The 138,383-nt window shown below is 45.8% G+C and overlaps 2 protein-coding genes and 1 pseudogene across 4 annotated transcripts; all 3 read right to left on the bottom strand.

Annotated features, from left to right (window-relative positions):
• Positions 1-9,982: 9,982 nt before the first annotated feature.
• Positions 9,983-10,679, bottom strand: LOC123939679 (annotated as a pseudogene).
• Positions 10,680-25,186: 14,507 nt separating this feature from the next.
• On the bottom strand, positions 25,187-55,035 carry IL10RB (interleukin 10 receptor subunit beta). 2 transcript variants are annotated; one of them, XM_046002321.1, is made up of 7 exons: positions 54,884-55,035; positions 53,320-53,443; positions 48,860-49,017; positions 46,263-46,429; positions 42,320-42,467; positions 39,903-40,057; positions 25,187-26,200 (listed from the first exon to the last, which is right to left on the bottom strand). In XM_046002321.1, exons 1-7 carry the CDS (start codon positions 54,930-54,932, stop codon positions 26,141-26,143), a joined length of 861 nt encoding a protein of 286 aa, XP_045858277.1. In that variant the 5' UTR covers positions 54,933-55,035; the 3' UTR covers positions 25,187-26,140. The 2 variants fall into 2 exon arrangements, with proteins under 2 accessions (XP_045858277.1, XP_045858276.1); XM_046002320.1 differs by lacking the exon at positions 25,187-26,200 and adding an exon at positions 33,933-35,092.
• A 789-nt stretch (positions 55,036-55,824) lies between these two features.
• IFNAR2 (interferon alpha and beta receptor subunit 2) lies at positions 55,825-88,491 on the bottom strand. 2 transcript variants are annotated; one of them, XM_046003244.1, is made up of 9 exons: positions 88,179-88,491; positions 77,756-77,843; positions 76,465-76,506; positions 75,035-75,158; positions 73,535-73,707; positions 71,318-71,475; positions 67,775-67,943; positions 62,696-62,826; positions 55,825-57,923 (listed from the first exon to the last, which is right to left on the bottom strand). In XM_046003244.1, exons 2-9 carry the CDS (start codon positions 77,808-77,810, stop codon positions 57,261-57,263), a joined length of 1,515 nt encoding a protein of 504 aa, XP_045859200.1. In that variant the 5' UTR covers positions 77,811-77,843; positions 88,179-88,491; the 3' UTR covers positions 55,825-57,260. The 2 variants fall into 2 exon arrangements, with proteins under 2 accessions (XP_045859200.1, XP_045859201.1); XM_046003245.1 differs by having other exon boundaries at positions 73,535-73,704.
• Positions 88,492-138,383: the final 49,892 nt, after the last annotated feature.

Here is a 138,383-nt window from a genome sequence, read left to right as displayed (position 1 = left end):
CACGGAGGTCCACCCTCTCTTTCCGGAAAGGCTACGCCTAACGCGAAGCCTTGACCCAAACAGGAACGCGGCGTGTTGCTGGCTCAGGCCTTGCGGCGGTGGAGTTACCCCACGCCTGCCCTCGGATCGCGGCGGAGGTCGTGCGCTGCAGGCTCTCGCTCTCCCCCTCCGGGTCGCGGAGGCCGTGGGACGCGGTGTCGGGGCTGCCTGGTTAGGGGAGGCAGGAAGGAGGAAGCTGCCGAGGGGACCAGGCCGTTTTCTGTGTGCAGAGCGCTGTGAGCGAGGGGCAAGGGTGCCCAGAGTTAAGGCAGGAAGCGTCGAGCGGCGACCGGGCCGAGGGGCTCAAGGGACCCTTGGAAAAAGTCGTGACAGCATCGCGGCTTGGGAAGGTCCCCGGAACCCGGTCTCTAAGCAGTTTTGATCGCTTACCCTTATCAGTAAACAATTTGGGTCCACCATTTAACTCGTCATTTAAACGTTTCGATAATAGATGGTCTATTCTTAAAATGTGCAGAACGGAAAATATAAAGGATGAGAGATGAAATAATCATGCTTAGCTGTTACGACTAAACCAAATTAATTATCAATTATGTGATGAAATGAATATTTGTAGAGAACAATGCCTTTGGATTTTGCCTTATAAACAACTTTGAGGTTTAACTTATATATCATGAAATTCACCCATTTTAAGTGAAAAATGATTTTTAGTAAATCTAATCAGTGTTAGGCCTCATTATTTTTATTTTTTTATTTTTAGAAAGCCAGAGCAGGTGTTAAGGGTTGGGATGGGGGGTGTGGAGGAAGGGGCAGGCATACAGGAAGAGAGCGTCTAAAGCAGGCTCAACCGCGCAGAGCCCAGTCAGTGGAGGGGCTCCATCTCAGGACTCTGAGATTATGACCTGAGCAGGCCTGGTATTTTCTTAAGCCTTGGCTTATTACTTTGTCAGTCAAGAATTTTAGGTTTGATTTTGGGTTTGCCAGTGTTTTAACAATGTCATAGATGGAAAAATATCCCATGAGAATATGTGTGTCCAAATGGAAAAAGGAAATTCCTTGTTGCGCTTACTAAATCATACTTATTTTTAAAAGACTTTCCAACAACTTTTTGACTTAAGGTTTTTTTTTTTTTTTTTTAAGATTTTATTTATTCGACAGACAGAGAGATCACAAGTAGGCAGAGAGGGAGGCAGAGAGAGAGGAGGAAGCAGGCTCTCTGCTGAGCAGAGAACCGGGCGGGGACTGGATGCAGGGCTGGATGCAGGGCTGGATGCAGGGCTGGATCCCAGGACCCTGGGATAATGAGCTGAGCCAAAGCCAGAGGCTTTAACCCACTGAGCCACCCAGGCCCCCCTTGACTTAAGGTTTTAATTAAAATTTCCATTTCCTACTGTCCAAAGTTGTTCTTGCAAACTAGTTGAACTAGATTGTACTTTTGCATTTAGAGCAATGGGCCCAAAATATTTCAAGGACTGAAACTTTCCATTTGAAGTATTTAAAAATATGTTGGCAGTCCCCCCCCCCCCCCCACCATGGGAAGCAAGAGTTTTTGTTTTTGTTTGTTTGTTTGTTTGTTTTTTTTTACAGATGCACCAGCATTTTTGGCAACAAAAATTACATCCATATGGAAATAATCCAAATGTATTTTAAAATGCAAGAGTTATGTATAGTGTATGTCTCTCTGTATATTTTTATCTTCATTTGTTCATTAAAGCAGCTTTAAAGGATTTTATGGTACATTTTTTTTCAATGCTGCCACATAACATGCTAGTGTTACCCATTTGCTACAGAGGCTAGTAAATATCTTGTAAAGAAAAATAAATAATTCATCTTTAAGTTGATAGCATTTTTATGGCATAGAAGATTTTCATGGTCTTCCCCCATCTTAATAAAATACATTGTAAGTAAAAGTTTCAATTTATTTGCTGTAATGGTTTGTGCATAAAACGAGTTAATTTCCCCTGTGGTACTGTCTTTGTAATCTTAACTCAGAACCTGCCCCCACTCCCTTTATTCATGTCAAAATGATTAATCAGAGGTTATACTTGGAGTTTTCCATAAAATATGTTCTTTTTAACTTTTCGTTTTGAAATACTTTCAAATTTACCAAAAAGTTGCAAAAACAATAGAACTCATACCCTTTGTTCAGATTCCCCAAATTGTTAGTATTTTGCCACATGCCTACTCTCCAGTTCAAACGAAATATTTCTGTCCACATTTATACAGTTTCCCCGAACTTCTTTAGCTTATTTTGATTTGGAGCTTTTACCTGCCTTTGGTCTTTCACAACACTGCCCTCCCCCTTTTTAAATACAGTCCAATTATTTTATGGAATGCTACTTAATTTGCGCTTGTCTGATGCTGGTCATGATCAGATTCATATTACATTACATATTCCTGGCTAGAATAGTGCATAAATTATGTGGTGTTCCCAGATATCTCACCGGTAGTCACCCTATATTCCTTAGCCCCTCGTTGGTAATGCTAATTTTGATCAGATGGTCAAGGTGTTACCCAGTTTCTCCAATGTATAGCTGCTTTTTTTCCCCCTTGCAGCTAATCTGTGGAGAGATACCCTGAGATCTTGCAAATTACCCTGCTCTTTATCAAACTTTCACATCTAGAATTAGCATCCGTTAGTGATCCCTGTCTGAGACAGTCTGCTTTGGTGGCTGTGAAATGGTAATTTTACAATCCTGCTCCTCCAAATACAACTATTGTTCCACATAGGATATGGAAGAGCTTTCTCTTTTTTCCATTTATTATTAGCAAGGACTCATAGAATCTTACATCGATTATTGTATATAAATCCAACAATATAATCAGTTGGTTATAGTTCCTTGCTATCTTTATTAAAATTTTTTTAATTAATGGATTTTACTTTTTAAGGCAGTTTTACATTTACAGCTAGACTGAACAGAAAGTACAGGTAGTTCTCAGATACTCCCTTTTGGTCCTACCCCCACAGTCTCTCCATTTTCCCTGTTGTTAACATCTTGTATTTGTATGGTATACTTGTTACAATTGATTATTCCATACTGATACATTGTTATTACCTAAAGTCCACAGGTTACATTAGGGTTCACTTTTTTGGTAGTCTGGGTCTATGGGTTTTTCTAAATGCATGATGTCACTTATTCATCACTACAATATCATATAGTTTTACAACTTTCAAAATCCCCCTTAATGTGCAAATCATTCTAGTTCTGGCCAGTGAGAGTTATTTCAAGCTGGTTCTTGTTCCTTCTGATACAACCTTTTTTTTTTTTTTAAATAGCATTTCTTGCATAAGATGTTCTAGGTTCATCTTAGACTTTTCTTGCCTTAGCCTTGAAATCAGCCATTTCTCCAAGGGGCCTTGGTTTCTTTTAGTGGAAAATAGTATTTAGAAACAAACATCTGGGCACTAAATCTTTTTGTTTTAATTAAAGCAGTAAGTTAGTGTTGCATGTGTATCTTTGTCTCTCTGGGTTGGCTAACAAAGTCATTCCTTGTGTATTTCACATTAGAAAAGCGCTTGTTAGGAACAGCTGCCTTTGTATCTCGTTGCCTTGGAGTTTTATGGCAAACTTCCCTCATCGTGAAGGATAACTCATTTCTTCAAATCTACAGCCACATTTTCTGTACACCTAATAGCATCTGCTGACAAAGGAATATGCTTAGTTTATCATCACACAGGGGCAAGCAGAACAAATATTTCCCTACGACATGCGGTGTCAGAACCCCTCCTGCTTCTGTAAGCAACTCCTCTCGAGGGATGGCTTTCCTCTGATTATCTTTCCCTTCCCCCATGACTTCATCTTCTCTCTTTGGTTCCTTTTCATCAACAATGAAACACCCTCAAGTCTCTCCCGTCTTAAAAAGGCATAGCCATTACTCTGTCCAGAAGCGGTCCTTCGTCCTACTACTCACAACCAGATTTAACTACATTCATCTGTATTTCTTCACTGCCTGTGTTTTTCTCAGCCCCCGGAGTCTGGCTCTCAGTCCCTCCCGTCCACTGGGCTTAATTCTCGCCAAGATCACCAGCTAATTTCTAGGATTCAGACCCATTAGATTCTGTAGCCTTTGTCATACTTGACTTCCCAGAATCATTTAGTATATTTCATTCCCTGTTCCTACCCCCTTAAAAAAAAAGGTTTTATTTATTTATTTTAGAGAGGAGAGAGAGAGAGTGAGAGCGTGACCTGGAGGTAGAGAGGGAATGAGAATATGAAGCAGACTCCCTGCTGAGGGCAGAGTGGGACAGGGGGTTAGATCCCATGACTGCGACATCACCACCTGGGGCAAAACAGAGTCAGCCACTTAACCAACCAAGCTACCCAGGCACTGCCCACCCCCATTCTCTTCTTCTGGGAGGGGTCTCATGATTTCTGTCATTTCTCTTTCCTTCTACTCCTCTGGCCGTTCTTCTCAGCCTCCATTACAAACCCACGCCACTGCTTGCCACTGAAATACTGATGTCACTTCCCGCTTTGTCCTACCCCCTTTCTTCTCATTTTAAGTGATATCCCCTCATGGTCTCCTCCCCTGTATGAGTTCATTAGCTATCATTTTTGCTGGTGGCTCGCCAAATTGTCTTTGACCTAGATCTGGCATCTGAGATCCAGATTTTACGTCAACCAATGTGCTGGAAGTATTCCCCAATTTTTTTTGCTCCCCACGTGAGGAGTCCAGGTCCAGGGCAAAACACTATGTGTGATCTGTCAGTCCCGACCACGAGCAGTTCCAAAGCTCTGCCTGGCAGGTGTCACTGGGGAAACCGCCCTCCCCACCCCAGACTTGGTGCACAGCTGCTGATTCACAGCCCTCCCTGGAGCTTTCCAGGTCTAATGGGAAATTGGCTCCCGGTACACGGAAGGTGGGAGAGATCCATGAAAGAGGCAGACCACACCTGATTGGTAGATGGCAGTTTTAATAACCAGAGGGAATTTGTACATGAGGCTTGTCTCAGGAGGAAGCAGGACGAATGGATACCCGCACCCACCCTAACATAAAATCTTAAAAGCGGATAAAGAGGCCCTAATCGGGTTCAGCCACGTACACCATGCAGGCGTTCTCAACTCCGCATCCCCATCTCAAGGCTATGTCCTTGGAGCAGCCTCTGGACGTGGGAAAGGCAAGCAAAACCCACATTCCAAGGACAGGGGTGGGGGTAAGGAGCCTCTGAGTGCCCAGGGGCAGCTCTCAGGACAGTTTTCTACAGGGAGCTGTAGACAAAAAGCTTACTTAGGCTGCCCCAGGCCAGCCATGCTCATAGGCATCTCTGTGTCCCCCCCCCACACCCTCGGGCTGACACCCTTTCCTCTACCTTGACTCCCTGCCTTTCTACTTCTAGTCCTTCTCCCTCGCCACACCCTGCTTTTGTTCAGGAGCCTTTGTTTGGGGATCCCTGTCCGTGAGACAGTTCTCCCCATCTGCTTCATGTATCGGGCTTCTCTGAGCAGTTCTGTGGGGGGGGGGGGGTGCGGGGGGGCGGAGGGAACCCTGGGGAGCCTGTGCCTCCCTTGCTTGGCCTCAGGGACCATAAATGAATCAAGGCTTTGCATTTTCTTTTCAGTTGGGCTTGTGTGCTAGTGGGCTACCTGGACACTCAGAGGGCCCTTCCTATTGGGAAGCCTGTGGTCTCTCTTTGGCTGAAGGAAATGGAGTTTGTGAGAGTTTTGGATCTGTGGGTTTATGGTTTTCATCAAGTTCAGAACATTTTTTTTTAAAGATTTTTATTTATTTGACAGAGAGAGATCACAAGTAGACAGAGAGGCAGGCAGAGAGAGAGAGAGAGAGAGGAAAGCAGGCTCTCTGCTGAGCAGAGAGCCCGATGCAGGACTCGATCCCTGGACCCTGAGATCATGACCTGAGCCGAAGGCAGCGGCTTAACCCACTGAGCCACCCAGGCGCCCCCAGAACATTTTTTACCATGACTTCTTCAAATATTTTTTCTTCTGTGCCCTCTCTTTGTTCTCTTTCCAACATAACACATAGGTTTTGCTGACGCTCTGGTGTGGCTCACTGGTATCTCTTTTGTTTCTTTTCAGTCTTTTTACTCTCGAGCCTTCATTTTGCATAATTTCTGTTGTTATGTTGTCAAGTCCACTGACATTTTCCTTTGCCATGTCTAATCTCTGTTAACCCTAATTCAATATATTTTCCATCTCAGACATCGTGTTTTTCATGTTTGATTTGTGTTGTCTTTTTTTGTTTTAATATACCTTTCGTGTCTCTCCTTAACATACTAACGCTTTCCTCTACCTTCTGGAACATACAAAATATGGTTTTAATAACTGTTTTAATGTTCTGGTTTGCTAATTCTATTTACTGTTTGTATTGATTTATTTTCCTTCTCTTTATGGGTTCTATTTTCCTGCCTCTCTGCATGCCTGGTGATTTTTGATTGGATGACAGACACTGTACATTTTACATTATTGGATGCTAGAAATTTCTGTATTCCTATAAATATGCCTGAGTTTTGTTCTGGGATGCAGTTAGGTCACTTAGAAAGAGTTTTGTCCTTTGGAGGCTTGGTTCTGTTAGGTGATCCCAGAGAAGGGCTTAACATGGGGCTAAATTTGCCCCACTGATACACTCCTGAGTGCTCTTCTTGATGCCTCATGAATTATGAGGTTTTCCACTCTGGCTGGTAAACTATTCCCTGCTTTGTATGAGCCCTAGGGGTTGGTCCCTTTGTTTTTGGGGGAGTGGTTCTTTCTCTAGCTTCAAGTTTCTTCACAACACATGCTCTAATCAGTACTTAGTGAAATACTTCAGGGAGACCCTTCGTAGACTTCCAGAGTTTTCTCTGGAACAGCATTGTCCTCTCCCTGTCAGATCCAACTGCCTCAGCTGTCTTGGGCTCCTGGTCCCATATCCTCAATTCACAGGGCTCTGGGTTCTTCCTCTCTGTGCTGAGGACTGGAAATTATCTCCAGGAAGCCAGCTTGGGTATTTACAGGGCTTACTTGTTTATTTTTCTTCTCTCAGGAAGTACTGTCCTAAACTATCTATTGTCTAATATCTAACTATCTAAAATATATTTTGTCTTTTTGTTTATTAGTTGTTTAAGGCAGGAAAGTCAATCTTGTCTGTGTTATTCCATCACAGCCAGAAATGGAAGCCCCAATATCATGCTTTTTAAAGATAATTTCTCCTCTCCATTTTTTGTGTGTTTTCCTTATTAGTAAAAAGTTGTACTTCCAGGATTTATCCTTGATGTCTCTTAATCTGTTCTCTCTAGTTTTTATCTCTTTGTACTTTTTACTCTTGGTTCTGAGGGATTTACTTGACCTCTAGTGAAATTTTTATTTCTGCAATTACATGCTTAATTTTCAAAAGCACTTTCTTATTTTTACTAGTTCTTTTTCTTCTTAAAAGATAGCATCCTGTCTTTGTTTTATGGATACTCTAATATGTCAAATCTTTCAGCATTTGGGTTTTCGTGACATTCTCATCTTTCCAACATTATATTTCTTCAGGAGGTAGTTTGTTTTGTTTGCTTGTTTTTGTCTCTCTCCCTTATGTTGCTCATTTCTGTCATTGTCTGATAACCTTTCAGTGTCCATTTATATTTAAAAGGCCAAAGCTATTTTTCTTTCCCTTCAAGAGGCACAAAAAATGAATCTTGGGCACCATAACTGATGTCTTATTAGTAGGATAAGTTGTTGTGCACTAGAGGCAATACAAGTTTGTGAGCCCACAATAGTGGGCTCTTCTCAGTACAAAGGCTGAGACCACAGAACTGTGAGCTTGAGGCAAAAAGGAAACAGTGGTGAGCCACAGGCACCCATCTGTTTCTTACCGCATTTTGATCATTTGCAAGGGTTATTTGTTGCTTTGGGAATGAACCCAAATAAAACTCCATCCTAAGCAGGGACCAAGTCCTCACTGTCCACTTTTCAGACCTGGAGCAGACTTGCATATGCTAATGCTATGGGTGGCCTGTTCATGACACCTGGCAACCCCTTTACTTGTCTGGGTCCAGCAGCCTGCATTTTCAGTGGCAGGCTCCTGCACATTTTTTGGGTCAGAAGTTCTTAGAAATGATGGGTGGGCGTATAAGTATCCTAGCTCGCTGCCCCTTGGCCAGCATATTTCATTTTTTATTTTTAAAAATATTTTATTTATTTATTTGTTTATTTATTTAGCATGTGTGTATGCAAATGGGGGGAGGAGGTAGAGGGAGAGGGAGAGAAGATCTCAAGCAGACTCGGTGCTGAGAGTGAAGTCCAATGCCAGGCTCAATCTCACGACTCTGAGATCATGACCTGAGCGAAAAGGAAGAGTCAGACACTTAACTGACTGAGCCACCCAGGTGCCCCTGGCCAGTATATTTCTGGGGAGTGTGCTCTACACCATTTCCTTGAGCTTTTCCATGGGATTAAGGTTTACTCTCCCACTTTGATACTGACATGTTGGAAGTTTTCCCTTCCATGTATCACTTCCCTGTGCTTTGGCGCTGTCCTACACCTCCCAGAAAAACTACAAGCCCGCAGTTGTCATCTCAGGATCTTCTTGGGAGGAGATCCAATGGAGATCAGTGATAATATGGGCCAAAGGTCGACACCCTTCCCATATCTCCTTACAGCAAAAACCCAACTTTCTCTCTAAAAGTTCAATAGAGAGGTTGATAAAGAGTGGGAATTTTCCCACTTCTGTGCTTCTCAGAATGTGTTCGATCCTGTTATGGCAGGAAAAATTCAGACCCCCAGAATATGGCAGAGTTGTCTCTTACTTAGACTGTTAAACCACAGTGAACACAAATCTGCAAGACTGGTTGAAATGTAGGCTCCAGCTGTCACAAAGAATCTCTCCTGCTGATGTTGGGGTTTCATATCGGTTTATCTCTATCAAAATAAGGTAATTTTTTTTTGCTCCTGCAAAAATCGAAAGCACAATAACCCAGAAATCTGCAGATTTTATACTCAATTAACAACTTGGGTATATTTTTCAGGCAGTGACATTGGTGTGCATCAAGATCACCTGAGGGCTTGTTAGATTAAACCCCAGTCCTCACTCATAGTGTCCCCGATCCCCTTGGTCTAGGTGGGACCAGAGTTTGCATTTCTAGTAAGCTTCCGGGCAACTGCTATTGTCCAGGGAACACACTTTAAGAGCACCTGCTTCAAGGAGCTGATGTTCTTCTCCCTCCTAGCTTAGATGATAATATCTTACAGTCTGTTCCTTTTGTAGAATCTTCTAATATGATCTAGGTAGTTTTCCATGTAATTGTATTGCAGCTAGTTGAGTCAAGGTCTTTTATTAGCGATGATGGGATATGTAGAGTTTTCTACTTATATAGCCATCCTTGGGCTGACATATTCTACATTAGCAGTTCTTTTAACCTCGTAAAACATTAGCCTGCTTCATCTAATTTTTAATTTTTATTTTTGTTGTGGAACAGTTTTCATATTTGCTCTGGGTTTCAGCAGTGGCTTTATTCTTGTCTTAGCGAAACTATCTCATCTTCTTGTCATCTGTAAGAATCCTGGCCCTGGTTTGGGAGGGAGGGAAGGGGTAAGGTAGGAGGTGGGCTGAGGGGAGGAGGAAGAGAAAAAAAAGGGGTAGGGAGGGCAGCCAGGGTTCCCATATTCCTGGACAAATGCACACCCCTGTTTCCAGCAGAGAGGCATGGATGGCTGGGGAAGAGGAGAAGCCCTAGCTCTCCACATCCCCAGCCCACATCCCCAGTCCCCATGAAGGAGCCAGTGCTGGAAGCTGGCTCCAGGTAAACAGAGGAATCCTGGGAATCCAGACAAAACCCCAAAGCCAAGACTTTTTTTTTTTTTTTTTTTTAAGGAAAAGTCTTCTTTGCTGTTCACAGGGAGCAATAAAACCCTTCGGTTTTATTCCTTATAGAAAAACAATCTGCCCCTCTTGCCCTCCCTTGTCTGTATTCACAGCGATGTAAACAGCTACACAGCTTCCCCCACAGCGGGGTTGGTGGCCCCACACGTCCTGGCCCCAGGTGCCTGTCAGCCGTGTCTTCCCGCTCTCATTCTTCTGCCCCCTCCATGGCACTGTCAGGCAAGTCTTCGCCCAACTATCTGCCGGAACCTTCTGGACTGTGCATCCCACGTGTATTTGATGGTTACCTTGAATTCAGCCATCTCACACCCAAAAAGCTTCAGCATGTGGGACTATTCTGGGCGCAGCACATCGCCCTCCTTGCATATCTCCTGGTTAGACAGCAGGGTCACCAGGCCTCTCTTGAGGACAGTGGGCAGCCCGGGCTGTCTCTGCTGTGACTTCGTGGTGGGGGCAGGCGTGCTGCCCCAGGAGCTCAGGGGACCAGGCTCATGGTGAAATTTGCTTGCTTTCCTGCACCAGTGAAGTCCATTTCCATGCGTTTGATGCACCGCCCATTCACTGCCTCCTTGGTGCGTTCGGTGGAGAGGAGACTGAGCCTCACTCCTCCACTTCTCGCGGACCTAACCCAGGTTGTCTTTGTACTCATCAGATGGGCTTCCACCCGAGGCCACTGCCATCGAGCTGTGTTCACCGAAGAACACCCAGCTGTGCTTCTAGGCAGTCCAGACGTCTTTCCTCACGCGGGCCACCGAGAAGATGAAAAGGTACCTGGACGTGTCCGCACATTCCCCAAATGCTTCTGTCAGGTTCTGTTTCAGTTCTAAGCCTTTCTTGGGAGTTCTGGTGAGGGAAACATTCTTGTCATGCTTGGATTAGGACATTTCCCTGCAGGCAGATGTGGCGGAAGGTGGTCTACCTCACTTGATTTAATTTAATTAAATTAAAACATTTTTAAAGGTTTTATTTTTAAGTAATCTCTACACCCAATGTGGGACTTGAACTTACAACCCCAAGATTTAGAGTCGTGTGCTCTACCAGCTGAGCCAGGAAAGTTCCCCTTAATTTAATTTAATTTAAAGTTTTGTATTGCTTCCCTCCCCCATTTAATTTTATTTTTTAATTTTTTCCCCATTTAATTTTAAACGTGGACAAGCAATCTCATTCTTTTTGTTGTAACACTTAATTAGCATATCCAAATGTATTGCAAATACAGTGCAGATTCTGTGGAAAGTTATAAGGTTTCTAGTCTTTTGGGACACTTTTTACATACATAAAGTGACAGGCTTTGAAGGAAAAGTTCTGCTCTCTTCCTTAATTACATTTGCATTGTATTTCCCAGAACAAGGAAGGAGGTCCCCTGAGGAGTTTCTGGGAAGTTCTGTGGGTACTGATGCCAGGCAGGTGCAGAGAGAAGAAAAGGGAAAGATGTCAGCTGGGGGACCAGCTGTGGAGAGCAAGGAGGGCCACCAGCAAAGCCCAACTACAAAGTAGAGACCTGGAGGGTTCAGGACCTGAGCACATCAGAGAGGAGGAGCAGGGAAGTAGGAGCAAGTAGGAAGTAGGAGCTTGGGGGGCAGAGGGCTGGAGAGAAAAGGGGCAAGGGGAGGCAAAAAGCACGCCCTAAGCTGGAGGGAACAAAGCAAAAGTTGTCTCCTAATCATGAAATATGTCCCAGTTTTATGAAATAAGAAACACTGTGGCATTCAGTTGTTGTGTTGAAGAGTGAGATATAAAAAAGAAGTTTAGAGCCTAATTTATATAAAACATCGGTAGGCAGGTGGGGCAAGTTCATTATAGCTTGTACCCCAGGCGCCATTTTCCATGCAGCTCCTTAGGTTCATCATAGGGAAGAAGAAGGAGGAGAAGGAGGAGGAGGAGGAGGAGGAGGAGGAGAAGCGGGAGGAGGAGGAGAAGCGGGAGAAGGAGAAGAAGGAGAAACAAAGGGTTTTGTGGAGAAATGTTATTTATTTATATATTTACATATTTATTTTAGAGAGAGAGAGAGACTGCATTCAAGAGAACGTGTGTGAGCGGGACAGGGGGGTGTGTGGGGTAGAGGCAGAGGGAGAGAGAGAATCCTAAGCAAGCTCCACATTCAGCATGGGGAGAGGGAGAAGCAGGCTCCCTGCTGAGTGGGGAGCCCGATGGGGCTCGGTCCCATGACCCTGAGATCATGACCTGAGCCAAAATCAAGAGTCAGACGCTTAACTGACTGAGCCACCCAGGTGCCCAGAGGTATCCTTTATTTGATGACAAATATACAATAAGTTATGTGTGTCCTTGGAATTGCTCAATACATTGTAAATGAACACACTTGTGACACCTCCCCAATCCAGCAATCCACGCCACAACCACACCGATGCGTATTTCAAATCGCTATTACTATGGGGTTCTTCTGCGAGTCAGAAAGCACTCGATTCTAGCCTCAGCTTTATCATTACAAACCTGCTCGAAAGGACGTTGCTGCAATCACCCAAGTATCCCTTGGTGGATGAATGGATGCACAAAATGCGGTGTGTGTGTGTGTGTGTGTGTGTGTGTGTGTGTGTGTGTGTATTATTCAGCCACAAAAAGGCATGAAGTTCTGAAATACGCTACAATGTAGATGAACCTCTGAAACTTTAGGTGAAGTCAAAGAAGCCAGGCGTAAAAGGTCACAGAAACGATTCCATTCATATGAACTTCGCAGAATAAGTCAATCCATAGAGACAGAAGGTAGACCGTGGTCTCGAGGGACTGGGGTGGGGGATGGGAGTGATTACGTAATGCGTTCTGGTTTTCTTTCGGGGTGATGACAATGGTGTTATTTGAAGTAGGTTGTACAACATGGCGAATGTACTAAATGCCACTGAATTGCACACTTTAAAACGGTTAATTTTACGTCATGTGAATTTCACCTCAGTGAAAAAAGAGAGAGAGACTATTGCCTGCGGCCCATCAACCTCCCTCTCCCGGAGCACCTGGGGATGAATTTCGCAGATGCTGCTTCCAGCACATCCAACCTCAGAGCAGAGGAGCGAAGCCTGTCTCATGTAATTAGAGCCCTAATAGGGCAGACAGTCTCTGGTTTGCTGTCCCGCCTGCTGCTCCCTTGCAGTGTGTTAAAAAACTCTCTCTTTTTTTCTGCGTCGTATGAATTCTTTGACTGCCCGCATCTGTAGGTTTCCACCCAACTGGGTTGCCCACATTTGGTGGTCCCTATTCAATTCGAGGATCCCACATTTGGTGGACCCTGTATGGAGAGCCTTTGCTGGCCCTGGGCTCCCCCTGTATTCTTTGGCAACTTCTCCTGACTTTTCCTTGGAGGACCAACTCTAGGGCTCCTGGTGGAACTGCCGACCTCCAGCTAAGGTGACTCCTTGGTGAGGATCCAAAGCCCCAGAGGAACCAGCTGGACTGCCCCTGCTGGAAAGTGTGAGGGATTTCCAATTTTGCCCTCAGGAGGGACACTTTCCTCCCTCTCCTTTCTCTCTGTGGCCCTTCAGCAGTCTAACCCTAGTACCTCTGAGACAACTGAAGATCTCTGGCCAGTTCCATCTGAAGGTCTGAGGGCAAACAGGTTAGACTGTCTGCACCTGCGAGGACAAAAGACCCCTTTCCCTCTGCTTTCTCACTCCATCCCCCAGGTCTGTTCCCAATGTGCACTGCAGCTGGGCAGTGAATCTGTGCACCTTAGGGACCTGATTGGGACACTTTCCTGATGCTGGCTGACTCTCAGCCACCTTACCTCCCGAAAGAAAGAAAGAACCCTAACATGTGAAGCCTCCTGTGATAAAGACAGAAGCAAAGGGACAAGGGCAGAAGAGAGAAAGAAATGAGTGAGGTAGGATCTCAGCCACAAATTCTACATTTTAGAAGAAATGGAAGAGAATCAATAGGAAAGTGCTTGCATTTCCACTCAGAAGAGAAGAAACCAATACTGTCAAAGTACTACTAGCTATGGGTACAGATATAATTTCACCACAAATTGAACAATGTGAGAAAGGTTATATGTGTGCTGATTCCAAATCAGGTATATACAGTGTCTAAGAATCTGAAAATGGGGAGTCCTAGGATGTAATACATCAACCAGGAAAAGGGACACAGAATTCGAATTTGCCACTGATCTAGATCTGACACAGGATCTGAATTTGCCACTGATTTACTTCATTCATTCATGTATTCAACGAGTAGATCTTAAGCACTTATTAAGTGCGAGGCGCTGTTCTAAGAGCTGGGGATCCAGCGATAAAAAAGACACATGCCATTGTGGGGGGCACTCATCTCATCTGTTGGAGTCCCAGACGGAACAAAAGAAGAGAATTTATTGCGAAAGGCAACATTGGTCTTCCTCTGCACTTGGTCTGAAACATACACCACCATCTTTCCTGGGCTTCCAGCTTACAGAGAACAGACCATGGGGTTTCTCAGCCTCCACGATCATGTGAAGTAATTCCTACAACAAATCTGATTGGTTGTTTCTCCAGAGACTCTGACTAATGCAGTAGACAATGAACATTAGTAAATATGTCACATGACAGATAGCGGTAAGTTTCTGGGGTTTTGAAAAAGTCATTGCAAAATGTCTTATGTTGGTTGCATCACAAACACTCGGGCTGTACTTTTAAGATAAGACCTTCAAACAGCATTATTTGTCAAAGAATTATAAGGCAAAGAGCACAAAAAAAATCAAAGCAAAACTGGTTAGAGCCAATCACTTGGGAGGTCCTCTGGTGATGGACAAAAGTTGTCCTTAAAAAGATAAAGAGTTGGGGCACCTGGGTGGCTCAGTGGGTTAAACCTCTGCCTTCAGCTCAGGTCATGATCTCAGGGTCCTGGGATCGAGTCCTACATCGGGCTCTCTGCTCAGCAGGGAGCCTGCCTCCCCCTCTTTCTCTGCCTGCCTCTTTGCCTACTTGTGATCTCTGTCTATCAATGAATAAATAAAATCTTTTTAAAAAAAAGATAAAGGGTCTATTCCACTTGGACAGAATGCTCTGGGCGGCAGATCCAAGTCTTCTGTCCCTGGTTCTTAATCTTCAATCTTAATCTGTATTGGTCACCTAACTGGTCAGCAAAGGTCACTCTTATTTGCTTGACTCTCCAAGTCAAGCAAATAAGATTGTAATCCAGTCTATAAGTCACAGACCTAAAAGGAAAGAGATGGCACGCTCCAGTGGAGTGACTGGGGAGGGTGGAGTGAAGGTACTCTCCCGTAGAGGAATGGGCAGGGTTAAGGGCAACCGAAAAGGAAAAATACCGGAGCAAGAGGTTAGCATGGGGAGTTTATCAGTTCCATGCCTGGAGGAGAAAGGAAGGCACTCTTACACCACAGGGAGCTGGGGTCAGTGACAGGGTATATGACGTTCTGTTGAGAGACACAGCCAACTCATACAGACTGCTCTGGAAAGGAGCCCACCTCACTGTTCCTCCACCCTCAAATCTCGAGCTTATGCCTCCCACTGATAAAACCCAAGCAGAGACTGGGGTAAAGGATTCTGTTGATGCATTTTCTACAGAGAGTCTCCCAGAGCATGGAGCAAGGCAGATGAAGGGAGAATGGACCCAGGGAGGCAGAGGGAAGGCCTCCAGTGCCCCGGGGAAGCAATATCAAAAAGAGAGAATAAGAGGAAAAGCAAAGACAATGAAGAAGTAAATTGAGATCCGGGAGACTGGCATTTTTGCAAAAACGTTTTTTAGGGTTCCTCCTGAAAATTTGGTAATCATTGTATTCATGTATCAGATTGTGTATCAGATCGTGTATCAGATTTTTAAAAAATATTTTATTTATCTGGCAGAGAGAAATCACAACTAGGCAGAGAGGCAGGCAGAGAAAGGAGGAAGCAGGCTCCCTGCGGAGCAGAGAGCCCAATGTGGGGCTCAATCCCAGCACCCTGGGATCATGACCCGAGCTGAAGGCAGAGGCTTTAACCCACTGAACCACCCAGGCGCCCCCGTGTATCAGATTTTTAAGATGTTGAAAGCATTTAAAAGGATCTCATGATTTGGCTCATCATTTTCATCAAGCTTTCATTTCAAAGAGCTTAATTGCTTCAGTTTTTATCACTGCCAAGAAGACAATAAAAAGAGTCTACTAGTAAAATGGAAATTACCATACTAGTAAAATGGAACTTAAATATGGAAATGGCATCCCATCAGCTTTCTCGTATTCTGTTGAGTGAAAGGAACCATCTTTACTCAAGAGGAGGGGGTTACTCAAAGGTATGACTACCAGGAGATGGGGGCATGGGTGCTCTTCTTAGTCTGCCCGTCACAGGTGGATAGGAGCACAGACTCTGAAGCCAGCTCACTTAGGTTCCAACCGTGACTTGACTCTGTCACTTCTTCCCTGTGTGATCTTAGGTGAGTTACTTACTCTCTCTGTACTTCAGTTTCAACTTTTGAAAAATGAGGCAAATAATAGTTCCTGCTTCATAGGAGTGTTGTGGGAATTAAATAAAAATGGACAAATGCATAAAACAGGGCCTGTACATAGCTATTGCTTCACAGGGATTGGCTATTCTCCTGCCCCACTGGGGCAGGTGTGCAGTGCGGACCCCAAAGGAAGGGGAGTCACAGCTATGCTGGGTTTCCTATTCTTGTGGAATTGTTCAATCTGTCCTTGAGTCTGTCCTTGCCATGATTTTTCCTGCTCAGCGGCTTTACTCCCATTGGTAAGTCTTCTGGGTATATTTTTAGTCCTGAACCAAGGCAACTTAATCTGGGCTCAGAAAGCGTTAGCCCACTAGTCGGTGACTGTTTCATGAAGAGTTCTAATGGGTGTGGCCACAAAGGCATTGTTGGGGGTCTGCTTGGTCTAGACTAAGCCAGGAGAAAGCAGCCAGGAGAGATGTGAACTTGACCCAGGAAGAAAATTCCATGGAGTCTCTGTGGCTTGAGATGGACTGTTCTTTTTTCTTTCTTTCTTCCTTTTCTTTTTCAGGGAAATGGCTTGGCTCAAGCATTGTCTGAACCACCGTGTCCAGGATACAAGACAGCTCGTAGATGTCCGTTGCAGAGGAGAGGGCGGCATGAGTTCCATACCGTGAACTGGGACATCCTGATCTCCCTCCCCATTTTAAACACTAAAAGGAGGTTATTTCCGGTGGGGATAAAACAATGGAGGTATGGGGTGCTTGGGTGGCTCAGTCAATCCAGCGTCTGCCTTTAGCTCAGGTCGTGATCCTGGGATCCTGTGATCAAATCCCACATTGGGCTCCCTGCTCCAGGTGGAGTTGGCTTGGGGTTCTCTCTCTCCCTCTGTCCCTTCCGCTCATTCTCTATATCTCTCAAATAAATACATAGAATCGTAAAAAAACCATACAGACAAAAAAGGGATGGAGCCTTTCACTGAAGAGTCATTTTCCTGTGGCTGCCTTAGGAAATTACAGCACATTGTATGGTTTAAAATGATGACATTTATTTTCTCACTGTCCCAGAGACTAGGAGTCTGAAGTCAGGACGTGGTAGGGTCATGCTCCTTCCAAAGGTTCTGGGGAAGCTTCTTCCTTGCCTGCTCCTAGTTTCTTTTTCTTTTTTTCTGATATTAAGTAGGCTCCACACCCAATGTATGGCTTGAACTCAAGAGTCACGCTCTACCGACTGAGCCAGACGGGCTTGCCCCCTCTCTTCCAAGTTTCCAATGGTGGCTCGCAATTCTTGGCATTTCTTGGCTCATAGACATGTTGCTCTAATCTCTGCTTCCAGAGTCATGTGACCTTCTCCCTGTGTGTGTCTGTGTGTCTCATCTTACAAGACACCAGGCAGTGTACGAGGGTCTATGCCCATCTAGTATGACTTCATCTTAAATTAATTAATTGTGTCTGCCAAGACACTATTTTTCCAATAAGGCCACATTCTCAGGTTTTGGGTGGATGTGAATTTGGAGGGACTTTATCCAACCCAGTACAACTTCCCATTGTTTGTGTATATTCATCTTCACTAGTTGCAAATTATTTCACATCATGGCTCTGAGGTCCTCTGAAATCTAGAGCTATGGACAATTTATTGTATTCTAATTCTAGGATTTATTGTTTTTCTCCCTAATTATTATCAGTGTTTTTAAACTGAAGTGTGGTTGACATACCATATGATATTAGTTTCAGGTGTTCAACAGTTCTATACGTTACTCTATGCTCACCATGACAACTGTGGTTACCATTTGTCAACATGCAATGTTATTACAATGTTCTTGACTATATTCCTGGTGCTGTACTTTTCATCCCCATGACTTACATATTTTATAACTGGAAGCTTGTACCTCTTAATCCCCTTCACCTGTTTTGCCCATGCACCCAATCCCTTCCCCTCTGGCAACCACTGGTTTGTTCTCTGTATTTATGATTCTGTTTCTGTATTTTGTTTGTTCATTTTTTACTTTTTGGATTCCACATAAGAGTGAAATCATATTGTATTTGTCATTCTCTATCTTACTTATTTCACTTAACAGAATATCACCTAGGTCCATCCATGTAGTCCCAAATGACAAGATCTCATTCTTTTTTTTTATAGCTTTTAATATTCCTGTGTGTGTGTGTGTGTGTGTGTGTATGTGTACCTTACAACTTCTTTATCCATTCAGCTGTTGATAGACACTTTGGTTGATTCCATAACTTGGTTATTGTAAATAGTCTTCAATAAGCATTGGCATACATATATCTTTGAGAATTAGGGTTTTCATGTTCTTTGGGTAAATATCCAGTAGTTGCTGGATCATAGGGTAGCTCTATTTTTAATTTTTTGAGGAACCTCCTTACTGTTTTCCACAGTAGCTGCACCAATTTACTTTCCCATTAACAACACACAAAGGTTCCTTTTCTCTGTATTCTCACCAACACTTGTTATTTCTTACCTTTTGGATAGTAGTCATTCTGACAGGTGAGGTGTTATCTCATCATGGTTTTGATTTGCTTCTCCCTGATGATGAGTGATGTTGAGCATCATTTTGTGTGTCTGTTGGCGATCTGTATGTCTTTTCTGGAAATATGCCTGTTGAGGTCCTCTGCCCAATCTTAATTTGATTATTTGTTTTGCCACTCTTGAGTTGTGTAAATTATACAGATATTTTGGATATTAGCTATCTAAGATTTATTCTTGAATAGGACAAAACTATGAGATAAAGTGAGCCTGTCTTGAGCAAACAACCAATCACAGTAAGTCTTGAGATGTACCATCTATATAATTCTGCCTCCCTGGGCATCTAAAGTAGCTTTTTAAAAAATTATTTTATTTATTTATTTATTGATAGCATGAGCAGGGAGGAAGGGGCAAAGGAAGAGGGAGAAAGAATCTCAAGCAGGCTCCACACCCAGAGTGGTGCCCAATGCAGGTCTTGAACTCATGACCGACCCTGACATCATGGCATGAGCCAAAATCAAAAGTCCAATGCTTAACGACTGAGCCACCCAGATGTTCTTAAAATAGCCTTATAGACACCCACCAAGTTAGGGTGGGAAGTCTTCTTAATACCATTGATCCAGCTCAGACAGCAATCTAATTCAACCCTGACTGGTCGCTTTCATGCTGGAAGAAAACCATCACCTCCTGAGACAGCTTCTTCCCTCTTAGACCAAAGGGATGGATGGAAATGCCTGCCTTCTAGGAGCGAGCTCTTTCTCCTCAAGCCCAGCTGCACTGTTCTGCCTTCTCACTAGTCCTCCAGGAGACAGCCACAGAAAGGTTGGCCCCATCACATCTCGACTTCCTTTAAAAACATCCCTATCCTGGGGCACCTGGGTGGCTCAGTGGATTAAGCCGCTGCCTTCGGCTCAGGTCATGATCTCAGGGTCCTGGGATCAAGCCCTGCATGGGGCTCTCTGCTCGGCAGGGAGCCTGCTTCCCCCCTCTCTCTGCCTGCCTCTCTGCCTACTTGTGATCTCTGTTAAATAAATAAATAAATCTTTTTAAACAAACAAACAAACAAAACCCAAAACATCCCTATCCTGCTACCTTTTCCACAGTGTGTCGCAGGTTTTCACGGTGGTACCAGGACCGAAATGTAGTTTTCTATGTATGATCTGACACAGGTCCTGGACCCTTAAGTTTTCCTCTTCCTTCTTTTTTTCCCCAGATTTTTATTTTGAAGTAATTTAAAGCCTATAGGGAAGTTGTGAGAATCATACAAAGAACACCTTTATTTCTTTAACCCGGGTGCTCCGCTTGGCACTTGAGTTTCTCTAGGAAACAGGGTGGGTCGATGGCAAGGCCTTGGAGGGCTCCGGAGATGGTTCTCGTGGCCTGTGTGCTGGAATTTGGAGAATGCAGGCGGATGTTACCTAGCTTTCTAGGACAGAGCTCAGCACACCATCACCACAGGCCCAGTCTGACGTCAAATGCACTCTCCAGCTCATTTTCAATTCCTGCATTCTTCTCTGTGGCACTCAGCCTTGAGAAACCTCAATTCAATGAATAGCCCCTGCTGAGGATATCTTGTTAGTGTAGCCCACTACCGCTTGCCAAAAGTCTTATTGAACGGATCATTTCATATGCTCATCACTTATTTCATCTTTGTCTTACCTACAGATTTGAAAGGGATGGCTTCCGAACTTAATTGTATTTATTAATTCCTTATGCTGTGTGACATCACTAACTATTTGCTTTTTTGGCCACAATTTCTTCTTTAAAAAAAAAAAGGAAAAAAAAGGTTTTTTTGGAGCACCTGGGTGGCTTAGTGGGTTAGGGCCTCTGCCTTCGGCTCAGGTCATGATCTCAGGGTCCTGGGATTGAGCCCCGCATCGGGCTCTCTGCTGGGTGGGGAACCTACTTCCCCCCTCTCTCTGCCTGCTTCTCTGCCTACTTGTGATCTCTGTCTCTGTCAAATAAATAAATAAAATCTTTAAAAAAATTTTTATTTATCTGAGAGAGCAGAGAGAGAGAGTGCAAGTTGGGGGAGGGAGAGGGACAAACAGACTCCCTGCTGAGCATGGAGGCTGATTTGGGAGGTTTGTGTTGTGGTGGTGGGAGGGCTCTATCCCATGACACCGAGGTCATGACCTGAGCTGTAATCAAGAGTCAGATGCTTAACTGACTGAGCCACCCAGGTGCCCCGGCCACAGTTCCTTCTAATTATATTATTGCCTAGGCTAGTTCCTCTTCTTTTCCACATGGCTATCACTAAATCACTGTTACATTCCTTGACTGGCATCTGTATTCATGGGTCTTTTTCCAAACAAGGATCTTATCATCAAATGTTGAAAAATGGTCTGTGCTATATTCTCCCTCTGGGAATATATAGACATAATATACTTTGAAAAGTCCTGCAGTAAGAATATGTGGTCAAACTAATTTTGTTTAACTGACTGCTTCCCCAGTCCTCGATCATCAATCTTCTTTTTATGGTCACCATTTTGAGGAACCCTACCGTTACGGGAAACACTGTGAAGGAGAAGCTAATCTGTAAGATTTCACTAATTCACTATAAGGGCATTTAGGGCCCACGACAGTACTCCGGGTTAATGTCTTTATCTCAAGACCCTAAACGTAATCCCATCTTCAAAGACCCCCCCCCCCCCCAAATAAAGCTACTTTCACAGGTTCCAGGGATTAGGACCTGGATATCTTTGATCGAGGGGTGGGGGGATGGGGGGAGGCAGAAGAAGCATTTTTCAGCCTACCACATTATTTCCATCCTACTGCCTGATTAATTCCATGTAGTAATTAATACATGATGCTTTTGTGGACGAAGAGGGAGAAACATAGCCTCCATGATGGCCCAGTCATGGAAAGGCTGAGAGGTGCCAAAATCATAGAGTGTAAGAAAGCCAGTTGTAATGTTTTAGTCTAAATTAAGGCTGCCACTGAGGCACAGTGGTCAGGAAGAGGTCCTAAGAATTGAAATTCTGACTATATAGTAACATGTAAAGGAGAAGGAGGAATGTCATAAATAAAGGTTTACCCACTAAGGTTTTTGAGCCCAGACTCAAAGAGGATCCATTCTAAAGATTCTAAGTGGGCACACAGCCAAAGGCAATTGTTTTAGAGGGCTAGAACCTTCTAACAAGAGTGTTAAGGGAGACTGCAGCACCATAATGAGCCAAGAGTCTTCTATGAGCTCTTGAGAAACAAGAAGAACAAAGAGGGACAAGCCCATTGTTCTGGGTAGAAGGTGTATTGTAAGTGGAGACCCAACAGGAAGCAGAACTATTCACCTGCTATTTCTACTTCTGGCTCACCATCACAGAGAAGGGTCAGACAGGAAAGGACAGATGGGACTACGTGCTTCCAGGCAAGTCAAAGCCAGGGTGTAGTGAAAGGCTGTTGGAATGAGCCCCCTCTGAGACTAGAAGACTTTGCAGACCCACCTGCAGAGCCAGGTCCTGTGATTCATCTGAGAAATGTGGGGATGTAGGGGCTCCTGGAGAAGGGCTGGTGTGGAGGCTTGGGTGGTGAGGACAAAGGAAACTGCAGATCTGGGTCCTCATGTCATTAAATTCTCTAGTTTGATGCATAATGCAGAGAATCCATTAACCATGGCCCAGAGAATAAGTTTGAGTTTAGAGAGACTTGCTGGAGATGTAGACTTTGAGTTGAGAAAGCACTCATGAGATTTATCCAATACTGATATATTGAGCCCGCTGGCCAGCTGGCCACACTTGTCTTTCGGTGTTTATCCTCTGCCCTTTCCTCTCCCTGGTCCGTCTGTGCAGGTGTGAGCCAGGGGTTGAGCTCAACATGGTGGGCCATTGGAGCTCCTCTTGGTTGCCTCTCAAAGATGAAGTTACCATTCCTGTGAAGAAGGGGAGGGCGATCAGTGGGGGTCTTGCTGGTGATAGGTTTAACCTCATTAACCCTATGAGGCACAGCTTCAGAAAGACTTAGAAAGTATGAAACTGCTTTAGAAAACAGTCTGGCAGTTCATCAAACAGCCAAACAGAAAATTATCATATGGCCCAGCAACTCCGCTCTTCCGTATCTACCCGACAGCACAGAAAACACATGTTCACACAAAAACCTATACACAAAGGTTCACAGTGGCTTTATTCATGGGGTCAAAAAGTGGAAGTGACTCCCATGTTCACCAGCTGGTGAATGGGTAAGCATCATGTGGCCTATCCATATAATAAATGGTGACCAAGCAATAAACAGCAATAAAGACAAATGAAGCACGCCTACACACTGTATGGCATGGGTGACTCTTGGGAACATTCTGTTAAGTGAAAGACGCCAGTCACAGGGTGCCTGCATGGTTCAGTCGGTTAAGTGCCTGATTTCTGCCCAGGTCATGATCTCGGGGTCCTGGGATCGAGCCCCACATAAAGGCTCTGTGCTCAGTGTGGAGTCTACTGGTCCCTCTCCCTCTGTTCTTTGCTCCACTCATGCTGTCTCTGTCTCTGTCTCAAATAAATAAATAAAATCTTTTTTTTAAAAAAGCAAGTCATGAAGCCTTACAGACTGTATGGATTCCACATATGTTAAATGTCCAGAACAGGCAAATCCACTGACATCTAAAGCGATTAGTAGTTCTCAAGGGCTGAAAGGGGAGGGAGGAATGGGAAGGACTGCTAAATGGGTAGAGAACCTCTTTTTGGGGAGGTGAAAATGTTCCTCAAGTGGATAGTGGTGACAGCTGCCTGACTTTGTGAATACGCTGAAAACGTTTGCCTTGTCCACTTCAAATGGGCCCATTGTGTGGTAGCTGAATTACATCTCAGGAAAGATGTTATTATTATTAGTTTTTAAAGTACTGAACTTGCACTTTACACAGGATGCTGGGCAGGACCGAAGAGGGCCACCAACTTCCTTGAGGGTTCACAGAGCACTTCCTGTGTTTTTTTGCATTGATATTAGTACTGCATGTCTCTGTGGCTTCCTGGAGGCCCTCCTGGGCTATGATCAGCCACAAGAGCATCCTCCAGTTTCAGATTGGAAGCATCCAAATATGAGCATCCCCTGATTTTATTTGGCAAATGGTCTGTTGTCACTTTTTAAGATTGTGTTTTCTAGCCATGAGCTCTACATGGAATTTCTGGAAAGCTAGAAAAAGAAAGGCAAAATAGCGATTTTTGTTTAAATTAAGTTTTCTTCCACAGTTATTTGATCTACCCTTATTCTCGCTCTGCATTTTTTCCTTCCTCACCTTTTGGTGAGAAAGAGAGTCTGAGAAATTAGATGTGATTTCCTATGACGGAAGCCACAAGCAGACACCTAGTGATGGAGGAAGCCTCAGGAGCCCATCTTGACAGGAACAGGCAAAGCCAGTTTTTAAAAAAATATTTTATTTATTTGACAGAGAGAAATCACAACTAGGCAGAGAGGCAGGCAGAGAGAGAGGAGAAAGCAGGGTCCCTGCAGAGCAGAGAGCCTGACGCAGGGCTCGACCCCAGGACCCCGGGACCATGACCCGAGCCAAAGGCAGAGGCCCTAACCCACTGAGCCACCCAGGCGCCCCGGCAAAGCCAGTTTTGAAGGAAAAAACAAACCTGAGGGCACAGGAACACTTTAATTCTCACATCTGCCTCTAAGGATGATCAGAGCATTCAACGAGGACCGAGAACATTGGACCAAACTCTGGATCTAGAAACACCTTGATGCTGGGCTTCTCTAAACAGCCAGCCAGCTATTTCAAAAGCTCATTCCAAAAATACTCCATGATTGGTCCTTGGGCTCCAAGATGGCTTTTAACATGAAAACGAAGTTTGCCATTGAGGGGCTGATTCCCAGTGGGCTCTTCCACTGCCGGCTAAAGTAGAGGCTACATTTTAGTGATGAGAAACCAAAATATTAAGAATGGGGAATGGATGGAGATGCTGTAACATTCTGAGTGATTCCTGATGTATGGTTGGATCTGAAAAGCAACTTCAACTCAATTAAAAAGGAGTCAGGATAGCCTTACAGAATAGAACCCCTTTTTCTTTTAGCTGGGAATTTTCCACTGGATTTGTTGCTCTCCTTCATGTGTTTTAGTGGTGTCTTGTGAACTTATTGAATCTGAGCAGAATCTGCTCTGTTTAATCTACACATGTTTATGACTCTCGATACCATCCACATGTGCCACTGTTGCTCATTCAAGAAGGCTGCAGTCTACCATTTCATATTCGCTATTGATTCAATAGGCGTTTCTTAGCACTAGGCTCTGAGACAGGTGTTGGCCCAGGGAAAGGGGTAGCAGCACCCAGAACTGCTTCCCAGATGGCCTGTGGTGAGCATGTCAGAAGCCTGAAGGAATGCTGGGGGAAGGGGAAGGTGTCAGTTATGAATATATTTCCCAGAGATGTTTACAACCCTGGGTGACCTCTGACTTTCCTAGAAAAGCACAGGGTGGTGGGTGGACCATGTTATCTGGGTATTAAAAGCAAGAGTGCCTCCTCTGAAGGCTGGAGAACAGGAAGACCCAGGGCGTGCGGTTAGCAGGTACTCACAAGCTACTGCTAAGTAACAAAAACCCAACCAAGTGAATTTGAAGATCTCACTAGCTTTATTTGATGATTCGTAAATGTTGCAGCATCCCATCTAGAAAGTAGAAGGGTGCTCTGAGGAGCTGTACCAAATGGAAGGATTTTGTGGAAGGAGGATAGGGCACGAAAATTATTAGCAGGATCAAAGAACTGTTCCAGGCAAAGCTTTCACTTGAGGCAAGAGCAAGGGGTCTTACCAAGCATATGACCGCATCTTCCTTTGGGGGATGGAAGGGGAGCCCTGTGGCGGACTCCTTGGCACTGAGGGAAACACCCCTCACTGACCAGTTAAGACTGCATTTCTAGGCGCAGTTGAAACTGCAATTAGATTATGTATCAAGAGCCAGTTTGGGGAATTGGCCTCAGAGGCGCCATTTTGGGCCCGCCCGTGGTTGTCTTCCGAACGGTAGCATAAACACTCAAAGAGAGCCGTGGTTCTCCATTTTGATTGCCCACTAGAATCACGTGGGGGAGCTTTACAAAAGAGGGATGCCCGAATCCCTCCCCCGGAAAGCCAGAATTAATGGGTCAGGGCAAGGCCAGGGCACTGGCTTTTCTAATGTTCCCCAGGTGGCTGTGATGGGCAGTCACAGATGTGAGAAGGGAACCAGAATGCCTTGGCGGTTAAGGGCAACAGGGCAGGGGCCCATGAGGATGTGTGGTGAGTTCCTCTCCCATCAGGCTAGACTCCCACGAAGAGTGTCCAAGAGGAAGGACCTGGAAGAGGGGAAGTTGGCTCAGCTGGCTGCCCTCGTAGAGACCCTTCATGTTTCTGCCACAGAGTCTTAGTGGTGACCCACAAGATGATCTGCTGAATCCCCTCTTGTCTCAGAAGTCTTGGACATTTTCCACAAAAGTGGGGTCCTTGCCTTCCTTCACAGCTGCCAAGTTTGTTGGCTCAGCAGTCAGTTGCCCACATCCTCCTCAGTATGGCGGGCCTCCAGACATTCGATGAGGCGGCAGGATCCACCCTATCTCTCATCACAGATCCGGGATGAGCTCCTTTTGTTACAAGGTTTCAGAGATTCCTGCTGAAGGTTCAACCGCAAAGAATAAGTGAGATAATAAATCACAAAGCTCGGTGCCCAGCACAAAGTTAATATATGATAATGCTGTCAATGTTATTACTTAATGGAAAAAAAAAAATCCCTGCTCAGCGGGGAGTCTGCTTCTCCCTCTCCCTCTGTCCCTCCCCACCGCTCATGTTCTCTCTCAAGTAAAAAAGTAAACCCCCCCCCCAAAAAAAAGAGAGAGAGACGTTTCCAGCACATTTGAAAGGAAGATACTTCAAACAGTTCCATCATGTAGAGAAAGGGGTTTAGACGGCTCTGGGGAGAAAAGCCTCTGAGTGCCGAAGCAGACAAAGCAAGAAGGCAAATGAGAAGGAATCAACTGGACCGTTAGCTGGGACAAGGGTTGGTGGCCTCATGTCCTTGCCAGTGTCCCTGTGTGTGGTGTGGATGCCATTAGCCTCCTGTTTTCGTGTGGCTCTGCAACTCAGCCCCGAAGCCTCCGCAGGGACACAGGCTCAGCCCATCCCACTCACCGCCAGTGAGGACACTACACACCAGGGTGTGGTGTTCTCGATCTCTCTCCTGTTGGGGGCTACCTCTCAGCCCAGGCAGCATCCCCTCAAAGAAGTCCCCCAACAGCACCCCCTGCCAAGGGGCAGCGGAAATGTCACCTAATAGGAAGATACCAGGACAGAGCCATTTATAACGTTAGAGCAGCAAAACAAATGTGAAAACGCCTGCACAGATTTTTTTTTTCCTGAGACAAAAATCCATTATCAGCTCATTTTGAGAAAAATCTTATGTATTTTGAACGCATATGGGAATTGAAAAGTGTTGGAATGAGGACTATTTGTAAGCATCTGTGTATTTATTATAATTTTCCCCAACTAGTTATTGTGGGAAATTTTTTCAAAGATTTATTTATTTGAAAGAGAGAGAGAGAGAGAAAGAGAATCCTGGAGCTCCCCATGAGCTCTGATTACAGAGCCCAAAGCAGAGCTTGATTCCACCACCCTGAGATCAAGACCTGAGCTGAAGTCAAGAGTTGGACGCTCAGCTGATTGAGCTATAGAGCTAAGCTATAGAGAAGTTGAATGTCTAGATACCCTGCATTTAGAATCATTATTAACACTTTGTCACGGGTACTTCCTCTCTCTCTCTCTCTACACACACACACAGACACACACACACACACACACGGACACACACACATTTTTAACATCCCTGACATTTAGATTTTGTCTGACAATCAATATTAAGGCAACTTCCATCCTAATATTTCCTTCCTTCCTTCCCTCTCTTTATTTCCTCCCTCCCTCCCTGCCTCCCTACCTCTCTCTTTCTTTATACCTCTCTCCCTTTCTTTCTTCCTTTCTCTCTCTCTCTTTCTTTGCTAACTTTTTTAAAAGTAGGCTCCACACTGGGTGGGGCTTGAACTCTCCACCTGAGATCAAGACTGGAGCCGAGATCAAGAGACAGATGCTTAACCAACTGAGCCCCCCCCAGTTGAGAGGCCCTCTTTCTCTCTTTCACTTTTCTCAGTTCAAATACTAATGGTTCCTCTTACAACTGATGGCATTTTAGAATCAGCAGACAACAGAATTGGTGATGTGCCCAGCACAGCGTCTGGCTCATTGTGGGTGCCATACAAGTGGTGGTCATTATTACTATCTTAATAGGACAGTGAATTTGTCAGGCTCTCCTTGTGGTTCTACCCATTTTGATCTATTTTGAAGCTACACCATGAAGTATGTGCTTGGTTAGAGCTGTTTTACCTTCCTGATGAATCGAAACTTCTACACAGATGCTCTGTGCCTTAACGTCTTCTTTGTTTGATGTTGATGTAATGAAATCAGCTTCCTTTGTGAGAATTTGCCTGGCATACACTTTGCCCTCTTTTTAAAAATTTCCGATTTTTCTAGATCTGTATGTTTTCTATGGGTCTTTTAGAAACAGCTAGAATTTTACTATCATTTAAAAAATACACTCTGACAATTTTATCTTTTACTGGATCGCTTAGTCTATTGACTTGTTGATCTATTTCTATTATATTACTTATGTTTCCCATTTGTTCTGCCTTTTTTTTTTTTTTCAAGGTCCCTTCTTTTGGGTCAGAGTAATCTCTTGAGTGAGTCATTTTCCTTATTCTGCTTTTTCCTTTTGGTACAGAGTTTCCCAACCTCTCCTCTATTGATATTTTGGGCTGAATAATTCTCTGTTGCATGTTGGCTATCTTGTGCATCATTGGCTGCTTTGCAGCCTCGCAGCTTCTTTTCCCCAGAGACCAGTAACACCCCTCCAGTTCTGACAACCACAAATGTTTCCAGACATTGCCTCATGTCTCCTGGGGTCAAAACTGTCTCCCTTCCTTGACCCAGATGGAAACCAGTTCTCCAGTGATGAGGTGACTCTAGGAATCTATACATGCTTAACTTATCCATGTCTCAAATGAATCAGTGTCTTTATTCTTCTCTGAAACATAGCAGGAACACGAAGTCACTTTCCCTGCAGTTCTTCCCCTCTGTGTTTCAGTTGTTGCATTGACAACCCAGAAGAGATTATTACTGCCGTATGTAGTCAATATTTGTTTAGATTAACTCACATATTTACCAGGTTCTCTCCTCTTTTCTTCTTAGATATCATAACTTCCACGTGGGAAGGGTATCCTTCAGCCTAAAACACACCCTTTAGATCTTTATCTGATCAAGACCCTTTGATGTCAAATGCTCTCAACTTTTGTTTGTCTGAATCTTTTTGTCCCTTTTCCTGAAGGGATACACATTTTGCAGGATATACAGGTCTAAGTTGACTGAGAATTTTTAAAAGATTTTATTTATTTATTTGACAGAGAGAGAGGGAGAGAGAGAGAGAGAGAGAGAGCACAAGCAGGGGGAATGGCAGGCAGAGGAAGAGGAAGAAGCAGGCTCCCCACTGAGGAGGGAGCCTGACAGAGTACTTGATCCCAGGACCCCAGGATCATGACTTGAGCCAAAGGCAGATGCTTAACCAACTGAGCCACCCAAGCACCCCTGACTGAGATTTTTGATGCACTTAGAACTTATTTTATGCACTTTGGGTTTCTGTTACTGCTGAGAAATCGTCCATAAATTTAATTGTTCTTCCTTCGAAGGTAATCTACATTCTCTGTTTTTGATGTCTGGTAGCTTTACCATGATGTAATTTCTCCTTATTTGTCTAGCTTGGGATTTTCTGGGATTCCTGATTTGGTAGACTGGTGTCTTAAACAGCTGTTTTCTTTTCAAATATTCAAAGTGGCTTCCTCATTTCTCACCTGTCCTCTGAGATTCTGATCACACATGTAATAGATCATCTCAGTCTATACATGATATGTCTTATATATTAACCTCTCACATTTTCTTATCCTGTTTCTCTATATTGCCTCCTTGATGTTCACTTCAGATCTACCCTTCCAGGGGTTAATTTTATATGTTAACTTGGCTGGGCCATAGTACTCATGTATTTGATCAGATGCATCAGAATATTGCTGCAGAAATATTTTTCAGATGAAATTTACATTTCAACCAGTAGATTTTGAGTAAAGTAGATTTTCCTCCATAATGTGGGTGGGCCTTATCCAATCAGTTGAAGGCCTTAAGAGCAAAAAGACCAGAGGTATTCATGGAGGAGGTAATCCTTTCTCAAGGCTGCTTTTGGACTCAAGTAAATGTCACCTCTTCCATGGGTCTCTAGCCTGTCAGTCTGCCTTATGTATTTTGGACTCACAAACCTCCATAATCCTATGAGCCGATTCCTTAAAACCAATCTCTCTCTACATGTAAGTACACACATCCTATTGGTTTTGTTTCTCTGAACCCTGACAGATACACTCCCCTCCTGCCCAATTTTCTTATTCTTTCTTCAGGTGTGTCTAATTGGTGGTTCAACCCATCCTCTGACTTGTACATTTCAGTGATTAGAGTTTTCATTTCTACAGGTCTATTTGCACCCTGCCCCCCAAATCTATTTGGCAATTTCTCAGTCTGTAGCAGATTATAATGATTGCTCCCAGTGATTCTCTCCCTTCCTTGTAAGAGAATTATACGTTCCTTTCTCTTCCTTGTAAGAGAATTATACATTCCTCCATTTGTCACTACATGATTCCTCCCCCAGGGGAGGACTACTTCCTCACTCATTGACATTGGCCTTGACCATATTTTTGACCAAAGGAATGTGGCCAGAAATGACGGGCTCCACACCTAAGCAGAAGCTCTAAGAACTATTGTGGGGGCTGACATTTCTCTCACCATTTAGCATGCCCTTCGGCCTTGATCCTAGAATGAAGAGGTCACTGGGATTAGAACAGACTGACAGTTGACCTTCAGCCACACGCAAAATGAGTGAGAAACAAATCTTTGCTCTTAGTCACTGAGATTTGGGATTCATGTGCTGCCACAATAAAGTGGAATGATCCAGCCTCTTGTCCCTTCCTGACATTACCAGTGCCCCTTATGTGCATTTAACTCTGTTAAGCGTGCTGTCTATTCTGTGCACAGCAGGTTCCGAAGTCTTTGTGGGTCTGACTTAGTTGCTTGTTTCTGCTGGCTCTTGCTCATGAGGCTTTCCTTTTGGGTTTTGTGATTTCTAACAGTGAACTCTGAAGTTTTCATTGACCACTCAGACAGTGTGATTTTGGGCTGCACACCTTTCATTTGAGATGATAACTTCTCAGGAAGGATATATTTTGCCATTTCACTCTGAAAACACAACCAAAACCAAAAAGGTGCTCTTGTAGTCCCAGCTAGGGATGTGTGGTAGGCTGAATAATAAACCCTCCAAGATTCCAGGTCCTAATCCCCGACACCTGTGAACATGTTTATTTGGAAATAGGGTCTTTGCAGATGTGCTTAAACTGAGGGTCTCAAGATGGCGAAAATTTCCTGGATTATCTTGGTGGGGCTTACCCCACCATTTGTAACCACAAATGTCCTCAGAAGAGTGAGGCAGAGGGAGACACACACAGAGGGTCGAGAAGGTCATGTGAACACAGAAGCAGAGACTGGAGTGAGGTTGCCACCTGCCAAGGGACAGCCAGTGTTTGGAAGAAGAAGGAACACATTGTCTCCTAAAAACTCTGAAGACTTTTCGAACACCTTGAATTCAGCCGAGTGATACTGATTTTGGATTTTTGGCCTCTGGAACTGTGAGAGAACATGTTTCTGTTAAGTCACCATATGTGTGGTACTTTGTGAGGGCAGCCCTAGGAAACAAATATGGGTGTAGGGTGGGATTCATTTATTCCTAGTAGTCCTTACACAGAGGGGATGGCTCTTTGGGATTTCAGATTTATGAAAAGGGCTCCTTGAGACCGACCATAAGTGAGCCCTTGTCTTTGTCTTCTGTCCCCTCAGAACGTGTGAGGGACTGATACCCACAGGGTTTGTCAAATGCCCTCAAGGTGAAACATGACACTTGGTCAGCTTCTGTAGATTTTGGCCTCTGGATATTCCTTCCTTCCTTGTTAGGAAATAACGGCAATGTTTTTTTTTTTTTTTTTTTAAACATTACTCCAACATTTCAGTTGATTTCATCTGAGGGTCAGGAAGGTTGTCTAGTCAGCCATGTTGTGGGAAACGGAAGTCAAATAGGCATTCCTTATCATCAAGATTGCCAAAGGATAGACATGTCCCTTATTTACTGTGCTGAAGGCATGAGCAGATCACATCATTAAAGAGGTGGTCAAGAGATAAAAGGAATGCTTAGCTTCTCAGCACTAAGCAAATGTCTGTCAGCAGCGGGAGTTGGGGAGTGTGGGCAGCGTGAGGCGAGCAGACAACAGTGCATTTCTCAGTGTGCTTCGAATCCTTGGTCGCTGAGGTGATCCTGGTTCCATCCCTACCACACAAAATACCTGGGTCTTTCCCAGTTGGGCAGGGCATCAGTTGTCAGCTCTTGGCCAGGGAAGACCAAGGTTTTCTCTCCCCTTGTCTTCGCACCTCGTGTCTCCCATCCTCGGTAGGAGGCTGTTAGCCCCTCAGGCTCCAGCTAGCCATTCTTGGGCTTCAACTCCTTTTCCTTAAACCCTTCAGGACCTCCCACCTCTGGAGGGAAGTTGTTTCTGTCAACTCCCTCAGCGAGGAAACCATGCAGAGAGATGTCTCATGCCCACCTTCCCCCTGCACGTGCTTTTTTAGGCCTGGGAAATCCACGTCCGTGCCGTTCCACTCTTGGTGGCCTGCTCAGAGTTTTATTTTTAGTATTTAAAGATTTTATTTGTTTGAGAGAGAGAGAGGTAGGGAGGGAGGGAGAGGGAGAGTGTGTGCGCGCGGACACATGAGTGGGGAGAGGGGAAAGAGAGGCACAGGCAGGAGAAGCAGACCCCCTGCTGAGCAGGGAGCCCAATGCGGGACTCCATCCCAGGACCCCAAGATCGTGACCTGACCCACAGGCAGACACTTAACTGATTGCGTCACCCAGGGGCCCCTGCTCAGGGTTTTAGATGCAAAGATGAGAAACTGATCGGGGCTGATACAAGCAGAAAAGGAGTTTGGAGATGGACATGGAGAGGAGCTCACAGATTCTCTAGGAGAGTTGGGGGGAAATAGCTTCGGCAGGGACCCAAGCAGGAATAATGTCCAAATTAGACCCCTTCTGGTGGGGACGTCACTGCCCTGGTGTGAGCCCCCGTTGGCCATTGGCTACTTCTCCCCTAACTCCTGCCTCTGCTGCTGGTGCCCACCTTCTAAGTCAAAGCTGGGCTGGAGCCTCTAGGCCGGCAGTGAGGGGGCTGGGAAATGAGCATGCAGCATTTGGAGCCCCCAGAGGGAGGGAGAGTTTCACATCTGCAAGGTGGGAGATTCCTCAGACACATGCAGGAGAGTCAGGTGCGAGGGGAGGCAAAAGAATGCTGAGAGTCCACAGCGGGGAGAGGGCGGGCGATGGGGTGTCTCTTTTCTTCTCTCCTGAGCCAGATGCCTCCCCAAGTTGAGTGCCCCCCACCCCCGCCCCGGTCGATGTGTGTTTAGGAAGTAAGAGCTTAACTGGGGAAGAGGATCAATTTCTCCCCCCTGTCTCAAGACGAGCCCCAGACCCCAGTTAAGATGTCTGGGGGCACACGCATCAGGCTCTCTGCTCAGTGGGGAGTCTGCTTCTCCCTCTAACCTCCCACATCTCATGCTGTCTCTCTCTCCCACATTCTCTCTCTCTCAAAAGATGTCTGGGGGCACAGAGAACTGAAAATATGGTGATCCCTCCCTCACAGTGTTACTGAAAATAATTTGCAAATACTGAAATGTAAAATGAGCGCGAGGAAGGTCAACGATATTCTCGTGTCCCGCCCTACCCCCACCCCACCTTTCCCCCACCTCCCGAGCCCATGACACTTCATTTTAAGAATGTCAAGTCATTCCAAGAAGTGTTTTTCCCCATTTTTGTGGCCTTTGAGGAATCTGCGTTATTGGGCAATCTGACAGAGAGGAAGGGACACTGGTTGCTGACCGCAGTGTGTGGGGTTAAGGTCATACCCATGAGATTGTATCGCTGATACGAAGAGCTACCATTTGTTGAGTGCCTACTGAGTGCTACTGGAGACAGCACTTTTTTTTTTTTTTAAGATTTTATTTATTTACTTGGCAGAGAGAGACACAGAGAGGGAGCACAAGCAGGGGGTTTGGAGAGGGAGAAGCAGGCTTCCTGCTGAGCAGGGAGCCCAATGCAGGGCTCAGTCCTGGGACCTTGGGATCAAGACCTGAGCTGAAGGCAGATGCTTAATGACAGCCACCCAGAAGCCAGCTTTTTTTGTTTTTAAAGATTTATTTATTTTAGAAAGAGACAGAGAGAGCATGAAGGGGGAGGGGCAAAGGGAGAGCGAGAGAGCGAATCCTCAAGCGGACTCCTTCCTGAGCGTGGAGCCCAGCACTGGGCTCGATCCCACGGCCCTGAGATCATGACCCCAGCCGACTGAGCCACCCAGGCGCCCCCGGGGGCGGTGCTTTTCATGGAATATGACAAATCCTTAGGTCTTTTGATTTCCACGTACAGATGAGGAAGCTGAAGGGTCACAGGCTAGTAGGTGCCTGAGTGGAATCCAAGGCTTCCTGGACTGATCGCTCCCAGATACTATTGGACCCTCCCCCGCAGCACTGTTCCCAGGTGACGGAGGAAGGGACCGAGGAACACCTGTCGAACGGACACGGGAAATAGCAAACAACAGCCTCCCGTGCTATCTGCCAAGTACCCAAACGTGGTACCATTCACGCATACAGATGAACTAGAGAATAAAACTGTACTAGAGCACCAGCACTACATAGAATTTATACAGGTAGCAAAATAAATCCAGTCCAAGTATCCCTGAGAATCCCCAAAGTTTGGGGCCACTGTGACTGGAGGCTGCTTTCCGGATCCGTCTCTTGGCCATCTGGTTGGATTTTGCAGCATCTCGGTTTTTATCCCTCATTTTAAGTATTTTTGTTTCTTCTAATTAAAAATTGTTCCCCATAGTAGTGAGCAGAAGAGGCTGGAAATGATACGCCTCAGCGATCAAGAATTTTTTTTTTTTTAAATCACTGAGGCCTTTATAAAGCAGCACATTCCCCCCGTGGAGTGTTTTTTTTTTGCCAAGCGGGCCTTTAAAATCTAGCTCTTTGGTTGTTCAGTTGTTGTCCTGGAATCTGAGAGTTCTACGGGGTTTGCTCAGGGGGTTTCCCGCTGACCCTCACAGGTGGGCGAGAGAAGGAGGGGGGTGCCGTACCCCTCGGTGTGCACTCCCTCCTCGGGGACCAGCTCGGAGGACCCCTGCCCAGACAGGGCCCCGGGGGAGCTACCATCGCCAGGATTCTGCCTGCTGTTTTCGGAGACTTGTGTAATGACACTCAGTTTGTCAAAGATTTCATTCTCATCAGCGGGTGGGAAGGAGAAAAACAGAAGCGTACTGTGATGAGGGTGGCCTAAAAACTGTGAGGGGATAAAAAAAAGAAAAGAAAAAAAAAAAAAACACAAAGTCAGTGATCAAAATTTCCCATTCCTTTTTCTGGGCTTACACAGATCTTATATGGAACTCCCGGCTGGAGAAGGCTGGCTTAAAGCATGTGACAATCACAGCATCAGAGTTCCTCAAAAGTTTAAAAATAGAATGGCCATACAGTGCAAAATTTCACTTCTGAATACATACCCAGAAGAACAGAAAGCTGGGCTTCGAAGAAAGAACCCGAAGGTAAGAGCAATGCAGGTGTCCGTCAGCGCTGGCATGGACAAGGAAAATGTGGTCTATCCATACCATGGAAAACTACTCAGCCTTGAAAAGGAATGGATTTCTGACACCTGCTACGTGGGGCATTATGCTAAGTGGAGTAAGCCAGACACGAAGGGATGAATGTTGTATGACTCTACTAAATGTGAGGTCCTGCAAGGAGTCAAATTCACGGACAGAAAGTAGGAAGGATGGGGGGTGCCAGGGGCTGCAGAGGGCGAGCTCTTGTTTAATGGGGACAGACTCTATTTGGGATGATGGAAAAGTTCCGGCGATGGACAGTGGCGCTGGTTGCCCACCAGTGTAACCCAGTGTGAAGGCACTTAACACCACGGAACTACGCGCTTAAAAATGGTCAAGATGGCAAATTTTACGTTCTGTGTGTTTTACCACAATTTCTAAAAATTCGACCACGAATCTGCACCTCAGACCACCCTCTGATGGTGCAATCAGGTCCCCCTCTGATAATTCTTTTCGTAAACTGGGAGGGACATTTTTTTAGACCGATCCCAATGCTGTGGCATTAACGTGGCCCAAGCGTAACCTCCTCTAGGAAGCAGCACGTTGCAGGCATGGGTGAATGTGTCTTGGAAAAAGAACAGAATCTCCCACGTGTCCTCCAGCTGGGTTAGGGGCCCTCTTTGGGACTCGCCAGCACCCAATGGGTCCGTAACCCTCAGCCCTGCACTGCCTGCCCCGTCGGGAGCCACGAGTCACCCGTGGGTTATTCACCACCTGAAATATGGCTAGTCAGAATCCAGATTCTGAAGGCTTTGTAGGAAAACAGGTCAGTATTTCAAGTATTAAAAAGGCTACTCATTATGTGTTGAAATGATTATTTTGTATATACTGGGTTATATAAAATATACCATTAATGTTAATTTCATCTTCCCTTTTTTACATAAAAAAACCCCAGACATGGCTACTAGCCAATTTAAAACACACGTGGCTTGTGCTATGTTTCTGTCTAGCACATTTTATGGATACAGCCTTGTCGGTTTCCCTCCCCGGGGCTGGGGGTTGGGAGCTGGTTACGGGCCAGAACCTGAGTCTAACCATCTGGGTCTCTCTCGCTCTTTGAACCATGAAGGATGCCCAGCTGTGTTTCCCAGAACATCTGCTGACTTCAAGTTTGCCAATTTCCCTCCTTGGAGGTCCACCAGTGTCTTCAGGACAAGGTGGAGACAGTCTCAGGGCTCTGTGGCTTTCCTTCTCCCCTCCGCTGTTGACGTGTAGCTTCACCCCGACAGTCCGCTGCCCTCGTAATGTCACCTCCACACTCAGCCCTTTGATGGGACTTAATTTAAGCCGTTGGCAGAGGCACCGCCCCTGGTGTGGACCTGTCAGGATTTCTACCTCCCACCCTCTGCGTCTCCAGCAGCTGATGGAAGGGAGGGGGATGGCAAGAGGAATTATGTCCAGATCTCTGTTGCACAAAGGAGGACACTGGAGGCAGAAGGAACCTCCCCAAACCCTTGAGTCCAGTGGATTCGTAAGAATGGACTAGAGCCATTCTTGATTCTCCAGGGCAAGGGGACAGGAAAGAAGAACAGAGGAAGACGTGTTGTGAGTCTCAGGAAAGCAAGGACCAGGCTGGTCTCTGGGTGGGAGACACACACACACACACACACACACACACACACACACACTCAATATATCCTATTGGATAAACCTCCCTATGGCTTCAACACAACGTCTCCATCCCCACTAAGTCTCCCAGAACTTGCAATTATTCTCTGGGCCATGGTTAGGGGACCCTTACATCGTGCATCAGGCTGGTGAATTTCATGGCGCAGTGATCCCAGTCTACATAGTTTCCTGGCACCTCCCTTGTCCTCACTGCCCCCCCCCCCCCAACTCTCCCCTTCTCCAGCACCTGCCGGCATTTCTCAGATCGAACACAGTGGCTGGCTCTGCAGGTGGGTCTGCAAAGTCTTCTAGCCTCAGAGGGGGCTCATTCCAGCCACCCCTTCACTATGCCCGTCTCTGGCTTTGACTTGCCTGGAAGCACGTAGTCCCATCTGTCCTTTCCTGTCTGACCCGTCTCTGTGATGGCGAGCCAGAAGCAGAAACAGCAAGTGAGGAGCTGTGCTTCCTGCTCTGTCTCAAGTGACTAGCTGTGTTTCCTGCTCCATCTCCACTGACAAAACACTTTCCACCCGAACAATGGGCCTTTCCCCCTTTGTTCTTCCTGCTTCTCAAGAGCTCATAGAGGCCTCCTGGCTCATTCTGGCACTGCCATCCTGGGGAACACCTCTTGTTAAAAGGTCCCTAGCCACTCAGAAACACTTGCCTGGGGTCACATGTTTCACTTGCCACTCACCATGGCTGCTGCATGGCCCAGACCAGCCCTGGTCTTGTGCCATAGCCTCTGGGGACCCTGGGGCTGATGTGGCTTGCAGCAGAGTAGTCTCAGAAACTGCGCTATAGAGGAGAGAGGGGCCTTGACCGTGGAACTGTGTCCTTCACGGTGGTAGTCTATAGCCCCCAACGGGGTGGTCTGGGGACGAGACCTGGCATCAGCTATCATGACAATATGGCAACAGGACCACAAGGGAGAGAAGTGGCAAGGCCTTGGATGGGCACATGCATTTTGGAGCGTGGGACATTCCCTGGGTGAACACTCAGGGACCTGCCGTAGAGGCAAAGTTTTAGGGGTTCCATGGAGTAGGGTGAGCTGGACATCCTCTCCAAAGTAAAGGACCAATGATCCCATCCACCCCCCTCCCCCCCCACTGCTAAGAAGTAGCACGATGCTAGGTGGGCCTCATGGGTCTGGGGAGGCGTGCTCTGGCCCTGGGAATACAATTCACAGAGTGACACAGGACAGCTGCCACTGGCAGGAGAGGGCCCTGCGGAAGGTATGGGCCACGGAGCAAGGTGCTCTAGCCACATCTCGTGGCTGGTTGGTGCGGGGCTACGAAGGCCCAGCACGATCAGCCAATGGTGACACGTCAATTGAACATGAACTGGCTACGTGCTGTGGCAGGTCCCCAGAGGGCCTGGGGTGGGAAAAGATGCTGGCTCAAGTATCCGTCAAATCCTGAAAGGAGAATCCCAGTGCAGATCACTACAGTTTGGGGACGAGGCGAGGACATCCCACAGCAGGGAATTATACCCTGTTGGAAAAACAGCTCCTAGATGTGATAGGGAACTGGGAGAGACAGTCCAGGACACTGGGAGACTGGGCCACCCAGAAGTGAGTGACCCCCATGAAGCCTGCTGGACCCACCAGGTCCTACAGGGAGATCTGAGGAGACATATGCATGGGGCTCTGCCTCCCACACTATGCACCCCTGCTGTGCCAGCACATCGGCCTCTGTTTACACCATAACCACAGGGGCAGGGGGTGGGGGGCAGCTGAGGGAGCGGGAAAAGGTCAAACATAGTTCATGGGAAGTTGGGCACAGCACATGGGCGCAAACCCAAAATGGCCTGTGGTAGCACCAGGGGCTGAACCGGAGGGCCCTGAACGGCCGTGGAGAGGAGGAAGCCCTTCACTGGTGCTCCTCTTGTGTTGGAAGAAAAGTGGCCCAAGATTGGTCTCCTCCTCGACTCACAGGCAGAGGTTAATGGCTAGGCTGGTGCAGTCAGGGACCCAGGAGAAGGGAGACTGGAGGGTCAGGGAAGAGGAAGTCTGTGGGAGAGGCCTGTGTGTGGACTCAGGGGAGCAGCTCTGTGTCTCTGCGTCATTTCTGAACTCCGAGACCGCCCCAGGACCCTGGGCCAGTAAGACCTCAGTGGTGCTGACCAAGGGCCTGTGGAACAGGGACAGCATAACATTCCTCAAATAAGCATCAGCTCCAGCCAAGGGGCTCTGCTGCCCCTCCCAGGGTCGCCGTCTCAGAATGTGACCTTATTTGGAGATGGCGTCTTTAAAGAGGTAATCCAGGTAAAATGAACTCCTTCCGGTGGGCCTCAAATCCAATATGGCTGGCGTCCTTAGAAGAAGGGGACATGTGGACGCAGACACACACAGGAAGGACATCACGTGAACACGAAGGCAGCGATCGGGGTGATGTGTCCACGAGCCCAGGAATGCCAAAGAGGGCCAGCAACCTCCAGAAGCTTCCTCAGGGCCTAGAGTATGGGAACCTCGGGGCAGACACAGGAATGGCCCCGCTTACCGGTGTTCCCAGAGACCCCGTCAGGGAACCTGGTGCTCCCTGCGCTCGCAATTTTAAACTCTGTGAGTCCAGAGCAGGGTCAGCAAACTATGGCGAAACCCAGGAATTCAGCACGGGTTTAAGAGTTTTAAATGCCTACATGTAAGCGGTTTTATAAGTACTTATACAATATCTTGATTTTGCCTCTTGGGCTACGAGGCCTAAAATATTTGCTCTCTCTGGCCCTTCAGGGGAGAGTTAGCTGACGGCCAGTCTAGAGGGTTCCCAGAGGGAGGGCCTTTCCCACAGGAGTCCTGGTAAACTTTAAGCTCTGGTCGTCCCCTCTCACGTCAAGAGCTAGCTGGCAAGGAAAGGCCCCCTCTCCACACCCGGCCCATCCCAGGCCTACCTCTTTCAGGTGCTGCGGCAGGCAGTTCCCCGGGCAGAAGGCGTGTTTGGTCTTCTTGTACAAACACCAGAGCAGGGCCGAGCAGCCGAGCAGCAAGAGGGCTGCGCACAAGGATGCTGCCAGGACCACGGCCACAGTCCAGGGGGGGGCTGTCTCTGTGGGGAGAGTGGAGGGGGGGTGCTGCGTTAGGCTGCAGTCAAGGACACCTGGGTCACCTGACCGCCACACTGTCACCATGGCAATCCGGTGGGAATCCCTGAAAACGGGGCCAGACGCCCATCCCGGGAGGGGGCCGGTGAGGAGGAAACACGGGACACCTGCTCACGGATCCAGGGGTTTCCAGCAAGTGCCCCCCCACCCCCCGCTTCCTGTCTTTTTCCAGCTTTGGTTGCGGGCATGACTGCTGAAACACACGACGAGAACACTTAGCAGGGACTCTGAGCAACGAGCGTGCCCAGGTTTCTGGAGAAGCCTCGCTGCCTTGACGCAGGAAACGGGACCCCAGAGCCCCAAGGAAACGCATGTGCTGTGGGGCTTTGTACTGAGAAGGGCAAAAGCTCTTGGCATGACACCACCATCCGAGCCCCCTCGGCCACTCAGACACCCGCCCGAACTCCAGTGTGGCCTCTAGGGGCCTCCGGCTGGCACAACCTAGCACCCACCGCGGGTTTCTGGAAAAAGTCACAAAAGAATTCGCTGCCTCTTCTGCCAACACCTGGCCTTCCTTTCTTAGAGCTTTTGCCATCCAAAGCTTATGCCTGTGAATCCTTCCTCCGCCCCTCCTAAAATCCAAGGTTTTCTCAAGGACCTGCAACCATTCCTCTAAATTGTAATGTTCATGAAGGAGACCCCCTGTCCCCCAGCCTCGGCGGGAAAGGGGGAGCCTGACTCGATAAACACCGGTTGGCATTCGACGCCGACGGAGTGGTGTGGACACTGCCCCAGGCCCCTCTCACCTGCTTTGTGATGTGTCCCTTCCCCGAGCCTCTCTTCTCTGCCCCTCTCTTGTTCGTCCTTTAAAACACCCAGGTAGCTCTTTCCCTCCTGCAAGTCTTTACTGAATAAAATCTGGTTTTACTGCTCTAACAGCCAGCTTTGTCTCTGACCCGGGCATTTGTGGTCCCGGCTCCCCTCATTCAGCACCAGGTGCCTTTTCCTGCTGCCCGGGGCCACCCACCCTCCCAACACCAGGAGCCTGGCAACCGGCACCATCCTCCCGATTAAAACCCAAAGCTTCTGGGGCCCAGAGAGGACAAGCCAATGAACCCTGCCCTTTAAGAGCAAGTCTTTTTAGAAGGGAGTCATTTTATTTGCGGAGAAAATGTCGATTCCTACTTGCACAGGGCAGACCAAAGTTTGCCAGGGCTGAGTCGGCTGCCCGCCCCCCAAGCCCCGCACTGAGCAGTGGGTGCCCACAAGGCGTTCCTTCGATGTCTGAACCCATGTGGTGTTTGTGGTGGGGGGGTGGGAAGCACGGGTTGGGATGGGCCTGCCCTCCTCCTTTGCCCCTCTTTGTTTCCATTCATGCTGGCAGTGGTCATCATCATCTTTCCAGCCGGGGCCCTGAGCTCAAGGGAACTCCTCCCAGACCCCCTGCAAAGTCGCCTCACTTGCTAGAATTGAGGAGGAGCACCTGCCAGCCCATATTTTGCGCGCATCCAACCCAAATGTGTCCGTTCTTGGTGAACACAGGGTCACACCGCAAGCGAGCCAGACGGAGGAGTTTTCCCGCTCAGTGAACAAGGATTAAGCCCCCGAGCCCACCACTGTCACTGACACTGTGCTGAGCCCCTGGAGGGCAGTGCCCGGGCCCCTTGTGATCCAGCCAGGACGTGTCGGCATCGCTGGTTTAAGGATGCTTGACAGGCACCCTGGTCGGTGGCAACAAAATTCAGACGATGCCTTTGTGAGTCACCCCAAGAGAGAACGGGTTATTGCTTCACATGGGCTGGGACTTAGGGGAGGACCTGGGTGTCAGACCCTCCGCAGAAAGCTCTCTGACTTCGTTCAGTGTGGCCCGGAGGGCTGCCTCTCCCTGTTTCACCCGCAGGGAAACTGTGCTCACCTGGGGAATGAGTCCATGGGCAGTAAATTACAGGAAAGGTAACCTGCTCTGTCCCCGTTCATTTACCAGCTGAGTGACGCTGGCCAATTGCTTCACCTCTCTGAACCTTGATTTCCCAGTCTGTGAAAGGGGCAGATCCTTACAAGGCTCTAAGAGGGAACGAGCTGCTTCAGAAGGGGGTGGTCTCCTTCCAGCAGGAAGCTGATCAGTGAGCGCTGACCTGGCTTGCAGTTGGAGCCAGACGTGTTCCTGTCTAAGGGACCTTCCAACGCTCACCCTGGGTGGGGGTCTCTGGAACGATCTGAAAGGCTCGGAGGAGGCAGAATTACAGGTGGTGCGTCTCAAGACTCACCGTCATCGGCTGTTCGCTCGCACACAGGCAGGCTCCATTCCCCAGTTTTGTTCCGATCCGGAAGAAACGCTTGAACTTGGACACAGTAAGTTGTCCACGGCTCAAGATCTCTGAGGACCTCAAAGTCGTATTGACAGGTCATCGGCCACTAGGAACAAAGACAAAGGTAAAAATAGGCCTCTGTACCTCCTCTCCCCCTCAGTCTTCCCAGTTATGATCTTTACTTTGGGCTCAAAATAGGAAGCTGAAGGAAGCGGATGTTCCTCCCCGTTCATCTCCAGGGAACCTGAGATGACTCTGGCCTGACAAACCACTTCATTTCCTGAATTCTCTAGTTTAGATGCCATACAAACCACCCTACTCCCTTTTGAAAAAGAATTGGGTTGTTTAGGCTAAACTGGGTCCCCTCCCCATTCATTAGGAAGTCCTAACTAGTATTTGGAAAGGGACTTAGTTGGAGGGAATCATGTGAAAATGGGCTTGTTAGGACGAGCCCTAATCCAACATGACTGGTGTCCTGGTGGGAAGAGGAGATCTGGACACGGACCACCCCCCCCCCCAAAAAAAAAAAAGACGAGGCGGAGATGGGGTTGTTGCTTCCAAGAGCTAAGGAGCCAAGGACTGCCAGGGACCTGGGAGCTAGGAGACAGGCATGGAACAGAGCCTTGCTCACAGCCCTTGGAAGGACTCTTGCTGCTGAACCCTGGATCTCAGATTTCAAGCCTCTGCGACCTTGAGACAACAGGCTTTTGTTGGGTTTGGGGAGATCTGGTACAGCAGCCCCAGAACGGCGACCCCGGTCCTTTAGCGTGGGGCTCCATGTGATTTTCCTCCTAGGTCAACAGCAGGTTTCTGACCCTGGCGGCCCAGCGTTCTTCTTTGAATTGCTTTTCTACGTGAGCCCCTGAAATGCCCTCATCCGGCAGGAGCCGGCCTCCTCCGCAAGGCACCCGCCAGGGCCTCCCCGACTCAGCTTAGTGGGAACCTAAGCCATCCTTACTGATGATCTATTCCTGAGTTTGCAAAACCAAAACAGTTTCCAGCAAAGTAAAGGGAACTAGAAGAGTATATGCACCCACATTCCCATCAAGGTTCTTGGTTCTGTTTTCTGATAGAAGGGCCCTATTTAAAATCTGTTACATGAAGGGCACCTGGGTGGCTCAGTTGGTTAAGCATCTGCCTTCGGCTCAGGTCATGGTCCCGGGTTGCTGGGATCGAGTCCCGCATCGGCCTCGCTGCTCAGCAGAGAGCCTGCTTCTCTCTCTCTCTCTGCTGCTCCCCCTGCTCATGATCGCTCGCAAATAAATAAACAAAATCGTCAAAAAATAAAATAAAATGTGTTAGGTGAATAGGAATTTCAATGGAAAGTGAGCACACTTTTTTTTTTTTTTCACTTTAGTAATTGGTTATTTTTCGGCGTTGGGTTTGTTGACAACTTGTCTCTATTCCTTTATTGTAGGAGAAAGCCAAGCTCATTGACGACAAGAATTGGACTATACCATTGACTGCACATGAAGAGTATGGTATAACTTTCAATAATTAAAAATAAAAAAATCCTGGCTTTCATTCCTAGGGACCCAATGCCCCTACAACCTTGCAGTGCTATTTTGTGTGGAGATTAAACTTAGGGTTGATCCACAGTGGCAGGCAAGGAAGGACAGACGTGAAAAGCCCCGTTCAAGTCCCTTCTGATTGCCTTTTCTAGTCAGCTCACACACCCTGGGAAATTTCTGATTTTATCTGCTCACATGCTCTGGTCAGGAAGAAAGAATTTCCTGAAGCCTTTTATGCTATGAGTTTACAGAGTGGATGCGGCAGCCTTTTAACACTGCATTCTAGAAGGGAACCCTATTGTCTTATTCGTTGCAGGCTGCTGTAACAGAACACCACAGAGCAGGCGGCTTCTAAATAAACATGTTATGTCTCACAGCTCTCGAGGCTGAGAGTCTAACACCAAGGCACCAGCACACCTGGGGTCTGGGGAGGGTGGCTTCCTGATCCCGAGCCAGCCGTCTACATGCTGTGTCCTTATCACAGGGCACAAGGACCTGCCAAGGGAGCTCTCTGGGGTCCCTTTTATAAGGCTGCTAATCCCATGCCTCCCAAAGTCCCCACCTCCCTAACACCTTCACATTGGGGATTAGGTTCCCACATGTGAATTTGGTGGGGGACACAAACATTCAGTCCAGAGTGAATTTAAACAGTCCTGGTGACTTTGCGGACACTCGGGAGGGAGGATCTGGGAAGCAGGTGGCCTTTCCAACACTCGGCGTGCCACAACAAAGTCTTCCACACGATGGGCACAAGTGACAGGACCAATGTGTCACCAGATGCCTATCCTGTGGGCACATTCTGGATAAGAAGCCAAAGATAAACTGGGTGTTGCTTTCAGGTTTGGTGTGGAAGGCACTCAGGCGTGGTAGGCTATGGAGACAGAGCCTTAATAAAAGTACACGGCTAAGTCTTTGAGTGGGTCAAACCTGTCTTACCTTTGCATCCCAGAGCTTAGTGGAGATGCCTGCATTTGATAAGTGACTATAAAACTCATTGTTCTTTATTGTTTTCTAGGCACACACCCCCTAGGGCTTGACTATAAGCCAAATCATCTATTTTGTGAAGGAGGCTGATATCCTGCATCATTTAATGGAGGCTTTTGGGGGGGATTAACTTGAGATTTTGGGGGCCTCTGCAGTAGGTACATATAAACTTATCACATCATTCCTATGACAACACACACGGGTGACACTTTCCTCCCAAACTCTTGAGAATGAGGTGACAGAACCAACATTTAATATAGAGGAGGAACATACATGTAACCTAACTTATGTAACATACATGCACGTATGTTAGGACCACAGATGGCATTCAGCTCGGAAGCACTACGTATAAGGAAAAGCCTGACCACGGATGAATGAAAACAGCCTTATTGTGTCTATATAAGGGGAAGGAAAACCCCTGTATCAACCACAAACGTTGTTCAGGTAAAGGGTCAAGTTTATTTTTTTCATTATGTCATTAAATCCCCCAAATCCTGGGAAGTAGGTTATTTTTTCCACTTTATTAATGAAATGGGTTTTTTTCTTAAGATTTTATTTATTCATTTATTTATTTATTTTAGAGAGAGAGAAAGAGAGAGCATGCATGCATGTGGGGGGAGGGGTAGAGAGAGAGGGGGAGCATCTCAAACAGACTCTGCTGAATATGGAGCCCAACATGGGGCTTGATCCCTTGACCCTGAGATCATGACTTGAGCTGAAACCAAGAGTCAGACGCTTAACTGACTGAGCTGCCCAGGTGCCCCACCAAGTGGGTTATTATGCCCATCTCATAGACATGAGGAAGCTGAGGCTGAGAATGTGATTAGAGTCACAGTGGCAGGAGTGACATTCCAACCGGGTCTGACTCCTAGGTCATGTTTTAAAAGGAAATATCCTCTGAAGAGGAGGAGAGCAATGGGGAACAGTGGGGTCAGACAGTGTCCAGGGGAGGGGATGCCTTGACCATGGACTTGGCTATTCTGTGGTGTACATGGGGCATAGCGGTTCATACCATAAAACGGCAGTCATGCAGCCTGTCACCTGATTCAGTGGACCCCAACTTCCGCCATCCAAATGTTGAGTCAGCTCTACCCACCTTCTCCTACAACTTCCTTTCAGGGAGGGAAAGGCCTGCTCTCACAGCTAAACACACTGAAAGTCTGCTCTATGTATTTCTCATGGGGCCTGGGAAGCATGAGCCAAATACCAGGTATCCGTCAGACTGGGAAGCTTCTGGCACTCAGAGGATCTGGCCTTAAATCCTCTGGAACATAAGGTGCTACCACCTTGCGAGATCCTGATTGGATGGCCTCTTAGCCTCCTTTCTCCATCATCATGGCCTCGGACTAACACTAGGCAAAGAAGGGGAGCCTACATCTGAAATGCATATGATTTGCTGAACTTACCTTTTCATCAGAACCATTTTTCCAATATTGCACGTTATAAACCCATGAGCTATAAATATTCCTCATGGTCCATGTTTCAGGCTCATTTTCCATTTTAGGGGCTAAGAAACGCATGTGTAAAGAATTAGCAAGTACTTCTACTTGCATTTCAGGTGGTCCGATCATGGCTAAGAGGAAGAGAACAAAGCAAAATGACAGTCAAAAGTCACGTTTTAAAAACACCAACATTTTTTTTTTTCATAATTGGGCAGACCAACTGGTTGACTGAAGCACCCTGCTCTTTGATGTAATTTTGATATGACATTGATTGATGTGGTCAAGGAGGGTAGCTGGAGTTTGTTTCTTAAAACAAACAAACAAACAAACAAAAAAACCCTGATAGCCTTTTGTTTTATTAATCAAGTTTAGCCCATTTATGTTTATTGTGATTTCTGATATATTTGTAGTTATTCCAACTATATTATTTTGTGTTTTCTATGAAGACTTGTGTGTGTGTGTGTGTGTGTGTGGTGTGTATGTGTGTGGTTTGTTCCTTTCCTCTTTTTTCTTTCTATTGGGTTGAATTTTCTTTATTTCTTTTGCTGGGTTGGAAGCTATAGATGGTAATTCTACTACTTTTAGTGCCTAACATACATGATCAATCATATATATTTTCCAACAAAGTCTGTAGCTGTTTCTGCCCAATGCTCTTTTACTGGATATTCATGTGGCTAGCCCCTTTGCTTTATTTGGGTCTTAGTTCAAATGTCACCTCCTCGGAGAGACTCTTTTACCACCCTATGTAAAGAGCAGCTCCAAACACGTCCTACCCCAGAACCTTGCTTTATTTCTTTTTTTATTTTATTTTATTTATTTGACAGAGAGAAATCACAACTAGGCAGAGAGGCAGGCAGAGAGAGAGGAGGAAGCTGGCTCCCCGCGGAGCAGAGAGCCCGATGTGGGGCTTGATCCCAGGACCCTGAGATCATGACCTGAGCCGAAGGCAGAGGCTTTAACCCACTGAGCCACCCAGGCGCCCCCCCTTGCTTTATTTCTTGAGAGCCACAGTCACATCTGTCATAAAATATGTATCGATTGGTTTCCCTGTCCTCCCCTCCATTAGAGTCCAAGCTTCATGAGGGCTGAGATTTTGTCTTGCTATTATAGCTTCTGCACTAAGAATCTGCCTGTCTTATAGTAGATGCTCAATAATAATTGTACAATGAACAATAAACATCTCTGGGTGACTGCTGTTTGAGTTATAGCCTGTTTTCTTCTCTGACTGCTGTTATTATTACTTTTTTTTGAAGCTGCTAATGGGCCTGCTTCCAGCATTCTACCTTGTCTTTAATCTGCTGGTAGCTAAAAACCAGATAAGAATATTTATTAGATATCTTTTCAAAGTAAATTTAAACAGATTCTATGTGACTTCTTGCAGCACTTTCCTGTCATATAGACTTCCAGAGGCAAGGATGCAAAGTAGGGTAGCTGTTGCTAACAGCATGGGCACTTGAATCTTTACTGGGCCACTCCTTATCTGTGTGACCTTTGAGCAAGCTGCTTATCTATATGGTATTAATTTCTAAAGGGAATTTCTGCAGATGGACCCAATATAGGAATTGGAACCAGGCAGGCCCTGGGAAGTCACTTCGCAACTACAGGAGCAGAAACCTGTACTACGTTTTGGAAAATCGACTACTGTGAAACTGCTAGTATTTTTTTTATGTTGATTTTTCTTAGCTTTTGTAAAGATAACTTTAGAAAAGATAATACACTTTGAGAATTTCTGACTCCAGAAATAAGAGTTTTGTTGTCCAAGCCTGGGACAGAATTGGGAAAGAACGGAAGGGTATCCTATCTGCAGGCACCACCAGGAAAGGCGGAGCTGTGGGAGTCATGGGGGTCCAGAGCCAGAAGCGGTATACAGACCCTGCCCCACACAGACACAATCCTTGCAGGCCTTCTCTAGAGCCTCTCCTTGGAAGGCTGCCCTTGAATTTTGTTCATGAGGTTCTTGCCCCCCTTATCCTCTTACTGTCTCAATTGCTATCAGGTGGTTTAATCAGTTTCCAATTTCTGATGTTCTAATTAAGTTCACCTCATGACCTCTGGTGAGTCTCCATGACCCCCCAGATCTAACCTGGGAACATTCTGTTGGATGCTTATCAGCCAGCCTGACCCAAGGCATCTACCATTAGCTGAATCCATTGCTCTGTCCTTCATTCTGGGCAGGCTGGCTGTCTGCACCTGGTCTTTCTGTCTCTACCCCTGCCCAGAATAACCTTTATTCTTCTGCCTGTCCTGTCAGATTTCCTTCGGGCAAATGTGCTACATCGATCCTTCCAGTTCTTCTCATTAACAACATTGGCATCAACTCATTCTTACCCACAAGGCATTAACATTAATAGAGTTACATTTAATTATTGTGTTAACTTTATGACCATCCCTTCCTGTCTTTCCAGCCATATCCATCATCATATTCCCAAAGCTCCTTGAGCAAGGCTACCCACTCTGTGGGTGCTCAAAAAAAATTCCTCCATGACCAGGCTACCCCAGGGGGAGAGAAAACCAAAGCGTGGTGACAGCATTAGGACGAAATGGAAAACAAAATGGCTTACTGTCATCCAACGGACAGAAGGTGATGTTTACCCAGTCAGAATGCTCATCGGCAAGTTCAGCCCTGACTCTCAAGGTATGATCACCATACTTGGAAAGACTTGAGAAATCACATTCCGTCAAAGCAGTCCTTGTGCACATATCTTGGAATTTCTTATAACTGTAAAACCAGAAAAATAAAACCATGAAAGTTCTCACTTCAGTCCCTCTGGGGCTCACGGGTGCTTTATAAATCCCTACTACCAAAGGTTAATGGAGGATAACTCGAGAAACATAAACCGAATTCTTAATTGTCACTTCTGAGGAATAGCATGCACTATTTATGTGAGCACTTCCCCAACTGTGCTCCGTGGGATTTCAGTGATTCTTTTTTTTTTTTTCCTAAAGATTTTGTTTATTCATTTCACAGAGATCACAGGTAGGCAGGGAGGCAGGCAGAGAGAGAGGGGGAAGCAGGCTCCCCACTGAGCAGAGAGCCTGATGTGGGGCTTGATCCCAGGACCCTGGGATCATGACCTGAGGCTTTAACCCACTGAGCTACCCAGGCGCCCCTGGATTTCAGTGATTCTTGAGATATCGTAAGTTGTTTAAAAAATAATCTGTCCCTGGGTGCCTGAGTGGCTCAGTCAGTTAAGCCTCTGACTCTTGATTTTGGCTCAGGGCATGATCTCAGGGTCCTGAGATAGAGCCCCGAGTTGGGCTTCCTGCTCAGTGGGAAGTCTGCTTCTCCCTCTCTCTCTTAAATAAATAAATAAAATCTTAGAAAAAAAAATCTGTCCGTGGTCAAACGATTTGGGGCAGAAACTAGGTTAAACTTAAAGAAGTGTCTATCTTCATAACAGAACTTCCTCAGCAACATTTGCATCCTAGTGAACACATGTCTCTCCAAAGTGGGCTTGAGTCTTCAAAATATTTGACCAAGAAAGCCTCCCTCCTTGATGATGCTATTTATGAAAGCAGAGGGACAAAGTCTGTGAATACTGATATAACACATTGGCCAAAATAGGTCTGTTACAAGAATTTCAAACAGTGTCCCATGAATGATTTCTGCAATTACTCTGGAAAAACTATGCAATGATTCACTCTTTTTATTTATTTTTTTAATAAACATATAATGTATTATTAGCCCCAGGGGTACAGGTCTGTGAATCGCCAGGTTTACACACTTCACAGAACTCACCATAGCACATACCCTCCCCAATGTCCATAACCCCACCCCCCTCTCCCTACCCCCCTCCCCTCAGCCCCCCTCAGTTTGTTTTGTGACATTAAGAGTCTCTTATGGTTGTCTCCCTCCCGATCCTATCTTGTTTCATTTATTCTTTTCCTGCCCCCCAAAACCCCCCTCTTGCATCTCCACTTCCTCGTATCAGGAAGATCATATGATAGTTGTCTTTCTCCGATTGACTTATTTCACTAAGCATAATATCCTCTAGTTCCATCCACGTCGTCGCAAATGGCAAGATTTCATTTCTTTTGATGGCTGCATAGTATTCCACTGTATATATATATACCACATCTTCTTTATCCATTCATCTTGCAACGATTCACCCTTACACAGATTTGTTTTATACAATGGGTTTAGAACAGAGCTGGAGCCCTGACACCCACTCTTGAAGGGAGGGTGGCAGACACGTGAAGTTCAAGAAGGAAAATGATGTCTGAGAAGCCTGACAGGTGTGTGTGACCACCTTGCGACCACCTGAGGAGGGCACCCAGGTTCTAGTCTCGCAAAAAGGGGGGGCTTTGTCTGACTGGTTCCTTCCTCTGATTTGGCTGTCCTTAGAGGTGACAACGAAGGTGATGATGATGAAAATAGTAACAGCCCACTCGTCAAGCACATAGGTGTCAAGCGGGGCAGGAAGTGTTTTTACCTGTATGACCTCAAGTCCAGGAGGGCAGAACAGGCATCACTCCTATTTTAAAGATGGGGTGCAGGGATGGAGAACCTGAGAAACTTGCCCAACAGAGCTGGGATCGGCTTGACTTCAGAGCCCCGAGTCTTAGGCACCACACCACACCTCACCGCATTCTTGGTGATGCCCAGAACAATTTCTGGCTAAAAGTAGGTAGAGATAATTGGGCTCAGACTACTCTACAATCTGCTCTTTTCTCATACTATCCCACAAACATTCGACAATCCAAACTCTTCATGGGCTGCCTAACATCCCACCGTTTAGAGACTCCAGAGGTCACAGCATGAAGGGGGCTCTCTCTCCTGAGGTCACTTCCTTCATTTAAACTAACGTATCAACTGGCTGGAACATGGAACATTCCAGAAGTTGTTTTGCAATAACTTCTCTCTCACCAGGTCATTTTTATGACATTTAGACATATTTTTCTCCCCGTTAAGTAGGTCGTAGAACCCATTCCCCACATTTACATCTCCTTTTCAAAGATGTTTCCATATTCAAATCACCAATCCATCCTCCTGAAGTGCGCCGGCTCTGCTCACCCCACCCTGCGCACACATGTAAGAGTCTGTGCTACCCAACCTCTCAAGCTGAATTCCAAACAAATCTTTCACGAGCCACGGAAAACAGCAATCAGATTTTTCAAGATCAAATTTCTTCCCCAGGGACACCCCCAGCACACGCTTTGTTTTCCCAGCACATCCCACCTCAGTCTGGAATTTGGTGCTAAGGACACGCAGCACCAGGCTACTGGGAATTCGCGTCTATAAGACTGAACATCCCAACCAAAGGCCTCTACTACAATGGCACAGAACGGAACAACAAAGCATAAACGGGTACACAGGGAGAGGGAGAGAGGGAGGTTAATTTTGCAGAGTGAAATCTGTAGAGCTGTCAAGACCGCAGAAACAGACATGAAATTATCAAACCAATGAATGGTAGAAAATACACACCGGGGAAAAATGAATGGCAGAATCACCTGTCCTAAATCCTCGAGGAAACTGACAAGTTTGATGAAGGACTGTAGGTCAGATGGAAGTCCAGCCCCAACATGGAAGGTGCCAACCTCAACAGCTACAGGGGGTGATGTAAGAGATCATCCTTGCTCTTAGGAAATTCTCCATGAAATATTAAGGGACAAAGGTAAGACATGATGTAAGACAAAGAGGGACAAAGGAAACATGGCAACCCTTAAAAACCGGTGAATCTGGATATAAGCTATTTGGAAGTTCTTTGATACTGTACTTGAAATCTTAAAATCTTGAAATCTAATCTTAAAATGAAATCTTAAAATTCTGTTAGCGGGGCACTCCTTTGAACTAAGAAGTGCCCCCAAAAGTCAACAAAGACGATCTTATTCATCTTTCTATGTCTTCTCTGCTTCAACAGGCCTGGGATGTGTTTGTAAAAGAAATCTGCATGAGAAGGAGTGTGGGACTAATGGTATCTGGGACTCTGTGTTTCCTCCTGCTTCATCGAAGTGACTGTCTGTCTTTGTATGCTTCTGAGTCACACTGGAAGCAGGTGTGTTGGCTCATCACCCTTTGGCCTCCTGCTGCTGTTTGCACTTGGCATCAAGGTGTGTCACCTGCATTTAACCCGTGGTATATGATGGTGAATATGAGGGAGGGCTGGCAGAGAGAAAAACTGACAGGCGGGGCCGGTACTGGGAGATCAGAGCAACCCTGAGATAACCGTCTTGGTGACATTCACCCTTTCTTCGTAAGCCTCTGCTGCTTTCAGAGGCTGAGCTTTTCACAGTGGGTAGCTAGCTGTCTTACCTTCTATTTCAGGACACAGCCACAGAATAATTAAGTACCCATTATGCAAATTATGTGCACCCCCCCAGCGTGTCAGTGTTCTGTTATCATCTGCAGGAGGGCATGGGAGACAGCATGGCAAGGACCCTCTTGTTTTGCATATCTCAGTTTTCCTGGATGCCTCCCACTTGCAAATTGTTGACTTTGAGCAATCCTGCTGTCATAAGTGGAGATGATCTCAGTGATACTTTTTCTCTTAAAAAACATCAGTTGTTGGGCACCTGGGTGGCTCAGTTGGTTAAGCCACTGCCTTCGGCTCAGGTCATGATCCCGAAGTCCCGGGATTGAGTCTCCCATCGGACTCCCAGCTCTACGGGGAGTCTGCTTCTCCCTCTGACCCTCTCCCTTCTCATGCTCTCTCTCACATAAATCTTTAAACACACAAAAAATCAATTGTGACAAATCCCATATGCTTGTGTGACAACAGGCTACCGCTATGGCCAATGACATCCATAGCCACGTGATCAAATGTCTGTATCTACCTACCAGTGGCCCTCTGATCATCAAACGATAAGCTATTCCAACAAAAAAAAGTTAAAAAAGATTTTACTTGTCTCTTTTCGGAGAACAGAACTTTCACAAGAATCTCCCGGACAAAGAGAAAAAGGTCAGCAGGGAAGTTCCCTGTGGGCTGTCATGGTCATGTGGGTGACGGCAGTCAGGCTCTTTCCTGTGGTCTGGTCCAGTGACCAGCTCAGGGCCTTCCTCCCAAGAGCACCCCAGACTCACCTGTGGTACTGAGCTGTGAAAGTCAGATTCCCTTTGGGAAAAGCAGGCAACTCCCACTGTAGAATGTTCTTGAAATTAACTGACTTCATTTTGACGTTTTCAGGAGGTGGTACCATTCCTAATGCTGTAAAAATAAAAGGGAAATGTCTGCATCTTTGTTCCTCAAAAAGGTTGCACTAGTAAACGACTGTATCCAACACTTGGATGGCTCCATGTCTTCATGTATGGCTCCATGTCTTCAAATGGGCACGTGGGAGAAGGAAAAAGACACACATGAGCTGTACTGAGGAGTCTGGATTTTATCTGAAGAACCACGGTGGGGGGGGGGTTGGTGGTGTTGGAGGCGGGAGTGGGGGGGCAGAGAGCAAGAGTGAAGTGGAGACAGAGTGGGGTGACCAGGATTTAGGTGGTGGGAGAAAGGTGTCACGGGGCGGGTAGATAGATTTCAGGTATATTTCCAGAGGTATAGATTCTAGACTTTCTGATACATTTGCTGTGGAGAACTTAATATTCATTCCTGGCTTAAGCATCCGAAGCCCTGATTGGGGTTGGGGGCAAGGACATCAAGAGTCCCATTTCTGCTGCATTAGGTTTGAGATGGGGAGAGATACGCATGCAGAAATGTCCCAGACAGCTGGAGAGAGGAGCCTGGTGCACAAAGGAGAGATCTGGGCTAATAGCAGAAATCATTTCTAAACTTTTTTTTTAAAGATTTTGTTTATTTATTTGACACAGAGAGAGATCACAAGTAGGCAGAGAGGCAGGCAGAGAGAGGGGGAAGCAGGCTCCCTGCTGAGCAGAGAGCCCAATGTGGGGCTCAGATCCCAGGACCCTGGGATCATGACCTGAACCGAAGGCAGAGGTCTTAACCCACTGAGCCACCCAGCCGCCCCATTTCTAAACTCTTTAATAGAAAATATCAAACATACAGAAAAGCAGACGGAAGAGTATGACAAACCATCGCCCGCCCATCACCCAAGGGGGGGCCAACAGAGATTCACATTTGAGTCACCGGCCTATAGCCGGTGTTTAACACCGGGGTTCTGCTGGTCTCCCCTACAGGGATAGCGGAGGGCCTGGGCAAGAACTGGGCTATACCGAGATCTGGCCGAGGTGAAGGATCCCAGGTAGAAGCAGTCGGAGAGGCAGGAGGAAAACCAGGACCGAGTGGTATCCTGGAAGGCCGGGGATGAGTTCATCAGAAAGGAAGGAGCGGTCCATGGTTGTTTGAAGCCGGGCAGGAAATTCAGAGGAGGGCAGAAAAGGTTTCGGTGGACTTAGAACTCCGAAGGCACAGAGCTGTGCTGCTGGGGGGCGGAGCACCTCTGCTGGGGTGCTGAGGACTGACTGGGAGGCCTTGGTGGCCGGACCCGGCACCCGATCACTCCCAGTGCGCCTCTGGGGTCCGTTCAGGGGTCACCCCGGGGCCACCGCGGCCGGCGTCCGAGCTCGGCGTCCAGTTCCCAAGGGAACGTCGGGCCGCGGAGCCCGGGAGGCGCGCGGCGCACCGACCAGCCGGCGCCCCGGGGGACAGCCCGGCGCCCCCTCCCCGCGGACCCCTCACCTGACATAAGGAGGCAGCCGCCCAGCCAGCTCCGCAGGCTCCGCGGCATGGCCGCGCCGGGAGCCTGGAGGGCGCTCAGGGGGCCGCGCCCCGAAGAGCCCGCGGGTCCTCCGACCCCGCGCGCAGACCGCTTCCTGGTCCTGGACGGGCGGGGCTGCACGAGGCCCCGCCCCCCGGGCCCCGCCCCGGCCGGGATCAGGCGCCGCCCTTCGCGTGGGGAGAGGGCGGTGTGCGCGGCGGGGGGAGGTTTGCTGGCGGCTGGAGGGGAGGTGCGGAGGGAGGCGACCTTGTTTCCCCAGCGGGTGGGTGGAAAACGCCAGTAGTAAAACGGTTGGAAAATTGTCCGCGCAGTGCCCCGACTGGGGAGACGCGTCCCCCAAAACTAAGTGCATGCTTTTCCGAGTGAAAGAAATACACCGCAACTCCCACCCAGAGGTTCTACGCGGGGTTGAGGGCGGTGGTGGTTTTTCTTGACGCCGATCAGTATTTCCCAAGTTTTCTGCCGTGAAAACTTTCTCCAACTTTTCTCTCCGATCCCCTCTCCCTGCAAATAGCTTGATTTTAAAAAAAGACCCCACTAGCAAAGACAGTTCCAAAGGATCTTCTTCGCCCCCTCTTACCCAGGCATGAACATCACAAAACCAAGTCATTTACGGGGCCAAAACTTGTTACTTTCACAAGACCGCTTGAGAGAGGTTTAATTTCCTCTTCTGAAGCTTGGGCAGTGGTGAGGTTGGAAATCCCAGAGCAGGGTAATTACAGGATGATGTAAGGCACTGCTCGAGGTGACCACCAGCAGCACAGCCCAGAGGAGGAATGTTCCCTTGCCCCTGCTGGCCGCCGCCACGGGGACTTTTGTGTAACCCCAGAGATGCCAGCAGAACCACAAAGCGGCTGCCTTTTCCCACTGTCTAATGAGAAACGACTCTGAAGACAGGAGCAAGTTTGTATTAAAAAGTATTTATCCTTCACCACCTTCAGACCGTTATACAAAATTTAAACACACACATACACATGAAGAGCAGCCATAAAAAGGGCATTCCAAAAGATCACTCTGGAAAGCTTTCAAAATACCAGAGATGATTCAAGAGGGCGGAGAATCGGACTCTTCACATGACAAAGTCCCTTTCCTGGGCAATTTCATCAGGATCATTGAATAACTCCGTCTCCTCTCACATCTCTCTCCTTTGATACTTTAGAATGGTTGTAAAAATAATCTCTTCAAAGCCCTTGAACTAGAACTCATAATTGTTGTTGTCCCCCTTGTGAACGGATCTAGAAGAAAGGTCTGAGAAGCCTGCTCTTGGGGAGAGGGGAATGAGATAGGAGGTCCCACACCGCTGATTCACCTTGGGGACCTCTCAGGGCTGTCACATCTCTGCCAGAGTCTCCACTCCTGTGTATTTTCTAATATTTCTCTTAGCACCACAGGATCTTGGAGATTACCTAGTCCAATCCCCTTATTTCCTAAATGAAGAAACTGAGGCTCGAGAGGCTAAGCAAAGTACCTAGAGTCACACACGGAAATAGCAGCAGAGTCAGACTCGACTCCCAGTTCTTGTCTGGTTTGCTATATAATGTTCCAGAACGTCCCTTCCCCTTTCCCCCTCCACAGGAACTTTGGTCACACATAGGACACCTGGAATCAGTGCACACAGCGCTTCTTAAATTGTTAAATAGGACCTCCAGGAATTTTGTGTCTTATTTCTTCTGAAGACCTTGAAACAATTTTGCATTTGTTCTCTCGCTCTTTTTTTTTAATTTTAAAATTTGACACAGAGATTCTATCCCTCTCTCTCATGCAAATGTTTCCTATTAGTCACCTGCCTGACGCTAAAGTTATTTACGAGTTTGTCTTCCTCACTCAAACTGAGGAGGGCTGGACAAGCGGCCTAGAGTCGAATTTTCTGAGCGTAGGTGACAGAATGTGACATGTGGCAGGAACCCAAGACTGGGCTGGATCTTCCCTCCTTCCAACATGGACTTCTGTTTCTTTGTGGGTCCCTGCCTTCCCTTCCTTCTCTTTTCTTGTCTTTCTGGCTCCTTCCTTGAGCCTGCTGGACCCACTCCTGCTGAGTGTCTTCCTTGTTTCTCCCCATTCCCAACCTGGCTAATTTCATTACTTCTCGGAAATCTCGCAGGGCCCTGGACCGCCCCTGAAAACCACTTGGGACATTTAAACAATGCACTGAAGGATCCGCTGGTCCGGTTCTGACTCCCCTCCCAGATTGGTAGTTTGCATGGAATTTGCATAGATGACATCACCAGGCACCTCCGAGGAACTCAGCCGACCAGACCACAGAGGAGGAAGTGACTGTGCAGGGAGGGAAACCCTGTAGGTATTGGTCAGTTCACGGTCATTAAATATTTTGGGGGTTCACCTCATTATATAGCCGTCCCCGATGTGAACATCCGGCTCAGAACTGTCACTTTTATCAGAAAGCACATCTTCAGGCCAAGGGCACTCTGCAGAGGGAGTGGGAAAGGGTGGCTGTGTCCCTTCCCCGCCGGTGGCCAGAAAGCTTGGTTCCAGTTTGTGGGAATCCTCTAGGTCGTACGTCTCTTCTGGAAAACTTGGTAACACCGGAGGGTCGTCCGAATCGTCATTGAGGGTGCTCACGAATACAGAGCTCAGATTTACATTGAAGATAATTTTGTCCGCAGCCTCTTCCGCGGAGCTGCCGTCCTCGGAAAAGCGGTCCTGTAGCAGCTTCCCTCGCCAGGGGCTGGGCCCTGGTGCCATCAGTGGCTCTGCCTCCGGCTCGGACAGGTCAGGTTCCTCGGGGTCCGGCTCCAGGCAGTCCTGCCCGGTGGCCAAGGAGGCAGAGGTGGGACCGGGAAGCCCACTCAGCAGCCCGTGCTTGGTGTAGCCCCCTGTGCTTGTCAGAGGGGCCGCGGCTTCATCGTTGCTGTCACTTTCGTCGTCGTAATTGTAATTCCACACCTTCTTCTTCCTGTTAATGTGAATCACCTCCACGAAAGCCACTGCTTCCAATGGTGGCATCTCAGGGAATACCCAGGCTGACAAGTTATCAAAATTCTTAAAGAGAGAGAGAGAGAGAGAAAGTATCAATTCTGTTTGTTCTTTACTTTCCGACATAGTAAAACTCAATGAGAGTGACTGCACAGGGATGAGAAGGGTGAGGACAACACCAGCAACATTAGGAACAAGAGCTAACAGGTATGTACTGTTTACTTACTATTTGCGGGACGCTCGTCCTACTGCTTACGCATTATAATGCATTTTACCCTCACAACCTGGCCACGAAGTAGGCTTACGCTTCTTCTCCCCATTTTACAGGTGAGAAAACGAGGCAGAGAGGTAAAGAAACTTGCCCAAGGTTCATGAGTAGTGGGTGGGGGAGACCGCATTTCAAGCTAGGTGGGCTGCCCGCCCCAGGGACCAGGTTCTGGCTTTCACTCCTTCCTATCCCGCTCCCCTCGCTGCTTCTTACATGTCAGGGGGATCGATCCATTTAGATTCTGGATTGCCAAGATATTCTTAAAGGATGTCAGGGAACCGTGGGAGAGGAGAAATGCTGGGGGGCGGCAATTCCATCGGGGTCCCCTGGACTGGAGGACCTTAAACAGGTAAGACTCACAGAGATCATTCTGTTCCAGCTCTTGGAACAGAGCACTGCTAGGATACAGCTTAGCTGGGTGAGCTCTGGAGAATACAAGGCAGGCTGAGTCTTGCCCTGAAGGTGGATTCTGTCTCTCAGTTAACTAACTCCAAGGAGGCTAATGGGGAGGAGGTGGTCCACCTGTGATGGTCACTGGCATCGTCCTCCTCTCTATTCTCCTGTGCCTACATGGGCTGCCCAGTTTGACAAACCTGCTCTTCCCCTACTCTATGCAATCCAGCTTTGGGGTGAATTTTTCTATTGGGTCATTCATCTTTTTTCTTATTGATTCATAGGAGGTCTTTATATAATTTGGATGCCAATTATTTGTTGATTATTTACATGATTATGATTATTTGTTACATATATTCTCTCTTAGTTCTTATTGCTTTACATCATCAATGACATTCGATGAAAAGAAATTCTTAATGTTAACGTAAAAAAAGAGTATCAATGTTCTTCCTTATGGTTCTGCTTTTTGTGTCTGAGAGAATCTTCCTTACCCCAAGGTCATATAGAATCTCCTGTCATGTCTTCTAAAACTTTAACAGTTTTGCCTTTTATGTTAGTCTTTAATATACTTGGAACTGATATTTGCGTATGGTGTGAGGTAGAGATCCAACTTCATTTTCTCCCATATATTTACATTTATTGATCAGCCAATCCTTTCCCCATAGCTATATCTGCTCATCATTAGTCATGTTTCCCTATGAGTGGGTCTGGTTCTGGGCTCTCTACTTGACCAAATCTTTGTTAATTAATGCCTTGCAATAAGGTTTTATGATTTTCTCCACAAAAGACCTGTACTATCTTCTATTAGATTAACTCCTTAAAATGTGTGTTTTTTTTTTTAATTTGACAGACAGAGATCACAAGTAGGGAGAGAGGCAGGCAGAGAGAGAGGGGGAAGCAGGCTCCCTGCTGAGCAGAGAGCCCAATGCTGCCAATGCGGGGCTCGATCCCAAGACCCTGGGATCATGACCTGAGTCGAAGGCAGAGGCTTTAAGCCACTGAGCCACCCAGGCGCCCCTCCTTAAAATGTTTTAACACTATATTTTATTACTAGTGTAATGGTAGTTTTGTTGTTATTTACTAAAAAAATTTCTTTTTAAGATTTTATTTATCCATTGGAGAGAGGCAGAGTGAGCAAGCGAGAAAGAGAGCACAAGCAGGGGGGAAGGGCAGAGGGAGAAGCAGATACTCCACTAAGCGGGAGCCCAAGGTAGGGCTTGATCCCAGGACCCCGAGATCATGACATGAGTGAGCCAAAGGCAGATGCTTAACTGAATGAGCCACCCAGATGCTCCTGTAATGGTATTTTTTAAAAACTGTGATTCCACTTAACTGTAGGATTCCAAGTTCAAGACCAGGTAAAACTAATCTATGCTGTGAGTAATCAGGACAGTGGTTATTCTTGATGGGGGGTCCTTACTAGAAGGTGTCAGGAGAGATACTCTTGGGCAGGTTGATGATAGTCTCTCTCGATTTAGGCACGAGTTACATGGATGCACCTAGTCTGTGAAAATTCACAGAGCTTTATACTATGATTTGTGTATTGAATTTCTTGTTTATTTTTATATTGACTATTTCATAGATATCAACTCTGTCAAACTTATTAACCTTAATAGTCGATCTCTAGATTCATGTGAAGTTTTTAACTTCACCAGTTCTATCATTTATAAGTTATCATTGTCTCTGCCCTGACTCCTCAGACTTTAAGATCCAGGAGGGCAAGATTTTCCATCGGTTTCGTTCACTTCTATATCCCTAGTGCCTGGAGCATGTGGACACATGGTAGGTCCTCAGGAAATATTTGTTAAATGCAAACACCAAAAGAAACAAAAAACAAAAACAAAAACAAACAAAACCAAAAAAACCCCAAAAGAATGAAAGAAGGAATAAATAAAAAAATGTAAAAAGATGCCATTAAAATTTTTTAACATGTATTGTTGATTAAACACATATACACAAGTACACTAGGTGTTGAGTGTTCTGTTTTGTCATTCCTAGAGTTTTTACTTAAACACAGAGTAACAATTTTTTAGCCATTTACCTTTTTTCCTTTAAAAATTTTTTTATTATGTTCACTTAGCCACTGTATAGCATATATTATTAGTTTTTGATGTAGTGTTCAATGATTCATTAGTTGCATATAACACCCAGTGCTCATCACAACATGTGGCCTTCCTTAATACCTATCACCCAACTACCCCCTTCCCCCCAAACCACCCCTCCTCTGAAACCCTCAGTTTGTTTCCCTGGATCCATAGTGAGGGTAACAATTTTTTTTTAAAGATTTTATTTATTTATTTGACAGAGAGAGATCACAAGTAGGCAGAGAGGCAGGCAGAGAGAGGAGGAAGCAGGCTCCCTGCCGAGCACAAAGCCCAGCACAGGACTCATTCCCAGGACCCTGAGACCATGACCTGAGCCAAAGGCAAAGACTTAACCCACTGAGTCACCCAGGTACCCGAGGGTAACAATTTTTAATGGAGGAATACTAGAAAGACACAAGCTACTAACACCTCCTTTCAGTACTTGGATCAACACAATAAATAATGGAGATATTATATATATATATATCTTTTTAAAAAAATTTATTTATTTTTTGGACGCATCTTAGGGAGGGGAGGAATTCCAGGGAGACCTGGGGGGAGGACTAGTAACCCAGGCAGAGAATTTACCAGGGAGGGAATGGGTGTGGTGCTAAAGGCCTTTTTATCTCAAGACTGCAATGAGAAATAGCAGTTAGAGTAGGATTTGCCCAAGACCTCAAGGCCAAAGGAATAAATACAGCGCTGACAGGAGGAGGTGGATTAAGGTTGAGATAAGGAGGCCACTGGCTGCTGGCAGAAAAGGCTGAAAAGTATGTTACACCGTGGGTAAAGAATGTCCATTCTTGGGGCACCAGGGTGGCCCAGTGGGTTAAGTGTCTCACTCTTGTTTTCAGCCCAGGTCATGATCTAGGGTCCTGGGATGGAGCCCTGTGCTGGGAGTCTGCTTGAGATTCTCCCTCTCCCTGTCTGCCCCTCCCCCCTCTGCACACCTGTGTGCGTTCTGCATCCCCCACCTTTCTCAAAAAAAATACATTTTAAAAAATGTATTGAAAGGCAGGGATCACAGTGTGGGTGAAACGCAGTACAGCGGCATCTAACCTCTCCTAAGGCACAGCCGAAGGCCGGCTGGGTTCAAACACCAGTTGTAACCAAAAATCTCCCAAAGCACCCCCCACCCCCAGGAACAACCCCTCCCCCAACCCGCCCCGAACAAATAAGACCAAGAGAAGGAAGCGTACAATTTTATCCACTGTGAAGGAATATTTAAATATGTGGTTGTTTAAAAATGAAAAGAAAAAGGTGAAACGAGTTCAAACATAGAAACGTGAGATCATTTTGAATGAAAAACCATAAAACGAAGAGGGAAAGACAGCAACGGGAGAGAAAAAATGATCCATAATAGGCACACATGTCAAAAGACATGAGGAGGTTTTGGAAAAGTTGTAAGATCAATACCCAGATATGTCTGAGGGGTCGAAGGTTCTGAGTAGAAAGGGGGTACCCTGGGTAGCACAGACGGAAAAACAAAGACAAACAGAGGGGCTGGTTTCACTAATAATTAAAGTAACACGAATGAGAGCAACTGTGGGCGAACCTTTATACACATAAAAATGATTAATCAATGTCAGCAGAGCTTTGGAGAAATGTATCCACCTACACGTCGCACTTGGCAGCATAAATTAATTCTTTATCTTTTTAAAAGATAAATCCACCTGTGTACACATTCCACTGACATAATCCAAACGGAAAGATGATCTTTACAATAAATTTTAATGGAGCACGTTGTGTTATTCATAAAGGCCAAAGAAGAAAAAGAAAAGCAAGGAAAAGAAACCATTTCAAATGCCCAACAGCTGGAAAATGATTGAAGGAAAGATAATACTTTAATGAAAATGGAATGCCAGGTGATTGTTAAAAATATTATGTGGGCAAAGTATAAAGAGAGAACAGAAAATGGAAATACAGATACATATATATTTGGGTAACATATATATTTGGGTATCATTCAGTGATAAAACAGCTTGGTGTTTTTAGAAAATGGGATTTTTTTCTGCTGTGAAAATATTTGAGAGTATAATAAAAATCCTTAAGTTAAAATAAAAAATAAAGAAACTTAAAAAGAGACTACATACCAAAACTTTGGGGAAATCATTTCTTAAGCATATATAACCGACCCGTTTCAGTATTATTATGGTGCTTATGAAGACAGCAGCTATTAAAAACATAGTAATTATTCCTCCTATTCTGGCAGATTCTGATGACCCTGTTGATGAAAAAAGAAATGACTTTATTTCAAAATAAATTCAATAAATGATCACAGATGGGAATAAACACACATTGGACTGATGGTGGAATGAGTTATCAAACAAGCAAATGTCACTATTATTAAACACAGAAGAATGAATGAAAAGTAATCCAAGTATACATAGCTTCCAAGGATAAAAGCGGCAGATTTAATTTTTCAAATTAAAATGTCTTCCAGCTACTTTCTTTCTCTTTTTAAAGATTTTATTTATTTGAGGGAGAGAGAGAACACAAGCTGGGTTAGGGGCAGAGGGAGAGGAGGGAGAAGCAGACTCCCCGCTTAGCAGGGAGCCCCCCCACCCCAAGACCCTGAGATCATGATCTGAGCTGAAGGCATACGCTTAACTGACTGAGCCACCCGATGGTCCTGTCTTCCAGTTTTAATGATGTTCTATGACTACACTCTCCAACACAGTAGCCATGAGCTGCACATGACTCTTTAAATTTAAATTACCAAAACTGAGGGGCACCTGGGTGGCTCGATTCTGGAATTGAGTCCTGCATTGGGGGGGGGTGTCCTTGCGCAGCAGGGAGCCCACATCTCCCCTGCCTGCCGCTCCCCCTACTTGTGCTCTTTCCTCTCTCCTTTTCTCTCTCTTTGTCAAATAAACAGATAAAACCTCAAAAAAATTAAATTAATTACCAAAGTTGAAAAGAAACCCCACGAAACTCAGTTTTCAGTCATTCTGGCCACATCTCAAATGCTCCATCGCCACCTCTTAGTATTGTTAAAAAACAAAACAAAACAAAACTCCGGGCCCCAAATGGAGTCACTTATGCCTGGCCCATACCACACGGGGTCTCAACACCTAACCGGATTGCATTTTCAACCTCCCCCGGGACTGTAATCTTAACTGGTCATTCTGGAATTTCCTGCTCAGCACGGCAAGGTAATCCACCTGATATAATAACTTTCTGTCCCCCAAAGGGAGGTGACTTCACTTGAAAAATCTTTTTTTTCGGTGTGACTTCCTTGTCCTGATTTTAAAAACCCTTCCTTTTCTGTAGCCCTCTGGAGCTCCTCTCTATTTGCTAGATTGGATGCTGCCCGATTCCTGATTTCCAAATCGTTCAACAGAGCTAACTAGGTCTTTAAAATGTACTTGAATGTCTGTTATTTAACAGTATACCCTACAGGCAAGGAGAGGTGGAAGAGTTTGTCTGAAAAAAACAACTGGGTCATTCTGAGGCTGGACTTCGGCCACATGGGGTTCTACTGAACCCACTCTGTCCTACTGAGTGCTCCTAAACGTTCTCATCAGTATTCCTTTTGGAAAATTTCAACTTTCTGACTGCAAGTGGCTTTTTAAATTTTTGTTTTTCTATCTTTGCTGCGGTGTAAGCTCCACGAGATCAGGGATATTCAATTTTACGTGTGTGTGTGTGTGTGTGTGTGTGTGTGTGTGTGTGTGTTTAAAATATTTTTATTTATTTGACAGAGAGAGAGCGATCACAAGTAGGCAGAGAGGCAGGCAGAGAGAAAGGGGGAAGCAGGCTCCCTGCTGAGCAGCGAGCCCAATGTGGGTTTCAATTCCAGGACCCTGAGATCATGACCTGAGCCGAAGGCAGAGGCTTTAATCCACTGAGCCACCCAGGCGCCCCTCAATTTTATTTGTTTTGGTCCCTGCCATCTCCCCAGCATCTACGAGAGAACCCAGCATACAGTAGGTCCCCAATAAATATTTGTCAAATGGATGGACACAGCTTTCCCTCAAGGCCTTCCGGAAGGAGCCAACCAGTTAATTTGGGACTTGACCAGAAGGGAGACATTTTTCTAGATCTCTGATCTAAACTCCACCCAGATGAGTACTCCCCTAAGACAGCAGTGTTCACCCCCAAGTCTGAGGAAGTGAACACCAGTCCCAGGAGGTCTGTCAAGAATCTCCCACCATCTGAACCTGTCTGGTTCCCAGGTTGGGCTAGTTGAATGTAGTTCAGATGACAAGTCTCCACAGTGAGGAGTCCATGTTATGTGAACCTACTTGGTTTCGGAGTCTCAGACAATAAGAATTGAGACATCCAATATTTGGATTGTGAAGGACACCTGTACTTGCACTGTCTTGGGTAACGATACAAGAAGGGAGGCTGATTTAATATGCAAAATATGTGCTCACACCATGTAAAGACAAAATGACGTGACAACATGCTATTGCATGACTGTTTCTTAGCAGGTAAAACAGAAAAGTCGGGGGAGAAACTGAGTCATCACAGAGCATGTCAACCTCCAAAGAATGTGTGCCTTTGGTCTCAGACTTACACTCATCTTCCAGGTGGGGACTGAGTTCCTGCACTCATCTTCCAGGTGGGGACTGAGCTCCTGCACTCATCTTCCAGGTGGGGACTGAGCTCCTGCACACCACCGTCTGTCATGTCATACTACTAATTTGTGTGTTTACTGGTGAGATTGTGATTTCTAATAATAATAAAAAAAAAATCTAGTTGGTCTTTGTCCCCAGTTCCTGGCACAGGGCTCTGAAATTTCCTAGGAATTTCCTAAGTGATAAGAGCAAGGAGGGTGAAGGAGTGTCTTTTGTTGTTCACATCCAAGCCCTTTTTGACCACACTTGATTTTACTGTTAAGGAGATGACTTTTGGAAAGCCCCTAAGGATGGAGGCTGGTTGCCAGGAGAACCAACTGGTGATTACAAGGTTGGAACTTTCAACCCTACCCCTGGACCTCTGGGGCAAGAGAGGGACTGGAGGTTGAATTAATTGCCAGTGGCAAAGGATTTAATGAATCCTACCTTTGTAATGAAGTCTGCATAAAACCCTTAAGAGACAAGGTTCTGAGGGCTTCTAGGTTGGGAAATTGCAGGGGGGAGTGGTGTGCTCCCTTTAAGAGGACAGAGAAGCTCCCTGCCCCTCCCCTCATACCTGGCCCTATGCAGCTCTTCTACCCAGGCTGTTTCTGGGTCATATCCTTTTGGAATCAACCAGGAACCCAGTAAAGAAATTGTTTTCCTGAGTTCTGGGAGTCATTCTAGTGAATGATCCAACCCAGGGAGGGGGTTGTGAGAATCTCCAATTTACAGCTGGTCAGTCCAACACTCAGGTGACAACTTTGATTGCAACTTGCATTTGGAATGGCAGTGGGACAGTCTTGTGAGATCGGGTCTCTACCTCCAGGGAGACAGTGTTGGGTTGAGTGAAATCGTAAGACCCTGAACTGGTCTGGGAGGATGACTTGGAGTGCAGAAAACCCCCACACCAATGGAATACACAAGTATTCCATGAGGAGAGGAGAAAACAGTTTCTCCAGTCCATTAGTTTTGTTTGTTTATAAGATCATGGTATAATACAAATACAAATAAAAAAATAATAATATAATAAAACATCTGGTCTTTGCCCCTAGTTCTTGGCACAAAACACCAGTTTCCTGAGTGATAGGAGTGTCTTTCAGGGACCAAATCTGAGTTTATGCTGACGAGGCAGGGCAAGAGGGTGCTGGAGAGCTCCAGGATGGGGGCTGGTCACCAGAAAAACCAACCTGGTGATTAGAAAGTGGAAACGTCTAGTCTCACTGACCTTAGGAAAGGGAGAGGGGCTGCCGATCGCATTCAGTCACTAATGGATGATAGTTTAATCAATCACACCTACGTAATGAAATCCAGTACAAACTCTGGTCAGCAAGGCTTGGAGAGGTTCCAAGCCGGTGGACACATGGAAGTACTGGGAAGTTGACGCCGCCTGACTCCGAGGGGACAGGAGCTTCTGCCCTATTTAAATGTGAAGGGAGGTCATGGGAACCTCTGGATTTGTAGCCAGGCTGGACAGAAGTTTGGGTGGCCTCCACTAACTCCAGAGAGTGTCAGAAATTAACCAAATCGGTGGACACTGAGCTGATGTTGGAGAATTGGTATGAGGACATAAGTATGTAACTTTGCTTGGAGTTCACATTTTTGTAAGAGCTACAGGCATAAAGAATTTATACGCAAGTTTAGGTTTGCCTGTATTTGACTGACACTCTAATAATGATTGAAGCTAATGCTTTTTCCCTTTAAAGGTACATTAAAGGAGATATTTCTTCCTTTAAAATTGGTCTGTGTGTCACCCAACCCTGAGGAACACAGGAGAGTAAAGTCACAAGGAGGAACTTCATGTGTCAGGCAGTGTGGACCGTAGGTCACTTAACCCACAAATAAGCCACACCCGTGACTGTTCCTTCCTCTGGTCTCACCTTACTGTCTGTACTCTACTAAATGAGAACGTTAAAGAAACTCTAATGGGGGCTGGGAAATTCTGAAAGGCTTTCTTGATGGAGATGTTCACTTTTGGCAAAAACAATCAGGGAACTTGCTACTTCCTGGGCAAATCAGCGGCAGCGAACTTTCCTAAGCCTGATTGGTCTCACTGCAAATTTCTCCGTTTGGGGGAAGGCTCGGGAATTATGCTGTTCACTGTTCTGATGCCTTTGTAACAGAAGGACTTCTCCATCTTCCTCAGGGACTACCTCAGCCACACTAGTGAGTGTCCTTCCACATGCGAGCGATAGCCCATCTTCCTGTGAGGCAGGCCACAATGATGAGCCACACCCGACCTCCATAATTTGACCCTTTGATACCTCTGCCTATAATTGCTTCCAGCATCCCTCCCTCCTCCAGACCTTGGCTTGAGTAATGGCCAAGCTAAGGGTTCCCAGAACTGAATTTCATCCTGACTCCCTGAAATTAAAGCATTTCCATTTCAGGAGGACTTGGCTTTATAAAGGTAGACACAGAACTGTCCCTCCAGTATGGCACCTTCAAAGGGACTCCATCACTTGGCTGAGACTGACCAACAGAACACGTCACTGTGATGGGCTTTCAGGGGAAGAGATAACTTCCGTGCTCCATGACTTTCAGATTCTTCTCATTAAATATGATTTCCCACAGAGCAAAAGCGACACATGAATTTTTAAAAACTTATACCTGTGTCCCATGCAGGTTGAAGGAGGGTACATTTTACTGGTGATCTGCGTATTGCTTCCAGGTTTCTAGGCATAAAATAAACAGATACACAGTAGTTTGTGTTCGGAAGTAACTTGTCGATGACGTAAGTGAAATTTCCAGTGACGTTTTCATCTAGTGTGGGGTTATGCTGTGAAAAGAAGCCAAAAATCAGGAAGACTTTGAGGGAGAATTTCGTTTAGAGGCAGGTCTGAACAGTATCTTTGGGGATTCGTCTTCAAACCTTGAACAGGGATAAAAATATCATTGGCTTGATGGGAAAAGGATTAAGTTATTAGGGACCAGGAATTGATCGTTCAACGTACACTTTCAAACCACGAAATCTAGTCTAGCAACTTTGTTTTATAAATGAGTAGAAAAAGTTTCAACAAGGAATAAAGGTTTCCATGATGTCATTTTTACAAGATTCTTTTGTCTTGCATTGAGATAACCCAGCAAAAATGAAAAAATAAAAAAAGATTATCATTTTTCATTAATGATATGTATCTACCCCTCAGAAGTACTTTCATACATATTAATGAATGGGATTTTTAAAATGGTCTGCAAAGTGGGCATTCTCCGCATTCTCCAGATGATGAAACTACCGCTCAGAGTGGTTAGGTAACTTTCCAAAGCCACACAGTTTGTCTGTGGCAGACCTGTGGGTGCTGTTTAATTTCTTATCTTTTCCCTTAAAACACCTTGCCTTTTCCTTCTCATGTAGTTCTGTTCCATTTTGGAATTAAAGAGATGATACGAAGGTTGTTCTTCCAAGAAAAACAACTTCTGTGTAATGTTTTCTAGTTCTCAAAATACTAGCAGTTCTATGAATTAGGATTTCCAGCAGCTCAAATATGGCCTTCTGTCATAATGTTTTTCAGCAAGTTTCTGTTTAGAAGGAGGAAGAATTAAAAAAAGAAAGAAAGGAGGAGAGAAAGAAAGAAAGAAGGAAAGCAAGCAAGCAAGCGAGCGAGCCCTAAAGAACTAAAATCTCGGGGCACCTGAAATCTCATGCATGGCCAACAAGCAATGAAGAAGGAAAGGGGGAGAGAAGTAGAAACTTCCTGGAAGAGGAATAGCCAGTGGTAGCCGAGAATATCTAGGTCCCACACCTGGTGTTGCCATTGTGTGATCTTGATGAAGTGTGAGATGCTTGCTTCCTGTTTCCCTAAGCAAGCAGACATGCCCCTGAGCCTGACTATTTTGCCCTACCGTGACTCTGACTCGTGCCTCAGACGCCCAGTCCTGCTCCGAGCCAAGGTCAACCCCTTCTTGTGCTCATCGATCCTCATCTCCTCTACAGTGTGGCTCCGCCAGTCCCCCTGGGACGTTCCATCTGCACATGAACGTCCTGTTACTTCTTCCATTTTGAAGTGTCCCTCCCTTGACCCCACTTTCCACCACAGAGTATCTCTTCTTCTCTTGATAGAAAAACTCCTTAGAAGAATTAGCTCACCTCACTATCTCCAATTTTTCGCTCCCTTCTCTTTCTGGAATCTATTCCTACCAGATCCTCACCCCAACATTCCACCCAAGTCACTCTTATCAAGGTCACCGGGACTTCCATGTGGCGAAATCCAGTCATCAATCCATAGTCTTCCTCTAACATGTCCCATTTATAGCATTTGACCCAGTAGGTCACTTTCTCCTTCCAGAACTTTCTTCTCTCAGCCACCAGGACATCACTCTCACCTGCTTCTCCTCCTACGCTGCTGGTTACTCCTTCCCAGTCTCTTTTGCTGTTTCCTCATTTGCTCGATCTCTCCATTTTGAGTCCTCTGGGACTCTGACTTTGGACATCCTCTCTCTGCATATCCGCCTCTGGATGACTTTGTCTCTTCTCAAGGTATTAATACACACCAAGAAGCTAAAGACTCCCGTGGACATCTCTCCAGCTAGAAGCTCTCCCTGAACTCCAGACTTGGAGCCTTCAACTCCTGCTCAATATCTCCTCCTGGATGCCTTGTGGGCACCTCAAAATGGACATACACAATTCCAAGCTATTGAGATCTAACCATCTACCTCCTCTGTCCGTAATCTACCCTATTTTAATGAATGGAATGGAATGGAATGGAAGCTCCATCTATCCAGGTGCTCCTGTCTTTTTCTTCGCCATACCACACATCCAACCCATCCAAAAATACTGTCAGCTCCACTTGCAATACATATGCAGAATTTGACCACTTCTCTTTACTGCGAAGAAGTCCAAGCCACCACCAGCTGTCACCTGGCTTCCACCAGGAGCCTCTTCTTTTTTTTCTTGATCTAATTTAGTCCAAAGACTCTTTTTCTTTAATGAAGAAGATGCACACTACCACCATTTTCCCCTTACAGTGTTGTCAATATCCTAATAAGCATGGCACTCTTATTTTAGAAATAATAATCTCAAGCAGAATTAACAGCTCATGGATTGAATATAAATTAGATATAACTGGATTATGAGCTTTAAAGAAACTTGATACAGTCTCTGAGCTACATAAGCTTATTTCTTCCCTCTGTTATTTTTGTGCCCTTCTCCTAATCAAAGGATTAGGGTGTTGATTACAATCCAAGTTGATATTAAAGGGAAAATTATAGTTGTATAATTTGCTACTTCCTACTGAGTAGTAACCATCATAATAGCCTCTTAACTGATCTTCCAAATTCTACCTTTGGCCCCTATGATCTATTCTCAATACACCAGGCAGGATAACCCTGGAAAAGGCTTGGGTCCTCTAGCATCTTCATGACACTCTGAAGTCCCACAAGATCTGAGCCCCATTGCCTCCATGACCTCACCTCCTTCTATTTTCCTGTCTTGGTCACTCTATTCCAGCTCCCCACTGTTTCTCAAATCCACTGGGTCCACTCCAGCCTCAGGACCTTTGACTTCTGGTGCCCTCTACCTGAAAAGCATGTGCCCCTGTATCCTGCAGGTTGGTATCATGTACAAGGGTTTACACTTGGCAAAGGGCTATGCCCATGTAAGCTGCTCAAGCAGAGGCCACTTTCATTCATTCCACCATTTAGAATTTTGCCCCAGTTTGTACTGAAATGAGTCTGTTCTCTTGGTCTACACCACACTCCTTCCTCTTTCCTGTGTGTTCCCTGATGTGTGTGTGACTTATTCTTCGAAAGAAGACCACACCACTAGGCTAAGTCAACATATTTCCACAATGAATGAACTATGGAGACTTCTTCCCTTTAGTCAGACCCCGTTGCCTCAGCCTCTTTATCCTTAATTATTCTAGTCATTACAAATGTCTTTTTTTTAAAGATTTATTTATTTATTTATTTATTTATTTATTTATTTGACAGACAGAGATCACAAGTAGGCAGAGAGGCAGGCACAGAGAGAGAGGGGTGGAAGCAGGCCCCCTGCTAAGCAGAGAGCCCGATGCGGGGCTTGATCCCAGGACCCTGGGATCATGACCTGAGCTGAAGGCAGAGGCTTTAACCCACTGAGCCACCCAGGTGCCCCACAAATGTCTTTTTTATAAAGAAAAACATATTCACAGCCAACTCAGAACTGTTTTGACCACTTACCTTCTTGACAATCTCCCCTGACTGTTCTTCGATGGTAAGTGATAGGTGAAACTGTAATAGTTCTTCTAGTATCTTGGGAAGGACGGGTGGAAAATTCACATTGACGTTAATGTGGTCGGTAAAGTCAACAATATCAAACTCTGGTGGTTCCAAAGATACTGTTCAGAAAACAAAATCAGAAACAAATCCCAATGTCTAACCGTACTGTTCCCAGTGCTGTAACATAACCTGACTTCTTGATAGCTATCTTCTCTTTAGCCTGCCTAGGGTCCTAGTTGAGGCATGGGTTGTCTTTGTTTTATTTTATTTTATTTTTATTTTTTTAGATTTTATTTATTTATTTAACAGAGAGAGAGATCACAAGTAGGCAGAGAGGCAGGCAGAGAGAAAGGGAGAAGCAGGCTCCCTGCTGAGCAGAGATCCCAATGTGGGGCTGGATCCCTGGACCCTGGGGTCATGATCTGAGCCGAGGGCAGAGGCTTAACCCACTGAGCCACCCAGGCACCCCATGTCTTTGTTTTATTGGTGAAAAACTGAGAATAATAAAAGTGGTGTGATTTGCTTAATGGAGAAATGGAGGACAGGTTTGGGGATGGAAGTCAGTCTTTCCCAATTTTCAGGCTGTATTCTAAACACGAAAGTAAAAATGACTTCTTTTCGTATTGTAATGATATCCAGCTGTTGTAGAAATAGCAGAAAACACAGTAGACAACTGTCTCTGAATGTTGTTAATCATCGTTTGTCTACCGTGTGTCCATTGCATATATGTATATAAACTGAACTAGTGTAGACACACACACGCATCTAAACTAAAATTAAATCATTCTTACCCGCAGTTTTGCATGGAATATATTGCACTTAACTCATCTCATAAACATATTAATGCATATTTATCTCCATTGAGGGCTGGCCAAATGGCTTGTGGGTTGGGTTTCTGTACAGCCTGCCAGCTCAGGGTGTTTTTAGTTCTGAAAGGGTTGTAAAACAGTGAAAGAAGAATTGGTGACACAGTGTATGATGTGTGACCTGTAAAGTCTAAAGTATTTCTTTCCTGGCCTTTTACAGAAAGCTGGATGACCCCAATACTCATTGTGGTTGCTTCTGTTCTGCTAAGGGGTTGGTTGTACCGTAATTTCACTGATTTGCTATTTTGAATATGTGATTGTCTCTACACTTTCTGAATAGAATCATTGTGTCAATGAGCATTCTTGGAGCTAAATCATGACATTTACCATGATTGTTCTTTAGGGTGAATTATTTTTTTTAAAGATTTTATATATTTATTTGACAGAGATCACAGGTAGGAAGAGAGGCAGGCAGAGAAAGATGGAGAAGCAGGTTCCCTGCAGAGCAGAGAGCTCGATGCGGGGCTTGATCCCAGGACCCTGAGATCATGACCTGAGCTGAAGGCAGAGGCTTAACCACTGATCCACCCAGCTGCCCCTGGGCTTTTCTTTCTTGTTTTTTTATACACACAGATATGTATATTTCTACACACACATAAACATACACACACCATTCCAGTGAATTGCCCATTCAGGATGTTTGTTACAGTGCGGATTTGGTCGTTTTCACTTTGGTAAGCACGTATGCCTGAGTGCACATCACACAGCCTTTAACAGGGAGCTGAAATGGAATCTTTCTCTTGGAAACCGGTTGCACAGTAGGACACTGAAGAAATGCTGGAGTCTGACTGAGGACTACTGACCCTGGGACTGTTAAGGCAAGTGCCATAGGGAGCTGATTCCAGTCACAGGGGAAGAAGAGAGAGGCAGACCCACTCTCGGGCTCTGGTCTTCTCTGAGACTGGGCACGGGTGTAGGTAAGAGACTGGGTTATGATCTGGGGGAGGGGTTGCAGTGTTAAGGAAAACACTGGCCCAAAGAGTTGAGACAGCTCAGACACAGGCCATCTGGACCTCACTCTCTACTTCCCAATGGGTTCTGAAATATACCAGAAAGTAGCGGCCATTGCTGCCGGGATGCCTGCCTCACTCAGGCACAGAGGAATTCTCTCCAAAGTATTGATCATCATCCCACTTTTTGGATAAGAAAACTGAGGCTCAGAGAGGCAAAGTAAATACTTCACAGTTCCAGAGCTAGGAAAGTGCCAGGGTCAGGCGTGCCCTGAGTCTGAGACATGCTTTGCCGACCTTTCTGCTTCATGATCAAAGCAAGTATTGATGATGATGGAGATGATCAAGGGAGATCTACTCACTGTATGCCGCCAGGAAGAAATCGATGAAACACGTGACCAGCGTTGTGTTCCCCCTGAACCCGTCAACTGTGACGGCGTACGTCTCGGGCAGGACCTCCCACACATCCGTTAGGTCACAGAAAGATGCTGTGATATTTGAACAGTGCTCCACAATCTTCACACCGTCTGGTCTACTTTGAAAGGAAAATGAATGACAAGAGGAGAACTTCAGTGTTTATGTGATGAGAACCCACTAACTGTACGCCCAGCTTCTTCGTTTTGTTATGGCTCTGCCCAAATGTCATTGTATCAAGTCGTCTTCCTTAACCGCCTCATTTAAAATGGAAATACACCTTACCCCACCGTGTCCACCCTTTCTCTCCTAATCCCTCTCGCCCGTCTTTATTTTTCTGCACGCTGTTTACCAGCACCAACCACATTACGTCTTTGTTTGTTTTCTGAGATCCCCGCCTACTTTCAGAATATCTGCTCTAGGCCTCAGGAGGTCAAGGACTTGGGTTCACCATTCCACCCCTGGCATGCAGGAGGTATTCAGTAAATATTTGCTGGATGAATGAGTGAGCAAACCCTTATGCTGCTGTGGGAGAGGCCCCAGATCTCCCTGTGTCCACACAACAATCATGAGTGTCCTCCCTGAAACCCTCACTCCCTCTGAGGATCACACGGTCCAGTCCCGAGTTAGCCCGTGCTATGTAGGGACAGCAGAGACATCTGATTTCTTGAGCTTCAGAAAGGTAAGTGGGTGGTACACGTGACCGCCTAACGCAGAGAGAAACTAAGACTTTGGCAGGCACCAGAGAGACTCGCAAGAGGCCTTCTACTGGGTCAGTGAGTGGCAGTAACAGCTGTTAGCCAAATAAAAAGCAAACAAAAGAACATTGGGAGGGGTGACTGGATCAAAGCAACCACTCAGAAGGGTGACATCAGACATTGGAAGAAGAGAGCCATTGAGGGCTCCTTCCATTATGTTATTCATCTTTGGACACTCGGCTCAGAGAAGCTGAGTTCTGTGCCCCAAGATGACGGCCCATCAGTGATCAAGCCAGACTGTGGACCTGGGCCTCTCCTGGTCTGGGCCAGACAGCTTTCTGATGTGCCACACGGCTCCCTGAGTAAAGAAACGTGGACCCAATATCAATACGGTCGCCAGGTCTTTGGATTCCTGTCCTCAGAAAACAGCGTATTCATTTGTTCATTGACTGTCCAATGAGTTAGAGAAATAATCGTGAAAACCACACACAGTGATTATTTTGCTTCTGCGGCTCTGACCTGCAGAGATGATTATAAATACAAGTTTTGTCAAAACCAGTTTGAAACTGTTAAAGTACTCAATTTAATTAAAAGCGGACTTGGACTTTGAGAGCTCTGAACTCAGAGAGAGAGAGGTAGACAAGAGAGGAGCTCTAACACAAGGAAGATCACAACCCTTCCCCATGCCCATCCCCCAGTTAATATAAAGAGAATATATTTAGCAAGGAGAAAATGAGATGTCAAACCAACCTCATAACCGTGTACTGTAAAGTATAGCGATCTGGTACAATCGAATGGTTTTTCAACTCCCATGATAAGATGACCCGGAAATTGCGTAATGTCACCTTGAAAGTGCAAGATTTGTCTGACAAATCTAGAGGAAACAGGAGGAAAAAAAAAGAAACACTGAAATCTGGAACCCAGGGTTGTCCAATCGGCCCCTTGGGATCTGGAGCCCACATGGTCTTGGGAACACAGTAAGGACACGGTTCTAGCGGACACGAGAAATGAAGTAACAGAACTAATTCATGAGCAATACAGCATTAGGGCAAGGATCCGTGTCCACCTCATTCTCTCAACTCAACTCCAATGCCTCCTATAGTCCCCCTAAGCGGCTCGGCACACTGCCTGATTTCCCTCCTCTGAACTTCCAATTGCTCTTATTCTCCAGGTACGGAAGTAAGGGACGGATAATGCGTGCTCAGAGTGGCCCTTTCCAGGCACTTAATCTGAGCAAAAATGCTGAAGTCAGTGCTAGGAAGAGACCCATTCTACAGACCGTGAAACTGAGCAGTTGAGTTATATAATGTTATGCAGCTGGGATGAGGCAGTGGCAAGGGAGACTTGAAAGCTACACCGGTCAAATTCCGTTTAAATTCAAGTCTTTTCTGGGTGGTGGGGGAGGGAGAGGGTGGCTGTGTTATGGGCATTGGGGAGGGCGTGTGCTATGGTGAGTGCTGTGAAATGTGTAAGCCTGATGATTTACAGGCCTGTTCCCCTGGGGCAAATAATACATTATAGGTTAATAAAAAAAAATAAACTCAAGTCTTCTTTTTTTCATTTTTTTCCAAATTCACTTTTTATGATCCTCTAAGTTGCCTGTGGTTTGGACTTAGGACTTTGCTTCTTGGCTGTGAACTCTTCATCTCCTGTGCTCACCACAAGCTTGGACACAGCGTGAATGCACAGTGACATTATGTGGACAGATTTATAGATGCAGGCAAGATGTTTGGTTTAAAACAATTATTTTCCTTTATCTGGCACCAGGTACCAGACAGCATGTGGAAGAACGCAAACGAAGGGGAAATTATTCGGATCATTTCCTGTTTGACAAGGTCTGTACCTCCTTGTTCTTCGATTAAGGGGCTTGAAATTGCATATTCTTTTAAGGAGTTTTAAAATGACTTCTGGTGTTCTCTCTCTCCCTCTTTCTCTCTTTTTTATTGGTATTAATTTCTTTTAAGTGTTTTGAGAGACAAGCGTACAAATCTGCCTAATTTTTGCCCCTTTGACAGAGGAAAGAAAAGGGTATTTGAGAAAATCAAAGAAAAAGGATTCAAACAAAATGGGCAACAGATCTGGGATCAGAAATCAAATTCTCCACATTTTAAACTTCTGAATAGTCGCCCCAGTACTCTGACCCTTCCACAAAATTCAGTTAAGCCAAGAAAATCTCTTACCAGTCAGCGAAGATAACACACCAGACAGGAGGCCGATACACGCTAGGAAGAAGGAAAAACAGTTAGACAAAAACACTCTCTGCAGGCTCAGTTTGTGATTCTAGTTCTGAGTCTGGCTTCTTTTGGACACATGTCTTTTTTTTTTTAGTTTTTTTTTAAAGATTTTATTTATTTATTTGACAGACAGAGATCACAAACAGGCAGAGAGGCAGGCAGAGAGAGAGGGGAGGAAGCAGGCTCCCTGCAGAGCAGAGAGCCCGATGTGGGGCTCGATCCCAACACTCTGGGATCATGACCTGAGCCAAAGGCAGAGGCTTTAACCCACTGAGACACCCAGGCACACCTGTACACATGTCTTAACACTGGACTGAGACTTCCTTGTACTAAAAAAAAAAAAAAAATCCTCAAGCAAATGGTTCTTGGAAGATCGATCTTGCTATCGGTGGGACACGGTCCAAGGGTTTCAACCTGAGTGAATCCAAAATTAGATCTGTCTGGGGATTGCTGCGAATAACAGGGCTGATGGGTTGGGAGAGAGCCCTGAGACGCAGCTAGCTATGTGTCTGGAGGAAGTCTCAGAATACGAACGCACATCTTGTTAGCTGATACACTTTGAAGGTTAAGACGTTTGTCAAGGGTGGTGTAGGAAGAAAATCGCCGGTGATGGGACCTGGGGACTCTCCTTTGCTTTCTGGCTGTCACAGTGACTTGGGGGAGAGGGGAGAGGCTACAAGCAAGGGCAGCTCTGCGTAGGGGAGAAGGGTCCCCCTCATGGATCCCCTACAGGTAAGCTCTAGGAGAGATGACACAGCGACACAGAAATAGAATCAAAAGAAAGGTAGAGAAAAAGCAGCATTGGACTATGGGAAAAAAAAGTCAAGAATAAATGAAGCCCAGAAACCAAAGTTCAGGGCTGACTTTTCAGTCTGGTGACCGATAGGAGATAAGGGGCTTTGGCTTCCTCCTAAGTAGGGGAGTAGAGTGAGAAACTCTGCCCCGGATTAGAATGAGGGAATTAAGAGGAATTCCTCTTCAAAGTGCCTAGGAGGGTACTCTCCATCATTACGGAGTCATTCTTGTTTGTTAGTTTTCCTAAAAGGAATAGTAGGGCGGAAACTCCAGATCCTGAATCCAGGCTTCCTTTCTACGTTCCATCTGGCTCTTGGCCTTGGACAGGCTGATGCTCGGCCCCTGGTTGGGGACATCCATTTGCTACTGCCCAACAGGACTCCGGGGGAGGTGACTTGGTTGGGTTGCTCCTACAAGAGCTCCGACAAAAGTGAACACTCACCCATGAGACACAGATTCCGTGATCTAAGCGGGGAAGCATTCTGGCTCCAAAGCATCTTGGTTATTGAGTCTTTTCTTTACGTTCACATCTGAAAGGAAATCAGCGTTAGGTGATTCCCCATGCTGGAGCATGTAATTAAATGACAAAGATCAAGATGGACAAAGACAGGACAGTGAGAGGTTTCCACGTCCAGGCTTCCACTGCCCTCCTGGGAGCTGGACCTGGTACCAATTCCCGGCCTACCAGGGAGGAGTTTTATCTATTTATTTTTATTTTTAAGATTTTATTTATTTATTTGAGAGAGAGCACCAGCAGGGCAGAGAGGGAAAAGCAGGCTTCCCATTGGGCAAGGAGCCGGAGGTGGGGCTCGATCCCAGGACTCAGGGATCACGAGCTGAATCCAAGGCAGATACTTTACCAACTAAGCCACCCAGAAGCCCCAGGGAGAGGTTTTAAATTTAACTTTGGAATAGGCGATGGGATTATCTGTTTCCAGAAACACGCAGAAGTAAATAGCAAAGGGTCTTACTTCCTTCAGAAAACTACTTTTATTCATTCTCCGGTGAGTCCTTCAGAATATCTTTATGCACAAGCAAAACCAAATATATATTTCTCCCCCTTTTTTAACAGAAGAGATGGGATATACAATCCCTGCTGCTTTTTCTACTTGAAGATACATAGTTGGGAGATCTTTCTACATCAGCACCCAAGAGAATTTCCTTGTGTTTTTTTTTTTTAAACCAGTTAAGCTGTCCAGTCTATGGACACGCTACCATGTAGGGAATCAGGCCCCACGAGAGATGTCTCAGTTGCTTCCAGTCTTTTCTGCAACAGATTCTCTTGGACACATGTCGTTCCGTATGTGTGTGAGTCTAAGTGTAGAAAAACTTCCCAGAAGTAGGATTGCAGGCAAAAGGTTATACCACTCAGGGTCTCAGCAGGCAAAAGGTATTCGAATGAGGATATTTAGGCAAAGACTTTCATCAGGGGCCTAGATACAAATGTGTGAGCGGGATGTAGGCAAACCATACCGAAGCAGGTAGTACCGCGAGCCAAAAGCAGCGGGGCTGTTACCCTCCTGGGCTAGGGGTGCAAAGGGAAGATGCTAGATTCTGGTAGGAGAAAAATCCTGCGGGAATCCAGCGTGACAGTGCAGGGAGGCGGCAGGTGATGGGAGGGTATACAGCCCTCACTGTCTTTCCTCCCTCCTCTTACTTGGGGCTCATCCCTGGCTGATTCCAGCCGGAAGTCATAGGACCAGGGTGCTTGCTGGTGGCTGTGTCCGTACAAGACAGGATCGCAGAACAAAGTAAGGGGTGAACGTGGGGAGGCTGGGTCTGGAGGGGTTGATGGAGGACACCTGACCTGGAGGGGCTCTGCACTCGTAATTCAAATAGAAACGGCCACCCTCTTGCCCTGGTGGCTGTGTGTACGTCACACCTGCGATGTGTGACAATTTTTCCTTCCACCACAAGCTCTTCAGGGAGGTTGTCATCAAGCTCTTGGACTTTTTACTTACTTTATTCTTTTTAAGGTTTTTTATTTATTTATTTGAGAGACAGACAGAGCATGAGCAGGGGAAGTGGCAGGCAGAGGGAGAGGGAGAAGCAGGCTCCCCGCTGAGCAGAGAGCCTGATGTGGGGCTCGATCCCAGGACCCTGGGATCATGACCTGAGCCGAAGGCAGACTATTAACAACTGAGCCACTCGGATGCCCCACTCCTGGACTTTTTCAAATCAAATTCATAAATAAAAAATGATCTTCAGACGAATATAAATTTACATTTCTCTTATTCTGAGTTGAGTATCCATTTTTTATACACGTAAGGTATTTGCATTTTCTTTCTTGTTAACTCTATCTTTGCTCATTTTTCTACTAAGTCGTAGCTTTTTTTCTTATTGGTTTGTTTGTCGGAACTTTTTAATTATGAGCGAAACTGGCCCTTTGTCTTTGATGCAAATCACATCTTTCCCCTTCTGTTGTCACTTTGCCCTTTGATTTGCTCATGTCGGCCTTATTTATTTTTTATTTTATGTGTAAGTTTTAAAAATATGAATCAGAAAACTGATTCTTTCCTTTAAAAATTTTTATTTATTTGTCAGGGAGATAGAGAGAGAAACAAACAGAGGGAGCAGCAGGCAGAGGGAGAAGCAGAGCTGAGGAAGGAGCCTGATGTGGGACTCGATCCCAGGAACTTGGGATCATGACCTGGGTTGAAGGCAGATGACTGAGCCAGCCCGATGTCCCTCATTCTGGCTTTAAAAAAAATCATTATGTTTTCAGATTTAAAGCTATTTTCTTCCTTGGCATCTGCCTTTTGAGTCATAGTCCGAAATAGTTCCTTGGAGAGAAATTCTTCGTGAGTTTTATGGAAACACCCTCCCACCCCCGCCTAGCAATGGATCTTGTCTCTACCCAAGTAACTGGGCTCTACCAATTCTGGGTATTCTGCCCCCCACCCCCCCAACACTGTAGCAGCATCATGCCCCAAGTTGGAACTGAATAAGGACCACAGAGCACCAGACTTGAGTTCAAGTTCAAAACAAATTTAAAAAGTCCTCTGGGGGGCGCCCAGGTGGCTCAGTGGGTTGAGGCCTCTCCCTTCAGCTCAGGTCATGATTCCAGGGTCCTGGGATCGAGCCCCGCATCGGGCTCTCTGCTCGGCGGGGAGCCTGCTTCCTCCTCTCTCTCTCCCTGCCTCTCTGCCTACTTGTGATCTGTATCTGTCAAATAAATAAATAAAATCTTAAAAAAAATAAAAAGTCCTCTGGACTGCCAGGGCGACACGTCCCACCCAAGGTACTCTCCTGGAGGAATCCACGAGATTCCAGGTTAAAACTGCCATCCCTGCGGAAGACTCCGCCACCCGTGACATACTCAGGCCCCTCGGCCTCCAGCTATCCCACCATGCCGTGCCCATTTCGGTCTACAGAGAGCACTGTGATGTGTGACGTCATTTCCCACCCTCACAGCCCCGCGGAGGGCCTGTACGGGTATGGACGTTCCCTAAGACGCTGGGCACACCTAGAGTGTAGAATGCCACGGAGGGGGCTGTTGGTGACACTCCCTTGCACTGACCATCTGCCCTGCGGCCCCTTGCCTCTCTTTTTTCTTTTTTAAAGATTTTATTTATTTATTTGACAGAGATCACAAGTGGGCAGAGAGGCAGGCAGAGAGAGAGAGAGGGGGAAGCAGGCTCCCCGCTGAGCAGAGAGCCAGATTTGGGGCTTGATCCCAGGACCCTGAGATCATGACCTGAGCGGAAGGCAGAGGCTTAACCCACTGAGCCACCCAGGCGCCCCCCTCTGTCTTTTCTTGATGATGGTACAATCTTCACCTTTGTTCTACAGAACACTTTGTTTCTTCTGCCGTGGACACACACACACATACACACACACAATTACACAATTAAAAGTCCCTCATCCTCTGCAGGCCAGGGGATGTCTCCTCCCCTTCTTTGTTACTGATGACCCATATCCCACTTCCAGCCTAATGTCTAGAACGAGATTCCTGGTGGTTTGGAAAATCTAATTTCCTGTTTCTTGGCATCCTGCCCGCAGTTGTTTAATGAGGCGCCTGGAAACCCTCCCTGACTACCAATCAGCTTTCCTAAAGCAAAGCTATTGTCAGTATCTTCTCTGTAGCCAGCCAGGGCTGGCTTCGTTCCTTCCCCCACCTCCCGTCCTGGGTCCCCCAGGTGGAAGGGATCCCCGCTTGTTTTACTGCTCTCCCGAGGCTGTCCTGAAATTCTTAGTAATTTTGTCTTTGAACTTGTGTTTTGTTAGTGAAGGCTGATGGGACTGCGGGACACACGGGGACACACGGGGAGCTGGTAGCCTCAGCTCACACTTGGTCTCGCCCCCCTGCCCCCGCTGGAGGTGGTCCCAGGCCCATGCCTGGCCTCTCCCTCTACCCTGGGGACTGCTGATGCACTTTGTGTGGGGGTGCAGCTGGGTCACATCGCCCGAGTGGCAGTTGCCCCCCCCCCCAGGCTGGCAGTACCCACCTGGGAGGGGGGTCAGCTAGTTGGACTGGTAGGGGTGAGCATCAAGGTCAACCTTGATCCCAGTACCTAGCATGCCCAGGGGCAGGGGCTTAAAGACCTTTGGACATTGCTCCTATGCGGCGGGGTTGAGATAGAAGGTCCTCGGGTGGGAGGGATTCGGGGCTGGACTTTCCCAGAGCCCACCCCGGACTGGGGTGTGGGGGATCTAGCAGGAGGGGGATCCCAGCATCCCTCAGGCCCCAGTGCATGTGTGCCCAGAATCACAAGGGGTGGGGTGGCATTGGGCACCTGCGGGGAGCTGCACTGGCCGGGACCGTACCCCCGGCATGAGGGAATGCTTCTGGGGCTGTGTGCCTGGGGGGACCCCTCTTCTCCTCCCTGAGTCTGGCCTGTGTCCGCTTCTTCTGGCTAGTTTGAGGTACCCTCTCCGGACGTGCAGTAAGATGACAATTGTGTAATTCAATGATTCCCCCACGAAAGGCTCTTAGCTCTGGCTTTGCACCGTATAAAGTCGAACGGGGGAAATTCCTGCTAATAATGTAATTTTTTTTTTTAAACTCAGGAAGACATTAAAACAGTAAATACGAAAGCGACAAGTTGAGAGACAGAGACAACGGAAGAAAAGAAAAAGCTTGATAGTTTAAGGCCTTCAGTGGTACTTCTTGCTCTGTAAACATGGGGGTCCAGCATTTCTGTTTTGCTCCGGGCCCCCCACAGTCTGTAGCTCACTGTCACCTAACAAGGCATCAAGCGCTTTGTGTTGAATTCAAAGTTGTCCTCAGCCTTCGCAGTTTCCCAGGAGCCACTGCCCTGCACAGGTGCCCAGCTTGGGATGTCCCTCACCCTGCTCTGGCTCTCCCCTCCATTCCTCTGGGAGCGACCCTAGCCTCTGACCTCTCAACACGGCTGATTTTCAGGGCCCCACTCAAGTGGACATTATGGGGTGAAGTGACTCTTCCCTGAATTCCAGCTCCTCCCTAAAATAGCCAGCCAGCCAGCCTGCCCTCAAGGAGCCTGCTGCCTCCCGGTCCCCTGGTGGAGAACATAAGGGTCTTTCCTTCCATCTGGCCTGATGCCTGGCATAGCATTGGTCATCAATGCGTAATGAATGGACTAGATTTGGAAATACTACACAAATGCGATTATGTAATTTTCCCCCCTGGAAATTAGGGAAAAAGTACAAAAAAGTAGAAAGAAGCAAGTAACAAGCATCCTTATTTCTACCACCCAGCATCAACCATTGTTAATATCGTGGCATGTTTGTTTCCAGTTGATGTTTCAAATGTCTGTCTTGTTTCTGCAGCACTTCTTTTGTGTGCTCATTAGAAAAATTAAGAATGTATAAAAGTACAAATTCCAGCATCCAGATATTTCCATCATTAACAGGTGAACATAATCCCAGAGATCTTCCTATGCATGAGTACACATGCATACACGCACACACACACATGTACACACACACACACGTACACACACACACACACACACAGCACTTCTGTCTAAATTTAACTGTACTTGGGGGAAAAAATCTGAAGGAAAGACCAAAGGAATTGCTGCAACTTGAATTATTTTTCTCTTTAGGAGAGGATAACTTTCTAAGATAGCCTACTAATGTTTTTAAAAAAAAAAAGTTGGGGCGCCTGGGTGGCTCAGTGGGTTAAAGCCTCAGCCTTCAGCTCAGGTCATGATCCCAGGGTCCTGGGATCGAGCCCCGCATCGGGCTCTCTGCTCCGCAGGGAGCCTGCTTCCTCCTCTCTCTCTGCCTGCCTCTCTGCCTAGTTGTGATTTCTCTCTGTCAAATAAATAAAATATTAAAAAAAAAAGTTACGGAAGAAATTCGGAAGTTGGGGTTTTATATGTTCACAGCACCTTCTGCATTAAACCGTATTTATTGATTCATGCTTTCAAACTAGAGAACTTCACAATTCTCATTTCCCTCCCTACCTCCTTATTTCTTTTTTTTGCTTTATTGTTTTTTTGTGTCTAGATTGATAGAACGATCACCTTTTATTCTACCTACAATTTCCAAAGCTGTCTGGTATTAATTCCACATTTAAATAAATACCCACGAACACTCCTTTTGAGCATGAGTTCTCTAGGCTTGGGTTCTTTATTTTTTTTATTCTTTTTTTTCAATTTATTTTATTTTATTTATTATTATTATTTATTTATTTTGATTTATCTCTTACTTTGCTAATTCACTGGATTCTTCTAATCCAGCAGTTTTTTCCTCAAAGAGGGCTCACTGGGTCTTGAATTCCTTTGGCTCTTTCATATTTGAGAAGACCTGCCAATTGACTTTTACCTCGAATGACGTCTTCGCTGGATAAAATGTCCTCCTGGGGACAGTGTCCTCCATTCAGAACACTTCTTAGCAACCCCATACTCTCGGTAGACAGTCTGAGGTCAGCTTGACTTTGTTCGCCCCTCTTTTGTTTACTTCTTCTTGGATTCCTGAATAATTCTTTTCTTTTAAAAATTTTTTAAATCGCTTTAGGTATCTTGGTGCTGGGCATTCCCATATGGAAATTTCCTGGAAGGTGGCAATTTCCTGGAAAATGTTCTTTTGGCCTACAGACCATTTTTTTCATCATTTCAAGAAAATTTCTTTTCTCTTACCTTTATGTGCTTTTTCTGTCCCATTTGTTGGTTTCCTACATCAGGAAGGCCAGTTATCCTAACGCTTGGTCATGTTTTGTTTATCTTCCACATCAGAGTCTTAATAATTGACTTGATCTTTTTTTTCATTAGCATTCACTGGCTTGAATCAAGCCTTTCCTTTATTAAAAATGCTTTTACTTTCAGCAGTATCTATTCATACTTCTGACTTCTGCGATTATGTTTCCATGGTGCTCAATTTATCCCCTAAAGTCTGAGATCTCCCGTTCCAGCCCAGTTTAAAATATTCTCGTCTTTGAGTTTATTCTATTGAAATCATATTTTTATCGAGTTGTAGGATATAAGGCTATTGGGAGAAATTTTCTCCTAACCCAGGAGAAATATTATTTTTGTAGTAAGACTCCTGGCAAGCTATGTCGTTCCCCCCCCCCCCCCAGTTCCTTACCACTCCCCTCCCCCACCACTTCCAGTCACCTTGCTGGCACTTAGATGGCTTTGTCATCTGTTACTTTGACACAGCAGTGAAATCTTAACCTCCTTGCCTCCTTAACTTCCACACCTGATTTTAGTTTGTTCTGTAAAGACTGGGCTGTTTCCTGAGCCCACAGGAATGGCTCTGGGATCATGGGAGCTCAGTCAAGGGAGAGATAGATGTCAGGCTACCCCAGCCCTGCTTTCTCCTGGAAGATTCTGTTCATTGTCTCTGGAGGAGAGGTGAGGGAGGGTCAACCATGGGCCTCTGGCTGGTTCTCCTGATTCTGGCACTGGCTTTTGCTGCTCCCACTTGCCACCCAACTTTCCCCATCTCACGGCCTCTGACCACTGTCCCTCTCTCAAAGAAGGAGAAGGTCAATCAAGTACAGCCAAGGCACTGTTATCTTCTTTCCTGTTTATTAGGCTTTTTACGATCGTATTGACTCACAGGTATAGTTTCTGGTGGTCAGGTACAAATCAAATTTTAAATATATTTAAAGATGTTATTTATTTATTTGAGAGAGTGGGAGGGAGGGGTCCAGGGAGAGGAAGAGGGAGAAAATCCCAAGGAGATTCTGTGCTGAGCTTGAAGCCCCAGATGAGGCTTGATCTCACCACCCTGAGATTAGGACCTGACCTGAAACCAAGACTTAGATGCTCAACCCACAGAGCCACCAGGGGCCCCAAATTTTAACTATATTAAAAAAAAAAACCCTCAGAATTAAAACAACAAGAACAAAGACAATGCTTAAGATTCTCTCTCTCGTGTTCCCGGGCTTACGGGGAAACTAAGTGTCCTCATTTTCCTGCCCGCCTGGAGAAAACGTTCAGTGGCTCTCAACTACCCCATCTCTCTCTTCCCCCTTCTCTTGATTTTTTAGTCGACTTCTGTCGACTTCTGGAATCTTACTTCAGCTCTCCAGCTCTCTCAAAGAACTAGTTTTCCTTTATTCTTCTTGCATTATTTTTTTTAAGATTTTTAAAAATTTATTTATTTGACACAGAGAGAGAGAGAGACAGTGAGAGCAGGAACACAGCAAGGGGAGTGAGTGGGAGAGAGAGAAGCAGGCTCCCCACTGAGCAGGCAGCTCCATGTAGGGCTGGATCCCAGGACCCTGGGATCAGGATCTGAGCGGAAGGCAGACACTTAAGGACTGAGTCACCCAGGCGCCCCAGAATTGCATACCAATCAGTTTCACTCTTGGAAGGAATGAAGAATCCTCAGGGAAAATACTGTCAGGCTCCGCTTCTGCTCAGATTACATTTTACAGATTATAAACCGCACATTTCTTTCTTACATCCAAACAGCTCTGAAATCAAAAAGTGTGTTTTTCCTCACTTGGTTACAGAATATGAAAGTGCGTCTTAGACTCCATGACATTGCAGTTTTGGTGACATATGATGACGGATAGTCAAAGAAGATAGATGCCATTGATTTTTCAATCATTTGAAGGTTTATAAATGTAACAGGAAAATGAATTAGTTCAGCTCTGAGCGCAAGTGGGAGGATGAAATATATATTTTAATAAACGTTTTACTCCTAATACTATCTCTGGAGATGTGGTTCTAATTTTAAGATTTTATTTATTTATTTATTTATTTATTTATTTATTTGTCAGAATGAGAGAGGGAAGAGCACAAGCACCAGGAGCCGGACTCAATCCCACCACTCGGGGATCATGACCTGAGCTGAAGGTAGATGCTTAACCTAGTGAGCCACCCAAGCGTCCCTCTAATTTTTTTTTTTTTAGGCTAATTACCGTTTGTCAAATCACAGGAACCAAATTTCAGGGAGATTTTAACTTTTCAATAAATACACGAGGAACTTCAGAGGAAATTCGGGTAAGAATAAAAGAGCCAGGCAGATTTTTTTTGATGTTTTAACGTGGAAAGCCAGCTTGTGAACTATAGAACTTAAAAGTTCAAGCCGTTTCCTGGAACAAACAGGTCAAACCTTATCAAGGAAGCCCATACCGCTAGGAGAGTTTAAAAGATGTTTTCTTTAGCGCAGATTTTGGTGTGACCTCTGCTTCCACCCATTTTGTTCCCTAAACCTGAACAGCAAGTGAGAGGAGGGGCGGGTACTTAGAAACCGTGCCAAGGTGTGGGACAGCGGGACGGCCTGGGCGTCGTAGCCCCCAGACTCAGTGAGAAGGACGCCTGCGGAGCGGGGCCGGACTCCAGGTTCCCAGAGCGCGGCTCTGCACCTCCCCGCACAGCCGGCTCAGACCCGACCCCTATGGCCTGTTACACTATCTTCTAGACCTCCTCCCAAACAAAAGCAAGGAAGTCAAACAAATATTAAAAGAAAGAAATGAGGGGCGCCTGGGTGGCCCAGCCTCTGCTGAGCTCAGGTCACGATCCCAGCTTCCTGAGATCGAACCCCGACTCCGGCTCCCTGCTCCCTGGGGAGCCTGCTTCTCCTTCTCTCTCTGCCTGCCGCTCTCCCCTGCTTGTGCTCTTTCTCTGTCAAATGGATAAATAAAATCTTTAAAATAAATAAATAGAAAAAAATGAGCCGGGATTCCTAACGTTGTTCAACAAAGCCGCCGCTCACCACCTAAGTCTGCTGATGGATGGGACTGGTATCAGCTTTGAAGAGGCTGATTTCTCCCGGTGGAAACTCCAGCCTCGACTGGCACCAGGCTCCCATTACGCCCCGGCGGGGCAGCAGGGCTGCTCTTCTGCCTTTCTGTCTCCCCGCCCTCTCCCCTCCACCCGCCGCCCTGCTTCCTAGCGAGGCGTCTGGAAGGACGCCGGACACCCCAGCCGCCGTCCCCCTCGGGGACCCTCTCCGCCCGCCCGCCAAGGCTGGTGAACTCCGGGTGTTCCCGCGGAGGGCGGGCCGCGGACCCCGACCTCGAGGCCCGAGCCGGTAGCCCCGTTTTGCAAGGCCCAGTGGATCTTGAGGCATTTGACCCTCACACTCATGACGGCTCACATCTCGCAGCCGCCGGTGCCCGCGTGTCCGGGGCATCTTTGGTGGGAACGGGGGGGGGGGGGTGCGCGGGACCAGGTGCAAAGACCGAGGGCTCCCGCGGCGGCGAGGAGCGGAGCACGCGGGGGACAGCCGGGGACAGGGGAGGACGCCCAGGCCGCCCCGCTCCGCGGCCAGGGTAGGGCGTGGGGGGCGGAGGGAGTGGGGGGGGGGCGGGAGCCCAGCGGGGAGGGAGCCGCGCGGGCAGAGGCGGAGTCCGCGGGAGGCACGGAGCCTGCGGGGGATTCCAGGAAGCGGTTGCGGGGAGACGGCGTTTGCCGAGAGGTCAGGCGCCCTAGCGGTCCCCACGCCCCACTCCCCACGCCCAACCTTGTCAGTCCCTTTACCTCGGCAAGGTCGCTACGCCGCTGCCAGCAGGGGTGCTCGCCTCCGGGCCGCCGCCTGCGCCCCCGCCGTTCCGCCTCCGCCTGGGGCGCCCACGGCCCGGATGCGCGCTGCGGGCGGCCCCGGCCTTGGCTGCGGGCGTGGGCGGGCGGAGCTGGCCGTGGGCCCCGGGGCGGACCGCAGACTCCGTGGGGGGACGACACCGGGGCGATCCGCGGGACTTTCTCCCCGCCCGGTGGCTGGAGTCCGCGATTGGAGTGCGCGCGCCGAGCGCGGGCCTCCGGCCGCTGGTGCAAACCCCAGGCGCGGGCTGGGGGCGGAGTCCCGATTGGTTCCTCTACTGACGTTGATCGAGCCGCCTCTTACCACTCCCCCCGCACCCTCCCCTCGGGAGCTGGGTAGGGGAAGAGACCCGGGGTTTGGGCTTTTGTTTACTGCGGGATCCTCTGGGGCTGGAACAGCATGTGGAACCACGCCAAGTACCTTTCATGCACTCAGTAAAAACACGCTGAATGAATGAATAAATGAATGAGCGAATGGGTTCTCTCCTGGCTGCCCCACTTACAAGTTCTATAAAACGCTCCGATTCTAATTCTCCAGTCAATAAAACAGGGATAAGTATAGCCACCATTGAGTTGTAAAGACTTGAAACAGTTCCAGGCTCCCGCAGGCCTTCGCCAGTGCGGTCAACTCACTTCCCTCCTCCTTATCTGCGGGTCTTTCTCTCCGTGTGTTCAGGGTAGGTAAAGAGGGAAGACAGATAGTCCCTCATTATTTTATTTGTTGTTTATATCCTGTCAATTTCCAAAATGTATGTGCCTTTTAAACGTTAAGGCTACTCATATGGGAATGTTAAAAATCCTTTCGAAAGAGAAGAAAAAGAAATACACGAACCCCCTAAATTATTCTCATTGAGCATTCAATCTCACCGTCAGCTTTCCTCCCTCTGAGGAAGAGGGGGAGAGGATGTTTCATACTTTTTGTAGCTAGAAAAGGGGACATTTTCATACATTCAGTCAACTAGTATTTGCTGACCCCCCTCTCTACAACAGGCACAGAGATGATCATAAGAGGATGTCCGTCGGCTTCCTGTCTTCCAGAGAAGCAGAATTCCCAGCAGCCCTGTAAGACCTGAAGGGAATTCATCACCGGGTTCGTGTCCTCGTAAAAGACATTCAACACTGATAATATCTTCAGCAGCAGTTTTAGAGAAGCTGCAGAAATAGTCCTTGACAGTGGGAGAAAGCCAATACTCCACTGTATGCGTCCTTTTTTTAAAAAATTATTTTTTAAATAAACATGTAATGTATTATTAGCCCCAGGGGTACAGGTCTGTGAATCTCCAGGTTTACACACTTCACAGCACTCACCATAGCACATACCCTCCCCGATGTCCATAACCCCACCCCCCTCTCTCGTCCCCCTCCCCCCAGCAACCCTCAGTTTGTTTTGTGAGATTAAGAGTTTCTTATGGTTTGTCTCCCTCCCAATCCCATCTTGTTTCATTTATTCTTTTCCTATCCCCAAACCCCCCACGTTGCATCTCCACTTCCTCCTATCAGGGAGATCATATGATAGTTGTCTTTCTCCCATTAACTTATTTCGCTAAGCATAATACCCTCTAATTCCATCCACGTCTTCGCAAATGGCAGGATTTCATTTCTTTTGATGGCTGCATAGTATTCCATTGTATATATATACCACATCTTCTTTATCCATTCATCTGTTGATGGATATCTAGGTTCTTTCCATAGTTTGGCTATTGTAGACATTGCTGCTGTAAACATTTGGGTGCACGTGCCCCTTCGGATCACTACGTTTGTATCTTTAGGGTAAATACCCAGTAGTTGTATGTGTCCTTTTATATAAGTAAATGAAACAATGGATGCAAATGGAAATACAACAGATAGAAATAGATAAAAATGATAAAAAGGATTAATTGCAGATTGGGTTATCAGAGGTGGTTTTTATTTTCTTCTCTTTTACTTTCCAAATTTCTAAGTATTTTTACTTGCATGATGAGGGAAAAGATTTTAAAAAATAAACACAGTGTGTTTCACGAAGTCAGGAGCTTAGAAATTGTTACTCCACATCCCACAAGAGAAAATCCGAACCAACTGAAAATCTCTCCTTAGGTCCATCAGTGAATAGGGGTCATAGGGCAAATTGTAGTCTGAAAACTGGAGAGACAGGCCAATGTAGACAATCAGTGTACAGGGAGTGGAAATCTCTGAAACCTTAGGAAAACCTAAACTGCTTTTGACTCACTGATGAAGGCTGAGCATGGACTAACTCAAGAGTTAAAAAAAACTCCTGGGAACCTAGTCTTAGTGGGGTCCTCCTGGTTTCTTGATCTTTCTACCAAGTGCTCTGCCAGCTTCTCCTGGTGAACATGAAATTCCTCTCCTGTTTGGGAGGGAGGGAGTAACCATTTTGGAATACACCCAGGATGTTCTGTATGAAAGTCTGCCTTCAAAGGGAACAAGTCATTCTACCAGAACCCAATCTGATCCTGCTCAAGGGGAATTAGACAGTTCAGTCCCCTTGAGCCTTCCTGTCTATCATCATAGGAGAGAAAATAAAGGGGTGGGGATTCCAAGAAACTCCTCTGTAGGCCATAGTCCAGTCTCAGGACCATCAGAAAGAAAAAAAAGCCCTGAGATTTAATCATAATATCATAGAATGTTTCCCCTTCACAGTATGTTATCACCACATCCACACAACTCTAGAATAGTTAACAGTAGATTACAACTCTATTTAAGAGGGAGTTTCTAGGGAAACCCAAAAACCACAGGGAAAGCAAAAATGAAGACAGGAGATCAAATCAAAGCCTCTGACAGGTACAGAAAACATCAAACACAGCCTTTTAGCCAGGTAAACATAGCATCTCACACTAAAGGGTTATTTAGGTCAGCTCCTATTATCTGATACATGCTGTCTGGCTTTCAATGAAAAGTACAAAGTTTGCTAAAAGTCCAGGGAAAAACACAATCTGAAGAGGCAAAATAGGTTTGAGAACAAGGCTAAGATGTGGCAGGGAATTGGGAATGAGACTAGGAATTTAAAAGCCATGTGATTAATATAGTAAGGGTTCTTTATTATCATAGAAAGATATTTGGTCTTTATTTTTAATTCCCGACCCTAAACCCCTTATAATTTCCTGAGTGGTAAGGGTGAGAGGACTGTGTTTGTTCCACTGAAGTGACACTAAGAGGCCCAAAGTAGTTTTAGGATGGGTCACCAGAAAGACCAAGCCTTGTCACAAATGAAGTCTGGAACTTTCAACTCACCCCCCCGCAACCTCTGAGGAAGGGAGAAGGGCTGGAGATTGGTTAATAATCGTCATTCTTAACATGATGAAACCTCCACAAAAGCCCATCAGTGACAGGTTTTGGAGAGCTTCTGGGTTGGCAAGGAATTGGAAGAGTGAGCCACTTGCTGAGGGCATGGAAGGTCTGTGTCTCTCTCTGCCCCCCAACTCCGTCCCCCATACCTTGCCTATGCATTCTTCTCCTTGGCTGTTCCTGAGGTGCGGTCTTTATAATAAACCAGTAACAGTAAGGAAAGCACTTTGATGTGTTCTGTGAGTCATTTTAGTAAATGATCAAACCTGAGGGGGTGGTCATGGAAACCCCCAACTCTGTAGCCAAGTCAGAGAGAATTGTGGGTAAACTGGGGACCCAGTTCTTGTGGCTGGTGTCTGAAATGAGGGTGGTCTTGCAGGACTGAGCTTGAACCTGTGGAAGTCTGGTGCTGATTCTACTGATTCTGGTGCTGAAGTCAGTGTCAGAATCGAACTGACTTCTAGGACACCAGTTGGTGCTAGACTGGGTTGGTGTTTGGGAAGAGACATAACTCCCCAGGCTTTAACAGAGATGTGGACAAAAAGAAAGAACAGACAAGCGATGTAAGGAGAGAGACAAAAATCTTAAGAAAGAATGGAAGGGAAATGCTAGAAATTTAACCAAATTTAACCAAAACAAAACAAAACACTAACAGAAATGAAGAATACTTTTGATGGGCTCATCAGTAGACTGGACACAGCCAAAGAAAGAATCAGTGAATGTGAAGATTTGTCATTAGAAACTTCCCAAATGATAAAGTAAACATAAACAAACAAACAAATAGGAACAGGGTATCCAAGAACTGTGGGACAATTACAAAAGGTATAGCATATACATAGTAGGACTATCAGAAGGAGAAGAAAGAGAGAAAGGAGCAGAAGAAATATTTGAAGCAATAATGGCTGAGAATTTTCTAAAATTAATGAGACTCCAAACCATAGATCCAGGAAGCTCAGAGATTAGTAGAAACAAATACCAAAAAATCTACACCTTGGCATTTCATATTCGAACCAGAGAAAGTCAAAGACAAAAAGAAAACCTTGAAAGAATCCAGAAGAATGAAACATCTTAGCTTATAGAGGAGCAAGGATAAGATTTTCATCTTATTTTGCTTCAGAAACTGCAAGCAAGAAGACAGTGATGTAAAATTAAAAACAATAACAACAACAACAAAACAACAACCCAGCAACCTAAAATTCTATATCTAGCAAAATCATCCTTCCAACAATAAAGAAGAAATAAAGACTTTCTCAGACAAACAAAAATGGAAGGATTTTGTCGCCAGTATACCTGCCTTGCAAGGAATGTTAAAAGAAGTTCTTCAGAAAGAAAAAGAGTTAATATAGTTTGGAAACTTTTCCTATATGAGAATTGGAAGAGTGTTAGAGAAGGAATCACTAAAAGTAAGATAAAATATTTTTTTAAATTCTAAATTGATCTAATAGATTACTGTTCAAAATAATAACAGCAACATTGTACTGGGTGATTATAACTTATGGATAAATGAAATATATAATAGTAAGGTTGAAAGGGGTGGGAGGGAGGAATTGGGAATATATTGTGGAACAGTACCTACACTACTCATGAAGTGGTCTAGTGTTATCTGAAAGTGGATTTAGATTAGTTGTAAATGTATATTGAAAACTCTAGGGCAACCATGCCAGCTATGTTTAAAAGAAGTGTAAGTGATATACTCACCAAGGAAAGAAAATGGAATTATATAAGACACTCAATTAAAACTAGAAGACTACCCAGAAAAGAGTAGAAGATTAAAAAAAGAAACAAAGAACAAGTACAATGAATTGAAAGCCATTACAAATATGGTAGACCTTTATGACCATCAGAGTGGATTAAAAAGTAAGACCTAACTACATGTTAGCCAGAAGTCTCCTTTAAATATAAGACACGGTTAGATTAAATATAAAGGATTGGGGGAATGAATATATGACATACTAACATTAATCAAAGGAAAGCTGGAGTAGCTGTGTCAATTTCAGACCAGTAGATTTCTGACCAAAGAAAATTACCAGAGATAAAGAGAGCATTACATGATGATAAAGGGATCAATTCTCCAAGAGAATATAACAATCCTTAGGGTGTGAATGCCTAACAACAAAGTGTCAAAGTACATGAGGAGAAATCTGATAGAATTGCAACAAGAAATAGACAAATTCATGATTATAGAGGCTTCAGTACCCCTTTAGCCGTAATTGACAGATCCAGTACTCAGAGAATCAGTAGGGATAGAGTTGAGCTGAGGAACACCACAAATCAGCTGGATCTAAATGCCACTGATAGAGTATTTCATCCAACAACAGCAGAATATACATTCTTCTTTATCTCACATGGAACATTTGCCAAAATAGGCCACATTGTGGGCCATAAAACACACCTTAGCAAACTTGAAAAAATGGAAATCACACAGAATATGCTGTCTGGTCACAATGAAATTAAACTAGGAATCAGTAACAGAAAGATTGCAGGAAACCTTCAAATACTTGGAGATTAAACAACACACTTCTAAATAATACAGGGGCCAAGGAAGAAGCCTTAGGAAACATTTAAAAATTTTTTAGCTAAAGGAAAGTGAAAATGCAACTTACCCAAATTTGTGGGTGTTTAGAGGAAAATTTGTAACATTAAAAAATATGTATTGAAGAATAATATCCAATCTATAATCTAAGCTTCTACCTTAGGAAGCCAGAGAAAGAAGAGCAATATAAACTTAAGCAAGTAGAAATGAAAGAACAAATAAATAGAGGGACGAGATCAATGAAAATGAAAATAGGAGATCAGTAAAGAAAATCAACAAAACCAAAACTGGCTCTTTGAAAAGATAAATGAAACTGATAGACTTCTAGCCAGACTAAACAAGAAAAAAAAGCAACGAGACACTAACTATTATTATTGGAAATGAGAGAGGCACCATCACTACTAATCTAATGGATATTAAGAGGATAATATGGGAATATTATGAATAATTTTCTGTACCCATAAATCTGGTAACTTCAGTGAAATGGACCAATTTTTTGAGAGACACAATCTACCAAAAGTCACGCAAGGAGAAATAGATAATTGAGATCATTCTACAGCTATTAAAGAAATTGAATTAACAATTGATAATCTTCCAGAAAGAAGGCACCAGGCCCACATGGTTTCACTGTGCATTTTATGAAATAGTTAAGGAAGAAAAGACAACAATTTCCTTCGATCTCTTCCAGATAAGTGAAATAGAGGGAATACTTCGTAACTTATTCTGTGAGGCCAGCATTACCCACCCTAATACCAAAACTAAATAAAAACAATACAAGAAAACGAAACTGTGGACCAATAACTTTCATAAATATAAAAGTACAAATTCTCAACAGAATATTAGCAATTCAAGTCCCACCGTGTATCAAAAGAATTGTAGACCATGACCCAAGTGAGATTTATCCTAGTTATGCAAAGCTTGTTCAACCTTCAAAAATCAATGAATATTGATCAACAGGCTGAAAAAGAATAATCACATGAGTATATCAGTAGATGCAGAAAAAACATTTAACAAAATCCAAAATTCATTCCTGACAAAAACTCTTATCGAACTCAGAATAAAGAATATCTACCAAAAAGTTCACAGCTATTTTAATAAAAACTGAATGCATTCTCCCCTGATCAGGAACAAGACAAGAATGTCTCCTCTTCTCTCTCCTATTCAATATTGCACTAGAAGTCCTATGAATATGGGAGTAGAAGATGTACAGATTGGGAAGGGAGAAATAAAATGTTGTTTGCAGATGGCATGATTATGTAGGAAATCGCAAAGAACTGACCCCAAAACCCACCAAAACAAACAAAAAACCCCTCCTGAGAGCAGTAAGGGATTATAACAAGGTTACAGGATATTAGGTTAATATACAAAAGTCCATTGCTTTCCTATATACAATGAACAATTGGAATTTGAAATTAAAAGCACAGTACCATTTATATTAGCACCCCCAACTTAAATACTTAGGTATAAATCTAACAAAATAAGTATAGGATCTGTATAAGGAAAACTACAAAATTTTGATGTAATTTAAAAAAATCTAAATAAATAAAGAGATTTCCATATTCATGGATAGGAAGAATCATTATTGTTAAAATGTTAATTCTTCCCCATTGGGTTTATACTCAAAGCAATCCTATTCAAAATCTCAGCAGGTTATTTTGTGGATATCAATAAAGTGATTTTCAAGTTTGTGTGCAAAGGCAAAAAGACCCAGCTAGTCAACAAAAGGAGAAGAAGGCAGAAGACTGAAACTAACTGACTTCAAGGCTTACTATAAAATTACTATAATCAAGACAGTGTGGTATTGGTGAAAAAAATAGACAAGTTGATCAAAGAAATAGCATAAAGAGCCCCAAAACAGACCCACACAAATACAGTCTTGTGACCTTTGCCAAAGCAACAGAGACTGTTCAGTGGAGAAAGGATAGTCTTTCCAACAGATGGTGCTGACATAACTGAGTACCCAAAACAAAACAAAACAAAACAAAAAACAAAAAAAGAAAAGGAAAGAGAAGGAAAGGAAAAGAAAAGAGAAGCTAGATACAGATCTTGCACCTTTCACAAAAATTAACCCAAAGTAGATCACAGACTTACATATGAGAAATGCAAACTAGACTAGTTAGACTTTGCACTAGTCTAGACTTTTACACTTTTAGTGACTTTTAGACTTTTTAAAAAAATTTTTATTTATTTATTTTTTCAGCGTAACAGTATTCATTGTTTTTGCACAACACCCGACTTTTAGACCAAAGACACTATCCGAGAAAGAAAAAATCGATAAGTTGGACCTCATTCAAATAAAAACTTCTGCACTGTGAAAGACACTATTAAGATAATGAAGAGACCAGGTACAGAGTGGGAGAAAATATTTGCAAAACGTATCTAAAAGGACTTGTGCCTGAATGAACAAAGAACTCTTAAAGCTCAATAACAAGAAGACAATCGAATTAAAAAGTGGACAAAAGATCTGAACAGACACCTCACCCAAAAAAGATATACAGATGACAAGTAAGCATATAAAAATGCTCAAAATCATAGGCTATCAATGCATTGTAAATTAAAACAGTGAGGTACTGCTGCGTTCCTATTGGAATGGCTAAGATCCCAAACACTGACAACACCAAATGCTGGTGAAGATGTGGAGCAGTGGTACTCTCATTCCTTGTTGATGGAAATGCAAAATAGTCTAATCACTATGGAAGACAGTTTGACAGTTGCTTACAAAGCTAGAAATACTCTTTCCATAGGACCCGCCAACCATGCACTTGCTGCAATGAGTTGAAATCTTGTATTCACCCAAAAACCTAGGGCAGCTTTATTCATAATTGCCCAAATCTGGAAGCAACCAAGACTTCCTTCAACAGGTGAATGTATTCACGAACTGGCACATCCATACAACGAAATATTATTCAGTAATAAAAAGAAACGTGCTATCAAGACACAAAAAGTCACGAAGGAATCAAAAATAAAAAGAAGTCAGCCTGAAAAGACTACATACTCTGTGACTCCAATGATCTGACATTCTGGAAAAAGCAAAAGGTTAGACAGAGTAAAAAGATCAGTGGTTTCCACTGTATGAAGGGGCTAGGGATGAATAAGTGGATTATAGAGGATTTTCGGGGAGATCAAATTATCCTGTGATACGGTAATGGTGGATACATGACCCTTATACATTTGTCAAAATCCACAGAACTGCAGAACCCAAAGAGGGAATCCTAATGTAAACCACAGACTTCAGTTAATAATACTGCATCCATACGGGTTCATCAATTGTAACAGGTCTATCACGTTAATGCAAGATGTTAACAATAAGGGAACCGTGTGGGTTATATAGAAATCTCTGTGCTATACGCTCTATTTTTCTGTAAATAAAGTCTACTACATTTTTAAAAATGCACAGAGGATTTATTGGGCACCCACCCATGGCAAGTACTGTTGTGTGTTTTGGAGCTAGCCCCGTATCTGACGCAGGCCAAGTTTCTGCTCTCCGGTGGGGCTTCTGTACTAGTGGATGGGGGGCGGCGGTGCAGACACGAACCTTTAGCAAACGAGATCATTTCAGAGGGACACGAGGAGGAAGCAACAGGTGGTAAGCTGGAGGGTGCCTGGGAGAGCTACCTGGCACAAGCTGGTCTGGGAGGGATTCTCTCAGCTCAGAACATGTAGGCTGAGAGCTGGACAACGGGAAGTCTGAGGCCAAGAGTTCCTAGAGAGCCAGGCTGGAAGAAGAGCTCAGTCCAAAAGCCCATGGGGCAGGAATCAGCCAAAGAAGGAAAGGGAAGAGCCAGTCTAGCATGGAGTCATGGATGACCGCGTTGAAGGCCAGGGCAAGGGGCTGGCTAGTGGGATCATTAATTGACATGGAAAAGTGAGAGAAACAGTCAGGGGTAGAGGATGGAAACCCAACACTCTGTTTTGTAGTGTTACATTTGAGAGGCCTACTGATATTCAGGCAGATAGAATCCTAAAACTGTTAGATGGGGGCAAAGCAAGACAGGGGCCATGCTGGTGAGAGATAGGGGAGCCATGGAGAGCCATCAAGGGTCTCAGATTCTAAACAGGGTGAGGGGGACAGCTATGGGGGCAGTCTTGTATGAGGTGTCAGAGCATCCCAGAGAGTGAGAAGGGCATCCATGGTGGGAAGGCGGTGGCAGGGAAGATCAGAGATTGGGGGAGATCAATCACACTATAAATTTATTAAGGCTAATGGGAGCTAGGGTTCTCACTGTTGGAGAAAGAAGTTACAAGTTTTTGTTTTGTTTTTTTTGTTTATTTATATGACAGAGAGTGAGCACAAGCAGGGGCAGTGGCAGGCAGAGGGAGAGAGAGAAGCAGACTCCCCACAGAGCAGGGGGAGCCCGATGTGGGACTCTATCCCAGGACCCTGGGATCATGACCTGAGCTGAAGGTAGATGCTTAACCGACTGAGCCATCGAGATGTCCCAAGAAGTTATAAGTATTGAGAGGGAGAAACTAGAACCAACTTTGTGGTGTTGGATTGGAATTGGAGGTATTGAAGTGAACTTACGGCTTTCTCTAAAAAAATAGACTCATAGAAAGAAAGATAGATAGACACATAGACTATAAAGAGATATAATAATATAATATATAAAATAATTAGATGTTGTGTATAACTACATTACATATTATAATATATAAAATACATATAATATAGATATAAATTCACATGTGTGAATGTACATATTTTTATATAATATAAATATATGTGTGAATATATATTTTATATATAATATAAATATGTATAATTATAAAATAAAGTTATATATTTTTTTGCCTTTAACTCTTCCCTCTAAGATAAATGCGTGCACATACATGTGTATTTTCCTCCCTAGCTCTGCCTTCAGAGGGGCCTGGTGACATTCCAAGAGTGACAGGCATACCTGGTTCCTGAGTCTTTGATTCTAAATATAATTATCTGGTAAAAGAAACTGGATTCCTTGGAGAAATTACTGATTCCAGGGTGTGGTAAGGGGGAAAGCATAAGGTAGGTCTTATTCTTATTCAGGGAAGCAAGGCAGTTCTCAAAGAATGATAAGGGCAATTTAAAAGGACTGGTCCAATCAGGACAATTAGAGTATCAAAATAAATAATGTTAGTAGTGGATTATGACCCATTGAATAAAAAGGGAAATCACGAGTCTCATTGGTAGTTTCCTTGTTTTATATTGAAAAGATTGAAGGTTCAATGAAGAGCAGGATGTTCACCAAGTTTCAAAACATCTCTCCACAGAAATGCTTATTAATTGCAAAGGTGCAGGGAGTCACTTCATAGTGGCAAATATTGGCAGAGGTCTTCTTAATCAAATGATATAATCGAACGTCCTCGATGTTGGGATGAAGCAAAATGGCACACCACTCAACTGGGAGTAATGGGAAGAAGATAGCGGTATCTCATTGGTGACACTCCCGCCAAAGAAGCATAACCAAATAAAGTGATATTCTAGAAAATAACTGGCCAGTCATCTCCCAAAGTCATGATGGCCAAAGTCATGAAGCTCAAAGGCTGCAGGAAATTAAAGAGACTTAACAACTAAATACACCTTGTGACTCTGAACTGGATCCTTTTACTGAGAGGACATGACTGGTGGCCTTGAAGGTGTCGGGGGATTAGATGGTATTAATTCAACAAAGTGAATCTCCTGATTGTGAAGGCTGTATTGTAAGTTCTGTGGAAGAGTTTCCTTGCTCGGGGCGCCTGGGTGGCTCAGTGGGTTAAAGCCTCTGCCTTCAGCTCAGGTCATGATCCCAGGATCCTAGGATCAAGCCCCGCATCTGGCTCTCTGCTCAGCGGGGAGCCTGCTTCCCTTCCTCTCTCTGCCTGCCTCTCTGCCTACTTGTGATCTCTGTCTATCAAATAAATTAAAAAAAAAAAGAGTTTCCTTGCTCATAGGAAATAAACAGGAAAGTATTTATGGGTGATGCGACACCAGGAAATGGCTTAGCAAAAAGTCCTTTGTATCATATCTTTACTTCTCTGTAAGTTGATGATTGTTTAAAAAATTATGAAGACAAACAAAGAAGGAGGTAGTGAGATTTACAGTTTTTTACTTCGGTGGAAAGGTATGAGCTGGAATTATGACACTGTGCATCATTGGCATAGAGCTGGAATGTTAAGTCATCAGATGTGTTGGGTCACCTAGAGAACAGGTGGAGAAGAGGCTGACGACTGAGACTCTCCAGTGTTTAGACATCCAGGAGAGAAGTGAGGCAAGGGAACTGTCATGCATGGTCAGTTGGATGGGAGAAAACTAAGAGATTGGATGTCATGGTAGCAGAGAGAAGAGTATTTCTCAATCAACTCTGCTGAATGTGGCTGATGGATGGAACAAGATGGAGTGACCACTGGGCTTTGCAACTCAGAGTCTGTCAGGAACCTCTTGACAATAGCAGTCTCAGTGGAGTCCAGTTAGAGAGTGTGGCAGGCTGAATAATGCCCATCCTCCAATCCATCCATCTCCTGATCTCCAGAATCTGTGACTACATTACCTTAGATGGTAAAAAGGATTTTGCAGATGTGACTAAGGATTCTGAGATGGGCAGATGGTCCTGGATTATTTGCATGAACCACAGGTAATCACAAAATCCCTATAAGAGAGAGGCAGAAGGGTCAGAGTTAGAGAAAGAAGATTTAAGTACAGGGGAGGGGCCAGACTTTGGAAGAGGCTGCACTGCTGACTTTGAAGATGGAGGTATGGATCCATGAGCCAGTGCATGCAGGGGGCCTTCAGAAGTTAGAAAAAGCAAGGAAATGGATTCCCCCTTCCAGTCTCTAGAAGGAATGCAACCCTATCCGACATTAGGACTTCTGATCTCCAAAATTGTGAGGTAATACATTTACATTGTCTTTAGCCACAAAGATTGTGATTGTTTCTTCTAGTACCAAGAGAAAACCAAGAAAGGAATACAGAGAAAGAGAGACAAGGTTGTCAACAATCCCAGCAGGTGAGAAAGGAGAAAGAAAGCAGCTTTGAAAACGTTTTGGTAACAAAGTGAGCAGAGAAATGAGGTAGGAGTCAGGGTGGACCTTGGGACACAAGTGAATAGTTTTATTTTTTTAAGTAAATAGATTTTTTTAAAGAGCAGCTTTAGATTCACAGAAAAAATGGGTAGAAAGTAAAGTGTTCCTATATTACTCTTTCCTCAAGTCTCTGATATTAACATCTTGTATTAGTGTGGGTGCATTTGTTACAACTGAGCAATATTGAGTCGTGATTATCTACTAAAGTCCATCTTTCACACTAGGGGTGACTCTTGATGTTGTGCATTCCATGAGTTCTGACAAATGAATAAGGACAGGGATTCACCATTATACCATCATACAGAGTATGATACCCTGTGCTCCTCTTACTCATCCCTCTTTTTCTCCTCTCTACCCCCTGGCAACCATTTATCTTTTTACTGTATCCAAAGTTTTGCTTTATCCCGCATGACATATAGTAGGGGTCATACAGTCTCTAGTCCTTTCAGACTGGCTTCTTTCTCTTAGCAATGCTCTAAGTTTTCTCTGTGCCTTCTCATGACTTGAGAGCTCCTTTCTTTTTTCTTTCTTTCTTTTTTTTTAGATTTTATTTATTTATTTGATAGATTACAAGTAGGCAGAGAGGCAGGCAGAGACAGAGGGGAAGCAGGCTCCCTGCTGAGCAGAGAGTCCGATGCGGGGCTCGATCCCAGGACCCTGAGATCGTGACCTGGGCTGAAGGCAGAAACTTAACCCACTGAGCCACCCAGGCGCCCCTGAGAGCTCCTTTCTTTTCAGTGCTGAATAATAGTCCATGGTCTGCCCATTCCAGTTTGTTCATCCATTCGCTTGTCGAAGGACTTCTTAGCTGTTTCCAAGTTCTGGCAATTGTGAGTAAAGCCTCTATAAATGTAGGTTTTTTGTATAAACATGTTTTCAACTCAGTTGGGTTTATATCAAGGAGTGCAATCTCTCGATCATATTTTAAGAATATGTTTAGTTTTGTAAGAAACTGCCAAACTGTCTTCCACGGTGGGTGTATACCATTTTGCAGTCCCATCACGGGACTGAGTGTTTCATATCCTTGCCAGCATTTGGTGGTATCGGTGTTTGGAATTTCTGTCATTCCAATAGGTGTGTAGTTGTATCTCGCCAGTGTTTAAAGGGGTGGGTACTTTTTTTTTAAGTTCTCATTTAAATTCCAGTTAACAAACAGTGTAATATTAGTTCCTGGTGTACAATTTAGTGATTCAACATTTCCATACAAATTCTGGTCCACATTATAATAAGTGCCCTCCGTAATCCCCATCAACTATTTCACCCCCCCTCCCACCTCCCCTCTGGTAAAAGGGTGGGTATTTATTTATTTATTTATTATTTATTTATTTTTATTTTTTGAAGATTTTATTTATTTATTTGACGGAGAGCGAGCGAGCACAAGCAGGCGGGGCGGCAGAGAGAGAGGGAAAAAGACTCACCGCTGTGCAAGGGGCCCAACCCGGGGCTCTATCCCAGAACCCTGGGATCATGACCAGAGCCGAAGGCAGACGCTTAACTGACTGAGCCACCCAGGTGCCCTGAGGGTGGGTATTTTATTTTAAAAGATTTATTTGTTTATTTGAGAGGGAGAGAGAGAGTGTGTGTGTGCGAGCGTGCATAAGTGTGGGGGAGGGGCAGAGGGTGAGAATCTCAAGCAGACTCCCCACTGAGCACAGAGCCTGTTGGGGGGCTTCATCCCACCACCCATGAGATCATGACCCCTGAGTGGGATGCTTAAACCACCGAGCCACCCAGGTGCCCCAGGGTGGGTATTTTTAAGATGAGGGATTATTAGGCATGTTCATAGTCTATTAAAGAAGATCCCTTACAGTGATCGATTGATAACGAGGAAAAGAGGAGATAAAGGCAAGAGTGAAGTTGTTGAGATGGGAGGCAAATGCAGAACACCGAAGGGGCTGGTGTTAGGAGAAAGAAAGGCAGAAAGAGTGGGCAGGTTTGAAGGCAGAAGGTAAGAGTTTATCTGACAGGAAGCATGCGGTTTTTTGTGGGAAGTATGTGACAACTTCCGCTAATGGGATAAGCAGAAATATTCATGAAGGAGTTTTATGGAGAAAGAACATTCTAGATGTGAAACACCCAAATGGAACAAAGGTTTCATGATGAGAGCTGAGTCAGTGAAGCCATTTCTCTGGGCTGGAGAGAGTCCGAGTGAGTTTGATCCTTCCCTTCATAAGGTCCATACTCCTATACCTTTCACTCTTGTGGAGGTCGCTGGAAAGAAGACCAAATTGGGAGCCCAGAGAGCAGGATCTGGTATCAACTCAGGCATGAATGTGCCATTAGCCAAAGTTATTTCTGAGGCCAAATGTTCAGCTCCAGCTTCCTCTTGACAGGTCCAGGCTGAGGCTGGTGATGGCTGTGCCCATTATAAGCCACGAGCTCTTGCTCAGACTTGCATGTGTGAGGACTTGCCTGTGTGAGGACAGCGAGGGCCAATCCACCCCACACCACCATCCCCGAAACTCTGACTGAAACCCTAACCCATGGCTTGACCACACTTCATTTCTCTCTCTATGCATACAGCTGTCTCCTGCGGCCCAGGCAAGTGGAAAGAAACAGGGCATGGAGGGGCTGCTGCTTCCGGCTCAGGTGCAAAATCTCTCAGCTAATGGTTCAGGGTGTTGCAGCCTTAGTGTCTGGGCATTTTCTGGCCCTCTGTGACAAAGAGGCCCTGCCTCCTTCACACCCAGCCTCAGCTCAGAGACTAAGCCATATGCAAATGACTTTTCATTCCCCACCTCCAGTTCTCAGAATGAGTCATTTCCTTCCTCTTTCACTCTCTTCTTAGGCTAGCATCATTCTCTAGGGCTTGGCTCTGTCCTTTCTTCATGCTACCAGGCTCTTTACGAGTGAGGTACCAGGGTCCTGGGGTGGCTGCCGTCCTGTGGAGGCCAGACCATCCCCCAAACTTGCTTGAGAAATGGGTGCCACTGGGGCTTGAAAGGAAAGACAAAAGGAAGTGAGGGCATTTGAGGCAGCTTTCTTATCCAGAGCATGCTAATGGACCAAGTGATTCCTGAAGGCTATTGAGATCACACTATGGCAAGGAGTCATGCTGCATGTATGTTATTGGATCTCATCCAGTGAGCTACTATGCAAATGTGGCTTCATTTTTTTAGACCCCCCAACCTCGCTGTTTTCTCATGTACCTTGACTCTCCCGATGTCACACAGCCATTCCATGGGAGGACGATGCACGTGGGGAGCTGAGGGTGTTCCCAGGAAACCCTGATCTTCTAGAGGAGTGGCCAGCTCATAGGAGGCTGGTAAGAGCCTATCGGTCGAACTGCCTGGACTTGACCCTCGGTCCTGGTGAGTTCTGGGGAGCAGTAGGTAGTGGTGCCATTTTCCAAGGTGTTGTGTGTGATGGGTGATTCCCTCGGGCTCGCTGGCCGGGCTATGTCTTTGGGTATGGCAGCTCTCCAAGGTTCCTGATCTCACTGGGGAGGATTCAGTCAGTGTCCCCCAGAATAAACCCCGCGAGGAATTATGGAGCCCTCATGATGGGATTAGTGCCCTCACAGGAGAAAAAGAGATTCTCGCCAGAAACTGACTGGCCGGCACATGGATCTTGGACTTCTGGCCTCCACGCCCATGAAAAATAAATGACCATTGTGTAAGCCACCCCGTCTAGGGTATTTTGTTGTAGCAGCCCAAGCAGACTTAGATAGTATGGTTTTCAAATACTTGAATTTTCTAGAAATAAAATTGTTGTATAAATCGAGGAAAGATTGTCCTCTGTTTCACAGAACTTTACTACCTGTTCTGCGTTTTGGAAAAGCACACGCCAATAACACCACTCATGGTATCTAAGTCAACATGGGATCATGTTTGTATGAGACTTTGGGGCAGCCGGTGAGTCTGGAACCAGAAATCAACACAGTCCAATGTACAGATGAGCAAATTCACTCCTCGCTATGTCTAGCGAGGGCTGGAGGAAGGTGAGGCGGGAAGGGCAGAGCGCAGGCCTGAGGCTCTGGTAGGAGCTCAGAAGTGTTGGGGTCCTGGGCCAGGATGTCTGTGGCAGGGATGGGTTAGAAATATGTCAGAAGATGAGTTAGCGGGACTTGGAGAGGACTTACGGTTACAGAAGCAGTCAGAGCAAGTTCCCAGGATCCTGGGTTAGGCATCAGTCAGATAGTGGTTCCATTTTCCAAAGTGTTATGTGGGAAGAGCAATTTCCTCTGGTAACTTGTCTAGACCGTGGTACCTGGATTTGGGCTAAATGCCAGTCTAGATATTGCTGTAAAGGTATTCTTTAGATGTGATCAACATTTAAATCAGTAGACTTTGAGTAAAGCTGATCTCCCTCCATACCGTGGGTTGGCTTCACCCCGTCACTTGAAGGTGGTAAGAAAAAAAGAGACTTGAGGTCCCTTGAGGAAGAAGGAGTTCTGTCTCCAGACTACTTTGGCCTCAAGCTGCAACATCAACTCTTCCCTACATCTCCAGCTTGCTGGTCTCCATAATCATGTGAACTAGTTCCTGAAAACAAATCTCTCTCTCTCTCTCTTCATATCCTGTTGGTTCTGTTTCTCTGGACAGCCCTGACTAATATAGTATACAACAAGGAAGGAGCAGACGCTGGGTGAGGGGCGGAGGAGGAAATAGTGAGCTCAATTTGGGCATAGAGGACTCAAGGTACAAGGGCTTTGAAGACGTTTCCAGAGAGCAGTTGGTTCTAGGCAGCCAGAGCAAGGGAGAGCGAGCACAGGGGAGGGCTTGGAGACCAGCAGTGTACAAACAGTGATTGCCACATTGAGCGCTGACAAGCTACTCCAGAGAGCCTGGAGAGCAGGACCTGGGGATGTGGGGACAGAGCTACCAGCAACCTCAACCTTTGGGGAACAGTGGAGGAAAAAAAACCGGCCGATGAGACAGGAAAGGACCAGTCAGGGAGGCGACAGAAAAACCACAGCTGCCAAGGGAAAAGGGTTCGTGGAGGAAGTGGTTGACAGAGTCTAAGGGTACCAAAATGTCAGGAAAATTAAATGCCTAGCCATTGTGGGTGGCTTGGTGGTGTGCAGGTTTTATGCGGTGGGGAGGGGGAAAGCCAGGTGGCCCCCCCCCCCCCACCCGGGTAGCCTGAGGACTGAAAGACAGAAGACTTGTTTGTAACAGATTTTTGCCAGGAAAGTGTGGGAGGAGATAGTGTTTCTTCTTGGGGGGGGGGGTGTGGGGGCAGTTCTGCTTCATTCCCCACTGTCCCACAGGGGAGAGCCTTGGATGTGTTTAGTTAATTTTTAATTTTTTAATTTTTTTTTTTGAGAGAGAAAGAGAGTGAGAGCACGAGTGGGGGAAGGGACAGAGAGAGAGGGAGAGAAAATCTTTTTTTTTAAAGATTTATTTAAGAATTACGAATTCTTAAGAAACTTAAGAATTAAGATTAGAGAGAGAGGGAGAGAAAGAGAGAGAGCATGAGCAGGGGAGGGGCAGAGGGAGAATGAGAGAGTCTCAGGCAGACTAGGCGCTGAGCTCAGAGCCGACTTGGGTCTCGATCTCACGACCCTGCGATCATAACCTGAGCCCTGAGTGGAAATCAAAAGTTGGACCCTTACCTGACTGAGCCACCCAGGTTTCCCCTTGGGAGTGTTTAAATGCTGGTGCCCAGGAACTGTGGCATTCGGCGTTCAGGAAGAGAGGAAACAGAAAACAGGGCTGAGACAGTTCAAGGTCTGAGCAGGTCAGAGTGGTACCTGATCATCACAGATATTTTCAGACGAGGCTTTTCTAACAAATGGTAATTTCTGCTTGCATGCTGGAAGTTTCCCAGGCTGGAAATAAGTCACGTCCTTTTTGGTGCTTTCTGGAACTCAACTGCTTCCCCTGCCACTGAGGGAACACACTTTTTAATTCCATAATATATTCTTTCATTGAACAATTCTTTTTTTTCCTTCAATTTTAATCACACCTCAGGTATGCAGAATCAGAATCACCATAAGGCTTCATGACATTTTCACGACATGTTCCCATCATTGAACCGTATCTGTCCTGCTTTAGATTAGTTATTTCAAATAATACAATAGCATCCATGAACCCACTTACCCGTTCTCATCTATGCCCCCAACAGTAACCTCCATCTAACCGTCCTGATTCCCCTAAACCTGGGCCTACCATCTTCCTGCTTTCTCTCTCTTAAAATGCTTTGTTATGTGACTATGTATCCCTTAAAAGAATGTAACAATTTTTAATTGTTTCTAATTTAGGGTCTTTGGGACTGTACTTTTCCATGTACTATTAAATTGCTAAGGGTCATCTCAACAGTGGCAGGTGACTGTCATTCATTCCATTTGGCTGCGGCATAAGGTTCATCGTGGGGAGAGCCCACGTGGAAGGCAGGATTCTAATGTGGCCAGCTAGGCCCCCGTGTCCACACACTTCATTAATTCAAATACTAATGAATGCCGCTGTGATGGGATTCCACAGATATAACTCAGGTCCCAAATCAGTGGATCTTAAGAAAGGGATTTCACCTAATTCTATGAGCCCTTTAAATCTGGGGCTAAAGCCCGACTAGGAAGCACAGAACTCAGCTCCAACTTGTCCAGACTCTTGACATGTAGAACTTGGAGGTAATAAATCAGTGTCCTTTTAAGCCACTCAGTCTGTGCTAATTTGTTATGCAGCAGGACAAAACAAACATGACGATAATCTAATTTCCTACTTTCCCTTGATAAGTATCTGGGTTGTTCACAGGTTTTTCTTTTTCCTTTAATTTTTTTTCAAGATTTAGGTAATCTCCCTACCCAACGTAAGGCTCGAACTCACAGCCCCCAGATCCAGAGGCACGTGCTCTACCGACTGAGCCCACCGGCCCCGCCAGGATTTTCGTGTTGAGAGCAGTCCTGCTCCAAACGTCCTTGTGTATTTTGCCTGCTTGACAGGGGCACGAGTTTCGGGCATGTTCCTGAGAGTGAAAGTGTTGAATACCTCACTTTAGAAGGACATGCCAAACATTCCACAGACATGAGTTTACTAACCATTTCTGTTTATATGAGCTTTGAGTTCGGTTGCGTTTGGTCAAGAAGGTCTGGTTGGTGCAGTATCTATACATTGAAATTTATTTGGGGCTCCTTTATGGCCCTAGTGTACGAGCAGGTTTTGTAGATGTCTCATGTCTGCTGGAAAAACTGTGTTTTTAAAATTTTGGATGCAGGGGCGCCTGGATGGCTCAGCGGGTTAAAGCCTCTGCCTTCAGCTCAGGTCATGATCCCCGGGTCCTGGGATCGAGCCCCGCATCGGGCTCTCTGCTTAGCTGGGAGCCTGCTTCCTTCTCTCTCTCTGCCTGCCTCTCTGCCTACTCGTAATCTCTATCTGTCAAATAAATAAATCTTTAAACAAAAAATTAAAAAAAAATTTTGGATGCATAACCTTCTATATTTTTTAGGTGATACTCAAATCTTTTATATGTTTGCTTACGTTTTTGTTCTTTTCCTTGACCCGTCATTCCCTGAGAATGGTGTGTTAAAATCTCCTATTGTGAAGGTGGATTTGATCAATTTCTCCTTGTATTTCTATCAAAATTTTTTTTTATTGAATTACAATTAACATACAGTGTTATGTTAGTTTTGGGTGTACAATATAATGATTCAACCATTCTGTGCATGACTCAGTGCTCACCACAGTAAGTGTAGTCACCTCCTGCCATATACATTGTTACAATATTATTATATTGCCTATGCTGTACTTTTCGTCTCTGTGGCTTATTTGTTTTGTCCGTGGAAGATTGTACCTCTTAATCCCCTTTATCTATTTCACCCATCCCCCCACCGACCTCTCCTCTGGTGACCACTTGTTTGTTCTCTGCTTTTAAGAGTTTTTTTGTTTGTCTCTTTTTCTTCCGTTTATCAATTTTTTTTGCTTCATGTATTATTGGGGAATTAAAATGTTCATGATTTTGAGAAACCTTCCTCATCCTGAATAATACTTTCTGGTTTATTTTATACTGCATGGTTCACCATGATTTGCTTAAGACAGTCCTGATTTGTTTCTCTTTTCCTGCTGTAACTCTTTTTTTTAAATTATTTATTTTTAGAGAAAAACAGAGAGAAAGAGCAGGGAGAGAGCAGGGAGAGGGGCTGAGGCAGGGAATCTGAAGCAGACTCCCTGCTGAGCACGGAGCCTGACACAGGGCTCCATCACATGACTGTGAAATCATGACCTGAGCTGAAACCAAGAGTCAGATTTTTTTCCTTTGCGTAAAATATATTTTCCTCTAGAAGACTTTGGAATTTTGTCTTTGACAGTTCCATATTTTAAAAAATTATTTTAATTAAATCTCAACTCTTGCATACTTTTTAAAAAGTATAATTAACATACAGTGTCATATTCATTGAAATGTACAATATAGTGAGCCAACAGTTCTATGTTATTCAGTGCCCATCATGATGGAAGTGTTCTTAATCCCTTTGATTTATTCACCTATTCCCCCCACCACTTCTGCTCTGGCAACCACCAGTTTTTTCCTCTGTATTTAAGTTTTGTTTTGTATTAAGTTTGTTTTTTTGTTTCTCTCTTGTTTTCTTGTTCATTTATTTAGTTTCTTAAATTCCACATAGGAGTGGAATCACATGGTGTTTGTCTTTCCCTATCAGGCTTATTTCACTTGCATTATATCCCCTAGGTCCCCCCATGTTCTCACAAATGGCAAGACATTGTTCTTTTTTATGGTTGAGTAATAGTCCACTGTGTGTGTCTGTGTGTGTGTGTACATAGAGTATCAGGTATACAGTACCATGCGTACACACACACGTGCACATCTTCTTTATACATTCATCTATCAGTGGGCACTTGGGTTACTTTCAGGTGTTAGCTATTGTAAGTGATGCTGCAATAATCATAGGGCTGCATATAGTTTTTGAATTAGCATTTTTGTTTTCTTTGGGCAAATAGCCAGTAGTGGAATTACTGGATCATAGGGTAGTTCTATTTTCAAATTTTTGAGGAACCTCCATACTGTTTTCCACAGTAGCTGCACCAGTTTGCAATCCCACCAACAGTGCACAAAGTTTTCTTTTTCTCCACATCCTCACCAACACTTGTTGTTTCTTGTATTTTTTATTTTAGCCATTTGGACAGGTATGAAATGGTATCTCATTGTGGTTTTGATTTGCTTCTCCCTGGTGATGAGTGATGTTGAGCATCTTTTCATGTATCTGTTGGCAATTTGTTTGTCTTCTTTGGAAAAATGCCTATTTAGGTGCTCTGCCCATTTTTTAATTGAATTATTTATTATTTTGGTGTTGAGTTGTGGAAGTTCTTTATATACATTGGGTAGTAACTTCTTTAGTATTTCATTTGCAAATATATTCTCCGATCTTGTTGTTTTGTTGATGGTTTTCTTCACTGTGGAAAAGCTTTTTATTTTGGTGTAGTTCCAATAGTTTAATTTTCTCTTTATTTCCCTTGCCTCAGGAGACCTATCTAGAAAGACATTTCTATGGCTAATATCAAAGAAATTACTGCCGATGTTTTCTTCTAGGAGTGTTACAGTTTCAGGTCTCAAATTTAGGTCTTTAATCCATTTTGAGCTTATTTTTGTGTACGGTGTAAGAAAGTAGTCTATTTCATTCTTTTGCTTATAACTATCCAGTTTTCCCAATACCACTTGTTGAAGAAACTATCTTGTTCCCATTGGATATTCTTGTCTCCTTTGTTGTAGATTCATTGACCATGTAAATATGGGGTTTATTTGTGGACTCTGTACTCTTATCTTTTTTTAAAGATTTTATTTACTTATTGACAGACAGAGATCACAAGTAAGCGGGGAGGTAGGCAGAGAGAGGGGGAAGCAGGCTCCCTGCTGAGCAGAGAGCCTGTATGGGGCTTGGTCCCAGGACCTTGAGATCATGACCTGAGCCGAAGGCAGAGGCTTAACCCACTGAGCCACCCAGGAGGCCCTGGACTCTCTATTCTTTTTTTTTTTTTAATTTTTAAATTAACATATAATGTATTATTAGCCCCAGGGGTACAGGTCTGTGAATCACCAAGTTTATACACTTCACAGCACCATAGCACATACCTTCCCCAATGTCCATAACCCCACCACCCTAACACTACCCCCCATCCCCCCAGCAACCCTCAGTTTGTTTTGTGAGATTTAGAGTCTCCTATGGTTTGTCTCCCTCCTGATCCCATCTTGTTTCATTTATTCTTTTTATTTTTTATTTTATTATTTTTTAATTTTTAATTTTTTAATAAACATATAATGTATTTTTATCCCCAAGGGTGCAGGTCTGTGAATCGCCAGGTTTACACACTTCACATACCCTCCCCAATGTCCATAACCCCACCACCCTCTCCCATCTTGTTTCATTTCTTTTCCTACCCCTCAAACCCTCATGTTGCATCTCCACTTCCTCATATCAGGGAGATCATATGATAATTGTCTTTCTCTGATTGACTTATTTCGCTAAGCATAATACCCTCTAGTTCCATCCCTGGACTCTCTATTCTATTACATTTATCTAAACATCTATGTTTGCCAGTGACATCCTGTTTTGATTACTATACTTTGTAGTATATCTTGAAATCTTGAAAACCTCCAGGTTTGTTCTTCTTTCTCAAGATGGCTTTGGCTATTTGGGGTCTTTTATGGTTCCATACAAATTTTAGAATGGGTGTTCTAGTTCTATGAAAAATGTTGGTATTTTGATAAGGATTGCATTAAATCTGTAGATTGGGTCACATGGACATTGTTAGTTTTCCCAATCCATGAACATGGAATATTTTTCCATTTATTTGTGTCATCTTGAATTTCTTTCATCAGTGTTTTATAGTTTTCAGAGTACAGTTCCTTCCCCTCCTTGATTGTGTTTATTCCTAGATATTTTATTCGTTTTGGTGCAACTGTAAATAGGATTATTTTCTTAATTGTCTTTTTTGCTACTTCTGTTATTAGTTTAAATACGTGCAACAGATTTATGTATATTAATTTTGTATCCTATGATTTTGCTGAATTCATTTATCAGTTCTAATAGTTTTTTGGTGGCATCTTTAGGGCTTTCTATGTAGAGTAACATGTTATCTGGAATTAGTGAAAGTTCAACTTCTTTCTTGTCCATTAGGGTGTTTTTTTTTTTTTCTATTTATTCGAGACAGAGAGAGAGCAAGCATGAGAGCGCAAGCGGGGGGCGGAGGCAGCAGAGGGAGAGGGAGGAGCAGGCTTCTTGATTCCAGGATCCCGAGATCATGACCTGAGCGGAAGGCAGAAGCTTGCTTAATCCACTGAGCCACCCAGGCGCCCCACTTCTCCTTATTTCTTAATAATATATAAGGCTAATTTTAACGTCTTACCTTAAACAACATTTCCACTTCTGATGGAATCTGTAATCCAGTATTCGTTGTTATTTGCTTGCTTGTTTGTTTTGAAAAGGATTATGCTTCTCAAATGTTTTGTGCTATTTTGACCTGTGAGCTCAGGTGCTATTTTGACCTGTGAGGGGGGACTGTGGGGGATTAGTGTCTCTCTCTGGCAATAGCTGTGAAGATTGGCCTCCAGTGTACATAGGCCCCAGGGAGACAGGTGGGAGCGGATCCATCCCTACACTCCACACTCAAACAAACTCCTCAGGTTAGCTCTCCATCCTTTGCCCCAGGCAGAAACAATTTAGGAAGAGTTCTGGATTGTGATTCCTTTGGCATGGAGGTTTGAAAAGGGAGCTGTCAGAGAAGGGAATCAACTGTGTGTGTTTCCCCACCTGTTTTTCTTAACTCCTTATAAACGTGGGACTACTGAGATGCCTTGATTTTTCTCCTGGAGATAATTGGACCACAGCTCTGGATTGGGATGGGTGTAAGGAAGTCACTGTTTGCCCCTTGACATTGGCTGTGGAGGAACAAGCACAGACCCGTGGTTTCTTTTCTGTGTGAGCCTTTTCAGAGCCAGCCTCCTGCCTTCTGGCCAAAGACCCCCATGCTTTCTTTCACAACCACATTCTCCAGGAGTTTCTCATATTTTTATCAGTTTTCTCCCTAAAGTTTCCCCTGGCTTTATCTTGGGTGAAGCAGCACTTGCTGAGTCAGTGTCTGAAACTGGAACTGGAACCCACTTATGAGCTATTTCCCGAGTGTCCACTCTGCTAGGCACTGCGCCAGGAGCCACAGGACCCTCAGGGAGGGAGGCTGGCTCATTCCTCATCCCACGCAGCAGTTTCCAGAGCCACGAAGAAAGACATCCACTGGAGTGCGATGCCACTAGATAATTCACGACAGTTACGATTTGTTCCGGAAAGGAGACAGACCAGGAGCCATGAGAATGTATGGGGGCAGGCACTTATCCTGGGGAGTTAGGGAAGATGTGACAATTGAACCAATCCTGGGACACCAGAGAAATGTTAGCATTAGCTACTGGGGAAAGGATAAGAGAAGGGGCATTCGCTTAGGTGGGGGTATTTGTGATTTGTTTTGGGCTTGTATAATTCTGGAGAAAAGGTTTGGCTGACATAATAAAATGTTCTTTGTGAAAAAAAAAAAGGAGTGATGATAGTTTATTTATTTATTTAAGGATCAGAAGCAGTAAATATTTTTTAGCTGTTAAGTCTCCGGCATATATCTTGTCACCCAAATTGTTATTTTAAGTGATAAAAAAGAGTGATCACAGCAGCTAGTATGTATAGTGCCCTCGAGGAGCTGGCAGGAGGTGGCTGGGGCTCCAGTGAGTCAACAGGGGTGAGCCATGCGGGAGAAGCCAGCAGGGTTTTTCTCACAGGCTGTGGGAAGGAGCTGGGGCTGGATGCTGATAGCAATGGGAAGCCATCGGTGAGTCAGAGCAGGAGAGTGCACGGACTAGAGCTGCTGTTCTAGAAGGTGGCTCTGGTTGCTGTGAGGGCAGGGACTTGGGAGCAGGGAGATGTGTGAGGAGGCTACTGCAGTGGTCCTGGCAGAGGCAACGAGGGCTGGGCTCACCGCTGGCCCTGCAAGGGGGCGGGAACACAGATAGGACTGACGGGTGTTTAGGAGCCGGGCGAAGCAGGGCATGGTGATTGCACTGGGGGCAGGTGCCAAGGGGTGATGCCAAGGGGTGAGGAAGCACATTCTGGAAGAGAAGCTTTGTGGGGAAAATGGAGTTGACTTTGGTCATATTGTCTTTGACATGCCTATTAGACACACGCTTGCTTCATACCACACACACCATTCACCGCACACACACACGCAGGTCACTGCGCGTTCACACACTCACACATACACACACCACTCACCACACACACACCACTCACCACACCATTCTTTACACACCCACCCACATACCACTTACCACACCCACGCACAACTCACTACACACACACCACTTGCTACACATATTCACACTCACGCACGCACCACTCATTGCACACACACCACTCATTACACATATACTCACACACGCTACTCACCACACACACACCCCACTCACCACACACACACCACTCATTGCACATATACACCCTCACACACACCACTTGCTACACATATTCACATTCACACACACACACCACTCACTATACACACACCATTCATTGCACACACACCACACACCACACATATACTTACACATACCACTCACTACATACCCACACACCCCACACCACTCTCTACATACCTACCCATGTACACTTAGCACGCGCCCCCACACAACTCACTACACATACACACACTCACACTCCCCACCACTCACTACATACATATACCTCCACACATAAACCACTCCCTGTACATACACACATCCCACACCATTCACCATGTGTACACACACGAACACACACATGCCACAGGAAACACCAGAGCTTGGGGAAGAGGTCTGGCTGGGGAGTCATTGGGCTGCAGACAGTAATGGAACCCATGGGCATGGATGTGGCTACCGTGTTTCTCAATGGGGGCTGAGTAGTGGCCTTGGGGAGGGATAATTCTTTGGTGGCATTGTCCTCTGTTTCTGGGACAGAACAGAAACAGACTTTCTGGGCCCCACCCACCAAATGCTGGGAATGCAGCCTCCACTCTATCCCTGTGACAGCCCCAATCTGCTCTCCCGCCTTTCCCATGTGCCTCGTCATGACAGCTTATAGCCTAGAGAGAAAATATATGAAAAAAGAAAAGGACCCAGGACAGAATGGGCACCCTGACAATTGTGTTCAATGCTGGGGAGAGATCAAGCAGAGAACCAAAGTGTGTCCCCTGCATTTTAGAGCCCGATCAACGAGGATCTCCAATGCTGGGTCAGTGGGGTGTGGGGGAGGGGTGCAAGCTGGAGAGGGGGAGAGAGGGGGAGAAAGGGGGATGAAAACAGCACCGGGCGGGTTGGGGTGGGGGGCTCTGCCTGTATTCTGATGTGTGTGCACATACTTATGTCCCGATAGCATAACTCCACATTCTGGATTTTTCTAGGACAGCACCACTGAAAAAATTTATTTCTCAGAAAGGTAATTAATTAACAATATACTTAAGTAGAATTTCATTTTGTAATCTTCATATAACTCAAATCAGGAAATTGATCAAATGGAGTCTCCTTGTCATGGTTTTCAGCTGACAGACTGTTAACTTTTTTATTTTGTTTCTAAGAGACAAACCCAACGTTTGTGAATAATATTCTAGTAATGTTGCCGTTTCTCAGAAAGGACTGAGTTGCAACTTTGTGGGAAATGTCCAAAGCAGGTCTCCACATGTTTTGAGGTTCCCATATGTTTTGCCCATTGCTGGCAGAGGCATCTACGAAGGAAAGCAAAGAATGATCTTGGCCTGGGGCCTTCTGAAGGGACTCTCAGGAGGGTGAGTCACTCCGTTACTACAGGCTGCGTCCTACTCAGGCCCACTGGAAGCAGGAGGAAAAGAACAGCCAGACTGAACATCAACGAGGAAAGAAAGTTGGCCCGGTGAAGAAACGACTCCGCTCTCACTGAAGCATCATCTGGCAGGTTCAGTCACGGGCTGTGGGCGCTGGAGGTTTTCTTCATTTTTCAGTCTGTAGTTTCCTGAGTTGCTCCATTCTGTAAATTCTGTGTCTGAATCACTGGACATGATTGGTTTTTCTCTTCTCTGTATTGAGTTTTACGTATTAATGGCTGGTTTGAAGTAAAAGTTACATAGACGCACACACGCACTCACAGACACAGATACTCATCCCAAACGAGTCAGTACTTATCCTTACCATGTGCCACGAGATGTACCTATTCCATTCTATTCTGTTCTTTTTTAAAAAGATTTTGGGGCGCCTGGGTGGCTCAGTGGTTTAAGCCGCTGCCTTCGGCTCAGGTCATGATCTCAGGGTCCTGGGATCGAGCCCCACATCAGGCTCTCTGCTCAGCAGGGAGCCTGCTTCCACCCCTCTCTCTCTGCCTGCCTCTCTGCCTACTTGTGATCTTTGCCTGTCAAATAAATAAATAAAATCTTAAAAAAAAAGATTTTATTTATTTATTTGACAGAGAGACATCACAAGTAGTCAGAGAGAGAGAGAGAGGGAGGAGGAAGCAGGCTCCCTGCCGAGCAGAGAGCCCGATGTGGGGCTCAATCCCAGGACCCTGAGATCATGACCTGAGCCGAAGCCAGAGGCTTAACCCACTGAGCCACCCAGGTGCCCTATTCTATTCTATTCTATTCTAATTTATTTCCATCCTATTACACTCCACTCCATTCCATTGTATTCTGTTCCCCTCCATTCCTTTCCACTCCCCTCCATTCCACTCTATGCCGTTTTGCTCCACTCCACTCCATTCCACTCCACTCCACTCCACTCCACTCCACTCCACTCCACTCCACTCAATTCTATTCTACTCTATGCCATTCCATTCTACCCCATCTGTTCCACTCCACTCCACTGCACTCCACTCCATTCCTTCTTTTTATTCAATGTGGTCTGAGACTTGCTGAAGTGATTTCATGACCCAGTAAAAGGCTCCAAAGTACAGTTTGGAAAACATTGATTTGGAAGGAGGCACAGGAAACCCACAGGCCGTTGTAAGCAAAGTGCAATGAAAAGTCAAACCTTAAGTTCTTTACAGATTTTGGATACTAGCCCTTTATTTGATAAGACATTTGCAAATATCTTCTCCCATTGTCTTTTGGTTTTGTCCACTTTTTAAAAAAATATTTTATTTGTTTATTTGACAGGGAGATAGAGAGCCAAAGTAGGCAGAGCAGCAGGCAGAGGGAGAGGGAGAAGCAGGCTCTCTGCTGAGCAGGGAGCTTGATCCCAGGACCCTGGGTTCATGACCTGAGCTGAAGGCAGCCGCTTAACTGACTGAGCCACCCAAGTGCCCCTGTCGGTTATTTCCTTTGCTGTGCAATAGTTTTTTATCTTGATGAAATCCCAATAGTTCATTTTTGCTTTTGTTTCCCTTGCCTTTGAAGACATGTCTAACAGGAGTTGCTTGGCTAAGGTCAAAGAAGTTGCTGCCTGTGTTCTCTTCAAACTCAACACCAAAAAAAAAAAACAAAAAAAAAAACCCACAAATAATCCAGGCAAGAAACAGGCAGAAGACATGAACAGACATTTCTCCGAAGAAGACATACAAATGGCCAAGAGAAACATGAAAAAATACTCAACATCACTCAGCATCAGGAAAGTACAAATGAAAACTACAGTGAGATACCACCTTATACCAGTTAGAATGACTAAAATTAACAACTCAGGAAGCAACAGATGTTGGTGAGGCTGTGGTGAAAGGGGAACCCTCTTACACTGCTGATGGGAATGCAAACTGGTGCAGCCACTGTGGAATACAGCACAGAGGTTCCTCAAAAAGTTAAAAATAGAGCTACCCTACGACCCAGCAATTGCACTATTTATCTAAACGAGACATAGTGATTTGAAGGGGCACATGCACCCCAATGTTTATAGCAGCAATGTCTACAGTAGTCAAGATATGGAAAGAGTCCAGATGTCTTTCAGTCTCTCAACAGACGAATGGGTAAAGAAAAAAAAATATATGTATATGTATGTGTATATATATACATGTATATATTTACATATACATATATATGTATGTATATATTTTTAATATATATATTTTAAAGCAAACCTTGGGGTCATATTAGCCACACAAATGCAGAAAGGGCCCTTTCCTGTCAGTACCCCCAGCAGGCTATGAGGCCCTGCGTCCCCCTATTCATACCCCACCACAGCAGGTGGCTGTGTGTCAGAGCTGGGGCCCAGGCCAGGGCCCTGACCATGCCTAGAGCACACCCTATGGCCCACTCTGCTTCGGAGCCTCATCCACAACAGCCTGTGGGCTTCCTATTCCTCCCTCTAAGTCAGTGTTTCCCAAACCGAAGCTTGGGATCTATGAGTAATTCATGAAACCAATTTAGTGAGGCTCAGATATCTTTTTTTTAAAAAGATTTTTATTTATTTATTTGACAGAGATTACAAGTAGGCAGAGAAGCAGGCAGAGAGAGAGAGAGGAGGAAGCAGGCTCCCTCCTGAGCAGAGAGCCCAATGCGGGGCTCCATCCCAAGACCCCGGGATCATGACCTGAGCTGAAGGCAGAGGATTTAACCCACTGAGCCACCCAGGTGCCCCGAGGCTCAGACATCTTTAGGGGGAAAAAAAAAGGAATGGAATAGAATGGAAAGAAGAAAAAAAGTAGACTAGAACATAGCACAGAGCATTGCACATAATAATGCTAAATGTTGAACTGTTTCAAGTGCGTATATTGCATATGGTGTATGTGTTGTGTGCAGAGAGCGGTATGTGTGTTATGTGGAGTGTGTGTGTGTGTGCGCACGCGTGTGTGTATGTGTGTGTGTGTGTGTGTGTGTGTGTGGCAAGGGACAGAGGGAGAAACAGACTCCCCGTTGAGCACAGAGCCCAGTGAGGAGCTCCATCCCAGGACCCTGACATCATGATCTGAGTCAAAATAAGACACTTAATTGAGCCACCCAGGCATCCCTCATACTGTTTTTCTTCAAGATGAATACACTTCATTCCCCTCAAACCCTGGGCCTCTTTCTGGTTGTGGGGCAGCAGGCTTCACTTCCTATGGGTCTTGGGCAAACATGAAAAATACAAAATCTCATGTTCCCAGGCTTCACTCACTTTCCACCCAGCAGCCAGCACCCTCTTGCTAAAATGCGAATTCCATCCCTTGGTCCTTTGCATAGGACTTCTGGGGCTCCCATCATCCTTGAAATGAAATGCGGACTCCTCCCCTGGGCCAAAGGCCGCCTCTTCCTGTCCCTACTTCCTGCTCCAGTCTTTGGGCCATACCCCAACCCATTCTCTGTCCTGTGAGGCTAAATCCATGTCTGACCTTGACCTCTGGTTTCCCTTGTCCCTATGGGCTGGGCATGCAAATACTCTTCCTTATCTCCAGAAGACCCTCAGCCTCCTCTCATCTGGTCCCTCCTTCATTTCCCGGACTCAGCTTAGCTGTCCCTGTCCCCAGATGTGGGCAGGATGACCCTCCCATCAACCCCCAGCACCCTGCACTTCCCCCATCACGGCACTGTGACATCACGTCGGTAGGGGTCTACATGCCCCTGGGCTGTTTCCCTGACTCTTCCCGCATCTACCACACAATGTCACCAAAGCTCTTAACTCCGTGCTGACGCTGTTGCGAGCTTCTGACAGACTAGGTAACGTGCTCATGCCAACCCTGGGAGCCAGGAGCCTCTACCACCTTCCTCACTTTACAGGCGAGACAACAGAGGCCCAGAGAGGACAAGTAACTTGCCCAAAGTCACACAGGAAGTGGCGAATCTAGGACCCTAACCTTGGAGTCTGGGTCCAGAGCCGTAGTTGTGACCACGGTGTAGAGGGCATTCAATGAGAACAGGTCACGTGGGTTGTTAAGAGAAAGAGAAAACTTAAAAGTTCTGTGGAACCTTAGCTGATCTTTAAAGAGGGCAGATTGTGTTAAAAAGAAGGTTCAGGGGAGCCCCTAGAGGGGTTGGAGGTAACCCGTGGCATGGGGGCTGGAGAGAGCTGGATTTTTCTGTATGTGTCCACCATGGTGCTCTGTGGACTGGAGGTGGCCGTGGGAGCGGGGAGATCCAGGATAATATTGATCTATATTTTATTGATTAATTTTTAATCGATAATAGTAATTTATAATATAATCATTTTATTAATGCTAAAATAGTTTAATGAGATTTTATTTGATTTGATGAAAAGCATATTAAAACATTAAAGCATATTGTGAGGTGGTTTGCTGTGGATTCTATGATGCAATCCCCGAGCACAGTGTATTTTCCAGAGGCTTATCATGCTTTGTGTGTCCGTGCGTGCATTCCTTTGGCAGAGCTTAAAGAAGTCCTGAGATCATACTGGGGTGAAGCGAGGGAGCTTCTAAGCACACAGGTCCAGCGAGCTCACGTCCTGGGTCATGATAATGATGGACCTGAGCCAATCACGCTTTGATCTCCAAAGAGAAAGGGGCCCCAGCTGACTTCTGGGATCTAGACTGAATGGCTGAGTGAATCATGTTGACTCAGAACTCTTAGTTTATTAGAAATGCCTCCTGTCCCCCGGGGGGAGACCTGAGGGGTACGGAAAACCTTGCTGGCCTCTGGATCCAGGCTCTGGCTTTTAATCTTTTTAAAAAATTAAACTTTACCTCAAATGTCCTGACCTACCCAGTAAGTACAAACGCACCTTAAGCAAAGAATCCCACTTTAATCCCATTTATCCTTCCCTCAGCACATCCACTATACTGTTGGTGGTAACAGGGCATTTTGCATAAAATCTCCAATGCACGAATACATAACGAAGTAATACGATAATTTTCTAATGATATTTACTTGCAATGAATTGATTATAGGATAAGACAACTGGTTTCTGTTTAGATGTGTTCGTTCATCCTTAAGACAACTCTTTAGACTGGGCAGACCACATTTTAGGAACGCTGGGTGAGGTATGTGGTAAGTCAAGGGCCAGTAAGCCAGACCCTGCGAGAACCTCTCACTGCCTTTGTCTCAGCTCTGAGTCCGGTGTATCAGACAAGGCTCCGTTTGCCCGGGGAGCAGAGTGTGTTCCCCTGTTGTGAGATTGCTAGTGTCTAGCTGAAAGATTGATGAGATGCACCAGACCTGGGAGGTTTCCCTGCACGACTCTGGGCTAGCCGAGCAGCAAAGCTGCCCCAGCGTTGAGGGTACGAAGCTGCAGTAAGAGAAGGGGATATCAGGAGGGAGGAGAGAGTTTTTGAGACTGGGCATGAGGAGGTCTGGGGCAGTTCTTATTGTCATGGCATCATCTGCGACTCCCCACTCCACACCTCAGGAACCCGACTTGGCCTCTGTAGGTGGCCGCCAGCCACTCTGCTTATGTCCTGACCTCACTCACTTCCTTCCATGTCTTTAGACATGTGAACTCGCATGATTCCCCGAGGGGTGCCTGCGTCCATGCTCTGTCAATCCGAGCGAACCATCCGTGTGTGCCAGTATGGCAGTGGGACAAGACCTTTGAACTATGTGTTTATCACCACGGGAGTAAAAACAGCATAGGTTAGGAAATTTTTTAAAAAGATTTTTTATTTATTTATGAGAGAGAGAGAGCACGTGCGCACAGTGGAGAGAGGGGCAGAGAAGAGGAAGAAGTAGACTCCTCTCTGAGCAGGGAGCCTGATGGGGGGCTGCATCCCAGGGCCCTGGGATCATGACCTGAGCCAAAGACAGACGCTTAACTGACTGAGCCGCCCAGGCGCCCCTGTTGGGGGGACAGAAGGCAAGCTGAGGACAAAGCTGAAGCTGACACCCCACAGCCCCCACCCCCCAATGGGATATATGTGACATTCCTCAGGCATTCCTGGCTGCCCTAAAGGAAAAACCAATTGTTAATTTGTGGAGATCACAATCCTGCAAGCCCTGAACCTCCCTCCTTTCACAAATGTCCTAGTGATTTACATGGAAGAAGCTTTCTTATCAATAGTCTAACTTCCAGAGACCCATAACTCAGTTTCCTGAAGCCCTAACATCACCCTTTCTTCCATAAAATTGAGGGAGGCTGAGGCAGAAGGAAATGTAGAAAAAATTGAATTTCTTTTAAACCTGCAGGCCATTGATAAGGACGTGTGATAGGAGTACTGTAACATTCCTCCAGGAACCTCCCAATTATCCTACTGTTAAGGCCTTACTAGAGGGGTAAACAATCTGACCATACCAAGTCCTCTGGTATCCTGTGAGACTTCTTTAATATATGAAACTTCTTTCTCGAAACCTCTCTTTTTCCTTACCTCCCCCAACCCCATAGTATATAATCAGCCATCTCTCACAGCCCCGGGGCTGAAACTCTTTCTCCCACGGGTCCTGTCCCTGTGCTTCAATAAATCACCATTTTGCACCAAAAGACATCTTAAGAATTCTTTCTTGGTTGTCGGCTCCGGACCTCACCCCACCGAACCTCACCTATATTCCAAAACCACATCACTCCAAGGTGAGCACATTTCTACAAAACAATGGAGAAAACATTTAAAAAATATACTGGGTGGCTCAGTCGTTAAGCATCTGCCTTCAGCTCAGGTCATGATCCCAGGGTCCTGGGACTGAGCTTCACATCAGGCTCCCTGCTCAGCGGGAAGCCTGCTTTCCCTCTCCCACTCCCCCTGCTTGTGTTCTCTTTCTGTGTGTCTCTCTGTCAAATAAATGAATAAAATCTTTGAAAAAATATATAAATAATATATATTATATGTGTGTGTGTGTGTGTGTGTGTATACACACATCTTTTAAAAAGTTAACAAAATTGAAAACAGGGAGACTGTTATAGGCTGAATTGCATCCACCCTAACTCCATGTGTTGAAGTCCTAACCCCCAGTATCTTAGAAAGTGACCGTAATTGAAATAGGGCCTTAAAGAAGTAATTAAGGGCGGTGTTGTCTGGGTGGCTCAGTTGGTTAACTGTCTGCCTTCGGCTCAGGTCATGAGCCCAGGGTCCTGGCATTGAGTCCCACACCAGGCTCCCTTCTCAGCGGGAGTCTGCTTCTTCCTCTACCCTGCTTGCGCTGGTGTCAAATAGATAAAGTCTTAAAAAAAAAAAAAAGAGGTAATTAAGTGTCCTTAGAAGAGAAGATGGGGACAGGAGGTACACCGAGGGCAGACCAGAAATGCAGAGAGAAGTTTGCCGTCTACGAGCCAGGGAGACAGGCCCAAAAGGAATCAACCCTGCTAACCCCTTGATTTCAGACGTCTGGCCTCCAGAAGCGTGAGACAACACATTTCCTTTGTTTGAGCCCTTGTCTGTGTCTGTGTCTGTGGCACTTGGTTACCGGCCCTAACACAGCGGCCATCTTGGGTTTCATAGCCACTTTTATGCTGGGAAATGGTTCCCTCTGCTGGCCTTCGTGTTACAGGCCGGATGCTCTGAAAACAACCACTTCCTGCTCCCACCCTTCATGATTAAACACAAAGTACTTAGATTCGCCCTAACAGAATCCTTTCTAGAATCTTTATAGAATAGACTATAGGATCTTTATAGAATTCTTCACCTGGAATCAGGGTTGATATTAAAAATACTCAGCAACTGGGGTGGCTCCCTATTGTGCCAAGAGGGTAGGGATGGGTAGGGAGGGGTGGTGCAGGGCTGTGAGGAGGGTTTGAGGGAGTGGGGGGAAGGGCTACCTGGCCAGGGCAGTGTGGGGAGGGCTGGGGGGGGGGTGCAGGGGTAGAGACACCAACCTCTATGGAAGGTGAAGCTGTGCTGGGCGTCAGGCAGAAGGTCAGTTTATAAATCTATGCAAATCGCTTCCTAACGCCACCTTATAAAGCTGCAGATCTTTAACCTGGTCTAGAGCTCCTGGAAAGAGTCCACAGGCCAGTACCCTTTTCAAAGCAGGAAGTCACGGTCCTGCTGTGGTTTGCGGCTCCTCCCTTGTAAATCAGATTAATGCTATCAGCTGAGCTCTCCTTGCCACGGTCAAGCTGTGAACAACGCGACATCAAGTCCGGACCAAGCCTGCTGAGTTGCAGTCAGAATGGCAAGCTTTCCACCACTTCCCGCCGGTGTCAGAGCAATGAAACAGAGGGCAACCCGTGCCGTTTGTGCTCCCAACAGCTTTCCTGAGATTAGAAAAATCAGCCCCTAGAATTGTGCTGGGTGCACTTAGTAGGTACCCGATAAACACTTTTCAAAGGAGTAAATGCTGATTGGGCATCATGAAAACACTGGCAGCCTATGTGTTCCAAACTTGGGTGGTCTCTCGATTTCTAGGTTGCCTGGATGATGTGAGGAGTTTGCTTCTGTTGTAAGTCCGGGGAAGCACGGTTTTGTAACGTGTACCCAGTGCATGTCTTCTGGATGCGAATGAGAAAGGTAGGGGTGTAGGCCCAGAGGAGGCTGGCCCATTCAGCCTCAGCTTCCATGACCCAATCCTATCAGAGGACCCAGCATAACATAGGGACAGTCCTGGCGTGTCCAGGCTGCATGGAGGGCAGAGTGTGGACCAACCATTCCCCTTAGAAGGATCAGGTAGCTTCTGATGACTCCAGAGTCGAACCTCCCATTTGTTCCATCATTCATGTCTTCAGGAAGCATTTGCTGAGTGCATCCCATGTGCCTGACCCGTTCAGGGCTTCCAGCGGAGAGCACAAGGGACAAAGACCCTCCTTTCTGGGAGCTTCCATGCTCATCAGAGACAGACAATGCCACAGGTGCTGTGACTGAGTTGCAGCTAATTAAGGAGGAGGACAGGGTGACATGAGAGTGGACAACGAGCAAGGTCAGCTGTGAGGGGCTGGGAAGGCTAACCCAACAAGTCACCTCTAAGGTGAGACTTGAAGACAGAACAGCCCGAGTAGATGCCCAAGCCAGCATGCGCTATCAGAGCATTGCAAGGCGGGGGGTGGGGGGGAGGAGGATGGTTCATGGGGGCTCAAATCCAGCTGTGGTGCTGTTTGACCCAATTCCCACGAAGGCATCGTCTGCCTGCCAAGCCCACGCCTAGGCTGCAGTGGTCCAGAGAGTATGTCTTTCCCAAACTTCCCAACGTTGCTGTGTGGGCAGACAGGTCCCAGAACCTGGCTCATTCAGGGGACGGAAAGTAAGCCCAGTCACCAAGAGCTAACCAGTCCCTTGCTGCTCCTCATAGATAATGGTCCTCATCTTTACCTCTTTATTTACGTGTACTGGTCTCTCCACTTGGGTTAAACCAGTTTCCATTGGTTCACTTTGCCCCTCAGGGAGCTATGCACTGATTTCCCTGTTGTCCTCGCCTCCTGCAGAACAGAAATTTTAAAAAGGAGGCAGGGGTGACTGAGGGTGGGGTGGAAAGAAGGCAAACAGGAGGTTAGCGGGATGAGAAACATGGATGGCATTGACGGGTGACAACAGATTGCGAAGCTACTGTCACGAGTGGGTCTGGAGAAGGGTCCTACCAGGTTCCAATCAGGATCAGCTGAGCCACTGCACTGTTGTCGGGGCTTGGTGCACCCCATTCTTGCAGGGACACATGCCACGTAGATATTTCTGCTTTTCTGCTCAGGTTCATGCTCGATGGTTGCCTCTGTGATGGGACTCTCGGCCCTGGGCCAGGCTGGCTCCCTTCTATTTCCTCTGACTTCCTCCCAGAATCCAAAGTTCATAGGCACTTCTTCCCATTCCCCTGGCAGCCGTGTTCCTTCCTTGGGCTCTGTCCTCAAATAACTCAGCTGTCATCTCAGATAGATCTGGTCACCCCAGAGAGTGTACTTCCTGTCTTCTGCACGGAGAACATACATTCTTTCCTTAATGCATCAGCAAATATTTCTGTGCCTAGTATTCTCTACTATTCTGTGCTACAAGTGTAGCAGGGGATACAAGGACTGAAAACCGATCTTGCCAACTAAAATCATAGGAACATAGGAAATATAGGAATATGCAGGAAAGTGTGAGATATACAGCCCAAAGTGCTGTGCCTCCCTGCCTCTCTCCCGCAGTACTGCTCAAGGCATGGATTTCCAGATATGATGCATCCTCTGGGGCGGCACTTTCTCTGTCCCTTGCCCAACCAAGAAAACCTTTGGAATTTAGGGACTGATGAGATATTATCAAAGGAACAATCTTAAACTTTCTCTATTCTATGTCTCGGAAGTGTCATCATTTAGACATGGTGATACTTAGTAACAATTCACCATCGCACGCCCTCTACTGGGCCCCATCCATCAGTGGCTTGGGTCATTGCCGCTGAGCATGGCTGGCAAAGACTGAGCTCTATTCTGCACACAGATACACTTCAAAGAAATAAACCATGTCCTTAAACTGCCTTGGCTTCCAAACTGCTGACCACAGTTGGCGGAACAACACCGTGCCAGAGATAAGCTCTTGGAAATGGGCAGCTGCTCTCATGTTCTTGGTGGACTGGGGTCCATCCTCACTCAGGAGGACCGCGTGAAGGCATGTGTCTGCATGTGTCTGCGTGTTCTGGTTGGAGGCCGGAACTGTCACTCTGGGCCCCTCTGACTCAAATTCTTTGTGTTGAAACATGTGGACCTTAATGCTTACCTTGCAAGGGCTGTTGTGGGAATTTGACAAAAATAATTTTGTAAGAGCCCTCAGCATTGCATTGGCATCGAGCCATTGCTCAATAAATATTTGCTGTGCAAAAAAAAAAAGTATTTACTTAAAAAGTCTGTTATGCCATTTTTCTTAATAAAGGTAAGTAAGAGATCTCTCTAAATGATACCGCCCTAAGACAAGAACAGGTGGAAACTGTCTCAAGTGGAATTGCCTAAATGGTTATCATTGTTCTAAAGGCTTCAGTTAATCCACTATGTTCCTTGGTGCCTTTCCTTCCACTAGGGCTTGTTCTGTGGGTGAGCTCTATTGGCGGGGGGGCTCTGGTAATTAGACTAAGGTCGTGCGTCTGTCCCCAGCGGGCCAGTTAGCTCAGCCTGGCTCCGTGTCCATACACATTGATCTTAACCCAGCTGGCAGACTCACAAATGTGTGACCAGGTCCCAGAGGACCCCAGGGAGATGGTTTCTGTGAATACCTCCTCAGCCTGCTGGAACATCGACACAACCTCCCTGTTATGGTCACTGTGACCTGAAGGTGGCGCTGTTTCTCAACGAAGAAGGGCTCTGGGTCGGTGGCCGACACCTCATTTTAAAGGGAGTGTGACTGGTGGCAACCTTGCAGAGAATCTTCCAAGTAATTTGATTTAGTTCTCTCACTTTCGAGGCAAAGAAATGGAGACCTAGAGATTTTTTTTTTAAAAAGTCAACTCTTTCCTGAAGCCAAGCCACGGAGGTGAGGCTAAACAGGAGTCTCCCACATTATAAACTTTCGCTCTTTTCACTCCGCTGAGTGTGTCCTGGACCTCCAGGGCACTAAGCGAGTAATTACGTTAAGAACGAAATCAAATCAATCATGGGTACTTAATTGGGGATATTTCCAAAGAATTAAACTGTCATTGAATTTTGAATGCCTGTTACTCCTAACCATGGGCCAGATTTAAATTGTGGGTTTTTGTTTGTCTTCAGATTTTATTTATTTAAAAGAAATACAGCAAGAGAGAGTGTGAGTGGGAGGGAGAGGCAGAGGTAGAAGGACACATTTGCTTGGACTTCCTGCTGAGCCGAAGCCCAAAAGAAAAATAACTAATTACTAAGGGGGGGGGGAGCTTGTGCTCACTTTCTTTTGAAGTTCCTATTCACCTAACATGTTTTAATTTTGAAGATTTTATCCATTTATTTGAGAGCGAGCATGAGCAGGGGCAGCAGCAGAGGGAGAAGCATGTTCTCTGTTGAGCAGGGAGCCCGAAGTGGGGCTTGATTCCAGGACCCTGGGACCGTGACCTGAGCTGAAGGCAGACGCTTAACTGACTGAGCCCCCAGGCACCTAGTTCAGCCTCTCCTCTCAAGTCGGAGTTCTATTTTTCCCACGTGCTCATCATTAGTCATGCAGAGCCACAGATGTTTACTGAGGCCGCGGTGTGGCTGACACTCGTCTAAGGTTTGAGAGTAAAGATGAAAGTCTTGGCCTTGTGGAGCTTATGGGGTAGGCAGAAAATAAACCTTCCTTGTCTAGAATATGTGCGGGAGGGAGGCGGCAGGGTGAGGGGGCGGAGCGTGGGAAAGGGGGCAGTGGTCTGCGGGTGGTTAGGAAGGCCTCTCCGGTGGGGGGGGGGGGGGGCTCCAAGCACGGAGGAGCCACAGAGAGGGCTTGAAGCACCCCCTTCCCCCAAATCGCCGTGTGCCACGGTTTCCAGATTTAGCAAATAAAAATACAGGACATCCTCTATTTTGCATTTGAATTTGATGTTGCCTTTCAGAGCAATAATAAATAAGATTTTGGTAGAATAGACTTATGTGTCATATTGGAATATGCCTGATTTAGAAGACGGGCTAGAACACAGGGCACATACTAATGTAGAGTGTAATTTTTTAATATACGGGACATATTTACAACTAAAACCTTACACCATTTATCTGAAGTTCAAATTTAACTGGGTGTTCTGTGTTCTGTCTGGGGAGTCTCTGTGTGACCAGCGGCCCCAGACAGGCTGTGGCTGGAGGAGGTGGCTTTCTCCGCCGGATCACCATTTCCCTTCTCGGTTGACCTTCACCTTGCCCCCTGGGCCCTGGGCAGGGGCACGGGCACACAATGGCTATCTGTGGACTTCTTGCATTATCCCCCCAGATGATGCCTGGATGAAGTTGTCAGGTTAGAATTTCCTGAGTTAATACTCCCTCAAAAATCATTTTCAAGTAAACAACCTCTAGGTGTACGTTGCTCTGTGAATGTATCACACATCTACCCCTGGGGGGAGAAAAGCTATTCGTCCCTCCGTCGGTCTAATCTGTCTGGGAGAAGCCCATCATTTATTTCTCAGGCAACGTCAACCCAAGGCAGTGTTTGCAGTTTTCCAAGTGCTGTTTTTGATGTGGGATGAGCAGCTCCTCCCGCCTCTTCCCAGAAGAGTCTCTGGCGTAACATCTGTGGGTCTGTGCTCGGCATCAAGCCATTAACCTTCCAAATTTAAATAAGGGGAAATCCTACTTGTCTTCATCCTCCTTTGCTTTATTTATTTTTACAAAACCACACCAGCTGGCAAGGATGGAGCTGCTGACTTAATGCCTGGGTTACATCACTTTTTGGTAATTGACCTCTTGCAAAGCCCAAGCTGGAAGGGAAGGTTCTAGAACTTGAAGGTTTTGTGTTTTCTAATTAGGGCATGATGACGGTAAAGAGACCACCTGACTGAGCCGAGACAACCTGAGGGGCCGCTTTGCTGTCTTCCCTCCGGTACTTCTGGACACCTGCCGTTAAGAGTTAAAATAATCAATAACACCCAACAAAGCCAAGTTTCTGCTGCATTTCAGGAAAGCAAGCCCCACCAACGAGAGAGAGGCCGTTGCAGCTGAGTTTAGGAACAGAGCTTCCTCGTTGCCTCCTGGGACCTCCCAGGGTGGCAGTGGGTGGCAGGCAGCAGGGACTCAAGCCAGCCTGTTGCAGTGAGTCTGTGGGTCCGGAACTGCAAATGGGGCAGTTTCCTGGATGGGGCTGGAATGGGCCAAACTGCCTGAGGTCAAGCCCTGCAGAAATATTTTGTACAAGTAACAGCAACACCACGAACTCCACTTCAAAACGGTTTTAAATGCGTTGGTTCTAAAGTACCCCTGAAGCTAGCCGCGTTTTCGCCCAAGTGATTAGGAATACAATCTTTTGGGGCACCTGGGTGGCACAGTCGGTTAAGCGTCTAACTCGATTTCAGCTCAGGTCGTGATCTTAGGGTCCTAGGATCGAGCCCTCCATCGGGCTCCGTGCTCGCGGGGGAATCTGCTTAAGATTCTCTCCCTCCCCGCCTCCCCCCGACTCGTGCTCTTTCTCTCAATAAATAAATAAAATCTTCTTAATAAAACAAAAGGATATTCTCTCTTTCTCCCTCTGCTCCTCTCACCACACACTCTTTCTTTAAAATAAACAAATAAATCTTAAAATAAAAAAAAAGGAATACACTTTATCTTGGTTTCTTACGCTCTATTTTCGGTAAAAAAGTGAGACAGCCTGTGTGAAAAGAAATTTAGTTGCTGTTCACATTAACTCGTGGCTCTAGGGGAGAATAAGTGAACAGAGACTTCTCTGTTCTCTAGTGCACTAGGAGCTGGCTCAGTTTGTAATTTTAAAGAAGCATTTTCAAAATTTGGGCTCATGAAATAAATCATGCTTCCCGTGTGTGTGTGTGTGTGTGTGTGTGTGTGTGTGTGTGTGTGTGTATGTCTTGCATTTGTATTTTTCAGATTCTACGGGCTTTCCAGTTCATTGGTTATGACTTGGATTTGTGCAATCGGGACCCTTTGTTAGAAATTTCAAGATCAAAATAAAGGGAAATGCTCAATAAAAGTGAAAAACAGGAAAACCTACCACCAAAGATCAAATGAAACCAACCAACAGAGCAGCCAACCAATAAGTACATAAAAAGAAGAAAGGACAGTTCCATTTTAATTACTCATTGGGCTATATCGGGGTGAATCTGAAAAAAATGTAACACAAAAACAAATTTTAAAATGTACAATGTCAGTAGGAAGATTGATGACAATATTAAGTATTTTGCTTATAAATATACTTGTCACATTAAATAAGGTAAAGTGAAATTACATGGAATTTGCACAGGAACTACAGAAGTCATGCTACTTGTCCCAGCTGCATTTTTTTAAACAATTGTTTCTTTATTGCAATCACGATACATATACATTGTACGAAATTGAGGACACAGAGACAAGCAAAAAGAAAACAATTAAAATCATAGGTAATCCTAGTAGGCAGAGAGGCCCTCTGGGAATTTTGGTGTACATCTTTCCAGTTTTTCTCTGTATGCATGTGTTTTTAAAAAGTGGTATTGCTCAGATTATTTAATTTGTGTATGATACGGCAAAGGGCGGACACCAAAGAGAGAGGAAGGAAGATGAGATTTTGCAACAACTGATGATAACATAGGAAACAGAGAACCGCTGGGCAAACAGCAGAGTGCCGTAGTTCTCTGCAGTTTTTATCTACGTCCTGAAATTTCCATCCTTACAGCCCCTTATATGTTTTGTGTGGGTTAAGAGCACATCTCTGTATGATTTAAGAAAGAATGAGTAGGAGTTCTTTCTTAGCTGTGATTAATTGCAGAAACAGGTGAAAGTTCCATCCTTGTCCTGTTCTCCACCTTGCAACTGTAACCCCACGGATTTAGTGGTTAAGATCCTAGCACATTTTCTTCTGTTTTTCCCAGACGAAGGCACTTGTCAGGAAACGTCTCGCTTCCACCCTCCTGCATTAGAGGCGTGCATGATGAAGGAGAAGATAACATGAGAGCCGAACATGTACACCCATGCCAGAGGCCACCGCGAGAGCCTTTGTAGGTTAAAGACCAGCGGGGAAAAAACTGTGCGGCAGAAGAGAGTGAAAAACCTCACACATTTGCCCAAATCCTGAAACTACATAGGCAATAAACGGACTTGGGCTGCATCGTTAGAAAACTCTGCAGTGCGGTGCCGGTGCACAGAAGCCAGTGTTAACAACAGAACCCAAATAGGTGTGTGTTTCAGCCGGGCGTGGCACCATATTGCTGGCGACATGAGGATGTTAATTTCACAGTTTTCACAGATAAGTTTAAACATAGGAACATGTCACAAATAAGCAGCAATCTCCGCGAGGCCACGTCAGCTGGGATTTCAGCCTGCCGTTTTTAAATTCAGCCGGGTCCCCGAGGACCAATCAATATTGGTGGCAATTATTCTTAGTACACAGTCCAAATGAAATGGGTATGTGTGTGTGTTTTCTTTTTTATCAAGGTGGGAGACTGTGATATAGAAATAAGCAAATTCCCTGGTGGATGGCAATTGGGGCTCTACCAGCTGCCACGAGTCGGCTGTGGATGTCTTCTGCCTGGTCCTCGGGAATAGTCCCATAATGACCACATTATTTTAACCCTTCGACGTGAGCTGTGTTTGCGAACGCAGCTCAGGAGAAACCTAGCACGTGTCAAACAAAGAGAGGCCGAAAAAAACCAAATAAATAAACAAGCCATCTCCCAAAGCAGCAGCCGGGAGCATTACCTTATACACACGTTTTATTTACACCCCGGTTTCTAAGCCGCAACCTCTAGAGGGCCAATGCTTGGGACGCAGGGATGTTTTCACGAAACAGAGTCAGTTTACATTCTGTAGGGAAAGACAGTGAAAACCTCCCTCTCTTTCTCTCTTTCTTTTTAACTTCTATAAGGCAGACATTGAATTATGCAAACTCCTAGGCTTTACTCTTGGAAAAGTTAGTTTTTCATGAAAGAATTTTTGTCTACAGTGGGTTGCTTTGAGGAGGTGTAGTGGAAATGAAGGTGGGGAATGAAAGTAGAGTAATGGGGGAGAAATGGACCTCAGCGCGGCAACTGAAGTTCTTTTCCTGGTGGTGTCCAAGTTTGAATTTGTTGGCACTAACCTTAAGGGATCTGGCCAGCAATCCTGACAAAACTCAAGTCATCAACGGAAGGAAGAGGGGGCAGGAAAACACCCTATGCTAAGACAAATAAAGATCATGTTTGAATTTCCAAGTCCTTGGAGGAGGATTTTTTGGTCTTCAGCCTGCTCCCAAATTGGGGTTTTCATCCAATTTGGGGTTTTATTCTAATTAATCACTTAAAACATCAGAGTGCTAGGAATCTAAAATTATTCCAAGATCATTTTATGTCAGCTGATAAAAACAAAACAGATCAGGACTGTGTGCTCTGTTTCCCCCTGCGTTTTCAAACCAGCAATTCTCCTTAAAAAATGCCGCAGAAAATGAAAAATTCTGGAAAAGAGACCGAGATGCAAGTAGGAAAGGCCCATAATAAAAACAACCCTTGTGGTTCGTTCTAGAGACTCAGTAGTCCACTCGCCATCCTGGAATTAGGGATTTTTCTTGTGGAATTTGATTATTTTTCTCTTACACTGAAATGAGAACAGTAATGAAGGAAAGGGAACTATTAGTAGAGTTTCAAGAACATAAAAATCGATCTGCCCCCTGAAAGTATCAGGAGCATGTGGATCCTTATCTCTAACTTGGGGAGGATTCTAGAAGGGAGGTAGGGGTCAACGTAGGAACAGAAGTTGAGCGTATCGAATCTACAATGGTATTTCTTTCTTTCTTGCCTGAAATAACAGTGTAGATGAGGTTATAAGGTGCACTTATAATTCTCCACTGCCTTGTCGTCAATCACGATTCTTTCCGTTTCTTTCAGAGAGCGGATCAAGGTTGCTGGGAATTGGTGGTTAGAAGTCGGTATTCTAAAGCTCAAAACTACTCTGTTTTTGCCTCCTCCTCCCCCACTTTGAAAATGTTTTAGAAGAAAGGTTCCTGATTGCAGTGGTGATTTGTGGTTAATATCATTAGACTTCTGGTTTGGATTAATGCAGCTAATTAGTTTCTGTCCTTGACTTTTTCCAATTAAAGCACAGAGGCCTTGGTACTAAACACCTGGGCAGATTACCTAATTAGATGACAGAAACATAGACAATTGTTCCTAGGTAATTATTTTAACTTTCACTGCTTGTTTGGTATTAAACACACTGGTGAAAAGGGCATCCTTTCTACCCTATGAATGACAAGACAGCAGCTCCTGGGCTAGAAAAACTGGTTCTGCCTACTATATAGAAAACACCGAGTCCTTTTTTGGTGGCTATGTGCAGAAGAGACAGATTTGTGACTTTTTGTGGATTTTTGTGTGTGTGTTTTGTATTTTTTTGTTTTGTCCAGACATGGGTGCACTATGCTCTTGGGTGTTCTGGGGAGCATGCTTGTCTGTCCCAATGCTGAATAACGTTTGGGGAGCCCCATTGCCCTAAAGGTGGAATGTGTTCTCTAAGAATTCAGAAGTGAAAACCTGGCTTCTACGTTCTTATAACACACACACACACACACACACACACACACACACGTAAAGCTACTGGGATCTTTTCAACCATGAGTATGGATCATTCCCAGCTCAAACACGCTCCAGGGAAGAATCAGGTCCAGATGCCACCGAGCAGGAGGGACCTGCTGTCAATCCTCCTGAGACCCAGAGAACATTTTACCCTTTGAAGCACACACGGAAAGGTTGTCACCACCAGCCTGTGTAATCTCAGCCTCGGCCAATCCCTATGGAGCAGCCCAAGGACGCTAGTAGACACCTGCTAAACTCTTGCTCTTACTAATTCCGCCCCACCCAGCCACACCTTCTCCCATCTCCATCCCTTGGGACACTCCTCCTCATTGAGACCCCTCTCCCAAGGTGTTTCTTCTCCAAAACCTTTCCTAGAACTCTCCATTGATTTCATTTCTCTTTCCTTTGAAGTCTGGTAGCTTTGCGAACCCGTCATGCAAGCCCTCCTGTGTTGAGTTTTGTGTTAATGTTGTTCGAGGCGCTCTCTCAGGTCTCTGATATTAGTAGCCTCTGCCTTTGTTGCTAAGCAAGGGCTTGACCTGTGCCAGGAGGGCACTCTTCTAGGCCCCGGAGATTCGGTGAAGATGAAACAAGTTCCTTGCCCACACTGAGCTTCCAGCCCAGGGACAAAAGAGGGCAGACAGCAAACGAGCCAACCGACCACAGATGTAATAAGGTCAGACAGTGATGAGAGCTGGGAAGGAAAGGGTATCACTAGATCGGGTGAGGAAGGAGCTAACTCAGAGGGTAATGATGAACACTCACTGAGCACACTCTGAGGTCATGATTTCTACCTTCAGTTTGCCTAATCCTCACAATAATGCCAAGACTTAAGTGCCACTGGTGGTCCCATTCTAGAGAAGAGGAGCCGAGGCCCAGAGTAGTTGGGGAGCTTGCCTGATGTCACACTGCTAAGTCAACAGCAGAGCCCGGGGGTTCGGGCTTCTGGGTCACACTCTCAGCCAGCACTCACGCTCCCAAGGTCACCTTCCTTCCCTCTCCTCACGTCATGGCTGCAATGGTGCCTAGAGGGTGTGACCTTGGATGTGAAAGGCCCTCGACTCTGTGGGTCACAGGTGTGCAGACTTCTTCCACTAAAATGACTCCTGCATCTGACCCTTCCTCCCCCCAACCCCCTCACCCCAGTTCAAGCCTGTAGGATCATGGATGGGACACCCAGCTTCCTACTTTCTCACTCTGGTCTTCCTAGTTTCCAGTCATTGGGCAGCTGCCGGGGCCTTGGAGGGATGTGGTTCTGACGAGGAGATGGAAACTCATGAGATACCCACCCCCACACCCTCCAGCTGACTCTAGAGACCCCTTTGAGGGGGCGGGGGTCTGGCCAGAGGGGCCAGGCCGGGGGCAGCACAGGAAGGCCCAGCCACTCCTCAGATACAGGCAAAAGGCTGGAGGTCCCATCTGTGCCTGGGAAGCTCCTGGGCCCCGGGAAGTCAGCCACCCCGTGGAATCAGGCTCTCCTGTGTCCCTTGGACTCCGTGGTTGCCATCTTGGACCCAAGTGCCATCTGACCCCACCTTCTCCTACCACGTGTTTTCATCCTGTCCCAGCTCACCTAGACGGTCTTGAGCCTTTCTAGTTTCTGCCACGCACTAACATGAAGGGATCACCTGAGGACCAGACAAGGGGTAATGTTCTTCTGGGGCCAGTGGTTCCCCAGTCCAAGTCTCAGTTTACCGACCGGGGAACTAGGCTAATAATTAGTTGCCGTAAGGATCCGACCCAGGGACGCGGTGTGTAAGCACCGAGCTGGAGGCCTGGGCCCCAGCAGGTGCTCGGTAAGTGCTAATTGCCTTTGGAACTGGAGTTCGCGCACCTGCACGGGCTTCTAGGCCAGTCCTGACACGAGCTCTAATCCTGGCTACTCTTGCTTCAAACCCTTTTCTGGCCCCTGTACACTTAAGAGGATATGCAAATACTGCCCCTGAAGTTTCCCATGACCTGCCTCCAGCCCGACTGCGATTTCACTTCCACTACATGAATTCCTTGTCACCGCCTCTATTTTCCCCTCACAGGCGGTTTGTACTTCGGTCCCATTACCCACTCATGCTGCTCCCCCTGCAATGGCTTCTTCCCACTCCCTCCTAAAGGGATCTCACCTGCCTACAGCAGACACTGCAGCTACCTGCCTCACTTCCAACAGCTCACCTCTTTCTGGGGCCGCGCAGTCCCGGGAGCAGGTTCCGATGGGTGGAGGCTGGGAGCCTCCTGCGCGTGGGGGCACGTGACCCAGGAGGGCCAATCAGATTTGCTCTCCCAAGAAATCGGTGTCAGGCCGAGTCAGGCCCTAAGCATGGCTGCACCTGACCCTGGCCGTGGCTGCTGGACAGTCGTGGCCTGCTGTGGGCTAGGCAAACCCAGCCCGGACAGCCTGCTCTCTCTTCTTCCTTGAGTGCACAAAGAAGAGCTCACGTAAGCAGAGAGCAAGACGGTAGTCACTTACGAGTCAAGGGAAGAGGGCTAGGTCGTCTGCATTACTTCCCGGCCTCCAGAACGGTGAGAAATGCATTTCCACTGGTTAAGTCACTCAGTCCGTGGCAGTGCGTTACAGCGGCTGAGCTAAGGACTGCCCGGTGTTATTCTGAATCATTACACCGCATCATTCAGCGCATGGGTCAGGCCCCACTTTGCACACACTGGAAATGACCATCTCAGAACCGCCGGTGGGTCACAGGGCACAGCTCCTGTGAGGCGAAGACAGCTCGGCTTCCCAGCCTCTCACTACCTGGCCCGCCAGCCTTGTGCTTCTTTGTTTGAGAGAAAGTTGCTAGCCTGCCCAGCTTGAGCAAGGAAACTCTGGAGCATTTGTCTTATATTTGAACTTTTTCCTGAAAGCTGGGACTGGGACCAGTGCACACATCCGGGCAAAGCAGAATCCAGCCATCCTCTGCAGTGTCCTGCCTGCAGTGACTTACACATGCTCCCGGTAGCAGAGTCGAGGAGAAGCTGGGAGACATGCTGGGGGCGGGGGGTGTCTCGCTGAAGGTCTACGGCCATCAAGAGGCCTTCAGTTCTCACATAGATCTGCCCCTTTCAAGCCATCCGTCCAAAGGCTTGCTGATTGTTCCCCTTCAGTGTGAAGAAACACTGATGCTTCGGGGCTTCCACAACAAGAAGACTGTGGGCTGACTTACCTGTTACAGCCAAGACGGTGATGCCTGAGTAGCTTGATGGCACCTGTGACTCTAGCCATCTAGCATTTGTCACCACCCTGCTGGCATGAATTTAACACCTCCTTCTGACCACAGGGTGATTAGAGTGGTTGAGAAGACAGCAGCGCCCCCCTAACAGGTTACAGAGAACACACAGGTCGAGTCACCATGAGGCACTCAGGAAAGGCTGCCTGTCTCAAGAAAAATGGGAGAATACACTGGTCCTTTTGGAATTGAAGAATATTCATTCCTATGTGATCAATTTGTGAATGCCGCGCCCATATGACTTGTCTAGCCCGTGTAAGTATGGGGGTGATGACCCCTAGGAAGGCTTGAACAGAGCCCAGAGTCAGGGGCACTATTTAACTCATGGTCTCCTTCTGGGAGGGGCTTTTCCAATAAGGAACCAGGGTTCCTCTGACTACACTGTTCTTCTTTGCACATATGTCCAGGATGGACCAGGCCTGGCAGAAGGGCTTTTGGATGGAGTTCCTCTAGAGCCATTGATTCTGCAGAGTCCTGCAGTGGGTCCTCTCATCCGCTCCAACAGAGCAATAATGCAGTTGTGTACTTCTGCAATAACGTATCACTCCAAAATTCCATTACTGGAAAAGTAATAATGTATTCCTTCTCAGGATTCCACCATTTAGGAGATTGGACAGAGCTTCACTCTGTAGCTCCAAGTGATATCAGCTGGGATCACGCGTGTGGCTACATTCACTTGGGAGCTCAACTACACTGAGATGTCCATGTGGCCATTCATCCTGTGGGTCCTCTCTGTATAGCTTCTCATCCTGTAGGAATCTGGCTTAGGGCAAGGCCTCTGAGCAATAAGAGCAAAAGCTGAAACTTCAAGACCCTTTATTTTTTAAAAAAAGATTTTATTGATTTATTCATGAGCTGGGGTAGGCAAAGGCAGAGGGAGAAACAGGATCCCCTTAGAACAGGGAGCCTGAAGCAGGATTCGATCCAAGGACCCCAGGATCACAACCCAAGCTGAAGACAGATGCCCAACCAATGGAACCACCCAGAAGCCCAAACTTTAAAACCTAGATCTGGAACTGGCACAGGGTAGCTTCTACCACATGGTGTTGGTTGAAGCTGCTCATAAGGCTAACTCTGAGTCCAGGGGAGGCAGAACAGACCCTTCAGTGGAGAAGCAGGAGGAATGAATGGTCAGCTGAAATCACCGCAGCCACGATGCTCCCTTTCTACAGATTTCTGATGAGTCACTATTAGAAGCAGATAAAAACGGACACAAAACCAGTCCCTGGGTCTGGAAACACACTTTGGAAACCCTTTCCCGTGTTTAGTGATACTGGCTATAAATGCCCTCCCATTGACATAGAAAGACAGGCTG

Source organism: Meles meles, chromosome 4 (genome assembly GCF_922984935.1).
Source record: "Meles meles chromosome 4, mMelMel3.1 paternal haplotype, whole genome shotgun sequence".
NCBI classification, from domain to species: Eukaryota; Metazoa; Chordata; class Mammalia; order Carnivora; family Mustelidae; genus Meles; species Meles meles.
The sequence above is the reverse complement of the archived record's forward strand: the minus strand, read 5'-3'. Positions and strand labels throughout refer to the sequence as shown.

Coding starts and splice junctions, on each gene's coding strand:
- IFNAR2 (XM_046003244.1), bottom strand. CDS start 77,810: ATGCTTTGGAGCCAGAATGCTTCCCCGCTTAGATCACGGAATCTGTGT. Junction 71,476..73,534: donor TTTCTTCCTGGCGGCATACA/GTGAGTAGATCT, acceptor TTTTCTGAACAG/TATCTTTGGAACCACCAGAG. Junction 67,944..71,317: donor CAGGGGAGATTGTCAAGAAG/GTAAGTGGTCAA, acceptor TTCTTTTCACAG/CATAACCCCACACTAGATGA.
- IL10RB (XM_046002320.1), bottom strand. CDS start 54,932: ATGCCGCGGAGCCTGCGGAGCTGGCTGGGCGGCTGCCTCCTTATGTCA. Junction 40,058..42,319: donor CGAGCGAACAGCCGATGACG/GTGAGTCTTGAG, acceptor CTCTCCCCACAG/AGACAGCCCCCCCCTGGACT. Junction 35,093..39,902: donor TGCCGCAGCACCTGAAAGAG/GTAGGCCTGGGA, acceptor ATCCCCTCACAG/TTTTTAGGCCACCCTCATCA.